The 128,338-nt window shown below is 46.1% G+C and overlaps 33 protein-coding genes and 1 pseudogene across 34 annotated transcripts; 20 read left to right on the top strand and 14 right to left on the bottom strand.

The window, feature by feature from the left end:
* Nucleotides 1–16,284: 16,284 nt before the first annotated feature.
* GCG54_00015181 (uncharacterized protein) lies at nt 16,285–17,738 on the bottom strand (the record flags this gene model as incomplete). The annotated part of the gene is made up of 6 exons (XM_045414995.1): nt 16,285–16,493; nt 16,543–16,719; nt 16,769–16,978; nt 17,026–17,133; nt 17,185–17,527; nt 17,577–17,738. The coding sequence occupies 6 exons, from the start codon at nt 17,736–17,738 to the stop codon at nt 16,285–16,287; spliced, it is 1,209 nt and encodes a 402-aa protein (XP_045261117.1).
* Nucleotides 17,739–18,373: 635 nt separating this feature from the next.
* GCG54_00015180 (uncharacterized protein) lies at nt 18,374–19,447 on the top strand (the record flags this gene model as incomplete). Its single annotated transcript, XM_045414994.1, has 1 exon — nt 18,374–19,447. The coding sequence occupies one exon, from the start codon at nt 18,374–18,376 to the stop codon at nt 19,445–19,447; it is 1,074 nt and encodes a 357-aa protein (XP_045261116.1).
* A 3,499-nt stretch (nt 19,448–22,946) lies between these two features.
* GCG54_00015179 (uncharacterized protein) lies at nt 22,947–23,304 on the top strand (the record flags this gene model as incomplete). The annotated part of the gene is made up of 2 exons (XM_045414993.1): nt 22,947–23,212; nt 23,268–23,304. 2 exons carry the CDS (start codon nt 22,947–22,949, stop codon nt 23,302–23,304), a joined length of 303 nt encoding a protein of 100 aa, XP_045261115.1.
* Nucleotides 23,305–24,913: 1,609 nt separating this feature from the next.
* Nucleotides 24,914–25,634, top strand: GCG54_00015178 (Glutathione S-transferase hmp2; the record flags this gene model as incomplete). Its single annotated transcript, XM_045414992.1, has 2 exons — nt 24,914–25,042; nt 25,095–25,634. The coding sequence occupies 2 exons, from the start codon at nt 24,914–24,916 to the stop codon at nt 25,632–25,634; spliced, it is 669 nt and encodes a 222-aa protein (XP_045261114.1).
* A 147-nt stretch (nt 25,635–25,781) lies between these two features.
* On the bottom strand, nt 25,782–27,195 carry GCG54_00015177 (Transcriptional regulatory protein moc3; the record flags this gene model as incomplete). The annotated part of the gene is made up of 2 exons (XM_045414991.1): nt 25,782–27,009; nt 27,095–27,195. The coding sequence occupies 2 exons, from the start codon at nt 27,193–27,195 to the stop codon at nt 25,782–25,784; spliced, it is 1,329 nt and encodes a 442-aa protein (XP_045261113.1).
* A 452-nt stretch (nt 27,196–27,647) lies between these two features.
* On the bottom strand, nt 27,648–28,900 carry GCG54_00015176 (uncharacterized protein; the record flags this gene model as incomplete). Its single annotated transcript, XM_045414990.1, has 4 exons — nt 27,648–27,917; nt 27,977–28,312; nt 28,434–28,718; nt 28,802–28,900. 4 exons carry the CDS (start codon nt 28,898–28,900, stop codon nt 27,648–27,650), a joined length of 990 nt encoding a protein of 329 aa, XP_045261112.1.
* An 873-nt stretch (nt 28,901–29,773) lies between these two features.
* GCG54_00015175 (uncharacterized protein) lies at nt 29,774–31,737 on the top strand (the record flags this gene model as incomplete). The annotated part of the gene is made up of 5 exons (XM_045414989.1): nt 29,774–30,029; nt 30,152–30,286; nt 30,337–30,602; nt 30,662–31,356; nt 31,410–31,737. The coding sequence occupies 5 exons, from the start codon at nt 29,774–29,776 to the stop codon at nt 31,735–31,737; spliced, it is 1,680 nt and encodes a 559-aa protein (XP_045261111.1).
* A 627-nt stretch (nt 31,738–32,364) lies between these two features.
* GCG54_00015174 (uncharacterized protein) lies at nt 32,365–33,159 on the top strand (the record flags this gene model as incomplete). Its single annotated transcript, XM_045414988.1, has 1 exon — nt 32,365–33,159. One exon carries the CDS (start codon nt 32,365–32,367, stop codon nt 33,157–33,159), a length of 795 nt encoding a protein of 264 aa, XP_045261110.1.
* Nucleotides 33,160–33,833: 674 nt separating this feature from the next.
* GCG54_00015173 (Extracellular metalloprotease) lies at nt 33,834–34,840 on the top strand (the record flags this gene model as incomplete). Its single annotated transcript, XM_045414987.1, has 4 exons — nt 33,834–34,425; nt 34,485–34,558; nt 34,619–34,707; nt 34,759–34,840. The coding sequence occupies 4 exons, from the start codon at nt 33,834–33,836 to the stop codon at nt 34,838–34,840; spliced, it is 837 nt and encodes a 278-aa protein (XP_045261109.1).
* An 809-nt stretch (nt 34,841–35,649) lies between these two features.
* On the top strand, nt 35,650–37,284 carry GCG54_00015172 (uncharacterized protein; the record flags this gene model as incomplete). Its single annotated transcript, XM_045414986.1, has 4 exons — nt 35,650–36,295; nt 36,487–36,584; nt 36,624–36,828; nt 36,854–37,284. 4 exons carry the CDS (start codon nt 35,650–35,652, stop codon nt 37,282–37,284), a joined length of 1,380 nt encoding a protein of 459 aa, XP_045261108.1.
* Nucleotides 37,285–37,288: 4 nt separating this feature from the next.
* Nucleotides 37,289–38,356, top strand: GCG54_00015171 (annotated as a pseudogene). Its single transcript is given in 5 exon segments — nt 37,289–37,356; nt 37,371–37,405; nt 37,475–37,610; nt 37,631–37,753; nt 37,972–38,356. Coding segments are annotated over 5 exon segments (747 nt in total).
* Nucleotides 38,357–38,849: 493 nt separating this feature from the next.
* On the top strand, nt 38,850–40,331 carry GCG54_00015170 (L-tryptophan decarboxylase psiD; the record flags this gene model as incomplete). Its single annotated transcript, XM_045414985.1, has 1 exon — nt 38,850–40,331. One exon carries the CDS (start codon nt 38,850–38,852, stop codon nt 40,329–40,331), a length of 1,482 nt encoding a protein of 493 aa, XP_045261107.1.
* A 1,780-nt stretch (nt 40,332–42,111) lies between these two features.
* Nucleotides 42,112–46,888, bottom strand: GCG54_00015169 (uncharacterized protein; the record flags this gene model as incomplete). The annotated part of the gene is made up of 4 exons (XM_045414984.1): nt 42,112–43,086; nt 43,137–44,889; nt 44,948–45,343; nt 45,411–46,888. 4 exons carry the CDS (start codon nt 46,886–46,888, stop codon nt 42,112–42,114), a joined length of 4,602 nt encoding a protein of 1,533 aa, XP_045261106.1.
* A 638-nt stretch (nt 46,889–47,526) lies between these two features.
* Nucleotides 47,527–49,870, top strand: GCG54_00015168 (uncharacterized protein; the record flags this gene model as incomplete). Its single annotated transcript, XM_045414983.1, is given in 3 exon segments — nt 47,527–48,295; nt 48,310–49,467; nt 49,563–49,870. The coding sequence occupies 3 exon segments, from the start codon at nt 47,527–47,529 to the stop codon at nt 49,868–49,870; spliced, it is 2,235 nt and encodes a 744-aa protein (XP_045261105.1).
* Nucleotides 49,871–50,124: 254 nt separating this feature from the next.
* On the top strand, nt 50,125–51,154 carry GCG54_00015167 (uncharacterized protein; the record flags this gene model as incomplete). Its single annotated transcript, XM_045414982.1, has 2 exons — nt 50,125–50,275; nt 50,343–51,154. 2 exons carry the CDS (start codon nt 50,125–50,127, stop codon nt 51,152–51,154), a joined length of 963 nt encoding a protein of 320 aa, XP_045261104.1.
* Nucleotides 51,155–51,600: 446 nt separating this feature from the next.
* On the bottom strand, nt 51,601–53,585 carry GCG54_00015166 (uncharacterized protein; the record flags this gene model as incomplete). Its single annotated transcript, XM_045414981.1, has 4 exons — nt 51,601–51,675; nt 51,698–52,682; nt 52,755–53,321; nt 53,512–53,585. The coding sequence occupies 4 exons, from the start codon at nt 53,583–53,585 to the stop codon at nt 51,601–51,603; spliced, it is 1,701 nt and encodes a 566-aa protein (XP_045261103.1).
* A 267-nt stretch (nt 53,586–53,852) lies between these two features.
* On the bottom strand, nt 53,853–54,356 carry GCG54_00015165 (uncharacterized protein; the record flags this gene model as incomplete). The annotated part of the gene is made up of 1 exon (XM_045414980.1): nt 53,853–54,356. One exon carries the CDS (start codon nt 54,354–54,356, stop codon nt 53,853–53,855), a length of 504 nt encoding a protein of 167 aa, XP_045261102.1.
* Nucleotides 54,357–55,136: 780 nt separating this feature from the next.
* Nucleotides 55,137–57,132, top strand: GCG54_00015164 (putative rhamnogalacturonate lyase C; the record flags this gene model as incomplete). Its single annotated transcript, XM_045414979.1, has 2 exons — nt 55,137–56,125; nt 56,148–57,132. The coding sequence occupies 2 exons, from the start codon at nt 55,137–55,139 to the stop codon at nt 57,130–57,132; spliced, it is 1,974 nt and encodes a 657-aa protein (XP_045261101.1).
* Nucleotides 57,133–58,346: 1,214 nt separating this feature from the next.
* GCG54_00015163 (uncharacterized protein) lies at nt 58,347–59,429 on the top strand (the record flags this gene model as incomplete). Its single annotated transcript, XM_045414978.1, has 1 exon — nt 58,347–59,429. One exon carries the CDS (start codon nt 58,347–58,349, stop codon nt 59,427–59,429), a length of 1,083 nt encoding a protein of 360 aa, XP_045261100.1.
* Nucleotides 59,430–59,622: 193 nt separating this feature from the next.
* Nucleotides 59,623–61,014, bottom strand: GCG54_00015162 (uncharacterized protein; the record flags this gene model as incomplete). Its single annotated transcript, XM_045414977.1, has 1 exon — nt 59,623–61,014. One exon carries the CDS (start codon nt 61,012–61,014, stop codon nt 59,623–59,625), a length of 1,392 nt encoding a protein of 463 aa, XP_045261099.1.
* A 3,071-nt stretch (nt 61,015–64,085) lies between these two features.
* Nucleotides 64,086–65,412, bottom strand: GCG54_00015161 (uncharacterized protein; the record flags this gene model as incomplete). The annotated part of the gene is made up of 2 exons (XM_045414976.1): nt 64,086–65,057; nt 65,134–65,412. The coding sequence occupies 2 exons, from the start codon at nt 65,410–65,412 to the stop codon at nt 64,086–64,088; spliced, it is 1,251 nt and encodes a 416-aa protein (XP_045261098.1).
* Nucleotides 65,413–66,667: 1,255 nt separating this feature from the next.
* On the bottom strand, nt 66,668–67,210 carry GCG54_00015160 (uncharacterized protein; the record flags this gene model as incomplete). The annotated part of the gene is made up of 1 exon (XM_045414975.1): nt 66,668–67,210. The coding sequence occupies one exon, from the start codon at nt 67,208–67,210 to the stop codon at nt 66,668–66,670; it is 543 nt and encodes a 180-aa protein (XP_045261097.1).
* Nucleotides 67,211–67,815: 605 nt separating this feature from the next.
* On the bottom strand, nt 67,816–70,296 carry GCG54_00015159 (putative beta-glucosidase G; the record flags this gene model as incomplete). Its single annotated transcript, XM_045414974.1, has 3 exons — nt 67,816–69,790; nt 69,841–70,156; nt 70,209–70,296. The coding sequence occupies 3 exons, from the start codon at nt 70,294–70,296 to the stop codon at nt 67,816–67,818; spliced, it is 2,379 nt and encodes a 792-aa protein (XP_045261096.1).
* Nucleotides 70,297–76,306: 6,010 nt separating this feature from the next.
* On the bottom strand, nt 76,307–77,548 carry GCG54_00015158 (uncharacterized protein; the record flags this gene model as incomplete). Its single annotated transcript, XM_045414973.1, has 3 exons — nt 76,307–76,793; nt 76,852–77,456; nt 77,537–77,548. 3 exons carry the CDS (start codon nt 77,546–77,548, stop codon nt 76,307–76,309), a joined length of 1,104 nt encoding a protein of 367 aa, XP_045261095.1.
* Nucleotides 77,549–80,806: 3,258 nt separating this feature from the next.
* GCG54_00015157 (uncharacterized protein) lies at nt 80,807–81,394 on the top strand (the record flags this gene model as incomplete). The annotated part of the gene is made up of 1 exon (XM_045414972.1): nt 80,807–81,394. One exon carries the CDS (start codon nt 80,807–80,809, stop codon nt 81,392–81,394), a length of 588 nt encoding a protein of 195 aa, XP_045261094.1.
* Nucleotides 81,395–81,407: 13 nt separating this feature from the next.
* Nucleotides 81,408–85,272, top strand: GCG54_00015156 (putative glucan endo-1 3-beta-glucosidase; the record flags this gene model as incomplete). Its single annotated transcript, XM_045414971.1, has 3 exons — nt 81,408–82,002; nt 82,023–82,254; nt 82,905–85,272. 3 exons carry the CDS (start codon nt 81,408–81,410, stop codon nt 85,270–85,272), a joined length of 3,195 nt encoding a protein of 1,064 aa, XP_045261093.1.
* Nucleotides 85,273–85,293: 21 nt separating this feature from the next.
* Nucleotides 85,294–86,888, top strand: GCG54_00015155 (uncharacterized protein; the record flags this gene model as incomplete). The annotated part of the gene is made up of 2 exons (XM_045414970.1): nt 85,294–86,763; nt 86,829–86,888. The coding sequence occupies 2 exons, from the start codon at nt 85,294–85,296 to the stop codon at nt 86,886–86,888; spliced, it is 1,530 nt and encodes a 509-aa protein (XP_045261092.1).
* Nucleotides 86,889–106,348: 19,460 nt separating this feature from the next.
* On the top strand, nt 106,349–108,202 carry GCG54_00015154 (uncharacterized protein; the record flags this gene model as incomplete). The annotated part of the gene is given in 2 exon segments (XM_045414969.1): nt 106,349–107,038; nt 107,057–108,202. 2 exon segments carry the CDS (start codon nt 106,349–106,351, stop codon nt 108,200–108,202), a joined length of 1,836 nt encoding a protein of 611 aa, XP_045261091.1.
* Nucleotides 108,203–108,782: 580 nt separating this feature from the next.
* GCG54_00015153 (uncharacterized protein) lies at nt 108,783–110,795 on the top strand (the record flags this gene model as incomplete). The annotated part of the gene is made up of 1 exon (XM_045414968.1): nt 108,783–110,795. The coding sequence occupies one exon, from the start codon at nt 108,783–108,785 to the stop codon at nt 110,793–110,795; it is 2,013 nt and encodes a 670-aa protein (XP_045261090.1).
* Nucleotides 110,796–111,345: 550 nt separating this feature from the next.
* On the bottom strand, nt 111,346–112,222 carry GCG54_00015152 (uncharacterized protein; the record flags this gene model as incomplete). Its single annotated transcript, XM_045414967.1, has 2 exons — nt 111,346–112,064; nt 112,120–112,222. 2 exons carry the CDS (start codon nt 112,220–112,222, stop codon nt 111,346–111,348), a joined length of 822 nt encoding a protein of 273 aa, XP_045261089.1.
* Nucleotides 112,223–113,010: 788 nt separating this feature from the next.
* Nucleotides 113,011–118,894, bottom strand: GCG54_00015151 (Homocysteine synthase; the record flags this gene model as incomplete). Its single annotated transcript, XM_045414966.1, has 13 exons — nt 113,011–113,693; nt 114,213–114,531; nt 114,581–115,500; nt 115,550–115,665; nt 116,257–116,290; nt 116,353–116,972; nt 117,046–117,278; nt 117,327–117,464; nt 117,537–118,095; nt 118,146–118,356; nt 118,405–118,555; nt 118,624–118,669; nt 118,806–118,894. 13 exons carry the CDS (start codon nt 118,892–118,894, stop codon nt 113,011–113,013), a joined length of 4,119 nt encoding a protein of 1,372 aa, XP_045261088.1.
* A 2,400-nt stretch (nt 118,895–121,294) lies between these two features.
* On the bottom strand, nt 121,295–122,719 carry GCG54_00015150 (Bifunctional nitrilase/nitrile hydratase NIT4; the record flags this gene model as incomplete). Its single annotated transcript, XM_045414965.1, has 8 exons — nt 121,295–121,346; nt 121,433–121,476; nt 121,552–121,870; nt 121,940–121,993; nt 122,046–122,146; nt 122,194–122,387; nt 122,440–122,510; nt 122,580–122,719. The coding sequence occupies 8 exons, from the start codon at nt 122,717–122,719 to the stop codon at nt 121,295–121,297; spliced, it is 975 nt and encodes a 324-aa protein (XP_045261087.1).
* A 701-nt stretch (nt 122,720–123,420) lies between these two features.
* GCG54_00015149 (Homoserine O-acetyltransferase) lies at nt 123,421–124,784 on the top strand (the record flags this gene model as incomplete). The annotated part of the gene is made up of 2 exons (XM_045414964.1): nt 123,421–123,430; nt 123,481–124,784. The coding sequence occupies 2 exons, from the start codon at nt 123,421–123,423 to the stop codon at nt 124,782–124,784; spliced, it is 1,314 nt and encodes a 437-aa protein (XP_045261086.1).
* A 1,398-nt stretch (nt 124,785–126,182) lies between these two features.
* Nucleotides 126,183–128,196, top strand: GCG54_00015148 (putative aspartokinase; the record flags this gene model as incomplete). Its single annotated transcript, XM_045414963.1, has 2 exons — nt 126,183–127,544; nt 127,588–128,196. 2 exons carry the CDS (start codon nt 126,183–126,185, stop codon nt 128,194–128,196), a joined length of 1,971 nt encoding a protein of 656 aa, XP_045261085.1.
* Between the last annotated feature and the right edge of the window lie 142 nt (nt 128,197–128,338).

The raw sequence follows: 128,338 nt of genomic DNA, 5'->3' as shown, positions 1-128,338 counted from the left end.
TACTATATATAAAAAAGTAGAAATAATAAATTAATAATAATAAGTACTATCTAACTTATTTAATAACTTTATAATAAACTTATTAAGAAGGGGGATAATAAGATAAAAAATAAAGTTATTATAAAGATATTATATAAGAGAAAGTTTACTAAATAAAAAGTAAGATATTAGAGATAAAACTTATAACTTAAGGATAGCTATCCTTCTTTAAAGAAATAATAAAGTCTTTTTAAAATATCTCTAAATAAAGAGTATAAAAAGGGCTTAAAAGAAGAAGAGCTTTAATAAATAGAATTATAGTCTAGTTATTATAGCTATAGCTTTAAAAGCTCTATTATTTTTTAGTAAATATATAATAAGTAAGTACTCTACTAGATAATAAAAATAATAGTATTAAGTTTAATAAATATTACTTAGATAAGAGGAAGGACTTTAATAAGAAGCTAGCTATAATATTTAGATATATAATAAGGACTACTATATTTAGAAGGGGGATAATTATAAGGGATTAGATACTTAGCTAGAAGGCTTAAGGATAGCTTAGCTAATAGAAGCTAAATAGATAGGAAGGTCTATAGATCTAAGGTATAGAACCTTCTATAGTAAGGACTTAGTAAGTACTTACTAAAGACTAAAAAAAGAAGGAACTTAGAAGAAGTAAGTAAAAATAGTATAGTAATATTATACCTACCTTTTAAGTACTTCTTCTATTAGTTTAACCTAACTATAGCTTATAACCTCTAAATACCTTTATAATAAACTCTTAGTTACTCTACTAATTAAAGTTTAAATCTATAAAATAGCTCTTCTTATTAGTTTAGTTTACTATTAAGTAGATAAAGTAGCTTTACTTAACTTATAAGAAATATATAACTATATTAGAATTCTATAAGTTATCCTTATACTTATCTATAAAGAGGTCTATATTAATAGTTCCCTCTTCTTTTTAGTTAGTATCTTATAATATAGTATTTAGTAGGTGAATTTAAACCTTATAATAGGCATCTCTTATAATAAAATATACTAATATAATAAGATATTTAATTTAAAGGAAGTTTTTTATATAGAGGATACCTTAAGTATTATATAGATTAATTAGTATTTTAAGTAATATAATAAGGTTTTAGCTAGCCTATCTTCTGAAATTATTAAAGCTAATAGCAAATTAGGTCTATAAAGAACTCTTTAAGCTAGGATTTAAATTATTATAATACTCTATAGCTTAATAAGATCTAACTTCCTTAGGCTATAAAGCTCTAGTAAAGCTATAAGGGTATATAAGCCTACCTTAAGTAGTTCTAAAGATAAATTAGGTCTATAAAAGGGTACTTTTAGTGAGATAAGGTAACTAATATACTATCCTTATTTTTTTAAACTACTCTAAAAGGTGTTTTATATAAGAGATAGCTATATCTTATCCTCTTACTACTCTAAGCTTAATAATAACTATCTCTCTTATATCTTAAACCTAAATAGTATAGCTACTTCTAGGAGGTCTATTTACTAGTATAAACCTACTATTTAGTATTAATAGAGTTAGCTATTCCTCACTTAGTAGATTTAAAAGTTTCCCTTTATTATTATACTTTAAGTACTTATTATATAGTCTCTTATACCTTATAATAGCCTCTAAAGTAAGTAGACTAATTAGTTCTTATAATAGCCTCAGCTTATTTATAAGCTATTAAAGCTTAAATCTCTTATACTTAAAACTCTATAGGACTTTATTAAATTTAGCTATAATATATTAGACTTAGTCTATTAATATATCTTAGACTACTCTATTTAGACTACTAAAGTTACTAAAGTTATTAAAATACCTAAAGTAGTTAAGTATAATTACTCTAAAGTACTATATAGAGCTAATTTATAAGATATCTAAGATAGTAAGCTATTAGAATAAGGCTTTTTAAGAGTATAGTAAGAAGTTAGTAAAAAAGTACTTAATATTTCTAAAAATTATAATAAGTTTATTCTTAGCTTCTCTATTTTCCTAATAGTTATTATATATAAATATCTATCTTATTAAAGTATTTAATAGTATTTTAGCCTATACTTAGTCTATTTCACTAGATAGTATTATAAAGCATTTAGTAAAGAGGATAAAGTAATACTATTATATACTTTTAACTATAGGGTAGTTTATTAATAAGGGGCCTCTAAGTAAGCTTAAGGCTAGCCTAACTCTCTAACTAATATAATATATAGCTATAATAAAGCCTCCTATAATATTATTACTATTTAGTGTAATAATAATAAGGATAATACCTTAGAGGTTATAAGTACTTATAATACTTTTAAGTATCCTTAAATCTAACTATAAGTGTTTTAAGTAGATTATTACTAGTCCCTATCTATTAAGGAGGTGCTATTATAACTTAATATCTCTTAGTTATAACTATATAGGTACTAAAACTAGTTCCTTATTAAAAGGGGAGGGAGTATTACTAAGGTATATAGGCTCTAGCTAAGTAGTAATTCTATTAATATATTTAAGTAACTTATCTCTCTTATAGTTAACCTAGAAGTATAACTAGGTTAAAGTCCTAGAGGTCTACTTAAATTAAATAAGTTACTTAACTATATAAGCTTTAATAAAACCTTTAGTAAAAGCTCCTTCTTAGATAGATATTATATTAACTAAGTTAGGTAATAGTAAAAATATAGTAGTTCTTAAGAAGGGTATAATATATGCTTTATAGATATAATTAGTTATAGCGTAATATATAGGTAGTGAAATAAGGAAAAAGAAGGGGGAGAGAGTAGTATTAGTATAGTATATAGAAAGTATATTAGAAAATAGAGAAAGTAGAGGTAATTAGTATAATAGTTACTTAGTAATAGTTTATAGATATAAATAGTAATTATATAGTTATTTACTTAAAATTTATAAGTAAGAGTTATAAGTAAAATAGTAGTAATTTATAGATATAGGTAGGTAGTTATAATTACTTATTTTATTAAAGATAAGATAAAAAATAGCTACTAAGGTGAATTAAGGCTTAAAATAAGAGGGTAAGTGTGATTACTATTAAATTAGTAGCCTTAATTACTTTATTTACTTATCTATTTATATCCTCTCTATAAGCTATTAAAGTAGTATTTCCTTCCTTTATTAATAACCTATCTATATTATCTCCTAAGTAAATAATTATTACACTTTAGGTCTATAAAACTTATATTCTTACTAACTAATAAGTTTTTTATACTTTTCTTTATTATAATTAAAAATACTAATTAGCTTTAAGAGTAATACTTTCTAGCTTATTATAAGTTCTAGCTACTAATTAACTCTAAGAAGTAACTAATTAATATAAAGTCTAACTCTTCTCTTTATATTATATTAAATAACTTAAGTTTAATTATAAGTTCTTACTATATATCCTTATTATCTCTTACTATTTAGCTAATAAGTTCCTTTATAGTTACTTATAAGCTTTATTTAGTATAAACTTAAACTTCTATAACCCTATAATATATACTATAAAGTAGACTTTAGCTTATTTATACCCTCTATATCTATAAAGTAGGTTATAAAATAATTCTAATAAAACTTAATAAGTATAAAGTACCTATTATATATAGTTAGCTATTTAAATACCTCTCCTAATCTCCTCTATAGGTAGGTATTTATTATAAGTAGCTTTATAACTCCCTATAAGCTCTAAGTAATTAAAATCCTTAATCCTAATTATCTAATAGTATCTTATAGCTTCTTTATTTAAGCCTTTAGAGGTTATAATACTATCCCCTATAACTACTATAAAGCTTATACTTACTCTCTTAAGGATAATTTAATTAATACTTAGGTTTATAAACTATACTTTAAATATATTTTAATACTTAGTAAACCTTATATAAACTATATTTACTATAAGGATACTCTAAAGGAGTACTTATATACTAATAAAGAGATCTATAAGGAGTTTAGCTATAAGATAGGAAAAGGGAAGAAGTATTAGAAAAGTAGTAAGTATACTAGTATTAAGATTACTAGGTTAAGGATTAACTAGTAGACTATAAAGTAGAGTTATATATAGGTATTAGATTTTATAGAGGATATTATAAGTATAGTAGATAGATAGATCTATAAATATAAAGCTACCTCTAAGTTATTTATATTTATAAACTACTTATTTATAATAGAGCCTCCTCTTAATTTTAACTATAATAAAATAGAGGAACTTCTTTCTTATATTTATAATAAGGTTTCCTAAAAGGCTTTATTATTAAGGAGTAGAATAAAGGGGGAGGTATATAGAGTAACTAGAAGGTTTATAGCTATATAACTAAGTTAATTTTATTATCTTACTTTATTATTTTAGTTTATAAAGTAATTATCTTATATTATAATATAGGAGAGTAGGTTATTCTAGCCTAACTATTTTATTAAATAATCCTATAATTACTATCCTATACTATTATTTTATAGGTATTTTTATAAATATTTAGCTAGAGATATACTTTTATATTCTTACTTATAGTATTAAAATAGCCTATAGTCTTAAGGCTTCTATTTAACTTATAGCTTTAGATACTTATAGTTTTAAGTAGAGGAGGGACTATAAGAGACTATTAACTTAAGAAGATAAGTAGTTAGTTATAATAATAAGCTTTTTATACTTAGTTAGATTTACTTTATTCTTATCTATATTTAGATATAAGGTTTATATCTTATTTAGATATATCTAAATAAAAAGTATAAAAATAAAGAAATAAGGGTAAATCTAGATATAGACTAAGCTAAATAATCTAAATAGAAATAAACTTAGTTAAACTAAAAAAAGGAACGCTATTACTTCTACTAAAGTACTAGAGGCATAAGAGGTTATTTTTCTATAGTTTTTATCTATAGGTAGCTAATCTATATAAATAGTAAGAGTAGAATAAGTAATAAGTAGTATAAGATAGCATTAAAATAGTTATTATATCTTATTCTAATTTATAAAGTAATAACTCTACTTTATAGTATAAGACTTTAGGGGTAAGTATAAAATAAAAAGTAGTATATTAATAGAGCTTTAACTAAATAGAGAAGAATAATAGATTAATAAGATAGTCTCTTAGCTTATTAAGAGGATTTATTAAGAGATATATTAAGTTACTTTAGTCTCTTTTTATAGGTTTTCTATCCTTAAGATCCTTATAGAGTAAATAAATAAAGTAAATCCTATTAAAGTAATATAGGATAAAGCGTTTAACTTTTTAGGGGGGGGTCTTATTTTACTATTCCTAGTTCTAAGTAGTTCTATCTAGCTAAAACTCTAATTATCTATTATATTATAAACTAGAGGAATAATAATAGATTATTAGTATTAGCCTAAAGAATAGCTTTATAGTTATTAAGGTATACTTTTTATAGAAGCTTTCTATAAAGCTAGTTTCTTTCTATCCCTATTTACTTTAGCTATATAGCTTATCTTATAGTAGAAATAAATATTTAAGGAGGTAGATATAAAAAGGATAGATATAGTATAAAGTAATAATCTATTAAGCTAATCTAAGTTACTAGAAATAATAAAGGTAGATAAAGAAAGAAGACTATTAGAGTAGATAAAATATATAAAAAAAAATAGCCTCTTAAGATAATAAGGTTAAAATAGTTAGCTAGTAAATATCCTTTATAGATATAATATTAGCTATTTAGGCTAACTAATATAAATAATATATTATAATAAGTAGTAAGTAATATTAAAGAGTAATAGGGTGAAAATAGTATAGCCCTTAATATATAAAGTTCTAATTAAGCTTAAGAAGCTTATTAAGATTAATAGGGAAAGGAAAACTTATAAAAGTAGTAAGGTAATATAGGCTAAGAATAGAAAAATAGGTAGAAATAAAGCTAATTATAAGATATAAGTTCTTAAGTTTTAAGGAGAAAGAAGCTACTAAGGTTAGTAAGACCACTAAGTTAGTTAGGAAATATACTTTATAGACCTAACTTATTATAAATAGCTATAGGGAGTAAATATAGCTATAGAATTAATAACTAATAGTATAGAAATATAGTAAAGTAAGTTACCTAATAATAAGCTATAAATAAGAGATAAATAAAACCTTATAAGTAGTATAAGTACTTATATATAATTTAAATCTATAAAGCTTTTTATAAAGGAAAGTATATAAAAAGTAAATATAGTAGAAATAGACTAAATAAAGGTAAATATAATAATCTTCTAAAGCTCTATCCTAAATATAAAAGAAAAAGAAAGAGGAAAAGTAAGGTAGTAATATACTAACTAGTAGAGGTATTTATACTAATTCCTTCTAAGTTAAGTATTATAATAGAATAATAAGGTAAAGATAATAAAATATAAAGAAGAGTATAAGTAAAATACTATAACTTAAGTAAATAAAGTATAGATATCTTATTATAAGGGAGATAAATCCTATTACTTTTATTTAATCTATAAAGTATTCTCTTAGGATAAGTATAAAATAATAATATAAGCAATTAAAATAAGGAGGAATAATAATAAATAGCTTATACTTNTATAGGTAATTAAAATAAGGAGGAATAGTAATAAATAGCTTATACTTATTATATAATAAGTGCTTTCTATATAAATAAGATAAGAAGATACTTATATAAAGTAAATAGGGTAGGTAGTATTATAAATAAAAATATCTTTATAAATCCTAAATAATATAAATAATATAATAAAATAAAAGTATAGAAGTAATAAGATATAATAAAAATAAAATAAAATAGTATAAACTAAGATAATATTAGTATAATTTAGGCCTATAAAGTATTATCTAGTAGTATTAGTTAGGCTATAAAGCTATAGCTATAATATATTCCTTAGATATCCTCTTAGTAAATAGCTATCCTTAAGTAATAATATAATTAAAAGAGGGTAGAATAGTTATTAGTTATTAGCGTAAAGTTATATTACTTAGGCTATACCCTACTATATAGGTAGTTATTTTAAATCTCTATCCCTAGAATTATTATCTATTATCTCTATATCTAACTACCCTAAAGGTAGGAATATATACTTAATATAGTCTATAAAGTTATCTTAGAGGATAATAAGGTTATTAGGTTCCTAAAAACCCTCAGGGGATTAAATAAACTTCTTTAAGTAGTTTCTTATATATATTAAACCTTATAGAAGTTCTCTAGTAAGTATAATAAGCTAATATAAAGAGTTCTCTAAAATATAAGAGTAGATTTAAAAAGGACCTTTCTATCTATAGTCTAACTTAATATCTAATAACTTATTAATAAATTTTATAATATTAAAAGATAATACTAAGTTACTAATATTTAAGTAATTTAGTTAGAGTATATAGGTATACTACTTATTAAACTATATAGTAATATATTTATACTACTTTATAATTATCTTCTAAGTCTCCTCTTTATCTTTATCTAACTAACTAAAAGCTTATATTTATATAGTAAGTTCTTATTCTAGTATAGAGATATTAGCTTAGTTAAGAACTCTCTATATAGGCGTAAAGGTCTTAATTAGTATAACTAGGTTATACTTATAAAGAAAATAGAAAGAGGAGTAGCTAGTTAATACTTAAATAGTTATTTAGTTTATAAAGAGTATAATATAAAGGTAAAGTTAAAAGTTATAACTAGTATTCTTAAACTAAGTTAATAAAGTATAAGTAATAGGCTAGTAACCTTTCTTAATAGTTCTATTAGTATAAGGATTATAAGCTACTATAACTTACTAATAAAAGGTATATTTCTTATTAAAAGTAATAATATAACTTTTATTCTCTAGTTCTCTATTTATAACTAGTGTTCTATATAACTTATAGTAATAGATAATATCTTCTTAAATAAATTTAGTAATAAGCTTTAAATTAGTTTATAGTATCTATTTTACCTTAACCTATCTTATTAAGAGGTCTTTAGCTTTAATTATATTATACTTATTTACTTTCTAAATATCTAAAGTTACTCTTATAAATAGGAGTTTAATAAGTATTATAAAGGAGTATATATTATTAATCTAATATACCTTATATAATTAATAGTTTAAGTATATTAAGATTATATCTATAATAGATTTATAGAGGCTTAGCTAGAAGTAATTATTAGTAAGCCTTTTAAATATAATATTATATCCCCTATAGCTACTCTTAATATAAGTATATATAATAAAATAGTTTCTCTTAGTAGTATTATTAATAATACGTTATAACGTTAGCTTATAAATATTTAGGTGTATAAATAAGAACTTATTATAAAGAGTGTAGCTAATAGCTTTTACTTATTATTATTTATATTAGTTTATAAGAATACCTAGTAGGTAGTAGAAAATACTGAGGAAGTATATAATCTATTAAGATTCTACTAACTAAGTCTATAAATTACTTAATACTAATAGTAGTATTATGAGGAGGGTATCCTATTTATTATTATTATTACTAGTAGTTATAGCTATAATATCTATAGTAGCTTAAGTATCTCTATAGTCTTAAGCCTTATTAAAGAAGGAATATATTTATATATCTATAAAGAAGATCTATTAGTTAATCTAGTTATTAATTTCTCCTTCTACTTCTTTATCTTATTTATCTAAAGGCTTACTAAGCTTCTTAGAGAGGCTATTAGTAGTAATATTCTATATACCTAATATATATTAGATTTTAAAGTTAAATATATAGATCTATATAATCTATTAAATAATAAGAGCGCTAAGGAGATTAGAAGCTATATTATTAATCTAAGCTATAAGTATCTTTATATCTATCTTAATAATAAAATAGTAGCTAAAGAGATAGTTATATACTTATTTTAATACTTTTAGAAAGCCTTAAAATTCCTTCTTTTCTATATTATAGTTAAGCTCTACCCCTATTTATAAGCTACTTTTATACTATAAAATATATCTCTTCCTATTAATAAATTAACTAAATATAGCTCCCTATTTTATACTACTAGTATTAACTACTAGATAGATAATACCCCTATTAAGTTTATAGTTAAGTCTAATAAAAATTAGAGATAATATAAGCTTATATTTTAGCTTATCTATAGCCTTCTATTAGTTAGAACCTTATATAAACTTAATATCCTTCTTTAGAAGCTTTATAAGGGGTTTAGTAATAGTTAAAAAGTGAACTATTTATATTTAGTAGAATAAAGTAATTCTAAGGAAGGTATATAGTTCTATAAGTCCTTTATAAGCCTCTTATTTAGTTATCTTAATAATTTTTAATTATTTTAGGTATTAACTATTAGTACTATATATATATCTAATAATAGCTATAGTAGTTTAAACTTATTAGGATTTATCTACTAAAACTAAGTACTCTACTAACTTAAGGTTAAGTAGTACTTTATTAATATTCTAGATATACTTAAGGATGAATTTCTATATTCCTAAGTAACTAAGTACTTCTTTATTATTATACTATATTATAAAGCTTTTAATAGTAATATTATTAAGGAAAGCTTTATAATAGTAAGGGATTAAGTTATATAAGATCTTTATTATTACCCTTATAAACTAAGTAATAGAGTTAGTAGCACCTTATAGTAAAGTATATATATATAGTAATCTAATTAGTATAGTAAATATTATAAGGTCTTAGCTTTTTATATTTAATAAGATTTAGTTATACCTTAAGAAGAAGTTAAATAGAGAGAGAAGCTAGTATATAGTAAAGTCTTTTAAAAACTTATCTCCTACTAGAGGTAAAGCTATATCTTAAAGTATAACTTTATTAATCTAAGTAGCTAAATTAATTAAGCATATTTTCCTATCCTTCTTTTTTATAAAGAAGAAGGGGTTCTAGTATAATATATAACTTTCCTCTAGAATACTTTTTTATAAGTAGTCTTTAAGTATCTAAATAACTTTAACTTTAAGTACCTTTAGGATTAATATATTTTAAGCTTACTATACTTTATATAGAATACTTTAAATAAACTATAATAAGGCTACTAATAAGTAAATAGATCTATAATAAGGGAATTCCTATACTATAGCTATCTCTCTATTCTTTTAGACTTATATAAATAAAGCTTTCTCTTAGTTAATTAAGTATAGTATAATACTAAGTAGCTTATTTAGTTATTCTTAAGTAAGGTGCTTTCTTATTAGAATATTAGAGAACTTAGGTATAATTAAGTTTATAAAGAGATCTTTAGTATATATCTTAAGCTTTTCTTAGACTTTAGTTTATACTTTAAGCTTCTACTTAAAGTCTTTTTCTAAGATAGTACTATCTAATAGTATATTATTAATAAGGTAGATCTTTCTATCTTTAATCTTATATATAATATTAACTTTAACTATATTAGGAGGGTTCTAACCTCTATTTAAAGTTTTATAGAGGAGTATTATTCTTACTTTTATAATAGCTTTACTTAGAAGGTTCTTACCTTATTAAGAGTAATAGAAAACTTAAGTTTTCTCTTAAGTAAGTTTAATACCTTATTTATTATTAGATTTAGAAATAGCTACTAGTTTATAAACCTTAGTTAGTAAAAGCTATTTTAGAAACTTTAGGCTAGATTTAAATTTAATAAGAGCTACTTTATATAGAACTTTTTCTTAGTATTTATCCTATTTAGATCTATCTATAGAGCTAAGATAGTAAGTAGTATATTAAGCTTTTTAGACTATCTAAGAAACTTTAATAGTATCTATTATAGTAAAGTCTTTATATAAAAGGGCTTTATAGTAGAGTATAGTATATTCTATAGTTCTAAATTATATAGTAATATTATTTTAAGGAAATAAAATATTTATTAAGTTACTACCTTATTAACTTAAAAGCTATCTATAAGATTTCTTTAGTTTATTAAAAAATATAGTATTATTTAATACTCTTATTATATTTAAGATCCCCTTAGTTATAGTTAATATATTAAAGTTAGCTTTATATACTTCTTCTACTTATAATAAAGCTTTTTTCCTTTTTAGACTTACTTTAAATTTATAATAGTCTATTAGTATCTTTTAGTTCTTATAAGTATAGTTTAAGCTATAATTCCTAAGTTTAGTAAGTTTAATAATTATAGAAATAACTTTAGGGGTAATAGCTTATTAAATTAATATCTTAAGAATTTACTAAAAGAGCTTACTTTTATAGTTAAAAGTACCTTTAATCTTATCTCTATCTTTAAGTTTAGCTTATACTACTATATCTAAGGATAACTACTTAATATTAAGTATTTAAATATCTTCTTAGCTATTAATCCTATAATCCTCCTCTATAATAGGATTTAAAGCTCTATCTATTCCTAATTCTAATAAACTAGCTATTATACTAAGTATAGTAGTAATAACTTTTAGTTTCCCTCCTCCTTAAGAATATAATAGGAGTTCTAAATCTTATTAAATATATCTAAATTAGGGATAATATAGGAAAAGAGGGCTATAGACTAGTTAGTAAAGAAACTAAAAGTATACTTTAATAAGTACTAAGTAGTATAGTAATAAAAATTGCTATTAATCTATCTATCTATATAGCTAAGCTTTATTTTAGTATAATAGATAAAAGGGCTATTAAGGATTAAGCTTTTTAAGGTCTTACTAAATAGGCTAACGAAAAAACCTATATTAAGTATATAGTAGCTACTAATATATATATCCTCTATAATAGTACCTATAAACTATAGTTTTAATATAATATCTATAAAGCTTCTAATTATAATTAAGGTTAGTATAACTCTACTTTAAAGTCTATTAAGGTTAATATAATTTTTAGATATAATATTTACTATAGAGCTAGTATTAATAATTCCTAATTATTCCTTAGCTAGGTAATATCTAATTTAAATAGCTACCTAAAAGTAAGGTATAATAAAGTTATACGTAGTAATTATATACCCTCTACTAGAGTAAAGTATAACTCTAAGTTAGGGTTATTAGAAGTCTTTTATAGCTAAAACCTTAATATTAGTTAGTCTAAAGCTTTATAGTATTAAGATATCTACTATATTTATATTAATATAATAGCTTCTTCTAATAAGTTATAGCTCTTCTACTAATATATTAGTACTACCTTTTATAGATCTAAGATTACTATTCTTAGGCTACTATAAGTTAGCTCTATATTCTTTATTCTATTTCCTTATAAGTTCCTTAATACTTATTTCTTAGCTTTTAACTTATATATAAATATTAGCTAAAGCTAGGTTAGTAGTAACTATATTACTACTATATATTTAATCCTAGTATTACTCTATATATATTATTATATATTAGAACTTAAGTTATTTATATTTTAATTAGTTATTTAAGAGAAACTATTCTAATAGAGTAATATTACCTATCTACTTTTTACTATAAAGGGCTATAACTTAAGAGTAGGTTTCTTCTAAATCTAAAAAGAGGGTTATTTAGTATAGCTCTTTAGTCTCCTCGTAGTAAGTAAGTCCTTATAGCTAAAGTTATAAAGAAACCTATATAATTATTTTATTTTTAACTACTTCCTTAATTTAGGTACCTCCTATAAGTATAGTACTTTATTAAGTTAAGATCTAATTTATAAAGTAAACCTTCTTTACTAAGGAGTTACTATATAAGGTATATTAGAAATTATTATTCTTTATTCTAGTAATAGTATTAACTTTTACTAATTCCTTATCTCTTATATAGTTAATATTAACTATATAGCTATATATATACCTAATATTAATATAATTAATAGTAGTTATTAATACTTATTATTTAGCTTCCTCTTATTCTCTCTAAGCTTTATCTACTATAACTATAGCCTCTTAATAATAGATAGATAATTCTAAGCTAGGTATTTACTTTAAGTAGTACTTATTATAGAATTACTTTATTATTATTTTTAGCTAGAGGTATACTTTATTTTAGAAGATATAGGCTTAAATAGTTACTAAATTAGGTATTAAGTTCTTTTATCCTTTATTAATAATACTATCCTAAATAATATTATAATTAGTATAAAAGCTAATATACTATCCCCTTAGGTAGTATACTACCTTAGCGTTCCTTAACTTATCTATAATATTATATTTAGCTATATAGTATCTATTTATTCTATAGGAGTAATAACTTCTAATCCTAAGTATATTATATTATATTTAGTTTATAGTAGTTAAACTTATAAATTAGCTAGCCTCTCTTTACTATCTATAACTCCTTTATACTATAGATACTTAGTTTATATCTATAATATAACTATTTTATACTAGTTTAAGTTACTAGCTAATATTTATACTTAGCTTCTAAATACTAGCTATAAGCGCCCTTATTTATTCCTTAATATCTTTATTATTAAGAAATATTTAGTATATCTACTCTTAAAGGGTAGTAACTTTATTAGAGTTTACTACTTTTAAGTTACTATATTACTACTAAATATAGGTAACTTATATAAGTTAGTTAGTAAGTTTAATAAAATTAGTAATTAAAAGAGGAGTAGTTACTTTTATAGCTTTCTTTCTACTAATATATATATAAGAGGTCTCTCTAGCTATTTATTTAATAATTATATACTTAACGTTTAGCTAAAGCTTTTAGAGTAGGTTTATAATATTATAAGAGAGAGTTTTTATAGTAGCCTTAATAGCTCCTTTTAGTAAGTACCTATAAATAAAGTAAATAAGATCTTAGTCTTAATACCTTAAGAGTTCCCTTATAATAACTTTATAATATAAGCCCTTAATATAATTAAAGAGGGCTATAATATTAATAATATCTATTTTAGAGAGGGGGGGCTTATCCTTAATTATTTAAAGCTCCTTATTAAGGTCTTAATAAAAACTTTTATCTATAATATTATACTAATTAATAAGGGTAGCTTTAGTAACTTTCTAATTATTAAGGTTTTTAACTAGTAATTTAATACCTTACCTTAAGTCTTTAAAACTATAGAAATAAACCTTTATTAGCTTATTTTTATTAGTTTAATAGGCTTTATAAGATTAAGAATTATAAGTTTTAATAAAATCTATAATATTATCACCTATAAATATAAGAGTATTCTTATTTAGAAAGGGATTTATTATAATTAGTATAAAATATTAAAAGTATAACTCTATTAGTTACTTAATAATTCTTATTAGTTAGTCTATAGAAATAAAATAAGTATTACTAATAGGAGCTATAGGCTACTACTAAACTCTATAGGTATTATTACTTAAAATATAATAAGGATTAATATTAAAAGCTTATTCCTTACCTCTATTAGTTTTAGTATAGAAGTAAATACTATTAGTAGTATAGTTAACTTTAGTGAGATTAATATTAGTAACTTAAGCTTATAAACTAAAAAAGCTATTAAATAAGCTATCTTTAGAAGCTAAAGTTACTTTAGCTTAATCCTAAATATTCCTAAATACTTTAATTTAGATATTAAATATATTAGTAAACTTACTTCTAGTAATAAAGTTATAAGGAGTTAGGATATCTTTATATAATATTTCCTTAGTTATCTTAAGCTATATCTTAGCTATAGTAGTTATTAATAATTAAGATAGTAAATATATAGGTTATTATTTTTAAGTAGTTAAAAGTATTAGTCTTTCTAATCTTAAGTGTTATTATTATTTTTTCTAAAAATATAATAAAAGAAAAAGAGATAAGAGAAAAGAGTATAACTAAGTAAGTAGGTGCTATACCTCTACCTCTACTAATTTTAAGTCTAATTAGCTATATTATCTTAGGTCTTTATAGTTAACTTTATATTCTTTTTTTTAAACCTCTATTAGTTAATCTATTAAGGGTTATATAGATTACTAATAGCTTTATAGTAGATTTATCTTATTCTTTTATAGTAAACTTATTAGTTCTTAGAAGCTATTTTATCTAAATATTATAAAACTTTATATTCTTATTAGTTTAAAAAACTTATTAAGTAAATTTAATTTAGTCTTAATAGCTTATAATATTAAAAAGTAATAAGAGTAAAAATAAATAAAAATCTAATACTCCTTACTATATAAGCTATAATACTTTTAAGGTTTTTTTAAGGTCTTTTTATATCTTTATATTCCTATTAGTAGAGTTATACTTAGCTATTATACTTCTCTATTTATTATAAATTAGGTTTATAAATAACTACTTAACTCTTATTAATATATTATATTTCTTAATATTATATAGCTAGTAATAATAGTTATAGTTATTATATATATTATATTAATCTATTTACCTAATATAAAAATAAGCTCTTCTCTAATACTTCCTATAAATATCTAAAAGAAGAAAGAATCTACTTCTAAGTACTATTAAAATAGTTATAAACCTAATAGCTAAAAGCTATATAATATAGTAGTACTTATATACTTAAGGGTATATAGAGCTACTATAGCTATATAACTCTATAGTTTTAAAATTTATAATCTTAAAAGAAAAAGGAAAGGACTTCTTATTTACTTTATAGATCTAAAATAAAAAGAGTAGGATTAAAAACTTAAAAATCTACTAAAAAATAAGTAAATTCTACTTCTAATCTATATAGATTAATAATAATATCTAAGCTAACTTCTCACCCCTTAAAGGGGGCTAGTAATCTGACCTCTAAACGCTGAAAACGCCGAAAAATCCAGTAGGCTTACTAAACCCCGTTCCAGTATGTGTGGTTATCTTTAGTTTAATATGGGGGCCGCGAAAGCTTGGGGTAGCCTGGAACTGACCGCAGCTGCGTCTGTCGTCGTGGCTTCTCGTACAGCCTACCTGGGAAAAGGTGGCTTGGCATTTCAGGCTGGTGTAGAAAATTGCTGTTGACCGACTAATGTTAGCTTTTTAATGAGATAATGCTGGCATTTATGTGTCATGCCAATTCGTAATCTTGTGACACGTCTTCTATATCGCATATATCCATCATCTATGTAGATATTCAACACTGTGGTCTTGGTGGCTGTCAGCCAATGCCTGCGGCCAACACTTGGTCTGAAGGTAATATGCCAACTCGCGAAGTTGAACGTTCCTTCGATTGAGTACCGCTTCTTTCACACGCACGAGCAAATCAGGAGCCTGCTAAGAGCTTCCAACAACGTAAAGTTTACTACTAGTCATCATGCATGTCTTTTTCTTATTCAGTCTCACTGGGATAACAAATATGTTGGCCAGATTACACGCTTCTCTACGTGGAGCAACGTTGATTCAGAGACTGAGTGGTGGTCTGTCTGTAGTTTTCACACTCACTTGTCGTTGGTGCAGAAGCGCCCTCCGCTTATGGTCAGGCAGATGCGGTTGATAAGCCGTCGCTTTCAAGAGTTTACCATTTCCAACTCTACACTTTCTGGAAGGTGGGGGTGCTGGCAATGTATCAATTATACACTTCTACCTTATATATGAGTGCCTAATGCCACAACACATCGCTGAACTACTGCAACTCCACACCCGAGGCAGCAAGAGTGACATAGAACAGCTTCGTCTGTCCAGTAATAATCATGCGGCCATTTCCAGCGAATTGGAAGTTTGCAGCAGTTGTGCCAGTGTAAATCTTGCCGATGAGCTTGCCAGAGGGGTTCCAGACATGAACACCATCTCCGCAGCCCGCGTAGACACGGCCAACAGAGTCAGTGTGAACACCTACAACGAGTTAGTGTGCGAAAAGAAAATGGGATGGCAAAGAACAGACCATCAGGAATGAAGGAGGCAGTATAGGCAAACGTCTTGCGGTTTTCCCAGGTGCCGTCTTCATTCACGTCGAAAGAGTAGACCGAAGCGGGAGAAGAGAGGTTGCGGCCATAAAATCCCAGTGCGATGCCGGTGTCGGTGACGTAGGCCTTCTTGCCATCAGGAGAGTAGGTGAGGCCTATCAGTTGTTAGGTGAGCTCCCTTCAGCTGCATTAATAAGGACAAACCATTAGGCAAAGTGAAGTCATCAGCCACAACGGCGACAGCGCCGGTCTCGAAGTTGTAGCGGTAAACTTGGTTGCGCAGTCCGGGAGGGGGACGGAAATCCTGTAAGAAGCCGTAGAGGGTGTCGGTGAAGTAAAGCTCTCCGTTACGGGGGTTGATGACGACATCGTTGAGCGAGTTGAACTGTCGACCGAAGTAGTTGTTCAAGAGAACTAGGGGAATGAGCGAAATGCGTCTTTGCGTTACTAAGAGAACTCACCAGTGGTGTTGAAAGGAGCGACTGGGTTCATGAGATACAAGGCAGAGGTGATATCGTCTCCTTGACCTTCTCCAGCGAAGACGATGTTGCCCTTGTAGTTCGTACCACCTAGGCATTCATGTAAGCTGGTGTGATGCCTTCAAGTATCAAGTGACTTACCATTGGGGTTGATGACCTGGGGTTGCGACGGCACAACAGTGACAGTTGCGTTAGCCCGGGAACCTGTTCGCACAGCCTCGGCTTCCGCGAGTGAGATCTTCTGGATGATGGAAGACTTATTCAGTCCAGTGCCTGCAGCAGGAGCACCGGCATTCTGAACGAAGAAGACCTCTTCGGTTGGAGGATTCCACACAACAGCCTCGTGGAAAATAGGGTCAGTGTCAGAGGTAGCAATGAGGCTAAGCGAGGGGTTCGGTCCAATGACATCGTAGAACTCGGCGTCGTAGATATGGAACGGCTTAGCCTCAAGCGACTCTTTCGTTACACCAGGCCAAAGGAAGAGCTACATAAGAGTGAGCAGACAAAGCCGCAAGAGGATGGGAGCGACATACCGTTGAGTCGTTCGCCTCTGCGGGAGGGGGCACATTCTGCAGGACGTTGAAACTCTTCCAGTCAATTATCTGGGCTGTGGCGGGAACTTCGGCAGCGGTACAAAGTCCCATGCCCAGGGGCACTAGAAGACCTGCAGCGACTACAGCCAGCAAAGACGACATTGTTAGTTTCCAGGAGTGATGTGCTTGGTGGTGTGTGACGAGGGGAACATGTTCCAGAGGTTGGGTACGAGGCGCTTTGTATGCTACTGTGGACGTCCCCGCGTTGATGGACCCTTGCACATTTAAAATTGCATAGTTGCATCTGCCGGTGCATTAAGATGCTAGACTAGTCCAATAATGACTGCGGTGAAGGGACAAAAAGATGGAGTGCGACTGTGCCAATGAAGCTCCCCCAGAACCCCCACTCCGAATTTTAGCTATTGCGGAGTAGTTCCCCGAGTCTTGGCAATGGTTCGACTTGATCAAATTTGGGCAAAGGTCCGTCTCCAGGGACGTTAGTGCTATAATGACCACGGCATCTCGAAAGTTAATGTATGTGCCAAGCTCTTGCTTCGCGACATGATCCCGTTGAAGGTCTAGGTCTAAGGTCTTGTGTACTTCCTGCGATGTATCGTTGGGAACACCAAAGAACACACGCTAATCAAGCAAGCTGAAACTCCTGTTTTCTGAGGAAGAATGATGTGTTTGTGATTCTTAAATGTCCGACAATAATAGCTCTTGAGTCGAAGACCTTTCGCTCTGCTGAACACATTGCTCTATTGCGCCATTGTTGATTTCCTGGACCGTTGGCAACGATGGCAGAAATCGACATCAACACCAGGATCATCGTTGCGATTGTTATTTGCGTTTTCATCAGCATTGCTTTCTACAACGTTCTTGAGCTTACCGTCTCAATCTTTACATCGTTCAAAAGGCGCTCGGGATTGTACTTTTGGAGTATTCTTATCGCAACATGGGGCATCGCATTCAATGGGACCGGCTACCTGCTGAGGCACCTGTCCCTCACTACGAAACCGATCATCTACGCCACGCTCATTCTCATCGGCTGGTGCGCCATGATAACAGGCCAGTCAGTCGTCTTATACTCACGCCTGCATATCGTTGTTCATGACCGGAAGCGACTGCGACTGGTGTTGTACATGATCATCGCCGACGCCATCTGGCTGCATATTCCCATCATCATTCTAGTCTATGGGGTAAACTCGGCAAACCCGGAACCGTTCCAGAATCCGTACACCATCTTCGAAAAGATCCAACTCACCGTCTTCTTCATACAAGAGATCATCATCTCTGCGCTGTACGTCTGGGAAACCACCAAACGCCTTCGTCTCATGAATAGCATCGGCGATTTGCGCACCCGCAAGATTATGAACCACCTGATCTGGGTGAACATACTAGTCGTCCTACTTGACGTGACGATTTTGGCCCTCGAGTTCACCAATCTTTACGACATACAAACAGCCTGGAAGCCGTTGGTATACAGCATTAAGCTGAAGCTCGAGTTCAGCATTCTCAATCGCCTCGTCGAACTCACACGAGGGGCCTCGAACAGCAGCGCCTACGTGCGCAGTCAAGGACATGGACAGGCAAACGACGTGGCTCTTGAAACATTTAACGGCGAGCGGTCTAGGCAATTTACCAAAACTGACGAGCCGGAGTATGAGGTTCGCATTGGGAAAGGAGACAAAAGTCATGTGTCGCCGGCGACAAATTCTTACCCGACAAAAACAACGGAGATCACGATTCACAGCCATTCGCGTGCAAACCACGGTAACCGGGACAGCGACAACATCAGCGAGGATCCAGACAAAGAACGAGAAGGAGACGTATGTTCAACTTCGTCCGAAGTCCAATTTGCGAGATATTAGCGGCTTCAACCTTTTGCGTAAAAACGACCAGATCACAGGCTGAACAATCGATAATTCTTAGCGTTTGTTGTTTTTCATCTGGACTTTCATTTGTTGACGTTTATTGAACTTCCATAGTTAGACTTCTTAATTGAGTGTTCAGCTGTCCTTGAGACTCCTGCTGCCAGATTACGGCGCTCATTGCAAATCGCCTCTGAGTGAATGCCTGCGCAAGACGAGCATTGTGGTTGCAAAGACCAGCTGCCAAGCTAACATCCGTCTATTCCTGATTCTTGTCTCAGATGGCAGACGATGGCCACATCGTAGTCTATCAATCTACCAGTTAGATATCGTCAATGCCCCACACCGCATGTTAAGCTTAAATCAAAGCGACTTTCCTCAAAGACCCCTCGAGGCCATGTTGGTCACTTGAACGTCTTCCCCTCCCGTTCCTACTTCTCCCGTGCTTCCAAAAACCTATCTGCCTCTTGATTGCTACCCTGATGGTACACTAAATGCACGGACATGACCACAGGGATGACTGCCATTCCCCTCGGGCAGATTGACTACATCGATTTGTCGCTCTCAGTGCTGTAACATTGAATGGTTCCTTGGCCTCATCTCCGTCGGGCTGCTTCTTTACTTCGCCCTTCCGATTAAAGTTCCATTGCGGATTGGAACCCATGATACATGGACGTTGAAAATGAAACCTTGTTTGGGCTTCTTTTAATGATCTACCTGGGTGCGCTTCCATCGGGCTCAAAAGTGGTGCCACGCGGGACCACACGTACTTGGCAGATCGGCTATGGTGGCCGGTTGCAAACTTATGCCCACGTGGATACATGTTGATCCATTGACTTTATTTGTGTTGTATCCCAAGTGCCTGGCCATCCGTACCACAATGTGGTCCTAGAAGTCATACTCTAGACACAGTGAAGTCTTTCATTCGTCTTGGAGACATAGCCGTTTTGTCTACCCGGTTTGATGCCGAACGCCCAGTGTAATTTGTCACAATCGCCTCACACATAGCCCCTATTTCCGCTGCGTACCTTGGGTAAGTCTTGGCTCCGGCGATGGGTTGCGTTGGGCTAGGCACCGCCCCCCCGTTCGCCCGGGATCTAAGGATCGAGTGCCAAGATCATCGCACAAAGTGCAAGATCTCTTGATGGTGCGACGTTGGCTCTACTGATTTGGTTGAAGAAGACTGTTGAAAAAACCGCTCATTTGATTTGTCACAGCGCGACTATCTTCGAAGCATGAAACCAAGAATTGGAATCCCGGCATTTGCGACCTATGCCCAAGAATGTCGCGACCGGAGCGACGACATCGCCTACAGTTCTTCGACGAATTGGACGATCAAGGTGCCCTTCAGGGTTGCAAGACGACTGGGAAGTTGGATCTTGGTATTGAAGGAAATCAGGAATACCCAGGAGAATGGCTATGGTTATGCAAGCCGGATCCCTGTTTGGGGATCCTTCGGGGCACTGAAGACAATTCCGGTTGGCTGTGGTCCGGACCCCACGCCGAGTAGCTCCCAGAGAGAATAATGATTAAGTTTGGCCCTGCATGACACCCTGAAGCAACACAAGCCGGCGTGCGAAGACAATGTTCCATCTTCACGTCGTAAGCGGCCTCAGAAACTGGACTTCGGGGTTTTTACCTGACCGAATATGGCATGATGGCTTATGCTTCTTTCTTCAAGCCGCCGAGCCCGGGAAGTCTCGCCGTTCATCTTGTTCATGTTACAATGCGGTGTTCCATTTTAGCCCCCAGCCATCCCGGGACAGAGGCAAAAACCAGATGGTCTTTATCACCATCGGAAGCCAAGACACAATGGCCAAGTATCGGGCTGGGAGCAGCCATCTGGTCTCGCGAGTCTCATGCGATGAGATGTTCAGGCATCAGGGGTGAAAGATCGAAGCTGGTCTTGCCAAAGTCGGGACTTTTTTCTGCCCGACTAAAGGGACGCTCCCCTTCCCGAAGATTGAGCCGTGCGCCCGGAGCAGGTTCAGGTGCTTTTGTACCCTCCCGCCGTCTCTTAGTCACTGAATCCCGCGGACTACAGGCTCTCGTCATTGAGAAATACGGAATGAGATATCAAAGGCACAAGACAAAGCCAACCGTGTCTCGTGAGAACTTGGATTAGTCACTCTGTGTACCATAAGCCTCTGCCGCGAGCCAACCGTGGTCAGAACATTTTAGCTGTATATAAGATTGGAAGAAATGAAGAGAAACCATTGATGTGCACCTCACTCTCGATGACGATGCTGTTGGTGCAAGGTTGGAGGTCGATAGGCCCAAGGCATCCGTGATGGCGAGATCCGGAAATTGGAAATGTTCTAGTGAGGTTCTTTTCACTTGGTATGGTAGCAAGGGTTGTGATGTTGCCTGACCAAGAACAGGGGATACTGAACTGATTTGAGCGGAGCGATCTCGTTCGGCAACCAAACTTCAGCCCCCTACTTGCTATTAATGAGCAGCAAAGCATGACAGGCTGTCTTGACGCCGGCCTTCGTTTCAATCGCCCAGGGATGCGATATCCCACGGTGGCGCCGGAACTGAAAGCAGATGAACAAATGCTCCGGATTGCTCAGTAATTCAGGCTGCCACCTGAACTTTGCAAAAATTCCATGTTAAGGTCACCAATAGTCCATACCTTAGACTGCGCCCCTGCGTGCCGTTGTTACTTCCGTGATGGTGGGGACCTTGGATGCAAGAGCCGGCCGGTCTGCCGTCGCTCGAAGCTTGGCAGGAGACAAATTTACGGGTCGAAGAGCCTAAACACCCGGTGAGACGGAAGCCCATGTAGCATGTTTGAACCTCCGTGCCACTCCGGTTTTGTCTGTTTCTCATGCGCACCGCAAGTTACTATTTCACTTCAACGGGACGTTAGCATGCTGCGTGACACTTTAGTGTGTGTTATGATCGGCAAAGACATTTTCAGCGTCAAACTCAACAGGCTGTCTGATATTCAACCGTGGTACTGATCTGACCTCTCGTTGAAGGGCATCCGTATAACACTAGTCGTATCATGTCCTCGAAAGTAGAAGAATATTTCGCTCAGATACTTAGTTCGGCGGGCAGTCTCTACCCTCCTCGGGAAAGTGAGGCAAAATATGTCAGGTTCAAAGAAACCTGTATTAAAGAAATGCGAATGCGAGCCATGCGTATCAACGGCAACTCCCGTGGCTCTAAGTTTGGAGGATGCCAAATTAAAGACATCATTGGGCTTCATTTTGCGCAAGATATTTGGAGGAAATTGCAATTGCGAGTCAGACCTAATGCTTGTGAGGTGCTCTATCTGGGACACCCGAACGGTATGTGGATAAGCGGGAAGGGCGTATTAATTAAACCACTGTCGGCCGTGCCGCCCTACAAACCTTAACGATGGGCTGGCTGCAGCATCCCAGTGCCGTTCATCCGATGTCAATACAAAGTGTTCACCCCTCAGTTGACTTCGAACTCAATACGTGTGTTGACTTTCTCTTTTTCCCGGTTGTCACCTGTTACCAAAACTATCATGAAGGTCGCACTATTGTCTTTCATTGTAACTCCCGTTTCTGCGTGGTCGGTCACATTCCATGACCGCGACCAGTGCGCCGGTGGAACGACATTCCACTACGGCGGCGGCTCTAACACAGGGACTGAACACCTCGCTCAGTGTTTCACAATGACTAGCATCAACAAGTCGTACGCCAACTATGATGCTAAGAGTGTCAACATCGTTTTTGGAGGTTGCACTATTGACATTTTCACGGATCGCTTGACGTCCCCGGGACTCGCCGGGTGTGTGGCATCAATCAGCGAGCCATCCAATTGGCAACGTATCAATCAAGTACAGGATGGATGTATTCAGTATGTTTGACTTTGGCGTCTGAAGAGCCGTGAGGAGAAGTGCTAATTGGTGTCCTTCAAGGTTGGACAAGTCGAAACTTGGAAAGTGGCAAGCCTGGTCGGTTTCATGCTGAGCATTGCGCTGGGATATATATAAATCGCCGACGAGAATTTCGGGAGTCTTGATTAAACTCGATTCTATTCGAAAGATTGGAGGGCAGATATCGGGCTTTAACGCTGATTTAAAAAACGGTAGAGTGAAGCGGACGTCAAAGGTTCAATGATAGTCGGACAAGTAAGATCTGATCAGATCATCTAGAACAAACTCCTACACTGCCTTCAGTATTGCAGAATCATTGCCGGCGTCAATTACGTATTACCACAGCGCTTTTGGTGAAGAGCCCTCCGAACGCAGCCTTGACCAAAGATCTCGCCGCATTTCCAACACTGACGGTGTCAGTCACGCGCAGTCCGGCGCCATCGCTACCTAGTGTCTGCACATGCGCATTGGTGGTCGTCTGATTTGCTACCTTCGGGTCATTGAATTTGAGTCTTACTGCCCTCACAAGAGTCCATTCCATCTCTGTGCAACGGATATCCTTGTGTACGAGACCGTGGTGCTCAAGGGCGAACTTGATATTGGTCCAGCCCATGAATGCTTTGGATAGCCATGGTATCTCGGCCCAAGAATCACCAACGCCAGCTATCGACATGACCACTATACGACGGATGCCGGCCTGCTGGAGAACCTCGCAAGCATTGGCACATGAATCGGCCAGAAAGTGAGGAGGCGAGAGCTGACGTGCGAAAGGGTTGTCAGACTCGCGGACTGTGTGCAGGGTGACGATGGCGGCGGAAGCAGTTAGGGAAGGCGCAGCGGAAAGAGCTGATGAGATTTCCGACTTTTATAGTGATCAGCCAGTGACCACTGTGAGCCCGGGGCTGTCAGTAAAACTGCTAGGAGAGCGGAAGAGGGCTACTGCTGTGTGTCCTTGACACAAGAGTTCAGACACAACATGCTTGACGGTACGCCCAGTCGCGCCAAGAAGGAGAAAATGCATTGCCGCAGGGGAACAGAGGTTTCTTTTTGAGTGCCAAAGCACTTTGATAAGCTTGCAATGGATGCGAGGAAACACAAGAATGATGAAGTTGAAGATCTTCAACGCCAGAGCTACGAGAACACCTATGTATTTATCATCGCTGGACCAACAACCCGTTGCACAAAGTTCCAACTCTCCAGAACTTGATTTATAATGACAGATAGTCATGGGACTCTGATGCGTTCGCCCTGAATTGATATCACGGTGTTTGCCGATTGGGTTGCTCGGTCCGGATGCTACAAACGGTCTCGGGCGGTACGGGACCCACCGGGCGGCACCGGCGGAGGATTAAATCGGGGAAGCGGGCGCCATCAGCAGGTAGCCTGCGCCCGCGCTAACTTATTCAAGTAGTGTGAGCGAACCGGCCAACCATATGTGATGATGGCGGGATCGAGCATTATTTGTGGTGTCGTTGCCTGTCAGGCACAATTTCGGAGCCAAAGATTATAAAACAAGACGTTTTGTCACAGTCTTCCGCCAAGTATCCAAGATCATGTCGAAGTTCATCACCAAATGCTCTAGCATTCTGTCGCAAATCTTACACTCCTCCAAAATGCCAGCATTCACTCTATATGGCGCTCGTGGCTCGACCAACACAGATCGTGTCCGTTTGACTCTCGCTGAAGGTGGCTTCACGGACTACGAACTCGTTTTAATCAACCTGCAAAAGGGGGAACAAAAGGTGCGTGAACCAATATCTGCTGAGGGTAATGTACTGACACAACCCCGCACAGTCCGAAGAGCATACGAAGAGACACCCCTGGGGTAAAGTCCCAGTCGTCATCTTCCCCGACGGTTTCACTCTCTACGAGAGTAGGGTCATCTGCAAGTACCTCGCCAAGAAGTACTGCTTCCCGCTTCTGCCTCCCGACTCCGACAAGGAATCTACCGCGCTGTTTGAACAGGCGCAATCGGAGGAAATGTGCTACTTTGCCGACCCGGCAGGTAAAATTGCGTTCGAGAAGTTTGTGAAGAAGAAAGTCATCGGTTTGCCTCCAGATGAGAACGTCGTGTCAGGAGCAACACAATTTCTCGAAGCCTTTTTTGACGTGGCGGAACGTGCATTGCAGCATAGCGATTACATGGCTGGGAAGGACTTCACTCTCGTGGATATTTACTATGTACCCCTGATCCAGAGGCTCTTCGTATGCGGATATACAGATCTCATTCTTGGTCGAAAAGCCGTAAGTGCCTGGTGGAATCGTGTCGTCAACAGGCCAGCCATACAGCAAATTCTGGCCGCTGATAAGGAGGCTGCAACGGCGGCACGGTGATATGGTAGTAACTGAGTCAATTGGACATTTGTTGTATTAAACATAGCATCCTAGATGGTTTTATCACATTGACGCTGTTGACCGTTGCATGCCAAACAGATATACTTGTGACGGTCGAGAGAGATCTGTCAACACATCATCAACCCGTCAATATGCTGGATTGGACGTATGTTCTTTACTACGAGCACTCTTGTAACCTCGATAAGTCTTCAATCCATCCTCTACACTATCTGCTACCGAACGCAATTGCTCAATCTCGGCGAGTCGCTTCTCGTCATACTCTGAATTGCAGTAGATTGCCCCCAAGAGCACGATCTTCAGTGTCCGATAGAACAAACGTAAGAAAGACACTGATAGAGGCTCCCGTTGTCCAGCTTTTGCATCCAAATGAACGCGTTCAAACATGGAGTACCACGAGTCCAAACTATCCAGCAGAGATGCCTTTTCGGAAAGTAGTACGAGAGCCATTGCTACCGACTCAACGTTCGAAACCTTGGAGAGGAACTCAAGCAAATTCGAGGCAATCTTTGTGAGGAGCTTCCGCATGTTCGGTGCTATGGGACGATGAGGGACAGATTCAGATTCGTCAGATTGTTGATCTGGCAGCACCGGGCCTGCATCCGATGCTGTATCCTTTATGGCTGTCGATGCTGGAGAGTCTGCGAATTTGCATGGTGCAATGAAAAGCTTGATGACGAAGACGTCAAGTAAGGGAATATCGCTGTGGCTTGCCGGTATCAAATTGTCTGCCGCAACCAACGACGGTCGTGCACGATATTCATGCATGATACTGAGTCCCTGGACAAGGTGCTGAGCTACGGCTGAATAATTGCCACGCACCTGCTCGATGCTCAGAAAGATCTGGCAGCAAAGCAACGCCGACCTTATTTCGTCAGAGCCCGGAGACGACAGTTTGAACGCGAGGCCCTTTAAAGCCAGGCAGTATTGCTGAACCCCATAGTCATACTCTCGACCTGACTTCCGCCCCAAAGAAGAAAAAGCAAAATCTCCGGAAGTCTCGAGGTGCTTTCGAAAAGCTTTCAGTGATGAGACTGCTAGTCGGACCGATGGATCAGTAAAACTGGCTTGCAGAATTTGCCGAGCCTCTTTGTCGCAGGCAAGGTCCACGTCGAATATGGTCTTCGTCGAGAAGTAACGGGAAAGAATATTAATCTCTTCGGGAGTGATCGCTATCTCAGCCATGGTGGGACGTATGGACTGTATCCTAGTCATACTCGACTTGGCACCTCCTGAGTGAGATGCGTGGTTTGCCAAAACGAGTCGAAATGGAGACTCATAACCGTCACAGGTGCGGCCTGTGCTCGTGCACCTGTGGCAAAAAGGCTTTTCCTCGTCACATTTGATCTTCCTTGTTCTAATACCGAGTTAGCGGAATGGCGGCAAAGCTGGTCCCCTGGCCGGGCAATGATTTCGCACCAGCGGTCTCATTTCAGTCTTACCTGCATGTTACACATCCAGATTTCACCTTGGGTCTGCTTTGAATGGTGCATTTGCGTGACAAAAGACCGCCAGTCGTTTGGGCGCTAGGTATTTGAGACATGCTCAGTGGGTGCGCTGCGCCGCACGAATTGACGACGATTGAAGCAAACCTTAAGTTGTGCACTTTCATTGCCAGAAGCCGAATGCAGGCAACTCGCTTAATATAGAGGTTCGCTTCATGTGACATTATATAAGCTTAGGTATGCAGGCCTGAAAATGGTTGAAGCCACAAGTAAGCGCTAGTCCGCCTTCGTGTGTTGAGACTGTCACAACACCCGCTGCTCGCTGATGAAAGATGAAAGACAACAACCCCCTCCTCATGGTCAATTGGAACGCCGTATTAGAGGTGTATTAGCGCCATAACCTTTAGTGTATTGTATATGTTCAATTGCGGTGATGCAAATCTAATTCTGGCAGTCGCAAAGGTGTCTTTAATCACATGCCTCTAGAATGCGTCTGAAGAACCTCTAAACTTTGTGTGAATCCGATAAAACGACTGACCCGAGATGCGTTTCATTTAGCAGAATATGGGATCCGTCTCTTGCCGTCCAAGGTCTCTTGGAAAAAGTCCTGGAAGGTGGTTGACTTGAAATCAGGGTACAGATCTCCAGCCATGATATAACCCAAGCGATTAGCACCTTCAGGGCTATTGTCGCCGTCAATGAAGGAGGAGTAGTAATATTCCAGCCACAGTCTGCCGACAAGGAGAAGGTAGTTACTTGGATCGCTTTGGACCTGGGTGGCTGCGCCGTCGATCATCGACTTCAGCTCTCCTGCCGAAACCTGAATGGGAAAGTCTCGTTAGGCTTTGCTAGAGAGGGACTCAGGAGCTCAGGACATACATGTTTTCGGGTGACAATCTCGCCCGTAAGCTCTTCAGCAATGGCAAACATTTCGTTGAAAGACATGCTTGCTCCCGCAGCCATAACCCGCTTGTTGACAGTCCTAGGGTCGACAATGATGCGAGTGACGAACTTTCCGACGTCTTCGTTGTCAATTACATAGGATTTCATGTTTCCATCTCCAGGGACCAAGTTCCTGAGGAAGTCCGGAAGCGCAATGGCATGATCAGTTTTCCCAGATGGCACCTCGGGTATGAAGCCGTTGTACCACCACCCGACATCGATGACAGTGTAGGGAATTAGGCATGCTTCAAGCTCTTGGTAAATCTTCTCTTTCTGTAACGAGATCAGCGGTGGCTACAAGCCTTCAGCACGTGCACAACACGTTAGACACGCCGACTGAGTGGCGTGAGTACTGAACCACTGCGTCAAGACGAAGAATAACATTCAGACGTACCATGGGTTGTACAGTAGAGATACCGTTTGGGTCAAGAGCCATCGCAAAAGCGGTTGGGATGAACCGATTGATGTTTGCGAGTTTGGAAGCTCGGATCAGGGGGAGTTGGGAATCGAGCGCGTTGGGGGGCACTGAAGCAACGACGACATCCTGGCCTTCTAAAACCCTGGCAGCTTCAACGTCTGGCCCATTTAAATTGATAGCTACGACTTTGACACCGCGCTGGGCCAGCTTAGCATAGGCAGGCTTCGAAATTGAAGAGGGCCGGACTAGAGCTGTGACTTCCTAAGCAGCAGCATTAGCTTACATGTTTGATGCCAATGTGTCAATCATGCGCCATAAGTGACATGACGGCAATAAATACGTACAAAGCACGGAGTCGTTGATGCGAGAAGCTGATCTACGATCAGGCCCGCTGACTCGCCAGCGGCGCCGTAAACGGCAACCTTAATGGCCTTGGAGACCATTTTGACAGCGGTTACGTCGTCAGAGCTGACGCTTTGAATTTTTAGTTTGAGTGCACTGAATTGATAGCTAAAGGCTAACTGCCTGATTGATTTTAGAATTATATACTATCTTGGCCCATGACCGCGCTTCAGAGCACTGCAACAGAGACGGCTCCCCTTACCAAGCAAGAAAGATGATCGCGCATGCTCTTTTTCGGAATAACTATAGGATCATTCCGCCTCAGCTGAGGAGTTACTGATGTCTGTGACCGGCGCGGATATGACGGGGACTCGGGGACCGGAACATGTGTGGGGCCACCGGCTCGGTACAAAATGGAGAGCCGGAACATCTGCGGGGAACCGAGAAATTCCCAATCAATAGACGTCGGATCCTAGCGGAAACAATTACAATGGAGGTATTACCTTCGTTTTCAGTAAAGTCTCGGAGCGTCTTGTATTATTAAGCCAACTCCGGCAGTCTGAGCGTGACAATTGAAAGCTCAGCCATCCGCCTTCCTTCTTTCGCATCTTCCGAGCTTCAGGATCCGCGCCCGCCCGAAGTTCCGAACATGTCTACGCCGACAGACACAGCTATCCCAGAATCATCGGCGGCGCGGTCCAGATGGGCTTGCACCCCGTGCAGGCAGCGAAAGGTACTGCCATCATCGCCATGCGTGCCGTTGGTAGCGCAGCCGCTAACGGGCCGAGTAGGTGAAATGCGACTCAACCCTGCCTGCATGTTCGACATGCGTGGCGAAGGAGCTAGACTGCATCTACTCCCACAAACGGCTCCGCGCGCCCACCAGTAGAAAGTATCGCTTACTCAATGTCAATAACTCGATGGAAGTGTTTCTGATGCACTAGAACAGGTCAGGTTCCAGCTCCCGCGCTGGTATGATCAGGAGACTACAGCAGGTTGAGCAGATGGTGCAAAACTTGGCACCCGGCCACACAGTCGAAAATGTCGCTCACTCGCCGAGCTCGAGACATCTCCACGTCTCTCCACTTGCCCACCTGGGGTTCGAAAATCTGTGCGAAGAGTCATACGTAACGAATCCCGATGTTTTATACCGTCTCATACGCCGAGACGCACTACCGATGGCTAGGATAGGGGCGCCTGATCAGCCAGTTGTCAAGTTCCGATACCAAAGTAGGTCGCTGATTAGCCACAAAATTCATGACGGCCCCTTTGTCCGGGCGGGCTTGCAGTTGGGCTGACAACACACACAGGCTCATGTTCCATATTTGATGTCCTTCACATAAAATGCGTAGATTACATGATCGGCAACCAAACGTTTAGCAAGCTGTGTAGCCGAGCACTACATCCAAACTTCCCAATTCTCAATCTTTCAGGGGGCGCGATGCATCCTATACCAATGCTAGACACGGCGCTGCAGTGTCTCAGAAGTAGGCCTACCCATCCTTGAATAGTTCCTACCGCCTCTAACGTTACTCAGTCTTCCTAGAATCGGTGAACACCGATTTCCAGTTCTTTCGAAACGAGGAGATCGACAGCTTGTTCCAGAATTATGTCCAGGGGCAGTCTTGTCCAAGTCAAGGCGCTTATGCAGCCATCAGCATGGTGTGTGCATGCGCCTCGTGGACGTTGCATGGCGCCCAGAATGCGATTACGGAGAGGCTTGTGGAGACCGCCATGCGGGTGCTGCCCGGTATCATGATGGAGGCCCCCGACACATTAGCAGTGGGCGCGATGCTCCTGATGGTACGTCAATTGAATCAAACGCCATGTTGTTAAGCACGTACTAAACCAAGGCTCGTTAGACGACCTATCTTGAATCCACGTCTAGAAGCTCTGCAGCTGCGACTTTACTTGGATCAGTAACGCAGATGATGTTGCTGGCTGGATACCATGTGGCAACATCTTCTGGAGCTCTATCGACCGATCAGCTTCACGACAGCCGGCTGTTATCTCGGGCTTATGTTATGGACCAAAGGCTGTCACTGCGACTTTTTAAATCCCCTCTCCTGACTGCAAGGCTAGTTGTTGGTTTACCTGACGAAAATCCTGTTGACCATCATGGAGTTATCAATCTTCCGGAAGGTCGCAGCGTCAACTATCTACGGCAGCAAGTGCTTCTTGCGAAGATACAGGCCAGAGTGTACAACGACCTCCGATCGCCTCTGCCTTGCGCAAAAGGCAGTCAGAACCACTTGAAAGCCACCTCAAAATTACTTTCAGAGCTTCAGCAATGGGCAAATGACCTGCCTGCGTCTTGTAGGCCTCCAAATGTAGCAGAAGACTTGCCGATTTCCCATTCATTGCAGATTACCTCTCTGCATCGCAGCTACTTCCAAACAATAATCGCCATCCACTCCTCCATATTTTGCCACGTCCCATACTTCAGCGACCCCGCCATCCGCGGAATCACGATGAAGGTAGTAGATGAGTGCGCCTCTGCCGCAAGAAACATTCTCTGTCTTTCCATGCACACGGAAAAAGGCCATCAGTTCATGCTGTAAGTCTCAACTATAACAACACAGTCGCCGAATACTAATCGTGGGCCTGAAGGGATGTGTGCCATGACCTTGGGTGGAGTATTGACGGATTGCTGTTAAGCATCGTGCTAAATAGGCAGACTCCTGGCGCCCACCAAGACATGGAGCTTTTGAAGAAGTTTGTGGCGTCTTTTGAGGCAAACAAGCCACAGCATGATGGGAAAGTCGTTTATGAGGCTTTGACAATCATTTACAAGAGCGCCCTAGAAGCTCTGAGCCATACGAACCAGGACCAAGATCAGCCTGATCCTGCATGGTCAAGACTTCCGGTGCCAGCTTCCGATCTGCAACTCAATCCACCCAGCTTTGATGATCATTCGGACAACACATGTATCTACTGACATAGCTAGAGATATTCAGGACTTCTTGTGAGGGTTAGTATTCTTGTTCGATGAGTATGGTGACAGAAAGGGGTCTTGTAACGTCTAGTAATGGAATTGACGCCTGCGCGAACCTGAAAACGCGGTGTAAAACAAGTAGATGGAATCAAAAGATTGGCAGCGCAAGATGACTACTCGTGTGGAGTTGAAGAATTGGTCGGGTCCCCGTGAGGCTGCTAGACACGCCGTAGGGCGCAGGTTTCAGTCGGCACCGGGGTCTTAATGGGTCATGTTCACCCTCGACTATTCCTTATCCTCGGCCAACAGTCAACAATAATACCCAGTGATATTGATCAAGGGTTTTGCCAACTTCCTCGTGGAAATGCGCCACTCTGTGCCACAAAGTCCACGACGGGCTGAAACGCTTTGCCTCCCCGAGTGACTCAAACCCCAGTAAAACCCGACTCGTGTTCTTGCTGTTGGAACTACGGAGGAGCACAGCCACAATTGCTTCTGTATTTGTAGTTAAAGCTGGCAATATCATCTCCACCTCATTTGAACCAGATTTCATTCCAAAGAAAATCGTACTTGACGGATTTAAACCTGACAATTTATCAAAACCAACATTACAACTCGCTACTTGGGACGATGACACACCAAACGCCACACCTTCTCACCAAGGGCGAACTGCGAAGAGTCGAAGAGTGCGCCAAGGAAAACGGGACGTTTGCAGAGTCCTGGAACAGTGACCAAGTCGTCATTGTAGGCTGCGAACCCGTCGGCGCGCATGTCTGCGTCACGGAAACGCCGTTTATGGAGCTGGACATCCTCTCGCCAACTGCGAATCCACTTTCGGGCTCCAAGTCCAGCAAACAACACCCCACAAGGCAGTGCTGCAAGAAAAAGATCATTGTGCTGGAGAAGTCCAACTTCAACAAGAGACTCCGACTGAAGCCATGGCATTACCGCTACGGCTCCACCGAGGAGCTCTCACTTTACTACGACGACGCAAAAGCGAAGGTCAAAGAGATCTTTTCTCAACTTGCGGCCGAGTACGTGTCGGTTTGCATCGTTAGCCACGATATGCAGGACTCTCTCAGCTCACTACAGAAATTCGATATTGAGCTGCCATCGACAACAATTTTCGTGGACCTTATCAAAGTCTTGGAGCACCAGAGTCGACATGATGGTCAGGGCATCCCTAAAGCTTTGAGAAAATACACCGACGACAACATCGCGATTCGCAACGGCCGATATGATCGACGACCTTGGCCTCTAGCAGGTCAATACGGCATGCCAAATTATGCCCTAGTCGAAGTGCTCGGGCCAGCTGCGGAGGGTTGCAAGCGAGATAAGACTGAGAAGGAGGATACTGCTCTGAAGAGAATTGCAAAACGAGCGGCTGTGGACAACCTAAATTTAGGCCACAGAAGACGGTCTTGAGTGTAGCGACGTTCGAGATGAGATGCCTTCATGAACGATCATGTTACCTGCTGTTGATCCATGTCCCGCGTATCCCGCGCGTCGGCAGGTACCGAATGGCGCTGCATGCTGCACCGCGCACAGCCGACGCGCTTAGATAAACTACTCTGATGAGCAAGGGTCTTAGGGAGGAGATTGTAATACGAGGTAGTAATTGCCAAGGCACCAGGACCCTCTTCAGCGGCTTTAGAATCACATTTAAGGCAGGTTGACCAGCAAAACTTCTTGGCAGCGCATGGCATTTTCCAGCTTTCAATTTGTGATGTGAAAATCGAGCTTTTGAGCTCCGTCCGGTCGCATGACGTCTTGGACGAATCGAGCAGGTAGCTGAATTTCACGAGTCAAATCCCGGGCAAATGCAACCCGATGCCGGCTGTCAAGTTTATCTCCTCCACGAACGCGATGTTCACGACCGCTGAATGGCCTATCGTTTTGGCGGAGCGACCAGAAGAGGGAGTTCGAAGTTGGTAGATGGCGCATGATTCTATTTTCCCGCCACTTCGTGGAATTCAGCGCCCCGATCATCGAAATGTATAAAGACTCGTGAAAGACCGCCAGAATCACAGCCATTGCTCTCACCATCGGCATTCCAATCCTCTCATCTCCGTTCCTATCTTCGTGGCACTCTCTTCATCATGCAGCTCAAGTCTTTCCTGGTCGCCGCCTCCATGGTGGCATCCGCCTTCGCCAAGCGAACTTGCGGAACCGACGAGCCCACCGAGGTCGACCTCCAGGTCGCACAGGACTTCAAGCTCATGGAGTCTAGCGCCCGCCTTGCCGGCAACGGCTCCCGTGCCGCCGGCCCCATTCAGATCAACGTCTACTGGCACGTCGTGGCCTCCTCGCAGTCCGTGAGCGGCGGCTACCTGACCCAGGCCACCCTGGATGAGCAGCTTGCCGTGCTCAACACCGCCTACGCCCCCCACGACATCTCCTTTGTCGAGGCTGGCGCTGACTGGACCGTCAACTCCAACTGGGCTGCTGACCGTGCTGAGGTCGCGATGAAGAACGCTCTTCGCAAGGGCACGTACGCTGATCTGAATGTGTACTTCGTCGCTAGCTCGCGCTACCTTGGCTATGCTCGCTTCCCCCAGACCATCACCCCCGGATCTGCTGAGTTCAACCGCGACGGCGTTGTCATTCTCTCTACCACCGTCCCGGGAGGCAGCTACGAGGAGTACAGCCTTGGTCACACTGCCACTCACGAGATCGGTCACTGGCTCGGACGTAAGTGACTACTCAATGGCGAATACTGCACACATAGAGCATCAGCTAATTCGAGACAGTCTTCCACACCTTCCAGGGCTACGCCTGCAGCGGCGATGGCGACTCTGTTGACGACACCCCCTACGAGGCTGAGGTAAATATCCCCAGCGCAGCATGCCGGAGTGAGAGATCATTGGCTAACTAGTCACAACAGGAGTCCTACGGTTGCCAGATTGGTCGCGACACCTGCCCCAACTCTGCCGGTACCGACTCTGTCACCAACTACATGAACTACTCCGACGAGTAAGTAACCATCAAGCTCATTTCTAAACATCAAAACTAACTCCTTACCAGCGAGTGCTTCACTGGATTCTCCAACGGACAGCAGAGCCGTATCTACAGCTACTGGGATACCTACCGCGCCCAGTACCAGTAAATATTAGACATGTGCTCGTAGTGTTTATAAGACTACTTACTGTCTTGGTCCTGGTAGTGTTTGGTTTGCTCACGTGCAGCAGTTGATAATCTAATGGGACGATGAAGATTGGAAATTTCGATTGCCTTTGGCTCCTACTTAGATCAAGACTTAATCTATCATCAACAATTTTTCAATGATTGACCACACTTTGGCAAGAATCGGGGCGACTTAAGAGGCTGTCGATTCGCATTTACGACAGGAGATCGGGGGATGCTGGTGATGCAAATACAGTGGACCCCGGATGCGTCCTCTACGCCCAAAATTCTCGCCGGTCTTAACTTCTTTCTTAACGCCGTGCCGTGCGAAAAAGCACCTGCTCCGTGGGCCAATGCTAAATCAACGCGCACTCATCGAACTGCCGGAACACAAAGCTTAAGACCCACTCTCGGACCTCGACTCGGGAAGGATCATGAAGAGTTCATCCGCCTCCGTGTGACACCCGTGCCGGGCCGGCCGGATGCTTCGATCGGAACATGAATGTCAGTAGACCATCCCCTCAAAATTTAACAACAGTAGCACAGAGATGACAAATCAGGCCAGTCTCCCTGTTTGTCAATTGCCATCGTCTTTGCGGTCTCACATCGCCCGGTCTTGGCGTGCCTTCATAGAGGCTGCCCCAATTGGAGTGACGTAACGGGGTTCAGCTGCGGCTACGAATACCGATGTCACACAAGGTGCGGCTATATAAAGTCAGCGAGCCTTCCCAGATAGAATCCACCAATAAGTGCTCGGATGCATCCCTTTTCTTCGGCGCCGAATGATTCGCAATGGTCAAATTCCTCACCATTGCCTGCGTCACCACTGGCGTAGTCGCTGCCTCTAGCAATGGCTCATCAATCACTCCTATTCTCGATTGCGGTCAAATTTGTCAACGACCACCAGTTAAGAGCCTTGAGTACCTGACAGCTGTTCATTCCATTCAGCATCTGCTCGCTCGATATCCGGTAGCCATCGATGGAAAGGACTGGAGCCAACTTGGCAGCATCTTCGCAGCCGACGCTACCGCCAGTTTCCCGCCTCCCTTGGGTGACCTCGTTGGCTCGGACGGCATCACATCAGCCATCTCTCAAGGACTGGGCATCTTTGCCAGCACTCACCATAGCTACGGCACTCAACTCATCGAAGTGTGTTTAGAAGATACCGCTGTCGCGCTGACATACTTGACTGCAACCCATTTCATGGTGGAGACAACGAACCTCTCGGAGACCGTTGGTTTAGATAAGGTCTTGTATAGTTACGGACAGTATCTCGACAAAGTGGAACGAGGAGTAGACGGAAAGTGGAAGATCGCTCAAAGAACCCTAGCAATGATGGTGAGTCTTGATTCCGACAAATATGGGAAGCCATCGTTAAAACAACTTTTGATAGGGTCCCAGCATCTCCGAGATATCTATCCGATAGCAAAGATGAAACGTGTTCAAGAACTGTGTTGCTTGATCGAACCTCTTAGAACTACAATACCACATATAATCTGCGTACCTGCTATCGCACATTGATTATGCATCTGTGTTACCATTGTACTTGAACAGCACAACGTTGGTAGATTTACCTGCCATTGAATGGACCCCCGTGGCCATTGCTGCTTATTGCATGATGGCTGATAGTAGAGAAGAACGACGGCCAGACCGCCCCCTTGATACGCCCAGGCTTCGGTAAAGAATTCTGGGAGATGCCTGACGACGATGCCGCGTTCCCCAGTACCGTGCAGGAGTGGAAGGCATCCACCCTGACGTGGTGAGAGATCGCTATCTTGTGGTTCGTTGAGAAGATAACAAACAAGCCCGATTGGTATGTCAAGGTCTTTGATGAGCAAATTGTTGCAAAGTGGAAGCAGGAGGTTATGGCTGTTGACTGGAAGGCTGTGGGTTTAAACTATGCTTACTTCGATGACGATTTGTTTACCTTCGTAAGTGACTGGCTTCAAATAAGGCGGATCCTTGCTGGGAGTTTGGTTCTAAATTGGTAGTGCAGGCGCTCGCCGAGCTTCGCGAGAAGGCCAAGTTTTCCAGTGCTACTGGTCTGATCCCATCTTCGATGCCGCGTCCACCATCATCAAGTCTGACAGCGCCATTACCCCGGAAGTAAAGGAGGCCCACAAACAGGGCGTAGCCGCTCTCGAAGATATCCCCGAAAACGAAAAGGACGGACATCCCCGCAGCGACGGCAAGGTCCTGAACCTCGTGCACCCTTCTCTCTGGCCTCTTGTCTTTGAAAAGTCTCGCATCGTCGCCGATAAGCGCATTCTGCTCAAAGACACACTGGCGGCCTCCGGCAGAAGAGGCGTCATCCCCGTTCCCAAGAAGAGGTATCCCAACCACCAATCCTCCGACGACCTGTGGTCCGTCAAGTACCAGTGGCTCCCGTGCGACATCGACATCGAAGAAGATCATGAGCTACATTAACAACATGCACCCTAGGCATCATGCCGGCCTCTACACCGCCATCGAAAAGATGGTCGGGAAAGCTCTCCCCATGTAGGAATATACAGATGGCACGAAGACCACGAGACCCTCCGCATCCCTTGTGAATCAGCCCGGACACAATGCCTAGCAGAGTGCGCCCGGTGATGCTCTCCCAAAAACCGCCCGGTAGACCCAGACGAGGCCAAAGGTGACGAGGTCGAATTCAACGACGATTACGGCGGGTACAGCGCCAAGAGCCCAGCGGCGAACTCTGGCGGAGAGACAGGAACTGGTTCGAATGCACCCACCCAATCGAGAGGCCGCCCGTCCCCACATACAATCTCAGGGAGCTCCAGCTCAAGGACGTCGACCTGAACTCCAGTTTCTTCAATCACGCCGACCGCATCCAGGTCATCATGAAGCTCGCCAACACCCACCTCACGCCTAAGACGCCGACGTACAACAGCAGGTCCTAGCATATTGAGGGCTAGCTAACGAGCATATCGCCACTATAGCGCTCTACTCCTATAATAATAAGAATATTACTTATAGCTACCTTGCTTCCTGCACTATTACTAATAGGGAGGAGCTTATAGGGGAGCTTAACTATAAGTAGAGCGACTTCTATACTTTTAACTAGACGTTAGTAATTAACTTAGATGCAGACATAAACTAGCGTTTTAGTAGCATACTCACGCGCGAGGATAAGCTACTTACGTTCCTTAACGTCTATTAGTACTTCATTACGCTGTTTGAGCTTATTGGTAAGACTAAGGCTAGCCACCGAAAGATCCTCGCGCTGTTCCTCGTGGACCCAAGGATTCCGATTATTAATACGGCGAATATGCCGCCGCAGCAAAGGGGGTGGTGGAAGGAGGGCGTGGCGCTGGGACACCGTTTGGGAACGTTGCCGCCCGAGCTTACGGATATGGTGTTTTATAATATGGATTTTCCGCTTGGGATCGAGGAGGCCGCGAGGATACGGGCTGATTTAATGGAGGAGAGGACGACGATTGCTGAGCAGGGGATGGGGATAATGACGACAATGGAGTGGGACTTTTGTGAGCACTGAGTCTGGCGGAACCGGGCCTCGTTGTGTTGTGTTCGTATCGAAGGAGGGGGACCGCTCAGTCGTCATGGCGGTGAAGGGAGAGGAACTTGGAAGCTGTGTTGAGACGTTTGCTTGGCCGGCCTGAAAGTTGACACCAGATATGTCAATAGCTGTGCAAATCGTGTCACCCCAGCCTCAGCTCCTGACTGCGGTTGTGCTCCGATTGGACGATCTGACGGCATCCTGCGCTCCCGCAGTAAGACATGTGGGTTGTGTCTCATGCCGTTTGCCAGATACGTTAGTTGCTTGTGAGACAGTAGGGCTGAAGCTAGGGCACAAGATCTTACTCATGAGGATCGTCTTGCTCAGGAGTATGCGTTAGTTGCCGCATTTTTTGCATCAATCTTTGTTCCCGGGCAACTTTCCCTCGATCATCGTTTCTCACTAGCTACGTGTTTTTTTGGCCATTGAAATCATCTACTCTCAAAGGCAGCACCTCATCGACATCACCATCATGCTTTACTATCTCATCAACAGCTTCAAGTCCAACAAGGACGCCGAACCTAGCCTCGAGCCATTAAACGACCAAGATGCCCACAACCCTGAAACATGGCTCACCCACAAAATCCATCAAGCAACAACTACAACTCCCGCCCTCAATTCAAAGACCGCCACCACCACCGTTGTCGACTCCCTAAACCCAAGCCTCGCCAACCTCCGCACCGTCGTCCAAAACGATCCCTACCTCGCCGTCCTAGCAGACCAAATGTTCACCCAAGCCGCCGCCCTCCAGCCCCGCGACCCGACAGAGCAACCAGCCGTCCAGTCCTTCCGCCAGTTCCTGCAAGTCGTCAACGTCATCATGCGTTCCGGGCCGCAATTCTTCGACAGGCCGGGAAACGAGGACGCCATGGGGTTCGTGGCGGCGCCGATTAATGCCTTGTTGAATTATCCCATGGGCACGGCGGCCGGTTACGAGTTCTTTCGGAGTTCGGAGGTAAATGAGGCGATGGGAAAGGTGTTAAGTGCTTGGGGCGAGTTTCTTGCTTCGGGGGACTCGAGGGGATGTTTGGGGGCTTGGGTGTCTACTTCTGGGCAGATTGTGATGGCGGAGAGGGCGAATGGAAGAGTTGGGGAGGGTGAGGGTGGTGGGCTAGGGTTTAGGAAGTTGTTTGTTTGTCCTGACCCTGAGGATACGGAGACTCTTGGGTATGAATCATGGGATGCGTTTTTTGTGAGGCGGTTTCGGGAGGGCGTGCGGCATGTGGAGTTCCCTGATGATGAGGAACATATTGGCGGAGAAAAGCTGTCTGTCACGGGCAGCAGTGGCACCGTTGACATTCAAGTCGACGACAACACCTCGGTCATCGTCAACGCGTGCGAGTCGGCGCCGCTGCAAGTCGTATCCGATGTCGCCCTACGAGCAGACGTCACGCTAAAGGGCCAGCCGTACTCCCTTACCGACATGCTAAACAATAACGCGCTCGCGCCGCAGTTTGTCGGCGGGACGATCTACCAGGCCTACCTGAGCGCCTTCAGCTACCACCGCTGGCATGCGCCCGTGAGCGGACGGATCGTCGAGTTAGAGATGATCCCGGGGACGTACTTCAGCGTGAACCGGTACCAGGGCATAGCTGCGCGTGGGAACGACATTGATAATACAGATGGTCCGGATCCGCAGGCTCCGTGTAGGTCGCAGGCGTACACCGCTTCCGTGGCGACGCGGGCGGTGGTATATATCCAGGCGCGGAATCCGAAGATCGGGCTAATGGCGATTGTGTTTGTGGGTATGACGGAGGTGTCTAGCTGCGAGGTGACTGTAAGTGCTAGCGAGGAGGTTGTGAAGGGACAGGAGATTGGTATGTTCCATTTTGGGGGGAGTTCGCATTGTTTGGTGTTCCGGCCGGGTGTCGATTTGAGATTTGTTGAGAACCGGTCTCCTGCGGGGCTCGAGGGGAACAATAGGGTGAATAGTGCGCTCGCTTTGGTTGAGTGAGGGCGCAGGCTGGTGCATTTGTAAATGCTCGAGTTCAGGGCAAGAATGAATCCACCATGTCTAGTTCTCTGGCTTAGTATTACTGTTACTAAATACCCCCTGGATGGGAAGTGTAGGATTTAATAGAATGTGCCGACGAGATAGATGTACTGCCCCAGACATATTTTGCAACCAGCACACATGATCGAGATCTCGTTCTCCGGCTGATGTGCGTATTAGAAAGATCAAATAAAGGCGCCGCGTATCTGGGGTTCATGATGTAGGAACACTGCAAGAGAAAGGGTGTTCTGGGTAGCCATGCACCTTTCATTGTAGTACCAAGAGATTGCGTGATCTTGACTCTCACAACATCAGTCACCAGATAGGTCTTCGTTCCCTCTCTAAAAACCTCAAACCCAGGAATCTCTGAGTGGAATTGCTAAGCAACAGTCAGCTAGTCAATTCGCAAGAAATGGGTACAGTACGACAAACCCCATTGACAAACGTCATGAAATCGAGGTCAGTATCGTTGCGGATAGCGTCGGCAAACTCTGGAGGGAGGATGACCATTTCGCCCACATCAGCGATGATGCGGAAAGATGTGGTGTTGCCAACCTGGATGGAAGGTCCATGTTAGAGTTTCCCCGAAATAGAGCGCCTTTTACTCACCTTAGCAAACCCATCTTCTTCTAAACAGTGTCTCAAAACCATCCGCTTCGTCAGTAGGATAGTTCGCAGCCAATGAGGCCTCTGGGCTGTGCGTGACATCTATTTTGCGAATGATCGCAAATTGAAGAACTGTCTCACTTTGGTGGATCTGGTTTGTGGTTCACATCAACAGCCGTGACGTTCATCTTTAAATACTTTCTTCGCATGATTGATCCAGCAGGGACTGGCTCATCGCAACCTGATTATGGAGGTCTAGAGTCTCAGAAGAACTCCGATACATCTACCTATGCCGCGCAGAAATGGACTAAAATATTATTCGGGCGCTCTGTCAAGCCCGATACGAATACCCACCGGGTTGTGAATGCCTTTGACAGCCCCGGTATATCCACTTTTCGGTGAGCTCTACCGTCGGCACTGACTTGATATATAGCATTTTGACGATTACTGATCCTGTCGTCGACCTCGATGTGGAAGGTCGATGCGACGATGTGGACCATTCAACTAATATGATTGGCGTCTTATAAGAGGTAATTACGACTGATGCATATTACTAGCCACCATTGTGGAGGACCCTCACCCAGAAGTGGAAGAAGTCTCAACTGAGCCATGGCCGAATAGTCTTGCCAAGCATTACCAGGACCTGTCGAAAAGCACATATTTCTCAAAGAGAGTCTAATCGATTGCTAGCGCTAACATGCCATCTGATGTCATCAGACGTCTCGCACGGAGATTGTCATTCACGTAAGCTACCCATCGAACGAATCCTATTTCCCGTCTACGGAGTTAAGTGGTGAAGCGGGCATCAGATCTCCGGACAAGTGATGGTACGTACGCATACTGACCATGAGTGATGATAAGTCTGCCCGCCCATAATACCGAATATTACGTCAAACTCTTCGACTTCATCAACCCTCACATTTTTCCTTGCAATCTCAATATCCTCGTTGTCACCACTATCAAAAGGCCGATCTCGACTTCGGTTTGCAGTATCCTTCTTCTGTCATATCGTGTAGAATGTATGGCTCTTCTGTTGTCTCTTCTCCTGCCAGAGTATCCACTTGTAGAACCTACTCCGCCATCCAAAGTCCTCTTCCTTGTGCGCTAGATTACGTCTGCATTGACGCTACCAGGACTAAGAACTATCATCATTGCTGGCGTTCCTAATCAAAGACCGGCGTCTTCGCCATGGCAAATCTGTATCAGAGGCGCTCTCTTCGTCCGTGGGGTAGTTGTCATCAGAGTCTCGGCCGATAATGCTTCTCTCCTTTCGCTTCTCAATGGTCGGACATTCGCATCGCCGTGGCGCCTTCTCTACGGCGGGATCCGCGCCATGTCGCAAAAGTAGATCTCGCACCTCCCCTCGAGCCCATGTCAGAGCGGTTCCGACGCCAATGCGCCCTTCCCAACATTCCGTGTCCAGGTCCGACTCGGCATCCGAAGAATCTGGCGTATGATCCAGCTCACGGCGCTTCCGCTCGCGTTTAGTTGGCATTCTGCCGTGTGCATGATGCACGATAGGCAAATTCACATCCGCCCCGTGTGCCAGCAAAGTCTCCACGACATCGATATGCGCACGCTCCGCCGCCATCGCTAGAGAGTTAAGCGGTGCATAACAGGCATCATGGGAAAAGCGTTTCCACTTGACGAAAGAGACGCAAGTACACTCTGCTGGTGGGAGATTGTCGAGCTGTGCGTTCGGATCGGCCCCTGAGGTAAGAAGAGCTTCGGTAATAGGTTGATGACCGTTCCGTGCTGCTATCAGCAAGGGCCTGCAACCTCCTTTGCTTGCAAGGTTTGGATCGGCGCCGTGCTGGAGCAGAAGGTTCACGAAATCCAGTTTACCTTGGCTGACGGCGATGAACAAGGGAGTGATGCCTTCCTGAGTTGTGGCATTTACAGCGGCGCCATTCTGCAGCATGTACTCTGCCAATGCTGTCTGACGCTCGTTGGCTGTCTGACTCTTGCTGATAATTACCTCAAGAATTGGATCGAGTGCAGCATTGTGAGGTTTGGGCAGGAATTCCGCGCCAAAGAGAGTGTCAAATGGGACCATCTCGGCTTTCTTGCTGTCGTTTGACGCCGCACCTCGTTTGATCTCATATTCAGACTGTGCAAGGTTAGCGGTCTTGGGATTCACATCTGTGGGGAAGATCCTACATCTGAACTCGCTTCAGCATTTTCTCTTGCACGATGTTTCGCCCAGTGATTCATTTGATGCTTGGCCAAAAATTCCATGGCTGATCGGTGTGTGACTGGGTAATCTGGGTTTGTTGCTGCACCAAACGCACACCCTTCAGACCGTCCGCCACTGGTGAGCGCCAACTGGCTGTTACTCATCCAAGTATAGCGGTCATTGCCACCAATCACCAGATGGAGCGGCGTGATACCTGCCTTTTGAACTCTGTGCTTGTTCCATTTGGTCCGCCGACGGGTTGGAACTTGGAACTTGATGTCCGCTCCGTATGCCAGAAGGATTGCGGTGGTCACGTATGCTTTGGTCCATAACGCGATTAAAACGGGATTCCAAGCCAGGTCCTCCAATTCCCAAGAAACGCTCCCGCTGTTTGTACCCAGTGGACTTGTCATAGAGACTCCGTGCTTGTCGGGATTCGCGCCTACCTCCAACAGGGCCCAGCATAACTGAGCATTCCCAAGTCTTGACGCTACCACCAGCGGCACTTCTTCCTTGGCTAGCTCCCGTACCATGGCTTCTCGCTCAGAGAGTGAGCCGAAGGTGGCCAATGCATGAAAAGCCTTGTTGTATGAGTTGGTACCGGGGTAAAGATCAGCAAGTTGTTTGTTGGTAACGCGTCGTGCCCAGTAGCCGAGTACCGTTCTTCCACGAGAGTCGGCCGCAAGACTGTCCGATCCTGCTTGCAGGAGGTAATTCGAGGTTGAGTTTGGACGGCCGTTGAAGCCGGACAGGAAATAGTGCATGAGAGCAGTTCGGCCGGTGCCATCTCGCTTGTCCGGGTCCGCACCTTCATCTAAAAGGACCCTTGTCGCTGTTGGGGATTCCCTTACAGCAAGCATCAGCGGCGTCTTTCCAGCCCCGCAGAGTGCGTCAATTGCTGATGTCTCGGTGGAGGCTGATCTTGCCAAAGATTTCACCGATGTAGTAATTTGAGATTTCTGACGGCGCGGCGGGCGCTTCTGGGTTTCTCTGAGTGCCCCATTGAGCTCCTTGGCAGATTCGTCGGGATGAAGTAGACAATGCAAAGCACTGTATCCATTAGAAGACCATAGGGTGGGGTCTGCTCCCAAGTCGAGAAGTGTTTGAATCAAGTCGTGCTCCCAAAGTGTAGCTGCAATCTGCAAGGCGGTCTTGCTGCCATTCCACAACTTACAGTCAACGTCTGCTCCGGCGTGGATGAGCCTGCTGCACAAACAGGGGACCAAGAACCCCCCTGCTTCCCACAGCTCCTGCGCAAAGGCCGAGGCGTTTTCTGAAGACTCTATCCAGTCCGCCAGCACACCAAACAGGTCGGTGCTTGTCGGTGATGTTTTCTGACCCGCAACATATATCGTCGGGGTAGAAGGGGGCCAAGGTTTTGACCAACCTTTTTGACGGTTCTCTCTCAATTCCTTCCCAGTCCGGGAGCACCATCCGCTCCATCTATATCGGCGGTATAAGATGTGTTCTGGTACGTCGCGCAGCCAATCCAGATCCTTCATGGAAGCCAACGTCGTGCGAAAAGCGTTTGGCGAAATATCTGTGATACATGTCCAGATCATTGTCGGAATCGGAACGTCTGCTGAGAGCACTGAGCCTCGATCCGTTTCCTCTTGCTCCAATGCCCGGACTGCTTGATTCGCACTTATCATTTCATATTCCCCAAAGGCCATGTGGAACGCATCGACAAGTTCGTAACCGCCTTCGGCCTCCCAGCAAGGACCTTCGGTTTGCTGTCTATCGATACGGGTTAGTGATGTTTCAGCCAAACGTATTGTTCCCTGGTTTTACTTACTTTGGCACTGGGTTTACATCTTTGAACAGAGCATGGACCTTGCTACCCATTGGAAAGAGCTTCTGCAGACAGCTTTCTCTCAGAAAGGTTCCATATTGGGCGCTGTACCGACGAGCCTTCTCGTCTGGTGCCCAGACACTAGAGACTACTGCTTTTGGATGCACAGTGCTAGTGTTGATGTACTCATCGAGGGGAAGGAACCAAGCCCAGAATTCGGGCTTGCCAATATCCAGAATTGCAGAATATTGATCGTCAAGAAGAGACTTTGAAGCGCCATCACCGCCAAGGATGATGTGTTCATGCCAGTTGAGCGCTGCGTACATAAAGAACGGGCGTGGCGAAACAAAGTCTTGTATGTCCTGAAACATCCCATTTCCGGCATTAAGGCTGTCGAATCTGAGTTAGGGAAACGATTAGCCTAGGTGTCATTCGCTCCCCCTTCGGTCACAGACTAGGAACTCACATTTCCAGTATTCGTTGTCGGGTTATGTCCATATTAAGGATGTCTAGACAGACAGTGGCGCAGACCAGATTGGCATCTTCCTTGGTAATGCAGCCTTTCCACGAAGCTACTTCGTTCGCGCCAAGGCTGCCTGGATTTTGCGCCAACCCATCAAAGGGTGAAGGCACGGCCATGTCTTCTGTAGTCATCAAGAACTCCCGAGCTGTCTGGTGAAACAAGTAGACCGAGTTCTTGCCAAAAGTAATGAACAGGCCACATCGAGCCCGTACCATGACCTTGAATTCCTCATCATCGAATGTTAGATCGAGCTCGTCATATGAGTTCGCCAAACCAAGTTTGCTACATGATCTCTGTGTGAGAGCATAAATGACCTTGAACTCTGGAATCTTGATTGTTCTTCGCACTGCGAGGATAACGCAGAGAAGTCTCCAAGCGTGTTCCTTGTCTGGGCTGTGATTCAACATCTTGTTGAACTGGTCCCCAAGTTGTTGGGGGACCCCGGCAAGAATTTCATCAATGAGCTCCTCTGTCGCCTCTCGGTTTGTCCTCACATCTGAGCGCAACATCTCAAACGCCATTCGAATAGCCAAGAATGACCTTGTCCGCACATTTTTGCTGATAAGCCTTTCCAAAAGCAAAGCTTCAGTGTTTTTGTCGAGTTGCTTTTCCTTGGCTATTTCTTTGACTTTAAGTCGAATGACACTGCGAATGTCAGACTGAACCGTGGCATTCTCGCCCACTAGATGACTGGTCCTTGGAGAACCCAATATTTCAGTGAGCAGATGGTTTCCTTCATCCCACGGACGAGAAGATATGACCACCTTCAATCGAGGAGGGGTTTGAAGGGAATTGCCAAATACAATTGCTAGGTCGGTCAACAATCGCTCTCGGCCTTCTCCAGCGCACTCATCGACTGCGTCAAAAATGCAGTAAACGTCGCGTTTCGCTTCAGCGGCTATTCTTGCAATGATTTGCCACATGATCTTGGTTTGGTGCTTAACCGCGTCGCCGTGCTCTTTATGTGGCCCCCGAGCATATTGCACGAGTGTGTGATCCTGCGACAGCAATTCATAAACCACCGTGCTGAGGGCATCATCGTAACCCCGTAGACTGTCATCGTCATCCTTGAAGAAGAAATATGACATAATTGGTTGCTCATCGGTCGTTTGAAGGGTATCAATGAGCGTTCGCATGATGGTCGATTTCCCGCCTCCTGCCTCTGCGGTGACGAGCAGCAGGTGCGGTTGTTTGGACCGTTGAAAGGCTTCATACACCGGGTGGCGGAAGAACCACTGGCCAGTGCCTTCTGCACAGGCATCGTTTCTGTTTTTCTGAGGAGCGTAGTTGATTTCAGTGTTGAAGGCTTTCAAACACTTCGAATCCTCAGCTGGATTGCTTCGGGCTCTAGCTCGTGAGGCTGATGTCAGCTGAGAGCCATGGGAGGCACCGGCCCTTGCGTTTGCGTTCGGTTCATTCATCGCATGACAAGATTGACTCAATTATATTGATGGGGAAAAGGTCTCTTAGTATAACCAGTGCAATCTCTTTATATCGCAGCTCCTGCGTTGGAAACACTGATCAGGTAAGATGGTATCAAGATGGCCGGTGTGGGTTATGACGAAGCCAACGAGATGCCTGCCTGCTGTTCCCCACACGTAAGCAGGCCTTCACTAAAATGGAACGGGCGAGACATGAACCCGCGGATGCTTTAAGGAATGTCGGATTCGCAGTTCTTATCACCCCACAATCAGATGATTAGTCTGAGGGCCTATGATGACACAGCTAGCGAGGGGTAAGCACCGCGACGGGGCTGGCAAGTGACAACTCATCATTTATCCACTACTTCTTCCCTTTATCTCCAAACGGGTTATTCCATGCATTTGCCTACGTGTGCTAATTGGAGGTCGGGTGGTGGGATTATGCACAGCTGACATCATCTTCGCTTCGCGTGGTGTGTGACAAAGAACCTTGGCGAGAGCCTGGTGCAAAATTTGGCTTGTTGGGCATAATCTTGCCTTCTCTCAACCAGTACAAGCCATGTTTCCAGACCAATGTTTTTACGTCGCTCCATCAGCCCGGGGACCTTCTCTGCGATAGCAATCCGTCGAATCTAAGAATGAATAGCTCTGAAGTGAGGAGTCTTGTTGAGAAACTACGTGTCTTGGAAACAAGAATCTTGGAACTTGAGAGACGACCCCACACCTCCAGCGATGCCCCGACGTCTCCGCTCCACCATCAGGCTGGTGACAACAATTTACAAGCAGCGCCTCAATCCTCCCATATTCTGGACAGCTTGAAACCCCCCGAAGATGGTGATGGCAACCAAAGCCATCATCTTGCAGATGGAGAAGATGATGCGGCTTTGATGGTAGATTATGGAAGTCGGCGTGATCGATTGCGCAAGACATTTGACTGGGAGATGGAACGTCTTTTTCTTCACGAGGAAGCAGAGATGAGGCGACGCGACCGGGCACGGCGGGCCCTCCTACACTCGACTCATGCACATAGCGCTCAAAATGCCTCCATCGCATATCGGGAGAATCAGGCTCCAGCGTTGAGGACTGAGGAATGGAGTTCATTCAAGCAGCTCAATCGCCCCCGGGACACGAGTTTGTGTGCAATAGACATTCTCATAGGCGAGCCTGTGGTTTACGACAAAATGGGCCTATCGGGAAACTGGATCATTTCCTCGGAACGTCTAGCGCGTTCCCGAACAGCAAGCGGAGAAGTCGACGGACAATTTCCAGAACGAATTCGAATTCATTCCGATTTGCTTGTTACCATTCTGGACAAAATAATCAAGTCAAGTGGGAGCGATAGAATGGCTTCGGACAGTAGACCTGTGGTCTTTACCCGACCGTTCAAGGCACTTACCTACTGCGAGCGTGAGCTGGAGCAGTGGTGCACGGAATTGCAACAAGGTACCTGCAAAGCTTGGGATTCTCAAAGGCGCCAGTCGCTGACCTTCACCGAGAGAGCTCCAGAATAACAGAACTTGCCGAAGCCAACCTATCTGATGACGATTCCAGTACCGATCACAGCATTCCCGAAAGCAATGAAAAGTCACGAGCTCGAGATATTGACACCATTCGAAGATTTCCAAAAGCATTTGAAGAAATCGACTTTTTTCGGCAAGTACTGAAGTCCAAGGTGCTTCGAAGACGGGAGTGTCTACAACAAGATACGTGTCAAAAGGTCTTCTTCTCGGACTTGTGGCATCTATTCCGTCCCGGAATGGAGATCATACACAGCGGAACGAATCAGGCTTTTCGAGTTCTTCACGTTACTAGTGCTAGGCATCGCATGCTTTCCAATTTGCAAAGGTGGGCTGGACACCCTTATCGAACAGCCGAGGATAAAGAACAAAGACCTGATTTCAGGGTGACCTGTATTCACATTGATTTTGACGGGAGTAAGATCGGACCAGTTATACAGAAATTCGACTTCGACGCATTTCAAGGCGAGAGAGATGTCAGATCGCTACCAGTGTTTCCTCTTCGGCTTTATTCTCTCCCGAATGCCAACAGCATTGATAAGAAGAGCGACTCACGTCAGGCTGAAGCTGCATGGTTTAGAAAGATGCTCATACGTCGAGGTATGAGGTTCCTTGAATCTATAGCATTACAACACATGCGGTATGCGGGTCCGGTAATCGGTACCGATGAAGAGATTGAGGGTGAGGTTATGGTCGACTTTGAAGCAGCATTTACGGCCGACATAGGCTCGAATTCGCAGGTGGATAGGCCAAGGATCGCAAACCTTTCGGGCCTTCTCATGTTGGATGACTTTGCAATGGAAGACGCTTGCCAGTTTGCTTGCTGCGAGAAGGACTACGTTCACGACGATACGAACATCGACAAAATTCAAACTGCCGACTATCTTCAGAGCTTGCAGCCTGAAATTGGGTCAGAAAGGCCCCCGTCAATTATTCTGCGACCACGAACATTGTCTGATATCAAGGAATCGGCAAATTCAACTCAAAGTCTCTTCTCAGATGACGAACTTTTGCTGTTGTCAAACAGGGTGTTCGCATTCGTTTTGCGATCCCAGAGATGGGGTAAGTTGTGAGCCACATGGAATCAGCTGATACTGCAGGCTTGCTGTCTTGAGAGGACTAGATTAACATTGAAACTGACGTATTGTGATTCTTAGCTGAGTTGAAGGTCGAATTTCTCCGTGATGTCCAAGGCCGGGGATCGACGTCTAAAGCTCCGGGATCCGACCCTGGTAGTAGCCCGGGTGAACTGGGGGCTCCACCCCCCGCTGAATCTGACAGTGTTTCTGCTCTTGATCGCCTCGTTCTTCCGCAATACCATAAGCGATTGATCATTTCTCTCCTTACAGAGCACTTTCGCACAGTTGATGCGAGAAGAGATCCAAATGCTCACTATGATGTGATCAAAGGAAAGGGTGAGCTCCCTGAAGTTGAATCCTTATTTGAAGAGGTCCAGCTAAATTGAGAACTTTAGGGAAGGGCTTGATGCTGTTATTACATGGGCCTCCGGGGTATGGTAAAACTTCAACAGCGGGTAAGATGTCAAGCTTTCATGATCTCGGATTGACCTAATATCCAAATCTGTATCAGAAGCAGTTGCGAAGATGTTCAACAAACCTTTGTTTCAGATGACACACGGTGAGTATTTAGAAAAACAGCAACAGCTGGCTACCAGTCCTACCGTGTCCAGTTTTAATGATAGGAATCTATATAGGTGAGATGGGCACAAGTCCCAGAGAACTTGAAAAAGCTCTTGAGATCAACTTTGCTTTGGCTACAAGGTGGGGCTGTATATTGCTTCTGGACGAGGCGGATGTGTTTCTCAGCCAAAGGACGATGAATGACGTGACGCGCAATGCCCTGGTTGCAGGTAAGTTTTTCAAAATGCCGCACACACGTTCAGCGGTGGTATCTGTAACCACTGACCATGATTTTAGTATTCCTTCGAATTCTAGAGTACCACTCAGGGGTTCTTTTTCTAACAACGAATCGTGTCGGGTCTTTTGACGAAGCGTTTATGTCTAGGATCCACATCAGCCTCCATTATCCAGCGTTCACCATGTCCGAGACGATGAAGGTATTCGAACACAATCTTGACCTCATTCAGCGTCGCTATACTCAAAGCGGCCGGCCACTCAGGATTTTCCGACCTAGTATCATGGAATATGTCAGCGGACATATTGTGAATACGAAGAGTAACTGGCTCCCGTTCCACCCGTGGAACGGGCGACAAATCCGAAATGCTTGCCAGACAGCCATTGCTCTGGCCGAGCTTTCAGCCCGAGAAGACCCTCACGACAATACGGTATATCTTAAGGCGGATCACTTCAGGGTGCCGCACGAGGCCAGCATGGAATTCAACCACTACTTGGATGCTGTGAGAGGCGCGAATTCGTTCGACAGCTCTAGATTGGAACGGCGGGATGACTGGCCCTCCAGAGACAGAGAGAAGAGGCCTCCTTGGGCGAACAAGTGGACCCAGGGCGGCAGGCCGGATCGATCTCGTTCCCAAAGCCCAATTGCATCGACTCCTGGATCAAATATCTCCTCGGTTCGTGGATCAAGCTCATCTAAGCCTGATAATCAAAATGAAGTCCCTGCGGGTAGAATTCCGGCCAAATACGAGAATGAGGACCCAGACCAAAGTTTCGGTACTCCTATTGGCATTCATATGAGATCCAAGATTCCTCTGCCAGTTTTTGGAGGATGTTCACTTGGCGAAAAGATATCGAAAGAAGGACCGCATTGAACACGCGAGATGTTACAGTATTTTAAATTTCTCAGGTCGCAAGTATCATATTAATGCGGTTCCGTCACTCAACGATAACGACTCATTCAATGTTATAAAACTGCGGTGTATCATAACAACCAGAAACCCCAATCATCCTTCTACATATTCCCGATAACGTCTCTAAGCCGTTTCTAGCAGCTCGGATAGAATCCTGACCTTTTTCTCTTCTATCAGAAAGTCATTTTCGAATCCTGATGACAGTGACGAAACAGCTTCTAAAAGATGCGTTGTGTCCATAGACCTAGTGATGTTCAATACTGAGCGCAGGACTCTGAGTCTTTCTTGGCCGTAACAAAGCTGACCTCGTGTGGTACGATAGAACGCTGTTGCCACAGGCCTATCCCAGTCTTGACCTAGCCTCAATGTTCGCGCTTCATAAAGTTGCTCCATGTCTCCGCAAAACCTCAAAGCCATAACTTGAAGCTTTCTGAAATCTCTGATTGCATCTTGAGAATAGGGTGGTGCGTAATCAACGCTAGCTACCGAAAGCAACTGATTAACCAGAGTCTCATTCCCGAGCGATACAGCAGACGTCAGGGTGTGCATAAAATTGTGGCCATCGATATTGATGTGAAGGCCGTGAAGAGTAAGTAAGAAACTAGCCGCATCTGTGTCATGGCGACCAATAGCTTGTGATAGCATAGTCTGTCCACTCTGGTCAAGGGCATTGATATCGCCTCCCTGGTCAACAATTTTTCGCAGAGTTCGAACGCTGGTTTGCACGTTGATAATCAACTCAACAGTCTTGTGCAGTTGTAAACTTCCGGAAAGATCCAGATTCATCCACCAGTGGGTCACATTCCGATGACTTTGCATTCTTTCTTCCAGGTCTGCGTGGTGACCTGCTTCCCAGACATGAGTGCCCCAGTAGCTTCCTGCGTAAGAAAGCAGTTCGTACCGACTCATAAGCTTGTCGTCAAGGGCCCATGCCTCGTATTCTGAAAGACCTGATGACGAAGATCCCTGTTGCATGGCTCTGAGCTTACCCAGGTATCGAGAAATAGACCGCTGAAGCCTATGCTGTAAAAGATACGCCGAGCAGACAGTTGCAATATCTGCATGACCCTGTGGGAACCACTGGCTGTAGGCTGCTCTAAAGTACTCCGAAGCGGTATGGTGACACGGCAGAAGATAGCCCTCCTCACGAATCAGAAGACCTTGACAACATGATTCAATCGTGTTAAGGTGGGGCAAGTCGTCTTCTGTTAGCTTGTCGATGGTATGAAGCTTGGCGTCTTGGCAAAGTTCGAGCACTGCAAGAGCGTGTTGGATCTCGTCTACCGTGAGGCGTCTGAACGCGCCAAAAACCCATGATAATGTTCTCTGCGCCCGCAGTGCGTCATTCTTTGGTTGCCGTGATATCCTGTTCATCGTATCTTTGTAAACATCGCCGACCGTTGAAGGAAGATGTTCAAGAGTCCGGCGTATTTCTGTTTTAGATGCAGCAGCGAACAAGCTTTCAAGGTGGTGCCGCGCCATGAGAAACCTAGAAACCATGTCAGACTCATTTATTTTATATGCGTGTCATAGACAGTGTCGGTGGCTGGACTCGACCTACATTCCATCAGCGCTTGCGCTCACCTCCGTGGCAATTGTCTGTTTCAGAGCCTCATCCTGTCCTACAACATCATGCAACCTTGGGCTGTCGCTAATTCGATGTCGTACGAAGGTGGTGATATCAGCGTCGGATGCTCTAATTTGAATATGGGGATGAGATTGAAACTTTCTCTCGAGTTTTGTGGAGGGACGTGAAATGCACAACAGCCTCACATCGGCAAATGGAAGTCTCGATATCCTTGCGATGAGACCATTTTGCACGTCTTCGGTGGCTTCATCCAGGGCATCTAAGACCACAAAGATCGTTCCTATTTCGATAGAAGATGACCTGAAAATTCCATGCAGGTCGCTCAACAAAGGCGAAAAGCCATCTTTGGTCTTTTGATGCAGGTCATAAATCTCCTGTGGCAGTCTTGGCATGCCATCCAGTATTTGGTGGAAAATGCTTCTTTCGACTTCATCCAATGTCTGAATTGCTTGGCTTCCATAGTCACAATATAAGGTGACCAGCTTGTCGTGAGACGTTGAAAGCTTGACCAAACTTTCGATGTGGTTTGAAATAATCGCACTGAACACACCAGAACCACATGTTAGTCAATTGCTTCTGAGGTCTTTAAAGGTTTGCAAAAGGCTCTCTAGTATAGGTTCTTGAGATGTAAGAGAATGACGGTTCACTCACGCAATGACTGACTTCCCTGTTCCTGCTGCGAAACCTATTGTCAGAACGCCGGATGCTATAACAGTTGGGATTGCCTTACGGTTTCCATTGCACCAGATGGTTGCGGATGGTCGGGAAATCCAGTCGTTGAAGGTTTGGTGATGCAGGATCCATGTTCCTGTGTCTCTCGCCCGTGAATCCAAAAGGGATTGATGGCGCGGGCCGAAGTTCAACTTGGTGATCCACCGAAGGGTTTCCCTAGCCCTGGAATTTTCATCGTGGAGGGCTAATGCTGTAATTTTCAACGACTGATTAGCATGTACTGCTGCAAGATTCATGATACCTCAATTTAAAATACCGCCAAGATCTTCCTTGAGCCCCCTACTGATCTTCTTCAGTTGTTCCAGGTCAGCGGCGTTGCTTTCGAGTTGCGACACAATTTTATCTTGCAGAAGTCTGCAGGGAAAGCACTAAATTAGTCCACATCTGAAGAATGTTATTGACGGCAAGCCAGTTTACATCATTATTCCCCGGTGAGTCGTACCTGCTGTTGTTGTCTAAAGCCAGCGATAGAGACTGCTTCTGGCGCCCCATCATACCGAGGATGCTCTTGATCTCCTTTTCTTCGAACGGCCATTTCAGAACATGTAATCGCTGTCGCAGACCAGGCGGAGGACTGAGCTTCTGTACCAGATGTCGAAGGGTTTCTTCCAGAAGCTTGAGTGGTGCGCCCGGTCGAATCAGTACCTCCATAGTCTTTTGCCACCCAGCGTTGTCCGAAACATCCCTAAGACCGCCGACAATAACTTGGCAAAATTGAATCTCAGCAGTAAGTTGCGCCCGTTCTTTCGTTGCGCCCTTCGCCGCTTGGATATAGCCAATGCTCTTGACGGAGAGCTCCAAGATTGCAATCAGGCTCGCAGCCAGGCCGATAGCTTCTGCCATGTTGCCGAATTGAAAATAATTTGGTAATCTCTTGGATAAATGACAGTTAGTGGTCGGCTTGCTTGTTTTAACGACAGCGGATCAGGCTAGTTTGAGAGACAGCTGATGAGATAGCAAGTTTCGAGAAGGAAGTGATCAATCTTTCAGCCCATCTTACGTCAGGTGATTTGCAACCATGGGCGAAATGGTGCCTAATGATCCGAAGCAGGAGGTAAGCTGCAGGTTGTGCTGCAGCGGCAACGGCTAGCAAGGCAACCAATGAGGTCGGGTCCATATGATCACTCAGGTTTGTAAATCATTCCTCTCTGATGCCCTCCCGTCATCACTAACTCTAAGATCCTCTCCTCGGTGATTTTTGAAACAATTGCGACAAAACAATTCAAGCATCATTTGGGACTATCATGCTTCGATCCACATAGCTATTTGGGAAGCTCTACTTGCTGAACCGCTCGAGCCAGCCTAATTTGGCACAGCTAGTCTATTGATGTGCGATTGGGAGCTTGGGATTGGTGCCCTCATAACGAAGCTTGGCGCTGAGCTTGGCGCTCGGTCTTGGATCTGGCCGAAATTTCTCCATGTCGCTGTGCGGGATAATTGACGACGGATCCTCGGCGTTCAGTAATTACATGCCAATCGCATCTCATTCGCAATGACCTCATGACCAATTGAGATTAAAATGCCCAGAAATTTTCGAATAGATATAAAAGGCAGTTGATGAATTGCTTTGATGATCCTTTGGTTTCACGATGGAGTCCCGCTCACACTCCGTTTTAGTACGCGATGAAGAGTCTCCTCAGCGTCCAAATCGCAGTTGCTGCGACGCTCGCCTGCCATGCAGCGGCTCGTCTCACGACCGGAGAGAACTCAACCCACCTGACCCTCACAAACGACCGCCTCTCCGTCGTCCTCACGAAATCCAGCGGCCACATCACCGACCTCACCCTCGACGGCCAAGACCTCCTGGGTCCTCTGAACGGCAACCGCGGCAAGGGTCCCTACCTCGACTGCTCATGCACGCCCTCAGGCTTCTGGACGCCAGGCGGAACGGCCTCGCTGCAACTCATCAATGGCACCGATTCCACCGGAACCCCGTTCGGCGGGCTCATCATGTCCGACAAGTTCGCCGCGACAAACCAGACACTGTCGCAGTACTTCTTCCTCCGCGGCGAAGAAACCGGGCTACACGCCTTCTCGCGTCTGACGTACTTCAACGAAAGCAAGCCTCTGCTCCGCGATCTGGGCGAGCTGCGCACGCTGTTCAGACCTAACACGCCGCTTTGGACGCATTTCTCCACTAGCGACGGCAACTTTGGACCGCTGCCGAAGGACGCCACATTTTCCCAGGCCGTGACGGTGCAAGATGCCACGACGTACGTCGGTGGAGTGCCCGATGATTCGTACACGGAGCAGTACTCGGACTACTTCACCAAATACACACTATCAGAATCCTGGCGCAACCACGACGTCCACGGACAGTTCAGCGACGGCTCGACGAGTGCCGATGGGAGCACGTTCGGCGCGTGGCTCGTCCACAACACGATGGAGACGTATTATGGAGGGCCGCTTCACTCGGACTTGGTTGTTGATGGTATCGTCTATAATTACATGGTATCAGGCCACCACGGCGCGCCGATGCCGAACATCACTCATGGCTTCGATCGTACCTGGGGCCCGCAGTTTTATTATTTCAACAAGGGCGCTCCGGAGGCAACTATGGCCGAGTTGAGGGCTGATGCGGTTCAGTTTGCCGACGCGGAATGGGATGAGGCGTTTTACGACAGTATTGCGGAGTATGAACTTCATCCCGTCGGCGCAGCGGACTGTGTTTGAGGGGACTGTCAAGCTTCCCGAGGGTGCGAAACGACCAATCATTGTCTTGTCGGAGAACAAGCAGGACTTTCAACTCAACGTCTTCAACACAAAGTCTCTTCAATACTGGGCTGAGATCGACGAGAGCGGGAGTTTCAGAGTACCCCGCGTCGCTGAAGGAACCTACAGAGTCACCGTCTACGCAGATGGGGTGTTTGGATGGTACATCCAAGACGACGTCGAAATCACCAAAGACACTGCGACGACCAAGCCGACATTCGAATGGAAAGAGGAGAGTGCGGGCGAAGAAGTCTGGCGGATCGGCGTCCCCGACAAGTCTTCGGGAGAATACCTCCACGGATACGCCCCGGATACCTCCAAGCCTCTTCAACCAGAACAGTATCGCATCTACTGGGGCAAGTACGACTACGAGAAAGACTTCCCCGAGGGCGTAAACTTCCAAGTCGGCCAGAGCGACGAGGCGCAGGACTTGAACTACATCCACTGGGCATTCTTCCCCGCCAAGGGCAACCACCTCCGGGAGGATAACTACTACGACAACGTGAACAACTGGACCATCACCTTCGACCTGACAAAAGACAAGCTGGACGCCGCCAAGACAGCCACTTTCACGGTGCAGATTGCCGGGACCAAGACGGCGAACGGGAATGCCAAGTGGACTGTGTCGGGCCATCCGTACAGCAACCTGCCGTGGACGGTGAACTTCAACAACCTGTATGAGTCAACGTGGGTGATTCCGTACTGGCGTAGCGGATCGTGTGGCGTGCGGAGCGCTGTCGCGTGTCAGAATATCGAGAACAAGTTCACTTTCTCTACGGAGGCGCTGAAGGAGGGGCGGAACGAGCTGACCTTGAGTCTGCCGTTCAACGCCAGCAGTGTGGAGACTGCGCTTTTGCCGGATGCTCTGTATGTGCAGTATGACGCGCTTAGACTGGAGCTGGCCTAGATATTGAAAAGACCTGGTGGGATCTCACCAATCCAATGATTTAGTTCTACGTCATTGCTGAAGTGTTTGCTTGCTTGTTTTGTATAACCTATCAAGTGAAAGCTAGACGTGGAATCGAACGTCGTTGGATCGGATGGGAGGAGTGTTTTTCCATGAAGCATCTCATCGGGAGTTCAGAGAGCAGATCCGGCACACGAGCCAATCACCACCGAGCAGCGACACCGATCAGCCGACTCCCGCGCCGGCATTGCTAGCGTTGAAGTCGGCACCGCAGGCGGGACGCACGCCGGTTGGTACGGGAATCATCACCCCAGACACCGGACGTAGATGGGCGTTGAAGATACTTCGAACATCACGATAAAGGTCAAGTGTGGGATAAATGCCGGGAAAATGACCATGATGCTCGAGGACGAACAATCACTTGGCTTTTTGTCCGGAGCTGTTGTCTCCCTTTCGTCACTGGGCATAGAAGGCCATACGCAAAGAGACAATCACTCAAGTCTGTAATTACGAAGCAGAACAACCATCCAAGTCCCTATGCGTCTCCTCAGCAGTCAAGCCCTCAAAATGAAGCTCTTCACCATCAATTTCGTCCTCTACCTCCTCAATGCCACCTACGCGGCCCCAAATGACCGGTGGGGTGATGCCGATTACGGCGGCGGAGCGGGAGGCGCTTTTGGAGGCGTATCCGCCGGGGGAGTGATGATTTGCTACTTTTTGGGGTTGGTTTGTGGTGGTGTGAATTGGGTTGTCGAAGGTTCTTTTCCTCGTGTTGCGATCCATAAGGTAGACATGTAGTAGAAGAGGTTGTTCTCTCGCCAAAATTTGAGTGTCGAGGCCTTAAGCGACGACGATGATGGGAGGCGCATTCAAGGAGACCGTTCTGATGGAGTCGATGAAAATCAGCGTCGACGACGTTGAAAGGAACCCAGGGATACTGTTCAGCATCACAAAGACTTTCTTCACCGACGAGGCCAACAACGACACCAGATCACCCGCATACCCACGCGAACACCGGTTCTTTGTCCGCCAACCCAGTCTTCCACCTCGACCCGCAAGACCGTGAACAACGAGGTTCACCGCACGGCAGCAAGATGATATATCTGCGCCGGCAAACTCACCACTTCCCATGGCCTTATCACCCACTCCATTCAATCGTCCCCATCCCAAATCATCCAGTCTCTTCAACTCTTCAGATCATCCAACCCGCCGCGATGTGCTACAAAGTCCACACGCACACCCTCTCCTGCGACGTCCGGCCCATCATCTCCTCCACCAAGACACACTACGTCAACCCCTACGAGACACCACCCTCCTGCGCCTGCCCGCTCCCGCGCTCCTCCTCATCGCACGCCGGCCGCTGCCCCTCGCACGGCTGCTGCAGCCTCTCAAGCACTCTCCACCGCTGCCGCAGGGCGTGTCGCCGGCCGACGCACTACCACCGCTACGTCTGCGACCACCCACCCCCTTCATCGTCTTCGCGCCGCCATTCGTACAGCTACTCCCGCCCGCCAACCCCGATCCCGTCCCACACCCCCTGGCGCCGGCTGCCCACCTTCGACCGCGAGGCGGACTTCCAGACCGCCGAGTCGGGGGACTTCAAATTTGCCATCTCGGAGCTGCTCGACATCGGCCGGATCCTGCTACACGCGGAGGCGGAGATCGAGAAGGGCCGGCAGCGGATTGAGAGGGAGCGGCGGCGGCATGCGGCGTCGCATGGCGCGGCGTGCGGGAAGGTGCTGGATGCGTGGGAGTGCGGGTGGACCCGGCGGATCGCGTTGATGGGCGCCGAGGCGGATGATTTGAGGCTGAGCACGGAGATTTTGGCGGACTGCTGGGTGAAGTATGTGGGTTTGCTGCGGAAGTATGAGAGGATGGGGCAGAGGAGGGTTAGTGGGATTCTTGAGGAGCCGGCGGTGACGGAGGAGAGGACGAGTCAGAGGCCGAGTGATCGGGGTAGTGAGAAGACGACGCGGTATCGGAGTGAGGATCGGCCCAGGACCCAGGGGCGTCACCGGAGTGAGGTAAGGTTTGCGAGCGGGGAATATCGCCATGGCGAGGATCGGATTCAGGTCCAGGAGGAGAGGCCTCGGAGGCAGAGTCGGCGGGGAAGCTGGGGTGGCGAGGACAGTAGTCGCGATCGTGAGTGGAATCGTGAGAAGGAAAGACGGCATGACGTCCGTGACTACGTCGAGGATGAGCAACGACCTCGTCGAAAGACATACGTCGTGGAAGATCGTCGAAGCTATCGAGAGCCATCGAGAGATCAGCGACCGCGAAGCTGGTGGAGGCTGTGACTTGAGTGGACACAATGAAATTCTCAGTCGTGGCCGAGCGCGGGCGCCGGATGAAGAAATGTTCCTGATTAAATGGATATATCTAAGTCAATGATATCTAATGCTTATGCTTTTGCCTCCATGCGTGATCAACAACTCCGAGCTCGCTGTAATGCTAGGGATAGATAGAATTATTTCACCTCAAGGTGAGGCCTTAATACACCAGCTTGAAGTCAACATCCGACTTTCCAACCATGAGGGTGTCAGGCAAGGGTAGTTGAGCGTAGAAGGGATTCGGGCGGAAGGTGACTTCCTTGAGATTCGGGAGTTTCTCCTTGCTTCCAAAGACGAGCTTCCGCAAGGCATCCTGAATGCCGCTTTCATACTGTTTGCGGGCCTGGAATCCCAGCTTGTCGATTTCGACATCGTGCCACAGTTCTGCCAAGTCGAGTATTTCTAAGGATTGGGGCAGGCTTCCCAGGACGTCAAACTTGTCCATCCTCTCCGGCTTGCCAAATAAGATGCCGATGTCGAGCTTGACGTTTCGCAGGGCCTTCATCTTGGGCAAACAAGTGAGGGTGCCGTCTCCACCGACGTGCTGGGAGAAGTTGGCGGCCAAGATACCCTCGAATGAGAACGTCTCGAGCGTATCGGCAACAAGACCCAAAGCCGTGTTGAGGTTGTGCTCGCCGTCGGCAGCCTGATCGGAGACACCAGAAGGACTCATCTCGAGAAGCTTCAGATTGGGGCACAGGGCGCAGATGGCGTGCCAGCCTGAACCCCACATGCTGCTGCGGACGAGCCGTACCTCTTCAACATGCTTCCAGCTGCCGTCATCACCCCATCCGTCACCTGGCGGGAGGGCTGCTGGTCGGAAATGAGCTGATCCCAGTTCCACTGCCTTGAGATTGGGCAGCCTCAGTAGGCACGGTAGCTCGCGGCGGGGCCAGAAAGTCGCCCCGGGAAAGTCGGGCATAGGCTCCAGCATGATGCGGGTGAGTGAGTTGAGAACTCGGGGGCAGCCTTCGTCGGGTTCGATGTCCGGGGTGAGAATATCTTTCAGCTTCTGGTACTCGCCAGCGGCGAAGGGCATGCGCATGTGGAGGGTGCGCAAATTTGGCGTCGAGTAGAGGACGAGGGCGAAAACGATTTGAACCACTTCGAGATCCGTCTTTGCTTCCCGCATGAAGGCCTTGATGCGGTCCGGGAATCGGGACGACTCTTCCACCAAGTGGCGCCAATGGGTACGCTTGTACGGACATAGTACGTCGGTGGGATAGTGATCGCTGCCCAGACATGAGACGTATGAGAAGATGCGCATGTTAGCGCCGAGCTCTGGCCGTTCGAGGAGAGTCTGCAGTAGCGATTGAAGACGTGACCGGCCCCATAGGTAGACCGTCTGGTAAAGAGACGGGATGGCGAGATCCGACAAGCGGCGGCAGACGAAGGCGAGTCGGTAGAGGGCGACACGATTGCTGACGACGACTCCATCGGGATCGGTGTAGGCCGTAAAGGGGATGTCCAAGCCGTCAAGAGGTGGTGTCAAGTGTCCGACAATCTGGAGCAGAACCTCATCGGGGAGGGAAAGCAACGTATTCGATGTCATGATGGGCGGGTGTCAGTGGTGAAAACCTGGGGTATCGTCGAAATGGGGCGAAGGCGGGCAGGTGAGATATTAGATCTTGATTAAGCGGTGTCGTATGTGAGAATGAGACAAGTCGAGCCCGGTGGTGACACGTGAGATGGAAAGCCGTATACAGACTTTGAAGACGACGTGTGCCCAGGCGTGTCTCAGCCAAATGGCGATTCGTGGGGTAAAGTGAGCGAGTGAAGAGCGAGGTGGTGACCTTATGTAAAGCGGCGGACTCGCTTGGCGCAGGTTCAGAGACAGCAAAGTCTGCAGATGGCCAGGTAGTAAAAGGGATGCAGGGTTGGACGCAGGAAGCAGGAAAGTGGGCAAGGGAAGAGAAGAGGAGGAGAAGATGAGACGGGCGCGTGGCGTAGCAAGATTCCCCCAGGTTTTGCCCCGTGGCTCTCCACTCTCTGCTTTCCGCACCCAGGCTCGGCGACAACGATGACCCCTTTGACGATCCGAATGCGGCGAAGAGTTGGCAGCGTTGCGGAAGGGGAAAGGGGGCCAGATTGCGGATTGCAGAATGCGCATGCGAGGAAGAATGTCGGGGTAAATATTGGTGCGTGGGTGGGATTTCTTTTGTCCCGTCACATTGTCCAATCGACGTGGAGCAGTCCCTTGATCCCGCGAGACTGCCGCCGAGTAACAGGTAATACGTACTGCTGCGTTTTCAATGTGGCCGTTACTTGGTAGAAGCGTCGGATTCATGAGAGACAATGTACCTGGCACATCTCAGCCCCAAGAAATAGATAGCGCAGGCCGCTACCCTCGGCACTCCAGCATTCCAGGCATATAGCCATGGCGATGCCGACTCGAGATGAGACTTTTTCTTACGGTGCATTTGTTGCGGCATCAGGTTGCATTTTGGACATGACGTTGCCGGAGGCGCTCCCGCTCTTCGGCTATCCAGGCTGGGCAGGCATCTCGACACCCTGTCTTGATGCCTGTGACCCTGGGTCCGGGCAGTGCGACGGCGAAGAAAGCATCCATGTGGTTGGTTCAGAGGGTTGCGACGCATGGCCCAGACCTGACGTCTGCGAACGAGCCGATCGGGAGGCGGCACCCGAAAGGAAGAGTGCCTCTACCGGTCGGATGAAGCAGAGTCGCATTCGTGGGAAGAGACGGCCGCCGAGGCACACTCATCTCGCACGCTTCAAGGCGGCGTGGCAGGAAGTGGTTATCAAGGGCCGCCAGTGTCGAGTCGTGGTGAGGGGAGGGGCAGACAGAAAAGAAAAAAAGGATAAAATAACGAACAAAGTGGGGTTGGGCAGGGCTGGATGCGAAGCGAACGATTGGCGGGAAGGCGCGCCAACATCGGCGGTCCCCTGCTCCTTCCCCCGTTGTGTGTTGAAGTCGTCCCTGCCTTACCCGGAAAATCAGGCCTTGCATCGTGACTAGGTAGCTGCCAGTTTCAACTTCCTACCTTACCTTTTGAGCAAGTCTAGCCCACCGTTCGTAAACCAGTTGCAGGCGGTTGCAGTTGTATTGTTGGTGGGGGAAGGTGTATTCAAGCAATGCAGTAAGCAGTTATGGCAGTTGCGTTGCAGGATGGAAAACTCCCAAGTCTGCATCTAGGTGAGGTGCTTCAGGTACAGCAGCGTTTGATTTACAGCGAGGGAGCCACTGAAGAACAAACACCACCGGAAAAGATGTTCACTGCGAACACTGCGAACACTGCGAACACAGAGGATGGCCGACAGGAATCGCTTGCCCAGCAGAAACAGCTTGCAACCATTTCCCAGCATTGGCCAAGCTTATGATGGGAAATGATCCAATTTATCACGCAATGGCAGTCCGGATCGACGTGTTTGTTTGCAATCTGCCTGGGTTATGCATGCTGTGGTGCTCCTTCTCCTGCTTGTTGGCGGCTGCTCCTGCTGTGTCCCTGCTGTGCTCCGTGAGGCAAGTGCGACGGCGCCCTGTGCCTGCCCTGTCCTTACCTTCTCTTTTTTTTTTTTCTCCATCTCCCAGCTTACCTAACCTTCCGCAGCCTGCACAGACCATATTCTCATTCACCTGACAGGCCCCACCGCTCGCGTGTCTTATCAGCCTCAGGCATGCACACTTCTCCGAAGGCTGCTCCCCCAGGCATCAACTGCCCAAATGGTCCTCGTGCATCTGGTTCCGGCGTCTCTCACACATTTTCCCCCAGGGCCTCCCTGCCTCCCGCTGCCAACATGATTCTCCAAACCCGAGAGATCACACCACTTTCCGGGCTCTTACGGATAATTCTTGACAGGGATCCCCACGGAAGACCCCTCACCGACAGCTTGGGATGCGCCGCAATCGACCTTTCGCCTTGACGACCACGACGACGACACGCCCTCAAACCGATACACCTTCCCACTCTTCGCCTGCCCTCGGATGCGACCCTTTTTGAGCTTGCTGCGACATCGCCGAAGCGAGTCCGTCCGACCCTTCTGACTTCAAAGTTGCAAGCCCATGTGTCGTCTTTGAAACTTGGGACCAGCTGATTCTAGACAGAAGCTTGTTTCTTCGTCTTCCGTCTCTTTGCCGCCTAGCCTCCAACGCTTGCCTAGGATGACTCTGTTAGTCGCAAGGGATCAAATCGAGGCCGGTCTCGCTGCCATGTTGACCGTTTGGCCAATTGGCCGCGCAGATTTAGATCCAACGGTTTCCCGACCCAGCGAAATCGGCCGGGGAAACTATCTTCAACGAGTCAAAGTCCACATGGCCGAGGCACAATCACCTGCATCCGGGGATTCATTAGGCTCCGCAGACATTTCCTTATCAGATTACCGCTCTGCCTCTCGTCTATTGGCACATTGACCTCTGGTCTAGACTCGGCTGGCCTTCCGCATCCTCGGAACGTCCTCCGGCATTGAGCCGGCGTTGAATCCCCACGCTCACCGAACCCCCGAGGTGTCCTCTCACCGACCAGCATTCCAGCCAATCCTGTGCAGCCAACAAATTTGGCTCAATACAGTTCTCAGCCTCTGATTTGGCGCAACTTCAAGATATCTCGCACTCATGAGTCGCCGGCTGAACGACGCCTTGACTTGATCGGTCTCCTTTGCCAGGCGTCAGTCCTCCCAAGGCCCATAATCATCTTCCCATCCCGAGTTCGTCCCGGTCTCACTATTACCAGAAAGATCTTCAACCTTCAACATCTTGATCCGTTTACGCAGGACGACCGGATTCAATCGCCCAACCTCCACATCGCTATCGCTTGGCTCCGCCTCACTGACGACATCGTCTTCCGAACCTCCCCTGGTCCGTTCAGTCTCCGACAAGCTGTGGGAGGCTTTGCGCTTCCTCGGCCTCAATCCCTTGCCTGCTCGCTCCTTGCAGAGCCTGCCCATGAGGCCCGGCACGCTTCCTTTGGAAAGGGCTCTCATCACTTCCAGTGCCTCGTCTTCCGTCTTTCCATCCGCCAGCATCTGCTTCATCTTGTCCCAGAACGGCTTGCGCCGGGTGAACCATGACCGGCCATAGGTGTCGTTGCGCCACTTGGCTCGATACTTTACTTCCAACTGCTCGACAGGGGGCTGGCCACGAAGACCATGCCGGTACTCCGCCCAGAGCTCCTCTACCGTGTCTGGTGTCGGTTGGAACTTGAATAAGGGCTTCTGGTTGCCGCATTCGTCTGTAATGGTCAAAGAGCTACAATACTTCGGGTCGTCGTATGGGGTCGGAGGTTCCACTCGATGTTGCTGTTTCGAGTCTGCGCTCCCACCAATCTTCCTCGCGGCCTGGTTCAGTCGACGAAGTGACGAAAGAACCTTAGCGCGTGGCGCCTTCCTGCCGGTGCTTCTCGTCCTCTGTGGTTGCGTGGGTACTGCTGTCGCTATCGGCTCCGGTCCGTCATACACCTTTGCCTCGCTTTCGGACACCGTCACGTCCTCTCGGGCCGGGAACTGACTCCATCCCGGAGCAGCGGGGGTCGCCGGCGTCGCAAACGGAGACAACGGATTCTGCGCTTCGCTTGCCGCGTTCGCGGCTGAAAGAATCCGTTCTCGATGTAGCATCTCTCCGACGCGCATCCCGGTCACTTTCTGTGCATCCCAATCAGTCAGCATCGAACTCTCGCCTTGGTCATGCCCAAACCCAACGCACCGGGATGACGTCCACCAACAACCTGCGCTGAAGCTCCCATTTCCCTTCGAACCCAATCTGCCACTTGCGTATCTCCTGGCGCCATTCGTCCTGTCTCCTTTGAATCTCCTCGTACTCGCGGATGTACTTCTTCTGCAGCTCGATCACGATCTTGGCGAGCTCGTTCTCGGTCTCGGGTGGCGGTGCGTCTCCCTGCGCGTGCGGTGGCGGTGCAACGACCTCGCTGTTGTTGATGTCGTTGTCGCTCTCGCTGTCGGAGTAATCCACGAGCCTCACTCGTTTCGCGATCCCCATCTTGTGACTGGCGCAGTTGCGACAAGTTGATTATGTGAGTGACGGTCTGACCAGCTGCGACCGATTCTGTGCTCGCGCCTAATCCTGCTGACTGGATAATATGTTATACGTGCCACGACTTCCACAGACGACGTGAAAGTTGTGGAATTCTCTGCGAAGTCGCAAGAAACCTCTCCTGGCGACTGGGCGTCGCATTATATTGCATATCTTGACCAGCGTAAGGGCCCGTGGCTCGAGACATCGAGTGATGTCGCTTCTCCAAACATCTTTGTTGAAATTGTATCCACAATGTGTTTGATTCTGTTTGTTTCCACAATCGTCCATTGTTCGGCCATCCTCAATGGTCCTAAAATGGTGTTCGAGTGGACTTAGACGTTGGCCTATGCGTCAGGGGTGAAAGGGCGATTGACCACGGGAGATGCTCGCTTGGCGTGTTTGCTATGCAGGTCCTGAGATCTTCGGCAGATTTACCCGCTGGGAGTGTCACATTTGGTTCATTACCTGGTGCCTGTTGTTTTGCGGTCACGGCATGTGTCATCTCTTCTTGGTAGCTGTGATCACCGACTACGGGTCGATCAAACATCCAGCCCTGCGCTGCTGTTGCATAGTCAGCCACGGAATATGTAGACGCGATACTGCCCGAAGAAACTTGTACCGACGCCCTTTCAGAGCCGGTCAGGTGCACAAGAACGTTCCCAAACACCAGTTGAAAGGTAGCGTGACTACGCTGATGGCTTCGAGAATTGCAGTCGAGAGGTGACGGCGTTCAATTGACCACGAAAGCTCTCAGATTCCACGCGTACCAGCTGCAGCGAAACTTTGAGACCAACCGCCCTTCATTATGCAGCGAGATGGCAAAGGGAGGGGAATAGGAGATGGGTTTGAGGGGGGGTAGCGTTTTTGAGATGTCATCACACCAGTACCTTAGATGCAAAATCTGTCTAGGAAACATAGGTCTGTCGGACTTTAGTTGAGGATACTCCTGCCAGCGGCAGAATTCACTTTGCGTCCTCAACTTGAGATTTTGGGATGAGCTGGTCTCATATCTTTCCGTTCGTGCTGTGACTTGATGGCGAAGAACCTCATAAATGCCGGCAAGGACTCTTTCTTGCCAAAGCGTATTTCAATGTCTGACAAAGTTACTTTCATAGCTGGTTGGCACGATGCCAGATTAGATGGAACACGAGAACAACAGTGAAAGTAACTCAGAATGGTATCTGTGGCTTATAGATTGCAGCCTGTGTATTCCTCTCGCTTAGTAGACCGGGAGAAGCTGGATAACAGAACAACCCCAAAGAGGCCTCTGTCCCCATCCAAAAAAGCTCAGTATCGCGTCGTCTCCCTCCTGACAGACCATGAACGCGCCATTAAAGTCCGGGCCCATCTCTCCGGGATAGTACACGCCCTTGTCGTTGAGCGTAAGACCCGGGGTGCCGTCCGAGCACTTGAGCTCCACGGGTCTGCCGCTCGGTACCATCGCCGGCCCGCGCCAGGGGACGACCATGCCGGCGAACGGAGAGGATTCGTTGTCGAAGTAGACGCCAAGCGTGTTGTTGGTGGCGAAGAATGTGGTCCCTTGGTTCTCGGGCACCAGGACCACGATGGCTTGGCACTCATCGCCGGAGACGTAGTTGAGCTCATGGTCCTGTACAATGGGGCCGTTTCCTGGGGAGTCGGGATAGAGCATGTTGGCGCGGAGGCGGAAACCGTCGGTACCGTCGGAGGCTCTTGCGGGAAGACTGGCTGCTGTGGCGGCGATAGCGAGAAACGCCGTCTGAAGGAGGGTTTGCATGATCATTTTGAAATTGCGGAGTGGAATACGGTAGATCTCAAGATTGATCAATTGTATGTGTTTTCGGAACGAAGATAAGATAGGAATGGAGTCTTGGTGCCGACAAAGCTCCAGATACCCGGTGGGACTTGAGTCCTATTTGTACTGCCCTTTAATCTAATTATGTGACCGTTTACTGATGTAGTAATGTGAAGTCATCTCATTATTATATCCCCACACTCATACATTCGCTTGGTGTAGCTGCTGCACAATATACACAAGATGACGGGCTTACTACAGCCTATTAAACTCGGAACTGCCTATAAGGAACCCGAAATAAGTTCATTCTCGATCAATAGTCTGCGGTCGGGCGCCTGCCAAGGCTGACACGCCTTAACAGGACGCTGTCTAGCTCGTGTTCTCAAAGCCATATTACGTGCATACGCTGTAAGATCAGACATACGTAAGCGAGCCAAGAGGGAAAGCAAGCGATCTGGAAATCAAACACGAGAAATGTTGCGTAATGAAACCGTGAGCTGTAAGATGATCGGCATTGATATGAGGTAGCTAGCTAGAGACCAGCGGGTTGCTCGTCCATCCACGTAACAAGCTGTATGCCGTTCTCAGTCCCTTCAGCCCAGGACGGAAAACATAGTCTCTGCTGGGAGGTCTCTAGAGCTGAAACCAACTCTAAAGGTGAATTGTCCCCCAGGAATGACCCAGTCCTGTTCAACAACGTCCCATACGCTCAGATCCCTCCGAAACACCCCAAACTCGACGTCAGCACTAGCACCCGACTCAATCATAACCTTCTCAAATCCCCTAAGCACCTTCTGCGGGGTTCCTTCCGGAGCTCCTGCTGGATAGGACAAGTAAAGCTGTGGAACGGCATGCGCAGATCGGTCGCCCGTGTTCGTGATCTTGGCCTTGACGGTGACGAGCTCGTCCCATAGTTGTGGATTTCCACCAGGCTGTGTTTTCAGAGATGCATTCGGTCGGGCCGTCACCGAGCTGTTCCCCTTGACGAGGCCGACGTCAATTTTGTTGTCTTCGATGGCAAAGGTGGTGTATGTCAATCCAAAACCAAACTCATACAACGGTTCAATGTCTTGAGCATCGTAGTGACGGTAGTCAATGAGCTGGCCCTCCGTGAAGTCAGCCTGCCAGGCCGGGGGGTCGGAAACAGGTCCAGTGATGTTAACGACTGGCGGACCAGCATCAGCCTCGTTGCGCGGAACTGTGTACGGAAGACGTCCCGAGGGAGCGACATCGCCCCAGAGAAGATCGACGATCGAATTTCCGCTCTCCTGGCCGGGATAGTGCGCCAAGAGGATTGCCCCGATCTTGGTGTGGTTTGCCCAGGGCATGGTGTTGACTCCGCCCGAGTGTGTAACCACGATGGTGTTCCCGCAGAAGTCAGCGACGTTGTTGATCACAGCGGTGGAGTTTCCGTCGAGCTCGAAAGAAGTGCGATCAAAGCTTTCGCTGGCAAAGGTCTGTTGGAACACGACGCAGATCTCGGGTGGGGGGTAGATTCCTCTGAAATCGTTCTTCGCCAGGAGCTCGTTGTTGGTCGCGTAGAGCACCTCGGCGCCCGTCTCTGCGGCCTTGGCTTGGATGGCCCTTAGCGGCGAGACGATGTATGATGCTCGGCCTGTACCGGAGCCACCGCCAATAATCATCGTGCCGGTATTAACGCTATCAGGGACTTCGGATGGGCGGTAGAACCCGTCGGTCATGTCTCCTGCATCGTTGCCGAAGACACCGATGATCTTGGGACTGCTCAAGGGGAGTGTGTTGTTGTTCTTGACAAGAACAGTGCCGGCGGCGCCCATTTCGCGGATGACCTTTGCGTGATCGCCCCTTACATCCCGGCCATGTTCGAATACGAAGTCATCAGGCAGAAAGCCTCCAGCCTTGGCGGCACCAAGACCGACTTCCTGGATGAGAGTCACCCATCGGAGTGCTGGGTCTGCAGTTGGATAATCTTCGGCATCTTGACCGAGGAAGTAGTACGGGGCCATGATGTTGCGGACCATCTGGTCAATCCTGGCTTCGGAGACGGTTCCGTTGCTGACGGCCTCGAGCACTCTCTCGCCAAAGTAGAGAACAGACCCCTGGTAGGATGGTATGATACCAGGCATCTCCATGTCCAAGCCGGCGTTTATGGACTCCGAGGTGGAATGAGTCGCGAACCAATCACTGACGGTGTACCCTTGGAAGCCCAATTCTTCGCGGAGGAGCTTGGTCAAGGTGTGCGAGTTTTCGCAGGAGTAGGTCTGGTTGAGGCGGTTATAGGAGCACATGACGGACGTAGTCCCCGCCTTGATAGCGTCGGCGAAAGGCCAGAGGTAGAGTTCATGGATGGTCCTGTCATCGACGTTGGCGGATATGGCTTCAGCCCGGGTACCGTCTGTCTGGTTTGTGTTCGAACGCTGGGTCTCTTGCTCATTGGCGATGTAGTGCTTCGAACAAGTCTGAACGCCTGCATCCTGAACACCGTGGACGGTTTGCGCGATTGAGATCCCAGCCAGGTAGGGGTCTGGACCGAAGCCCTCCCAGTTTCGACCGCCTAGAGCATGACGGCCCATAGGACCCGTCGAAGGTCTGTTGGTGTTTAGCTGCTGCGATTGTAGCATTTGCAGTGATTGACTTACCCAAGCATGACGTGCCCACCCTTGCCCTTGAATTCCTCACCCAGCGCATACCCTCGACGGTAGATTAGATCCCGATCAAAAGTCGCAGCAGCTGTGATGCCTGAAGGGAAGACGCTGACTAGATCGACGCGGTTGATGGCTGCAGGGCCGTCAAGGAGACAAAGGCCTTGAAATCCGAGCCGGGGAATGGGGGCGATGACGCCGATGCAATTGCCTGCGGATGAGTTGCCCGTAATCATAGAGACCTTCTCGTCGAGAGTGAGTCTGGAGACGAAGTCCGAAGCCATTGCGGCGGCGGCGTCCCAGTCTCGGGTCCCTGTTGACTTATGAGCTACTTAGTAACTGAAGGGATGTTGCTCTTGGCGTACCATTATTCTCGGAACGAGAGGCATGTCGGACGGCATACGCGCCGTGGACACCGAGCAGAAAGAGCGAGCCTTTCAAGATGCCGAACATGATCGAAGACGGTTGCGAGGAAGGATTAGGATAGTCTTGTGGGTGTCTCAAGCTTCACATCGCGGGTGAACAAGATCTTTTATATACTTTCAACTTCATACATACGGCAACAAGTGGCTACCTCGACTGGATCGATAGTCGTTCTTCCTGCAGTGGTATTGTCGCTCGTACCACGGGCGACAGCCTTGGGATCAATTGTGAGGTTCGTCATTTCGGACCGATTCTCTATGACCAGGCCCAGATCGGAGCCTGGGGATGCGGGGATATTTCCGGGATTTTGTCGAATCCTTGTTGAAAGACTGTATCGGTACAAATGTTGGTTGTGGGGTCAATTATATCCTCTCGAACACGATCATACCGTGATAATTCATTATTTTCCCGTTTCATAGAGCTAAGAAGAAGCTGAGACCTCACGAGTTTCCGAATCTTTTAACCTGGCCGCTGGCGATCAAACGTTTCCTTCTCGTGCCCATGTTCCCGATAGCAACATCATAAAAAGTAGTGATTCATGGCAAACGTTGATGCCTTGCGAAGCGACAATGACTCACGAGGGCATGTTCTCATTGAAAATGACGAGAAGACATGCAGGTATCTTTCTCTCGGGGTATCACATGGCGAGCATGCCGGTGTAATGGGATACAACCGCACATTGGACGATTTGCCGACAGTGGACCGGGGGTCGGGAAGACTTTCTGTGCAAAATGATGTCAAATACGCGTATTATCCATCCACGCTGAGAAACATGTGAGTTCCAAGCGCGTATACGATGGTCTAGTTGACTTCGGCCAACGAATGCCGTTAACCTCAATGCAACATTGACATCTTTGCGGGGTCTACCCCGGCTTCCCCGCATGTCAGCCCACTTTCCGTTCGACTTCAACCTGGGGTACTTAAGCTTACTTACCACAAAGAGCGGCCATCCCATGTGGAAGTCGACCTTTTTCGTATTTGAAGAATAGTTGGGAAATAAAAGGGCCGATGTCCACTTAAACTGGTCACGTACGTCATGTTCAATGGATCCAGATTCGGGCTGGGAGAACGGCATGCTCCAATTCATCTCGTACGAGATGGTCCTGTCTTCTAAGACAACCTTGGCCGACAATCCTCGTCATTCACATAGCAGATTTACCTTTAACCTCTGGTTTCGATCGTCAATAGCCAGAATTGACCCAGAACAAGCACGTTTTCGACTTTCCATCATGTTCGGCCCCCCCCCCCCCCCCCCCCCCCCCCCCCCCCNGGCCCCCCCCCCCCCCCCCCCAGAATGTTCATTTGAACGCCACCTTGATAGAGAGCTCAGCGAAAACTAGGTAGTGGGAGGGAGATAGGAAAACCTCCAACAAGGTGTCTTGACTGAGTTTGAGGGGCTTGATGGCCTCAATAGGGAAATATGACTGGGACGTCAAACACACGGACTCCGGCTTGCATTTTCTTACTATCGATTAAAATAAAAGCTTAAGTCGAACCACTCGCCTCCCAACTTCTTCTGCCTACCAAAGCTTTCTTCTATATGCATGATGTTGTTCCTATCTCACAGAGCCTCGAAGCACATCGCCATTAAAGTAGAAAATGCAAGATCCTCGCTGGACAAGTCTTTCACTGGAGCTCCGGCACATGATACTGGAATTCTTAGCCAATGTCTCGACTTCTGAAGACCTCCCCATAGCCATTTACGCAAGTGTTTCGAAAGAATGGCAGAGCTTTCTCGAGCCGTTGCTCTGGCAGAAGCTGACTTTCCGACCCTGGATTTCAAAGTCGAACTTTCACGGGTTTTGCGAGGCTATCCAAAGCCATCAAAGGTCTCTCATTAAGACCATTACACTTTGTCTGAGAATGGAAGAATACCGTTGCCATCGATGCCTTCGGGAGGTCGGAGGCCAACATACACTTATCGAGAGAGAGAGGGTACTTTTTGAAAATTTGGAAGAGCTCCTCTCTATTCTTGCTCTTTGGACCGAAGAAATACCTCAAAGTGGTATTTCGCTTGAACTGGTTGGCATCTTAGTTCCGAATGCAGGCGATCGGAGCCGAGTATCTAGACGTGGTCGACGTCGCTGTGTCCATCGTCGATCACCCGCCGTTTCAGATCCATCTGCGGAAATTCGTAGTATCAACAGCGTCATCGGAAAGCAAGGGCCTCTGGAGATGGTCCCTAGTATCACTGCAATTTCCGTCAGCCCAACAATATCTTGGAGCTGTTCGTCTATCCTACTCTTTCACCTCTGCGAAAGCTTTCCGTGCCTCCAGCGACTCGACTTTGAACAACAGCTGGGAACGACGAGAACGCTTCAACAAGCAATCGGAAACAGAGTCGCCTTCTCAATTGCAGATCGACTCTCTTCTCTGCAGACGCTATCCATATGGGAGTCTCGGTCCAGATTAATATCCGAAGCTCAAAGTCAAAGTGACTCCGAGAAAGCAAACGGGCTAGCAGCTGTGCTCCAGACTGCGGTTCCCACCAGCTTTTATCTTAAGCAACTGGCAATTACGTATGTCATCGACGCAAGAGATTTCTTCTCCCAATTTAACTCTTTACTCTCATCAGGCGAGGCATTGCCTCCTTGCATGCTTGAGCGTCTAGTTATCAGTTGCCAACTTGGACGGCTGACTGCTAGTCCTCAAGAGTTAGGTTGTCTACTTGGCGCAGCAAGTCAAGCAGCTACATGTATGCCCTACTTAAAGATGTTGGAAGTATGGAGTCCTGGTGTCGGAGAAGGGTTCTTTTTCAGATACGAGGTCAAGACGAGCGAAGTCAATCTCACAATGGCTGCGACTTGGCAATTCGATGTCGTATCTTGGCAGCATGGTCGGGGGTATGGGGCTTTACGAGCATGGGAAGCGGTAGCAAGTCGACATATAGACCAAAGGTTCAACTGTGCCATTGAGAGCATCGACAGGGTGACACTATCCAAACTGTATAATATCTGTAGCAGACTGAAGTCGTTCGAATCGATTCGAAGATGGAGAAGTTCTTGAACGGGCAGATGTAGAATTCATTCAAGTAGGAAAAAAGTCATAGAAGAGTACAGCTTTCTTGATCACATGCCATGATGGCCGTCCATGTGACGTGAATTCGTTTGCCATGCAGAGAAATAGGTAGGCCCTATCGTTGGCGCCGCCTAGAAACCGTCGGGCCAGCGAGCCTTGCCTGAGATCTTTACCTGAAGATGATAACGGAAGAGAACTGATTCAAGACGGAACACCGTCTCTGGTATGGTGTACCTTCCATATCCATTTGATTGATGGGCGCCATAAAATTATGTCCATCAGGTAAGCTGAATTATTCTCGCCTTGTGGATGTTAAGACTGGGATGCGCAACTCGATGGCTGCTTGCGCCTTCGGTCGCTGCGTAATACCTGGCCGCTTACATTAGGCAGCAAATGATGTTGCGGGGAGAACAACGTGTTCACTTTTACAACCCCACAGAAGGGTACCGCCAATAGAAACGATGAACAAGAATAGTAGTTGGCTGATGGACATATTTACATGTACTGACGAAGATGATATGGGCTTGATTCGGAGTAATAAGTTATCATATCCCGCAAGACACATGTGTATTCGCCTGAATAACCAGTTTGCTTCTCACTCTAACATTCATCATGCAATTTGCCACCGACACTTAGCACACCAAAAAACATCTGATGAGGAAGCAATGCATCCATGATGGTCATATCGTACTGAATACAATATTGGATTCACAGGCACAGTTCAATTGAAGCGTGTTTTTCTTCACTGGGTTTAGCTGACAAGACAAGAATTTATAAGACGGTAGAGACCGACCATCATGTTAGCTATCCAAGGTCCATGTTCACTTTCGGTACCAACTTAGCTCTCACAGCACCCGGTCGTGAGACACAAGAGAAAACACGTCGACTTGGTAGGGGCGCAGCTGTTGTTCGGCGGACAGGGGAGATCTCGAAGCCAATTAGGCATATTGTAATTGATAGCTCAGACAGTAGGTCACATACCATTCCAGCAGAAGTCCTCGCATGCCGAGCAGCTGTCATAAGCGCACGCTCGTTTGTTGAGGATAGAATCGGCGCCGGTTTTGGTGACCGGAGATGCAAACACGCTGGAAGACGCGGAGATGCTGAGAAGCACAGTGGCAAGCTTCATGATGTTTGATATAAAAAGTGAACGGTTGGCAACGTGCGGATCGTCAGAGAATCTGAGAAATTGTGGTTGATACGGGGAGAAATTTCCACACTGAGCATAGTGGCCGCAGGCTCAACTTTAATATACGAAGATTTGCTGGATTGAAGATTGGTTTCTTGACAATGAGAGAAAACCGACGGCAGTCCTCAAAAATACAAAATACCATAAGGCCAATTTCTTACTCGCTGCATATACAGACCCGACAAGGGACTTTGGGATCGGTGCCTCAAACTAGTGAAACAAAGGCAACGTATTCCACCAATGAGCCCAGGAAGTTCTGAAGTCACATACTTAAAGGACTCTTGCCTCAACCCCTCTTCAAAATGCCCATGACTTTACAACTGCACGATGCTGACGGCGAAGATCTCCAGCCTTTTCGGTCACTGTCGCTACTGCAAGTCAAGCTGAAGCCTAGATAACTTTGATACAGCCAGTCACTCACGAATCGTGCCGTATTCTAGCTGCGTAGAGGATTCAATCCTTCAAGTCATCAGGAATGGCAGTCCAGTAAGAAGAAATCAATGCCGCCAAGGATTCGGAAGTTACCACCCATCTACGCGTGGTCGGCCGCCGTGCGTTGCGAAAGCTTTGAGCTTGCCGTCCAATCCAGACTTTATGCATCATCATAAGATACTTATGCTATTTGGTCGGGCGTGGACTATGACATGGCTCATGTTCGAAGGAGTGCATGAGTACCATGTCCTTCGAGACACGTTCAGAATCGGTACGTTTCAACGGGGATCAACAAAAATCTTCTCCAGCCTTGCCACATCGATGTAAGCTCCCACGTCAATTGATGCAGGTTGTTATGATAGTCTACATGTCCTAAGACGCGAGTCTCAAAGTCACATACGAAGAGACGAACCTGTAGACATTATGTGGCCCAGTACGCAGTGCAATGCCGCAATTGTTCAAGACAGCCCACCACTGAGCCCCCCCCTGTAAAAAGTTTTCTTGGCCAGAAGAAGTGGAAAAACCGGGGGTGGATCTCGATCAGGAAGTCCGCAGCTCTCGATGCGACACCGGAACCATTTTGATCGCGTGAGTCGCGCGCGGCCATTAGAGACAAACTCCCCCGCCGGCAAGCGATATTGGACCGGAACTTATCCGTAGAAAGAAAAGAAAGAAAAAGGAAGAAGCCGAACGCCTCGGACACTTAGGCGAGATGAAAAGACAAGGTACAAGCAACCTGAGCAGTTCTGGTTTTGGCTGTTCTCACTCTAGATCAAACCAGCTGGTCACCCGTACGCTTGCATACCTTATTTACACGTCAATTTTCGGCATGGGTCGCCTGTATTCTGATCTTCTTCTGCCGCGACCAGGGAGCCGACTTCCGGCAAAAATGCCCCATTGACCTTACTCAGGCCCTTGCTAGGGGGTTTGCAGATCCGCCATGCCGACTACAGACTCGCATAATGCCGTTACCCAAAGCAGACTGATTCCTTTTTTTCTTTTTCCCTATCAATATTTCTTAGGCAAGATTGTTAGGCGTCATTCTCCAAGGGGGAAGAAAAAAGAAAAAAAAAACCGAATTCTGCGAGCGTTCACCCGACCCGAGTAACGGAGATTGACCCTGACGAGTCAGGTCGATCGTGGTAGGCGCCTTTTGGCTACGGTCAACTTCCCCACGATTTGCTGTCTGGATAAGGTTGCAGAGTTCAGCTACTTGAACTCTAAAACGCAAAGCCACAGGTAGTCAAATATGATGCCACAACTTCATCAAAAATGGTATCATTCTGGACCAGTATATACGATGACATGCCTCAAAGAAGCGCTAGTGCATCACACAAAGATTTATGTACATGAAAAACAGTCCTCCCCCTTGTTTCCCCTTTTCTTCCTTGTTTGTGCCCTTCAAAGGTCGTCAATGAGGGGGCTGAGGCCCTGGGCAGTGCCAATGCGGTCCTCGAACCAGAAGCGAAGTCTCTCGACAGCAGCGCGGTCAGACATCCACTTGCCAAAGGCAGTGGGGTCGGTGCCGGGAGTCTCGAGGATAGGAGTGTAGTTGTTGGGGAGCTTGACGTCGCCGCGGACGGACCATCCACCGCGGGACTCCTGGAACTCGGTGCTGAGCATGTAGCTGTGGAGGAGCTTGGCGCCCTCGGGGTGAGGAGCGTTCTTGAGGATACCGCCGGTCTGGGCCCACGAGACGAAGCGGCCCTCGATGGGGTGGCTGGTGTTGATGGGAGCGGTAGGGTTCAGGCTGCCGGAGGAGGTGAAGGTGGCGGCCCAAGTGGTGTCGTTCTTGCCGAGGATGGTGCGGGGAGTCTGGGTGCCGCGGACCCAGCGGGGGTTCTGGGCGACGAGCTTGTCGAACCACTCAGCGCCGTACTGCTTGACACTGTTTTATCCGGTGTTAGTTGGTCGCCCTTCTGTCTTGGACTGTGATGAATACTTACATGAGGTCGAAAGCGAAGAGGACGGCATCGTCATCGTTGGGGTAGGTCAGGACGAGCTTATCCTTGAACTCGGGGCGAAGCCAGTCGTTCCACTCAACGGGAGCCTCGACGCCAGGAAGCTTCTGGCTGTTCCAGGTGTTAAGCCAGGCGATGATGAACATGCCGTAGTAGGTCGCGGTGCCGTTGGGCTTGAACTCGGACAGGATCGCGTCGTGGCCAAGGGGCGCGTAGTCGAGGAGGGCATCCTCAGCACTCCAGCGAGGGTAGTCGTGCAGGGTCTGGAGGATGATGCTGTCGACAAAGACGTTGTTGGCAGCGATCTGGTCGTCGAGGTTGCCGTCGTGGTACTTGGAGAGGTCGACGGTGACGTTGAGGGTCATGCCGGGGAACTTGGCCTCGAAGGCAGCCTTCAAGCTGTTCTGCTGGGTGAGCTCGTCACCTCCGTGCCAGAGGGTGACGACACCACCCTCGGCGAGAGCGGCCTTGTAGATCTCGTCGAGGGTACGGGTCTCGACCTCAGTGGCGGCGTTGACCAGAGCTTGGGCACCCAGGAGGGCGAGAGCGAGATGGAGCGAACCATAGTGAATGACTGACCAAATGAGTGGCTAAAGATTGACGGTAGCTTGAGAGAAGTAGGTTGTGGTGATCATTGCCGGCAATTCTACTTATATACTCATCTGCTCACGGATTTCGCCATGATACCCTGGTTCAATCGCGATGTCAGGTCACTGTGCAACACGCTGTCATTGTTTATTCTCGACCAAGGAGAGATCCGCCAGGACTCTCAATGTTGTAACGTGATAGGTCTCTACGGTTCCTGTACATCTCCTTCCCCATCAGTGATCTGCCATAGCCCTGCTAACAGGGGCTGAGCATATATCGCCTTGACTATTATCCCGCCATACTGCCATGTCCCACTTTGTCCTTCCATGCACTAAAGACTGCAACGTTCTGATCGATAAGACTAACCGCGCGCTTCATGACGAAAGTTACGGGAGGTCCCGCTGAGAGATGAGATGATCCCTCCTTCTTTTGGCCCACTCGTCCCATCTCATGTTAAGCCTTTGGGCCTTTACAGGTGTGGATGGTCTGGGGGGGTTTTCGGTGAGGGATAAACACACTTCCCACCGCTGGCGAGTCACGAGTCAGAGCTGCCCGGACCTCACTGCGAATACGGCCGAGTTCCCGTGGCAGATGCCTTTCGGAGTACTCCGGTAAAAGTGGAACCAACGGAAGGCACTGCAGGCACCCCGGGACCAGCCAAGCCGCACCAGCGGCAGGCCCCGTCCATTGGTCATCAGGGGGGATGGGAAGTTCTGCGGAAGATTTTTGGTTCCGGAACAGAGAGCCGGCCATGACTTTAACCACCTAAAGACGTCGATCCAGCCGTTATTCGGATGGGAGTAAAGAATTCTGGGCCCGATTCGGTCAGCATGCTGCAGGAACAGGGGCAAAAAGTGCCGGGGCTACATTAAAGATGGTGTGATCTGCGGCAAGACGTGGGACGGCCTCGTCATCCTTGCAATTTACTGTGGCTGAATGGTTCTCGAACATGGTCGAACAACTAAGGTAAAGCAGCGGCATCGATGAATGTCACCCATAGCGTGATCTTGTCTATGCATTTGTTGAAGCTTACTGTTCCAGTAGTAATCTCGCGCGCGGAATAGCTGCCCTGTTGAACAGGTGACATTTGCTTTTCCCATGGGGATTTTCCGCAACACCCCTCGACGCGCGGAATCATATGCCGACAGAGCGTCTAGATCTTGGAAATTGAAACCTGGCAGATTTCACAGGATCAACGTGAACCTTCAATCATGCCATCGAACAGTTCGCCGTACTTTTGAGTGAGAGGCATTTGATTTCATGGCGTGGGCACGTTCGCGAGTCATCCCGGCCCCGTCCGGATTATCGGCATTTGGCCCCCACTGGTAGAGAAGACTTGCTAGCGACTGTACGCGTACGGCGTCCAGTCAACGATGGCCCGCATTAAAGGAAGGATTCTCGTTTTCGGATTTGATGGAATAGTTTCCGCGCCGTAACAAACCGGGCATTGGTCATAGCGATGGGTGTTTAATTCAGTACCAACTAACTGTTGGCTCAGGCGGGAGAATGTCAGCTGGATCAATGCGCCCCTATCTACATGGATGGACCCCGGGAATTACAGCAGCTCCATACAAATTGGTACAGCTTTTATTGCGATTGACCCCTTATTACTCGTACAACATTTCTCTACCGTCTCGATTACTGATGATCGACTAGTCGAGTTTGCTGTAGTTGTTTCTGTGCATACTGCACATCAGTGCCTCGTTCCAGATGAAATCAATCCCAGCAATCATCAACCCTCTCGAGACTGCAACTTCGAAGATGATCGAGATGCAAGTAATTATGTATACGGCTAGCCATATAAAGATGATCAAATAACAGCCAGTGGGATGATTAGCGCATAGTTAGAGAGCCGTCTCGTACCCGGCAGGGAAATGACGTAGTAAATTGGCGACTCGTAGTGGCAATCTTGACAGTATTTCAGTACATCGTCTTCCTCGAACGGAGCCTACCTAGACTCACGTAATGCCATCCTAATCTATGAGTAGGCACGTGATACTGAGCAATGAGGCTTTCCCTCAAACCCACGCCACAGCGTCGGCCATGGCTCTCAACTTAATTCTGACCCGCTAAGGGCCCACCTCAGTACTCCTACTATAGCTAAAGTCGTCAACTCATGCTTCACGGGCCTTGGTCACGGTGTCTCAAGGTTCTAGTTTCAAACTGCGCTCGTGTTATAGCCACTGATTGCGACGGAGACTGACGAAATTGGCTTCTGGTTTTTTTAGTACCACATCAAAATAATTAATGAAGAATAGTCAAGAGCAATTGTTGACCTCGGGGTTAGAATTGTCCGGACGATGAGATCCCTCATCGCGTCGACGAGAATGAAGTTGAGTATCAGGTACCCACGTTAGTTGAGCCTGAGCACACTAGGATAGCTGTTTTGACATAAAATTGATGAGATTCAAGCTTTCCACTCAGACTGCATCACCTCACATTCCAAGTAAGCCGCCAACCTGTTCTCGAACCTAAATATCCCTTCTCTGTTTTCGAGTGCATTTTGTTAGCAGTTACGATGCACCCGTCACCCCCGCAAAAGGACGATTACAAATCCACTCAATTCGCGGGCACGGAAAGAGCGTTCGGTAATTTCGACCAATGCCCTGTAATAATTAAAGAAACGCAGGACAGTAACCCTACATGTATTCGATACCGTTGGCCTTCAAGACGAGTCGTGTCAACTGCAGATCTAACGTTTAAGGTATCTTAAACGGCAGGTTTCTGAAAAACAGTCTGATGAAATTGTTGATTGTAGACTTCTACCTGCTAGTCAAACATCTTCTGGGGTTCTCAAAGATCAACAACGGGTCTGAGCCTATTTGATTATTCGTTCTTATAACAGTACTAGGCCATAGTTGAGACGTAAATGTCAATGTCTCAATTGCGACTAAGAATTTGAAGCATTCATTTTTGCTGGTAGATGAAGGGCTGAAATGACTTCCTATGAACGTTGTATAATCCGCAAGGTTGTCATCAGAAAAGAGATGCGCTTTGGGAAAATTGCACTTAGCGTAAAACCGTTAATTCAACTCAGCTGATGTTTAAGTTGATATTAGTCCGTAGACGCTTCGCGTGACCACTTGAATTCATTTGACATCCAGATCGCTCCTACGACCGACGTAACAGCTGTTGAGTTGGTTCGCACCAGCCCAGACCTTAATCAGCTCTGAACGAGTTCTAATCGAGAACTGCTGACATAAGCCTGCAATAGGCTCAAACGGGTCACGGTTAAGAGAACTTTTGGGTTTAGTCAAATACCCGCCCCTCTGTAGATTGATGTTGATTGATGGGATCTTGATACCACTTGCGATTACTTCCCTCTTACACACAACAATCACTTCCTTACGAGATGGACGAATCACGCAACACAGGGCTCAGCTTTGGGGCCATCGGGACGAGGGAAGAGGACTGGCCTGATATCGATGGAGATCTCGATACAGAAGAAGGCGTTGAGGCTATGCGACGCGCCGACGCAGCTCTACACGCGACTATCGATCGATCCATACAGCAACAAAACGCACAATCAGCCCAAGGGGGCACCATCCCAAGGGCCCTCTACATCAAAGCCCAGAACCAGCAAAATCAGCTCACAGATGAAGAGCGACAGCTCTTACTGAGCCGCGACAACGTCGTTGGCAAGGCCCTCGCTCATCCTGACTCCCTCACAACCGACGAGATGCATCAGGCCCTCCTCTGGCCGCCGCCAGACGTTGTACGCGCCAACATTCAACGAGCTACAGGCGGACAGCTCAACACAGCCATCGAGCTCTACGCCAAGGAGAAGAATGCCCTGGACCGCGGCCAATTCAACACAATGATGAACTACGAGGAGGTTGCGCTGCTAGCGCGCCGCTTCCACGCAAGGGACGATGCGAACTTTTCCGAGGTAGGCATGTCGCAAGCTCTCGGTCAGCCCGAGGGCCGCACAGGCCGCTGAGTTGCTTTCAAGCATGTTGGGACTGGACTTCGCTGTTTTTCGTGCTACCTTGATGCGCCAAGTGGGCCAGATGTACCCGATGCGACAGATAGCACCTTCGTTCCCTGGTCCCGGCCTGGTGCAGTCTTTTCCAATGCCAGGACCAGGAGCTTTCGCGACACAGGGCCAACTAGGGCAGGGACATGAGCCAAGCGAGATCATCAGCACCATGACAGCTCTCCATGAGCAGCACCAGCTCGGCAATATCACAGACGAGGGGGTAGCCGCTCGAAACAGCGAATACCTCGCTGCTCTCCGATCGTCTTCTCAGATACCATCTTTGTTTTCCCCCAACGGATTTCAATCACCGTGGCCCGCGGTTACTCCGCCATCGAACGCTGACCGCTTCGGATCTGGCCCCTGGCCGCCCACAGCCAGGCCTCAGAACCCAATCACCATCTACGCCAACGAAGCGGGTGTCTCAGGCTTCGCAGTCGAGCCCAGGTGGTCTGCACTATCTGAAGACCAAAAGGCAGCTTACCGTGTCCGGTCTGAGACGCTGCGTCACGAGGCTTGGGCCCAGCAGGAGGCGACTCTGGCCGAAGGACCGTCACCTTTTGCCCTTACTGGTCCGGGGCCGCGGCAGCAGCCTGCAAGAAACTCGATGGGGCTTGCGAGCCGTGGAGAAGGCTTCCTGGGGTGCCCACCCGGCCGGGAATTATCACTGGGCTGAGCGTGTTCCGCGATGAGCAAGAAATAGAGTGGCAGGAGGTTCTGAGAAGGTGGGAGGCCCTTACAGAGGAACATAGGCAGGTGTTCGAGGCGAGGGCTGCGACGGCTAATGCTGCTGCGAGAGCTACGTTTAGGGAAGGAAGGACTTTGTAAAATACATGATCCCGTACGGAAATGGTTCTTCTAATCCTATTTGGGGAACCTAATATATGTATGAATTGCCTCAATGTAGGTTTAAGCTTGGCGCTTGAAATTCTGCTCTAATTTTGCCTTGACCACCTAGATTTCTCGGGCATATTTCTTGCCGTCGCGACGTCAACGACAGCACAGAGTGTAGCTCTCGCATACATGACATCCTAGACAGGTCGAAAAGATCAGAAGTCCGTGATCAGATCATCAAATATAGCGCTGTCAAAGACGATCTTTTGACCCTGGGAAACAGCCTGGAAGTGCTGGGTAATAAGCCATACGGCAGCCGGGCAATAGGCACACATTTCAAAGCCGACACACCCAAGCAACGCCGCGTGTCAGATGCCATAAAGTTGATCGAGCTATTCAGTAGCCAGAAGCGCGTGTGCGTGGTGACGCGCAGGAAATGTGCGGTCATGTACTCCTTCCAACGCTGCTGCCACTCGCCGTAGATGTCGAGGCCGAACTGGGAGTCGTACGAGATCTCGAACATCGCCATCTCGTCCATCACGAGCTGGTACGCCGCCGCGTGCCGGTTCTTGACGTTCACGTCGTCGTAGTAGTCGAACACGGCCATGACGGTCTGGATGTAGGAGAGCGCTCGCTCCAGGTACGCGGGCTGCCCGGCCAGTACGCAGTTTCCAGCCACCGTCTACTTCCCTGCCGGCACGTATCTCGTCAGCAGCCCCATCATCCAGTTCTACAACACGGAGATGCTCGGCGACCCGTTCAACCGGCCCGTCATCCTGGCGGCTGAGAGTTTCTCGGGCTTTGGCGTCATCACGTCGGATGTGTACGTGGATGACGACGTGACCTGGTACCTCAACCAGAACAGCTTTTTCCGCAGCGTCCGCAACTTTGTCATAGACCTCCGTCCGACACCTCAGTGGACATACGTGTGCGGCATCCATTGGCAGGTGGCCCAGGGCACGTCGCTCGAGAATATCGCCTTCATCTCGACCACACCGACCGAGTATGACGGCACAACGCAGCAGGGCATCTACATGGAGAACGGCAGCGGCGGCTTCATGAGCGACCTCGTCTTCGTCGGCGGCAACTTTGGCGGCAACTTTGGCAACCAGCAGTTCACCACCAGCAGCATGCTCTTCGACAGCTGCTGGACCGGGCTGCAGATCCACTGGGACTGGGGCTGGACCATACAGGACACCGAGTTCTACAACTGCGCCAAAGGCATCGTCATCGTGGGCGGCGCCGGCGGGCTCTTCAGCACCGGCCAGGGCGTCGGTTCCTTGTCTCTGGTCGATGTCCACATGTGGGGGGTCCCCGTGGTTATCGAGACATCCCTCTTCGAAGATAACTCGACGGCGCTGCACATCGACAACGGCGGGTTCCAGAACTGCGAGACCATCGTGCTCAAGAGCCAGACCAACAGCGTGCTCTACCCGGGCGATGGCACGGGTCTGACCAACGTGCTGTCGTGGGGATTCGGCAAAGTCGCCGACCCGAGCGGCGAGACCGGCTTCGTGAACGGCGCAAACATGGCCGCCCCGGAGGCCTACCCGGCGTCGCTGCTCGTGACCGACGACATCCACCCGCCCGCCAAGTCCTTCCACCGTACGCGGCCCAGCTACGCAGACCCGGGCAACAGCCAGATCTTCGACGTCAAGGCGCTCGGCGCCAAGGGCGACGGCGCAACGGACGACACGGCCGTTCTCAACCGCATCCTCGACATCGCCGCCAACGTGTCGGGCATCGTCTACTTCCCGCATGGCGTCTACGTCATCAAGGACACGAGTGGGCTTGCGCATTATCAGCCAGGCATGGCCGCAGATCATGGCCACCGGCTCCCGGTTCGAGGACATGGCGAACCCGCGGGCCGCAGTGCGCGTGGGCGCCGTGGGGTCCGTCGGTGTGTGATGGAGATCCAGTGTATGATGTCCACGGTCCGCGGCCCGACGGCTGGCGCCGTGCTCGTTGAGTGGAACGTCCACGAGTCCTCGCAAGGTTCGGCTGGTCTTTGGGATTCGCATATCCGCGTAGGCGGTGCCAAGGGCAGCGATCTCCAGAATGCGGAATGTCCCAAGACGGCGCAGAACAAGAACTGCATTGCCGCGTCGATGATGATGCACATGACGGAGAAGTCGTCTGGGTATCTTGAGAACGTGTGGATGTGGGTGGCTGACCACGACATGGAGGATGCCGACCAGATCCAGATCAACGTGTATGCGGCTCGTGGCATCCTTATAGAGTCTCAGGGTCCGACGTGGCTCTGGGGAACCGCTGCCGAGCACGCCGTCTTGTACCAGTATCAGCTCTCAGGGGCCAAGAATGTGGTCATGGGCTTGATTCAGACAGAAGCGCCTTACTTCCAGTCATCGCCCAAGGCACCGGCTCCCTTTGAAATGGGGCTCGTGTTCAAAGACGACCCAAACTTCGCCGATTGCTCTGCGAGCTCCAAGACCTGTGCCATGGCCTGGTCGCTTCGCATGATCGACTCCACGAATATCTATGTCATCAGCGGCGGTCTCTATACCTGGTTCCAGGACTACTCGCAGGAGTGTGTGAATAGCGGCGCCAACGACTGCCAGCTGAGCACCTTCTACGTCGAGCAAAGCTTCGATGTCTGGGTCTACAACCTCATCACCATCGGCGTCATACAGATGGTCACGGCGCTCAACGGCCAGCCCGTCAGCGCAGCCAACAACCGCAACGGCTTCGCCTCATCGATTGTGACGTGGCTCGGAGGCGCCAACCAGACGGCCGGCGGTAGGAATGTTACCGGATACACACCCCACACGCGGGATGACTTGGCTGGGAACAGCTTCTCTGAGCAGTGCAAGACGGCGCTGACGGGCACAATAGCCTGCGTGAACCAGGCAATGCAGTGGACGTCGCTGGGGTACCGTGGCTCGCTCGACAACGCGACGCTGCAAGACGAAGTGTGCGACGTCGGGTGCCGCTCCTCGCTGGCTTCTTGGTATCAAGGCGTCTCGTCGAGCTGCGCCGACTACACCTAGAGCTCAGGTGCGCCTCTGGAGATGGTCAGCGGCTATGTCTGGTACGGGTATAACGAAAGCTGCCAGACCGACACCAGCAGCGGCCGGTACTGCAACGACATCATCGACGAGTTCGCCGAGACAGAGACTCTCGACGAGATGCCCGACGCCGAGCTCTGTTCCGACTGCTTCACCGCCCGCGTCCGCATGATGCAGCAGAGCACCTACTCGTTCTTCAACACAGTTCCCTGGTACCAGACGGCGCTTGAGGCGATCCAGACGCGATGCTCGGTGCAAGGGTCGACCGACGTGCCGCCGCCCCTGATTGTGGTGCCCACGCCCGACCCGTTTTGCGTCTCGGACAAGTACTACACCACCCAGGCCGGAGACACTTGCAACTACATAGCCCTGGCTAACGACGTCTCGTCGGCCAATGTCCTCTACGCTGCTACAGCCGCCGGTGCCACCCGCGGCTGCAGCGACCTCCCCACCGACCTGAGCATCTGCTTGCCTCTTACCTGCGAGACCTATCTTCTCAAGTCCACAGATGACTGCTTCTCTGCCTCTGCCACCGCGGGTATTGAGGACATCACCTTGTACAACTCGTGGATCGACGATGGCTGCGATAACCTACACGAGGCCAACGCCACGCTGGGCTCCGTCGTCTGCGCGTCTCCTCTAGGCGGAACCTACGTTCCCGGCACGGCGACCAACACCTCTGGCATTCCCGGCGGTGGCGCGGCCAACTACAGCTCCATCGCCGTGAATCCTTCCGGCGGCGCCACCGTTGCGCCCAAGACGACCACGGAGTGCGGCGTCTGGTACGTCGCCCAGCCAGATGACACGTGCGCCTTTATCACTATGACCTTTTCCATCGGCCTTTCGCTGTTCGCCAAGATGAACCCCTCCGTCGACGCCAAAACTTCGGGCAGATGTTCTGCTTCCATCGTGCCCGGTTACGCTTACTGCATGTCTCCCGTCTTCAATCCCGACGCAGGCTCCAGCAACGCCAGCTACACCACCAACTCCCACGGGTGCTGGTCCAACCTCGACAACTCATCACAAGTCCTGCTAGGTCCGCTATGGACTGACGAGGGGTTGATGACTCTCGACGCCTGTGCCAAGACGTGCTTCAAAGACAGGTACTCCCTCGCTGGTCTCAAGGGCGCCGACACGTGCCTGTGTGGCGATCAAGTGTCTATCAACTCAGTACAACTCTCCGAATCAGAATGCGCTGCTTCTCAAAGCCAGGATATTTCCCTGTACACTCTCTCGGACGACACCAAGCTCACCTTCCAGTTCGTCGACATGGGCTGCTTCGCCAAAACGGCTCTCATCGCTGGCTCCAGGCCCAGCGCGGCGTGGGCCACCAACAACACCGTCAGCAACTGCGCGTCGTTCTGTCTGCCGGTGTATCCCTACTTTGGCGTAACTAACGGCGACACCTGTCGCTGCGGGACGGGTGTCGATGCGGCGGCAACAGCCCTGGATACCGACACAAACTGCAACGTGGTGTGCACGGGACACGCGAACATGAATTGCGGAGGCTCGGCGGCGACGCATATCTACGCTGCTAGGGCGACTCCGTTGCCGAGGCCGGAGGTATCGCCGTCTTTGGCTTCCTTGATTGGTTCTGAAACGGCTGCGCCAACAGCTTGAGCGTGTCCGCGGGGGCAAGTAACACCTCACTATCTAGTCTAAATGTCCCGTGAGAGAGCCAAGGAAAACCCTTCTTTTGTACAAATGATAACTGTTGTTCGTAACGTCACTAGCATGTCGAACAGCCTACTTAACAACAACGGAGAACGATTTACCAGGCCAGGTCATAGATTTTGAACGTTTCCATATCCACAAACCTTGAACTGTGGCAGCGAGACTCACCAGTTGAAATCCCTTGACTTTTAGGGAAATGTAATGCCCTTATAATTGTATTGCGATATGATGACGGAACTTCGGAGCAGTATCACCCATGTAAGACACTATTTATTTACTGTTTTCGGACAACAGAAGCATGAAACGTAGCGTGTGAGAACGATTAGGTCTCAGGAGGGTAGTGTTCAGTCACTGAAGGCAATGGGATGAAATATGGGGAGGCTAGAACCTGTGTGAACCTAGTCATCGGAAGGGGACGTCTTTTGAGGATCAGCTCACGATTGAACTTTTCCGACATCTGTGTCGTGGAACATATGAGTTTTCCATCGTATCAGCAACACGTGCGAACATCTCTGGCAAATGGTTGCCTGAAAACTAAATCAGCAATAGATGTCCATGGATCACTCGGCAGCAGTTTTATAGTCGTGTTTCTTTGATATATGCATGCTACCAGTATGCTTGTGCTTCATGAGAGCAATCCACACTATCAAAGCCAGGCTGCGTTCTTGGTTTCAGTGAGGGAATCAATCAATTGCCGGCGTTGTCTTTTTATTTGACTTATCCAACACACGGTCCTGGGATTTGATGCAACAAGCCGCCAACAAGCTTGATTTGACACCAAATATGTACTCTATGCCTGGAGAAATGTTTTATTTAGATGCTATTTCGACCTGGCTGGGGTGTTCATGAATGGTCCGAACACTATGGGTATTCAGCAGGATACCAGAACACTCTTTCACCACACTCCATCGCAGAAGTCCCATTCGATCGGTGGATGGCTGCCTGAAAGTTCTATGAGGCAAGATCAGGCGCCTTTCCTTCTGCCTGCTAGTTCTTTCAACGAAAGAAGACTCTCCTGCTTCGCCAATCTCTTCTTTCAACTCACCATTATCTCCAAGACAGCCAACACTTCAGCGCTGCGACAGCCTCTACCTGCCTCAGTCCGAGAATCTGAGGACGGGAAATTTCGCAGAGATTCGCCGGTATCCCGCAATTCTTTCATCAATCCCATCCGAGCCAGCATCGCGTTGGCCGCAATCGCGTCTCCCACCCGAGCTTGTCACCAATTCTCGCATCTACCTACATTCGCCCCCAGCTCGACGCGCCCCTGAGCCCTGAATTTGATCCCCAAAACGCATTATACAACCCCAAATTCAAGCTTTCTCATCCAGTGCAAGTCATCACATCTAGCTGATCCCATCGAATGCATTTGTACTGGAATGGGGTTTAGTGGGCCCACTGGATTTTTCGGCGTTTTTGGCGTTTAGAGGTCAGATTACTAGCCCCCTTTAAGGGGTGAGAAGTTAGCTTAGATATTATTATTAGTCCTTATAGATTAGAGGTAGAATTTACTTATTTTTTTTAGTAGATTTTTAAGCTTTTTATTCTATTCTTTTTATTTTAGATCTATAAAGTAGATAAGAAATCTTTTCTTTTTTCTTTTAAGATTATAAGCTTTAAAACTATAAAGTTATATAGTTATAGTAGCTCTATGTACCCTTAGGTATATATATACTGCTACGTTATATAGCTCTTAGCTGCTAGGCTTATAATTATTTTAATAGTACCTAGAGGTAGATTTTTTCTTCTTTTGGACGCCTATAGGAGGCGCTAAAAAAGAGCTTACTCTTATGCTAGGTAAATAGATTGATATAATATATATAATAACTATAACTATTATTACTAGCTATATAATACTAAGAAATGTAATATATTAATAGGAGTTAGGTAGTTGTTTGTAGACCTAATTTGTAATAAGCAGAGAAGTATAATAGCTAAGTATAACTCTATTAGTAGGAATATAAGGATATAAAAAGACCTTAAAAAAGACTTTAAAGGTATTATAGTTTATATAGTAGGGAGTATTAGATTTTTATTTGTTTTCACTCTTACTGCTCTTTAATATTATAGGCTATTAAGGCTGGACTAGATCTACCTAATAGGCCCTCTAAACTAATAAGAATATAAAGCTTTATAATATTTAGATAAGATAACCTCTAAGAACTAATAAGTTTACTATAGAAGAATAGGATAAATCTGCTGTAAAGCTATTAGCAGTCTGCATAACCCCTAATAGATTAACTAGCAGAGGCCTAGAAGAAGGAATATAAGGATAACTACAGAGACCTAAGATAGTATAGCTAATTAAGCTTAAAACTAGTAGGGGTAGAGGTATAACACCTACCTACTTAGTTACACTCTTTTCTCTTTTCTCCTTTATTATATTTTCAAAAAAAGTAATAATAACACTTAAGATCAAAAAGACTAACACTTTTAATTACTTAAAATAATAACCTATATATTTACTATCTTAATTATTAATAACTACTATAGTTGAGATATAGCTTAAGACTACTAGAGAGATATTGCATAAAGATATCTTAACTCCTTATAACCTTACTACTAGAGGTAAGTCTACTAATATATTTAATATCTAAGCTGGAGCGTTTAGGAATATCTAGGATTAAGCTAAGGTAATTCTAGCTTCTAAAGACAGCTTATTTAATAGCCCCTCTAGTTTATAAGCTTAAGCTACTAATATTAACCTCACTGAGGTTAACTATACTGCTAATAGTATTTACCTCTATATTAGAGCTAATAGAGGTAAGGAATAGGCCTTTAGTATTAATTCTTATTACACTTTAAATAATAATACCTATAGAGCTTAGTAGTAGCCTATAGCTCCTATTAGTAATACTTATCTTATTTCTATAGATTAGTTAATAGGAATTATTAAGTAACTAATAGAGTTATATTTTTAATATCTTATACTAATTATAATAAATCCCTTCTTAAATGAGAACGCTCCTATATTTATAGGTAATAATATTATGGATTTTATTAAGACTTATAATTCTTAGTCCTATAAAGCTTATTAGACTGATAAGGATAAGCTAATAAAGGTCTACCTTTATAGTTTTAAGGATTTGAGGTAGGGTGTTAAATTGCTAGTTAAGGACCTTAATGATTAGGAAGTTGTTAAAGCTACCCTTATTAATTAGTATAGCATTATAGATGAAAGCTTCTATTAGGATCTTAATAAAGAGCTTTAAGTAATTAAGGATAAGCCCCCCCTCTTTAAGATAGATACTGTTAGTATTATAGCCCTTTTTAATTGTATTAAGGGCTTATGCTATAAAGCTATTATAAGGGAACTCTTAGGGTATTAAGACTAGGATCTTGTTTGCTTTATCTGTAGGTGCCTGCTAAAGGGAGCTATTAAGGCTGCTATAAAGACTCTCTCTTGCGATGTTATAGACCTACTTTAGAAGCTTTAGCTGAGCGTTAAGTGTGTAATTATTAAATGGGTAGCTAGAGAGACCTCTTATGTATATATTAGTAGAAGGAAGGCTATAAAGGTGACTACTCCTCCTTTAATTATTAGTCTTATTAAACTTATTAACTAGCCTGTATAAGTTACTTATATTTAGTAGTAATATAGCAACTTAAAAGCAGTAGACTCTAATAAAGTTGCTACTTTTTAAGAGTAGATATACTAAATATCTCTTAATAGTAAAAATACTAAAGAATAGATAAGGGTGTTTATAGCTAGTATTTAGAAGCTAAGTGTGAATATTAGCTAGTAGCTTAAATTAGTATAAAATAGTTATATTATAGATATAAACTAAGTATCTATAGCGTAAGGGGGTTATAAATAGTAAAGAGAGGTTAGCTAATTTATAAGCTTAACTATTATAAACTAGATATAGTATAATATACCTAGGATTAGGAGTTACTACTCCTATAGAATAAATAGATACTATATAGCTAAATATAATATTATAGATAAGTTAAGGAACGCTAAGGTGGTATATTACCTAAGGGGATAGTATATTAGCTCTTATGCTAATTATAATATCGTTTAGGATAGTATTATTAATGAAGGATAGAAGAACTTAATACCTAACCTAGCAACTATTTAAGCCTATATCCTCTAAAGTAAGGCGTACCTTTAGCTAAAGGTAGTAGTAAAGTAATTTTATAATAAGTACTACTTAGAGTAAGTGCTTAGCTTAGAATTATCTATCTATTATTAGGAGGCTATAGTTGTAATAGATAAAGCTTAGAGAGAATGGGAGGAGGCTAGATGATAAGTATTAATAACTGCTATTAATTATATTAATATTAGGTATGCGTATGGCTATATAGTTAATATTAACTATATAAGAGATAAGGAGCTAGTAGAGGTTAATACTATTATTAGAATAAAGAATAATAACTTTTAATATATTTTATATAGTAACTCCTTAGTAAAAAAGGTTTATTTTATAGATTAGATCTTAACTTAATAAGGTGCTATACCTATAGGAGGTGCTTAAGTTGAGGAAGTAGTTAAAGATGAAATAATTATATAGGTCTTATTATAACCTTAGCTGTAAGGACCTACTTGCTGCGAGGAGACTAGGGAGCTATACTAAATAACCCTCTTCTTAGATTTAGAAGAAACCTACTCCTAAGTTATAGCTTTTTATAGCAAAAAGCAGATAGGTAATATTACTCTGCTAGAATAGTTTCTCTTAGATAACTAGCTAGAATATAGATAGCTTAAGTTCTAGTATGTAATAGTATATATAGAGTAATATTAGGACTAAGTATATAGTAGTAATGTAGTTACTACTAACCTAGCTTTAGTTAATACTTATGTATAAATTAAAGGCTAAGAAGTGAGTATTAGGGAACTTATAAGGAAATAGGATAAGGAATATAGAGCTAACTTATAGCAGCCTAAGAATAGCAATCTTAGATCTATAAAAAGCAGCACTAATATACTAATAAAAGAGCTGTAACCTATTAAGGGAAGCTATTATGTTAATATGAATATAGTAGATATATTAATGCTATAGGGCTTTAGACTAACTGATATTAAGGTCTTAGCTATAGAAGACTTCTAGTAACCCTAACCTAGAGTTACGCCCTATTCTAGTAGAGAGCATATAGTTATTATGCGTAACTTTGTTATACCTCACTTTTAGGTAGCTATTTAAATTAGATACTACTTAGCTGAGGAATAGTTAGGGATTATTAATATTAGCTTTATAGTGAATATTATATCTAAAGATTATATTAACCTTAATAGACTTTAAAGTAGAGTTATACTAACCTTAGTTATAATTAGGGGCTTTATAGACGTTATATTAGAACTATAGTTTGTAAGTACTATTATAGAAGATATATATATTAGCAGCTACTATATGCTTAATATAAGTTTTTTTATCAGCCTATCTAGTAAGACCTTAAAAAGCTTAATTTTTAGTAGCCTTTTTATTTATTATATTAAGATAGGGCTTAGCTATATAGATAGATAGATTAATAGCAATTTTTACTACTATACTACCTAACGCCTATTAAAGTATACCTTTAGTTTCTTTACTAACTAGTTTATAGCTCTCCTTCCCTATATTATCCCTAACCTAAATATATTTAATAAGATTTAGAGCTCTTATTATATTCTTAAGGAGGAGGGAAACTAGAGGTTGCTATTATTATACTTAGTATAGTGGCTAGCTTATTAGAATTAGGAATAGATAGAGCTTTAAATCTTACTATAGAGGAGGATTATAGGATTAGTAGCTGGGAAGATATTTAGACATTTAATATTAAGTAGTTATTTTTAGATATAGTAGTATAAGCTGAACTTAAAAATAGAGATAAGATTAAGGGTGCTTTTAACTATAAGAGTAAGCTCTTCTAGTAAATTCTTAAGATATTAATCTAGTAAGCTATTACCTCTAAGGTTACTTCTATAACTGCTAAACTTATTAAATTTAGGAACTATAGCTTAAACTATACTTATAAGAACTAGAGGATATTAGTAGATTATTATAGATTTAAATTAAGTCTAAGAAGGAGAAAGGCCTTATTATAAATAGAGGAGGTATATAAAGCTAGCTTTAATATACTAGCTGTAACTAAGGGGATCTTAAATGCAGTAAGGGTGCTAAATAACATTATGTTCTTTAATAGGCTAGAGAAGTCCTATAGATAGTTTTTGAGTTAATAAGGTAGTAACTTAGTAAATATTTTGTTTCCTCAAAATAATATTACTATATAGTTTAGAACTATAGAATATGCTATGCTCTACTATAAAGCTTTTTTATATAAAGACTTTGCTATAGTAGATGCTATTAAGGCCTCTTAGACTATCTAAAAAGCTTAATATGCTGCTTACTATTTTAGTTTTATAGATAGAACTAAGTGGAATAAATACTAGGAAAGGGTTCTATATAAAGTAGCCCTTATTAAGTTTAAGTTTAGTTTTAAGCTTCTGGAATAGCTCTTGCTAACTAGGGTTTATAAACTAGTAGCTATTTCTAAATCTAACGATAAGTAAGGTATTAGACTTACCTAAGAGAAGGCTTAAGTTTTTTATTACTTTTAATAGGGTAAGAACCTTCTGGGTAAAGCTATTATAAAGGTAAGAATAACACTCCTCTATAAAGCTTTAGATAGAGGTTAGAACCCCCTTAATATAGTTGAAGTTAATACTATATATAAGACTAAGGATAGGAAGATCTACTTTATTAATAATATATTATTAGATAGTACTATCTTAGAAGGAGACCTTAAATAGAAGCTTAAAGTATAGGCTAAGGTCTAAGAAAAGCTTAAGATATATGCTAAAGACCTCTTTATAGACCTAATTACACTTAAGTTCTCTAATATTCTAATAGGAGAGCGCCTTACTTAAGAACGACTAGATAAGCTACTTAGTATTATATTATACTTAACTAACTAAGAGAAAGCTCTACTTATATAAGTCTAAAAGAATAAGGAGATAGCTATAGTGTAGGAATTCCCCTATTATAGATCTATCTACTTATTAGTAGCCTTACTATAGTCTATTTAAACTATTCTATATAAAGTATAGTAAGCTTAAAGTATACTGATCTTAAAGGTACTTAAAGTTAAAGTTATTTAGATGCTTAAAGACTGCTTATAGAAAGGTATCCTAGAGGAGAGTTATATATTATATTAGAACCCCTTCTTCCTCATAAGAAAGAAGGATAGGAAAATATACTTAATTAATTCAGCTATTTAGATTAATAGAGTTATACTTTAAGATATAACTTTACTTCTAGCTAGAGATAAGTTCTTAGAGGACTTCACTATATATTAGCTTCTCTCCTTACTTAACTTCTTTTTAAGGTATAACTAAGTTCTACTTAATATGAAAAGCTAAGACCTTATAATATTTACTATACTAATTAGGTTACTATATATATATATTTTGCTATAAAGTGCTACTAATTCTATTACTTAGTTTATAAAGGTAATAATAAAGATCCTATATAACTTAATCCCTTACTATTATAAAGCCTTCTTTAATAATATTACTATTAAAGGCTTTATAACGTAGTATGATAATAAAGAAGTACTTAGTTACTTAGGAATATAGAAATTTATCCTTAAGTATATCTAGAATATTAATAAAGTGCTGCTTAACTTTAAGTTAATAGAGTACTTAGTCTTAGTAGATAAGTCCTAGTAGGCTTAGACTGCTATAGCTATTATTAGATATATATATAGTACTAATAGTTAACGCCTAGAACAGTTAAAAATCATTAAGATAACTAAATAAGAGGCTTATAAAGGACTTATAGAACTATATACCTTCCTTAGAATTACTTTATTCTATTAAATATAGGTAGTTCACTTTTTAGCTGTTACTAAACCCCTTATAAAGCTTTTAAGGAAGGATATTAAGTTTATATAGGGCTCTAACTAATAGAAGGCTATAGATAAGCTGAAATATAAGCTTATATTATCTCTAATTCTTATTAGACTTAACTATAAGCCTAATAGGGGTGTTATCTATCTAGTAGTTAATACTAGTAGTATAGGATAGGGAGCAGTACTTAGTTAATTTATTAATAGGAAGAGATATATTTTGTAGTATAAAAGTAGCTTATAAGTAGGGGTAGAGCTTAACTATAATATAGGAAAGAAGGAACTTTAGAGCTTTCTAAAAGCGTTAAAATAAGTATATAACTATCTTTTTAGCTACTATTTCGTTATTAAGATAGACGTAAAGATACTTATAGCTTAAATTAATAGTATAACTTTTAATCTCCTTAGCGCTCTTATTATTTAATAGATTATATAGATCTATATATTTAACTTTAAAATCTAATATATACTAAGCATATAGAACACTGCTGCTAATAGCCTCTCTAGGAAGCCTAATAAGCTTTTAGATAAATAAGATGAAGAAGTAGAAAGAGAAATTAATAACTAGATTAACTAATAGATCTTCTTTATAGATATATAAATATATTCCTTCTTTAATAAGGCTTAAAACTGTAGAGATACCTAGGCTGCTGTAGATATTATAGCTATAACTACTAGTAATAATAATAATAAATAAGATACCTTCCTCATAATACTACTATTAGTGTTAAGTAATTTGCAGACTTAGTTAATAGAGTCTTAATAGATTATATACTTCCTTAGTACTTTCTGCTGCCTACTAGGTATTCCTGCAAACTAATATAAGTGATAGTAAGCGAAAGCTATTAGCTATACTTTTTGCAATAGGTTCTTATTTATACGCCTAAATGTTTATAAGCTGATATTATAACGTGTTATTAATAGTATTACTGAGAGAAACTATCTTATTGCATATGCTTATATTAAGAGTAGCTATAGGGGATATAATATTATGTTTAAAAAACTTACTAATAACTACTTCTAGCTAGGCCTCTATAAGTCTGTTATAGACGTGATCTTAATATACCTAGACTGTTAACTATATAGGGTATACTAGATTGACGATATATACTCCTTTATAACGCCTATTAGACTCCTATTTATAAGGGTAGCCCTAAATATTTAGAAGGTAGGTAGGTATAATATAGTTAAAGCTAGAGACCTCCTAATAGGATAGGTTGAGGTGAGATAGATACTATAAGCTAATTTAAAGCTTATTACTAAATTTATCTAAGAAGATATTATCTATTGCTATAGGTTATATAGAACGCTAGTTATGGATAGAGGACTAGAGAATAAAGGTTATATTATTACTTTTAATAAGAAATATGCTTTTTACTGGTAAGTTATAGTAGCTTATAATCCTTATGCTAATAGAACTATTAAGAAAGGTTACTAGCTTATCGCCTATACTTTATTAACCTAGTTTAAGGATACTAGCTGTAACTTTTAACTTTACTTTTATACTATGCTTTTTACAGACTAAATAACTATTTAGGCGTTAACTAGCTACTCCTTTTTCTACTTTCTTTATAGGTATAACTTAGTTATGCTAATTAAGACCTTTATACCTATATAGAGAGTTTTTAACTAGGCTAATATCTTTATGCTAGAATAAGAACTTACTGTATAAATATAGGCCTTTAGCTAGTTAGATAAAGATAGAGAGGAGGCTTAGAAGATGATTATAAAGCAGTATGAATGTATTGCTATATAGTTTAATAGGTGGTATGTCTACACACTCTAACTAAGCTGCTTAAATATTAGTAACCTAGTATTATCCTTTGATGTTATGAAATCTATTAATAAGTTATTAGATATTAAGTTAGACTATAGATAGAAGGGTTCCTTCTGAATCTACTTTTATGCTCTAGAGAACTCTTTATACTAGCTTACTATGCTTACTAGAGAACCTCTGTAAGGTTTGATATATATAGGAAACCGCCTAAAGAAGTTTATCTAATCTTCTGAGGGTTTTTAGGAACCTAATAACCTTATTATCCTCTAAGATAACTTTATAGACTATATTAAGCGTGTATTCCTACCCTTAGGGTAGCTAGATATAGAGATGCTAGATGATAATTTTGGGGATAGAGATTTAGAGTAACTGCTTACGTAGTAAGGCGTGGCCTAGGTGATATAACCCTATACTAATAATTAATAATTATTCTACCCTCTTTTAATTATATTATTACTTAAGGATAGCTATTTACTAAGAGGATATCTAAGAAATATATTATAGTTATAGCTTTATAGCCTAACTAATACTACTAGATAATACTTTATAGGCCTAAATTATACTAATATTATCTTAGTTTATACTATTTTATCTTATTTTTATTATATCTTATTATCTCTATACTTTTATTTTATTATACTATTTATATTATTTAGGATTTATAGGGATGCTTTTACCTATAATACCACCTACTTTATTTACCTTATATAGGTGTCTTCTCATCTTATTTATATAGAAAGCACTTATTATATAATAAGTGTAAGCTATTTATTACTATTCCTCCTTGTTTTAATTACCTATATTATCATTTTATACCTATTCTAAGAGAATACTTTACAGATTAGACTAAAGTAATAGGATTTACCTCCCTTATAGTAAGACGCTTATACCTTACTCGCCTAAGCTGTAGTATTTCACTTATACTCTCCTTTATATTTTATTATCTTCACTTTATTATTCTATTATAATACTTAGCTTAGAAGGAATTAGCATAAGCACCTCTACTAGTTAGTATATTACTGCCCTACCTTTCCTCTTTCTTTCTCTTTTATGCTTAGGATAAAGCTTTAGAAGATTATTATGCTTACCCCTATTTAGTCTACTTCTATTATATTTACTTTTTATATATTTTCTTTTATAAGGAGCTTTATAGATCTAAACTATGCGTAGGTATTTATGCTGCTTATAAGGTCTTATTTATCTCTTACTTATAGCTTATAGTTAGGTAGCTTGCTTCACTATATTTCTATGCTATTAGTTATTAATTCTGTAGCTATATTTGCTCTCTAAAGCTATTTATAATAAGCTAGGTCTGTAAAGTATATTTCCTTATCTACTCTAGTAGTCTTCTTTCTTTATCTACCTCTACTACTTTTAGTGACTTAGATTAGCCTAATAGATTACTACTTTATGCTGCGTCTATCCTTTTTATCTACCTCCTTAAATATTTGTTTCTACTATAAGATAGGCTATATAGCTAAAGTAAATGGGGATAGGAAGGAGCTAGCCTTGCAGAAAGTTTCTATAAAAAGTATGCCCTAATAACTATAAGGCTATTCTTTAAGCTAATACTAGTAATCTATTATTATTCCTCTAGTTTATAATATAATAGATGATTAGAGCTTTAGCTAGATAGGACTACTTAGAACTAGGAATAGCAAAATAGGACCTTCCCCCCCCCCTAAAAAAAGTTAAACGCCTTATCCTATATTACCTTAATAGGATTCGCCCTATTTATTCACTTTATAAGGATCTTAAGGATAGAAAACCTATAAAAGGAGACTAGAGTAGCCTAATATATCCTTTAATAGATCCTCTTAGTAGGCTAAGAGACTATCTTATTAGTCTATTATTCTTCCTTACTTAGTTGAAGCTTTATTAGCATACCCCTCCTTATTTTATATTTACCTCTAAAGCCTTATACTATAGAGTAGAGTTATTATTTTATAGATTAGAATAAAATATAGTAACTATTTTAATACTATCTTATACTATCTACTACCTATTCTACCCCTATTATTTATATAGACTAGCTACTTATAGATAAAAACTGTGGGAAAATAACCTCTTATACCTCTAGTATTTCAGCAGAAGTAGTAGTATTCTTTTCTTTAGTTTAATTAAGTTTACCTCTATTTAGATTATTTAGCTTAGTTTATATTTAGATTTACTTCTATTTCTTTGCTTTTATACTTTTCGTTTAGATATATCTAAACTAAGTGTAGACCTAATGTCTAAATGTAGATAAGAATAAGGTGAATCTGACTAAGTATAAAAGAGCTTATTATTATAACTAATTACTTATTCTCCTTAAGCTAATAGTCTCTTATAGTCCCTCCTCTACTTAAGCTATAAGTATCTAAAGCTATAAGTTGAATAGAAGCCCTAAGACTATAGGCTACTTTTAGCACTATAAGTAAGAATATAAAAGTATATCTCTAGCTAAATACCTATAAGAATACCTATAAAACAATAGTATAGGATAGTAAGTAGGGGATTATCTAATAAAATAGTTAGGCTAGAATAACCTACTCTCTTATATTATGATATAGGATAGTTACTTTATAGACTAAAATAATAAAGTAGGATAATGAAATTAACTTGGTTATATAGCTATAGACCCTCTAGCTGCCCTATATACCCCCCCCCCCTTTTTATTCTACCCCTTAGTAATAGAGCCTTTTAGGAAGCCTTACTATGAATGTGAGAGGGAAGTTCCTCTATCTTATTATAGTTAAGATTAAGAGGAGGCTTTATTATGAATAAGTAGTTTATAAATATAAACGACTTAGGGGTAGCCTTATACTTATAGATCTACTTATCTACTATACTTATAATATCCTCTGTGAAGTTTAGCACCTATGTATAACTCTACTTTATGGTTTGCTAGTTAATCCTTAACCTAGTAATCCTAACGCTAGTGTACTTACTACTCTTCTAACACTTCTTCCCTTTTCTTATCCTATAGCTGAACTCCTTATAGACCTCTTCGTTAGTATATAAGCACTCCTTTAAAGTGTCCTTATAGTAAATACAGTTTACATAAGGTTTACTAGGTATTGAAATACATTTAAAGTATAGTTTACAGACCTAAGTACTAGTTGAATTATCCCTAAGGGAGTAAGCGTAGGCCTTGTAGCAGTTATAAGGGATAGTATTACAACCTCTGAAGGCCTGAATAAAGAAGCTATAGGATGCTGCTAGACGATTAGGATTAAGGACCTTAGTTACCTAGAGCTTATAGGGAGTTGTAAGGCTACTTATAATAAATACTTGCCTGCAGAGGAGGTTAGGAGAGGCATTTAGGTAGCTAACTATATATGATAGGTACTTTATGCTTATTGAGTTTTGCTAGAATTGTTTTGCGACCTGCTTTATAGATATAGAGGGTATAAATAGGCTGAAGTCTACTTTGCGGTATATATTGTGGGGCTATGGAAGTTTAAGTTTATATTAGATGAGGCTTATAAGCGACTATAAAAGAACTTATTAGCTGAACGGCAAGAGATAATAAGGATATATAGTAAAAACTTATAATTAAACTTAAGTTATTTAATATGATATAAAGAGGAGAGTTAGACTTTGTGTTAGTTAGTTGCTTCTTAGAGTTAGTTAGCAGCTAGAACTTGTAATAAGCTGGAAGGTACTGCTCTTAGGGCTAGTTAGTGTCTTTAACTATAATAAAGAAAAGCGCAAAAGACTTATTAGTTAGTGAGGATATAAGCTTTATAGACTTAAAGTGTGATAATTGTTTGCTTGGGGGATGATATGGATGGGTTGTTGATGAAGGAAGGAAATACTACCTTAATAGCTTATAGAGGGGATATAAATAGATAAGTAAGTAGGGTGATTAAGGCTACTAATTTGATAGTAATTATACCTACTCTCTTATTTTAAGCCTTAATTCACCTTAGTAGCTGTTTTTTATTTTATCTTTAATGAAATAAGTAATTATAGCTACCTACCTGTATCTATAAATCACTGCTGTTTTACCTATAACCTTTACTTATAAACTTTAAGTAAATAACTATATAACTACTATTTATATCTATAAACTATTACTAAGTAACTATTATATTAATCACTTCTACCTTCTCTATCTTCTAATATACCCTCTATATATTATGCTAATATTACTCTCTCTCCCTCTTTTTCTCTCGTTTTACTACTTATATATTATACTATAACTAATTATATCTATAAAGCGTATACTGCACTCTTCTTGAGAACTACTATATCTTTACTGCTGCTTAACTTAGTTAATATGATGTCTATCTAGGAAGGAGCTTTTACTGAGGGTCTTATTAAGGCTTATATAGTTAAGCAACTTATTTAATCTAAGTAAACCCCTAGGACCTTAACCTAGTTATGCTTCTAGGTTAACTATAAGAGAGATAAGTTACTTAAATATATTAATAGAACTGCTACTTAGCTAGAGCTTATATGCCCTGATGACACTCCCTCCCCCTTTAATAAGGAATTAGTTCTAGCGCTTATATAGCTACAACTGGGAGATATTAAGTTATAATAGCGCCTCCTTAATAGATAGGGATTAGTGATGGTCTACTTAAGATATCTGTGGTTAGATTTAAGGATACTTAAAAGTATTATAGGCACCTATAACCTCTAAGGTATTATCCTCACTACTATTATACTAAGTGGTGATAATATTATAGGAGGTTTTGCTATAGCTATATATTATGTTAGTTAGAGAGTTAGGCTAGCCTTAGGCTTACTTAGAGGCCTCTTGCTAGTAGACTACCCTATAGTTAAAGGTATATAATAGTACTGCTTTATCCTCTTTACTAAACACTTTACAACACTATCTAGTGAAACAGACTAAGTATAGGCTGGAATATTACTAGATACTTTAATAGGATGGATATTTGCGTATGATAACTACTAGGAAGATAGAGAAGCTGAGAACAAACTTATTATGATCTCTAGAAATATTAAGCACTTCTTTGCTAGCTTCTTACTGCACTCTTAATAAGCTTTATTCTAATAGCTTACTGTTTTAGATATCCTATAAGTTAGCTCTATATAGTGCTTTAGGGTAATTATACTTAACTACTTTAGGCACTTTAATAATTTTAGTAACCTTAGTAGTCTAGATAGAGTGGTTTAGGATATATTAACAGATTAGGTCTAGTGTATTATAGCTAAATTTAATAAAGTCCTATAGAGTTTTAAGTACTAGAGATTTAGGTTTTAACAGTTTATAAATAAGCTAAGGCTGTTATGAGAACTGATTAGTCTACCTACCTTAGAGGCTATTATAAGGTATAAGAGATTATATAATAAGTACTTAAAGTATAATAGTGAAGGGAAACCTTTAAACCTACTAAGTGAGGAATAGCTAACTCTACTAGTACTAAATAGTAGGTTTATATTAGTAAATAGACCTCTTAGAAGTAGCTACACTATCTAGGTCTAAGATATAAGAGAGGTGGTTATTACTAAGCTTAGAACGATAGGAGGATAGGATATAGCTATCTCTTATATAAGACACTTTTTGCAGTAATTTAAAAGAATAAGGATAGTATACTAGTCGCCCTACCTTACTAAAAGTACCTCTTTATAGACCTAATTTATCTTTAGAACCACTTAAGGTGGGCTTATACGCCCTCATAGCCTTATTAGAGCCTTATAGCTTGAGGAAGTTAGATCTTATTAAGCTATAGAGTACTATAGCGATTTGAATCCTAGCTTGAAGAGTTTTTTATAGACTTGATTTGTTGCTAGTTTTGATGATTTTAGAAGATAGGCTGGCTAGAACCTTATTATATTGCTTAAAATGCTGGTTAATCTGTATAATACTTAAGGTATCCTCTATATAAAAGATTTCCTCTAAATTGAATATCTTATTATACTAGTGTGTTTTGTTATAAGAGATATCTGCTGTAAGGTTTAGATTTACTTGCTAAATACTATGTTATGAGATACTAACTGAGAAGAAGAGGGGGCTATTAATATAAACCTCTTTATAGATAAGTATAAGGATAACTTATAGAATTCTAATGTGGTTGTGTATTTCTTATAAGTTAAGTAAAGCTATTTTGTCTACTTAGTGGTGGACTAGACTAATGGGAAGAGCTATTTTATAGATTTGAACTTTAACTAGTAGAGCAATTAGGAGTTTATTAATGCTGTTAAAGCTCTCACTACTTAGTATAAGCTACTTAAAGCGCTTAAGGACCTTATTACTATCCTACTATAACGCGCTTAAGTAGTTAATTTAGTATAGCAGCCTAATAGTTATAACTATAGAGTTTACTATATTAATTAGGTTTACTACTTTATTATAGAAGGACTCCTTAATACCTGCTTTAGTAATAATACTACTACTAATAAGAGCTTCTATTACTAGGGCTCTTTACCTCTAGTTAGTAGATATAAGTTATAGATTACTACTGAGTTTTACAGATATAATTTAATTTATAAGAACCCCCTACTCTATCCTATAATATAGATAGTAGTGGCTTACTTAAGTGAGATAGCTAAGAAAGGAACTATATAGCTATCCCTAGAGTAACCCCTTAATCTACCCCTACTAGTAAACTTACTTTAAGAGCTTATAATACTAGTCTAGCCTCTAGTTACTATTTTATCCCTATTAGAAAGCCTAGCTTCTAGCCCTCTAATCCTAGAGGGGTATAGTGATTATAGTAAGCCTATATTTATAACTCTTAGCTATAAGAGTTTTATCCTGCTATTATATAAGTCTTTAGTTCCTACTTAAGGCTTTATAACTATAGGTGATTATCCTACTTACCTTCTTAAATAGTTTATTCTAAAGCTAGTAGCAGTTAATTAAGTAGTATATATTAACTAGCGTATTAACTTTTAAGCTTAGATAGAAGCTTATATACTACTTAAGACCTATACCTATAGATTTTTAAGGCTAAAAGGATAGTAAGGATAGGTATACTATAGGCTAGGGCTTAAATAGGATACTACTTATATAGGAGAAGTAGAAGAGACTTAGGATTATAGGAATACTTACTATAAGTTCTATTAGTAAATATAGTACTCTTATATATATATAAGTATATAGGGAATTATCTTCCAGCCTAGAAGACTAGAGGGAAGATAATTAGGGATAATTAGAATAGAGTTTAGTAGGCCTATTAGATTTTTTAGCGTTTTTAGCGTTTAGAGGTTAAATTACTAGCCCTCTTTAAGGGGTGAGAAGTTAGCTTAGATATTATTATTAATCCTTATAGATTAGAGGTAGAATTTACTTATTTTTTTTAGTGGATTTTTAAGCTTTTTATCTTATTCTTTTTATTTTAGATCTATAAAGTAGATAAGAAGTCTTTTCCTTTTTCTTTTAAGATTATAGGCCTTAAAACTGTAGAGTTATGTAGCTATGGTAGCTCTACGCGCCCTCGGGCGCGTATGCGCTACTGCGTTGCATAGCTCTCGGCCGCCGGGCCTACGACCATTTCAGTACTAATTATCAAAAGACGACTATCCTCATCACCTTCAATCAACCGAGTTCTTGAGCACCATACTATCGCCATGCCCATCCACATCACTTCAGAATGCTGGGCAAAATGGCAGCCAGTATTCGCTGAGCTTTATGCTGACTACGGCTTCTTCGCAGACACAGAACGCAATTTCAACACCTTCATCGCATGGTACCGTGGCGAAGGAAGTTCATTCCGAACCGAGTCTACTCACTGGCGCTTTGTGATCGACACCATCCGCTCAGGCGACGAGATAATTGACGTCACTGCAATCACCATCATCACAAAGACAGAGAATGGTTCCAAGCGCGACGGATGGGTAATCACGCGCTCATGTGACGTCCATGGAAACTTGCATGCAGCCAAAGTTGTCGATGGTCGCAAATTAGCATGGTACAAGGTATCTTCTGATGGCCGAGTCCTGGGACACTGCTGCCAGGAAGAATGCATCGGACACAATTCAAAGCACATTCCCACTCGCAGCTGGGATGCAACACGCTGGACTGCTCTGCGCCATTCGCATGCCCAAGAGATTATCTCTCTCCGACAAGAGATTCAGCAGCAGCGCGCCGAGGCATCTAACAAGCGAAAGCGACCAGAGGTCATCGTCATCGATGATGATGTCGAGAGCTCCCCCATTGTCAAGAAGTTGCGCAAAGCCAAGGCGAAGCTGGAGGGTAATGTCAGTGCTAGCGAGACTCAAGTACACGACCTTGGGAAGAAGTTGAAGAACCTGCGCGCCAGCTTCGACAGCCAGGAAGCCAAGATGCGCTCAGGATTCGAGACGCGGCTAAAAAAGGCCGACAAAACACTGCAGCAGATGACGACCGACAAGATGAAAGCCGAAAAACAAGTGTCTGCCTATGAGCAAGAGATGAGAAAGGCCCGGGAGAAGTTTGAAGAGGAAAAGGAAGCCATGAAGGTGTATTATGTCGAGGAGATGAGAAAGAAGGACAGCGTGCTTGAGCAAAAGAACAACGTCATTGCAATGAAGCAAGCCACCATTGACAAAATGCGCGACACCGATCAAGTCTACCAGGAAAACCAGCGACTACTACAAAAGGAGCAAAATCAGCGATTGGAGATCAACAAACTTGAACGCAGAAATCTGAATCGGAGAAGGAATCAAAATAACACGGATGCTCATGATGACAAGCTCCAACACACGGTCAGCCACAAAGAAGCAGAGCTAGAATCTCTCAGACTTCAGCTTGAACATCGTACGAAAGATGCTCAGCGACTCAAGGAAGACTTGGACAACCAATCCAACAATGTTGTCCCAGGTCTGCTGTCCTCGATCCAGATCAAGACTGAAAGGGTGAACGAACTAGAGGGCCAACTGGACAGCCTCATCAGCGCAAACATGTCGCGCCTGCATACAGAATCGCCCGCTTATGGACATGGCACTCCGCAGAGCAACCATCGCCGAAAGAGGCGCGGACACAGACATTCTGAAGCCGAAGTCAAGAAAGAGTGATGGAATGGCCACCTGGCGCTTTCACAGACATTCTTCACGGGAATTCGTCAGTGCAAGAACGAGCTTGGTGTTGACCGATGGAATCCCCTTAGCGTGTCTGGGAAAGGGATATTTTGAATGGATCATGCTTGTGATTGCCTTGATCTTTGGTAGCAATGTTGGTGACTCTGAGGCAGAGCTGGAAGAAATGAGGAGGCGGATATTGCGGAGGAACATGGTTGAGATTGAAGGGCATCACACGAGGCAGCTGGAGAGCTCGTCGGCGAGCGATCGTTTCTTGCACATGGAGGCTGGCGTTCAAGATGGCATAAAACGACTGGCGATGTTTAACGAATGAGTGTTAGACTACGTAGATAAAAAGACTATTGACCATAATGCTGCACTGCTTGGAATTTCCGATTGCTCTGCGAACTGCCACTGGCAAAACCAAAGGTAGGTAGATTTTTGCTTCGCTCGGTTGAAGTGCGCTGCCGCATTTTTCTGTTGACTTGCCTGCTTCCTACAGCTACCTCCCGCCTGGGTCAGTCTCACATTCACCTTGCACCTCAGGAAATTTCCTTAGCAACCACTGGGAGAGTTGCCCAGAAGACACGGCATTTCTTTTCTTTCAAGGAGCGAGTTATCTTGCGTCTGCCTGGTTTTCGTCGCTTTTCGCCCAGCTGCAGACAATTTTGCTTTCCGTTCATCCTTGGTTTGTGGTCTTGCTCACCTTCCTCCGTTCTCCTTCCGAAGCTAATTCAATTTCTGTGCGATTCCAGGCTCCTTCATTCCGACCTCCTCTTGCATGTTCTACCCCTTGATTGCAATTCAAAGAAATCAGTCAATGTCACAATGCCTCTCAACCTCCTTCCCGGCGTTGCGGAGAAATGGGCGCCTGCCATCGTCTACTTGAACGAAAAGGAGAGGTTTCCCATCAGTGATCCGGAGGCTTTGCAGAAGATTCTTCACAGCACTCCTCAGATGGACGGCACCATTCAAATAAGACTTGGGAGTCGTTTATTTTTCATCGACTTGGTCGAAATGTCCTCCAGCAACGTCGACATTGTTGCTTTGAGTGTCACCAGGCATTGCGCTATCGGAAAGCCGAGGATACTCGGTGGTACGGTGATCACGGAACGATTTGCCGGCCATCCGAAAGCTGCCGATCATCGTGAATTGATCCTTGGCATGGAGATATTAACCATTCAACCGTATGGAACCATCTCCGCACAATGCTGCAAGGAGGATTGGATGGACGTGCGTGAAATGGATCGCGATTCCACCGCCAGGGCACAGAACCTGCGACAGAGGGTCATCAGAATTGCAACAGAACGAATGTTGCAGGCAAAATCGATTGCACAGAAAGAATCGAATGAGGAACTCCACGCATTGTGCACGAAGGTTTCCACGTTTCTGGCCTCGAAAGACAACTACAAACTACTCGACCTTGGCGAGCAAACCAGCACCAAGAAGGCGATTTCATCCATTGGCAAAGCAATCGACCACTTGCACGACTCGGCTGTACCTGACGCCGCGTACCAGGTTTGATATCATGACCAGTCACAGGAGGGAAATGCATCAGCTAATTTGAAAAATGAACAGCGCATTCTACTTACTCAACATGGCAAATCTCCGCAGAGCAGTCACAACGAGGTACACGAGCTGAAGCTGGCTCTCGAAGCCAAAGACGAGGAGATCAGAACGACAAAGCGGAGTCACTCGCAGGTGAAGGCACAGCTCGCATCGGAGAACCAGCGATTGATCCAACGCAACCATCAGCTTCTGTTAGCCAACGTTGAGCTGAAGGAGAATACTGAAGTCTTCCGGCTCCAGGCCAATGAGGCAGAGGGAAAGGCAAAGCGGCTGACTGGACGACTTTCTGATGCTGAGACAGAGACGGAGCTGGCAAGAGATCGTGTCCTGGAAACCAGCAACGAGCTGAAAGAGGCTTACCAACAACTCAAGAAGACCAAAGACGAGTTACTAAATCTTTTTCTTACCTCTGGTCGCAACATCATGGACAAAGACAAGCAGATCCGCAAGCTTGAACAGCAGCTAACAAAACTCGAAGAACAAACACAACAGAACTCTACAGAAGTAATTTCAGAGCTCGAAAAAGAACTAGAGGTAACCGAGAAAGCTTCGACGGACGAGTCGAAGAAGAGCACCAAGCTGGACGAGCAGCCCGCGGACCAGTTCAAGGACTATTATGCCGAGCTGTTCAAAGCCGTGCCCGAATTTCGGTGGTTGAAAAGAAACCCAGAGTCAAGCGAGAAAGCCTCGGCGGGCAAGTCGAAGAAGTTCGTCAAGCAAGAGGAGCAGCTCACTGAGCAAATTGAAGAAGAACTCGGATATCAAGAGTTGAAAAGCGACCTAAAGCCAACGAAGGGTGTTTTGAAGGAAAAGACGGACGAGGCGGCTTCGGCCATAAAGAGGCACGCCGAGAAGCTCCAGAAAGCCGAAGGAAGCAAGGAAAAGTGTCGCTGCAAAGACAAGGAGTCCTACTTAGAGAGCGTTGAGGAGCACGTTGAGAATCTCAGAGGAGTACTGGAGGATGTGATTAGGAACGACCGAAGCCCATGGAGTGCTAGTGCCGAGGAAAGTGATGTGATCATGAGAGACACTATGGAGAAAGCACTGAGTCGGGTCTCGATCTACCAGGGACGCAAGAGACGCCGTACCGAAGGACCTGACTTTGAGTATTGAGACGGACTGGAATAACAGATGGGAGTGGAGTGTGGGATTACCAACAACAAGACTGGATGCCATCCTGGCGTTTTCATTGCCCCTTCCTTGGGTTCATGCGTGCTGCTAGTTAGTTTAGATAGATCGGACACAAACCCGAGGCTCGTTTGTAAAGCAAATTGCACTTGCTGTTTCTTGTTTTGCGCCTTCGCTTCCACCTCAGTCCAACTTGACCTTCCGCTCCAGACCTGGCTGTAAACAGGCAACCACCGCCTTGTTCGCTCCTGCCCTTCCTCCAGCTTTCCAACTTCCAACATATCGGGGCGGCGAATTTCAAAGTTCTTCCAGACTGGAAATTTCTCGGGACGTTGACCTTTCTCTCCCACAGTTTAACTTTCGTTTTCGCATCCATCGACTCGATTTCGCCAAAGTCCCCCCGAGCAGCTTGTTTTTCCTCAACATCTTTCGCAATACCTTCGTCTCCTTTCGAACAAGCGCAACGACGTCCCCGACAGCTTTTCTCCACAGGTATTTTTCTCGGCCTATCTGTACTTGCTGTCATCGCCATCAACGTCGCCGACTTCCTACCAACATCACCATCATGAGCGTCAAGCTCGCCAGCGACTGCTGGGCCCGCTGGGAGACAGTCATTCGACACATTGCGGCCAACTACACCTTTCCCGCGTCGACCGAAGATGGCCTCAACGTCTTCCTGCACATGAACCCTGGCAGCGCCAGCACCTTCCGCGCCTCATCCGGAGGCTACAAGTTCGTCATCGACGTCACGCGCCGCGGCAATCGCATCATAGACATTGTCGCCATCACCATTACCGCGAAGCAGAAGCAAGATCCGCGCTGCAATGGCTACATCATCACGCGAGCATGCGACATCCACCCGAACGAGAGCGAAGAGGAGCTGCCCGGTGGCCCGGAGCTGCGATGGATCCAGGTCACCAGTGGCGGAGAGTGCTATCGACATTGTTGCGACAAGGAGTCCAATGCGCTGGACAGAGCACACGCTAAGCCTCGGCTATCCTGGGAGACGACCCGACTTAGAATCATTCAAAAGGCCTACGAGCAAGAGGTGCTGGCGCTTCAACGCAAGAACAAGAAGAAGACAAAGAAGAATGCGACTCAAGATGCTGGATTTGAGGCCGAGGTACTTCGCCAAGATGCTGAGAAGGAGATTGAAGCCCTCCGACGACTGCTCGAGGAGGTGTCTGGTGAGCTCGAGAAGGAGAAGGAGTCTAGGAAGAAGTGGAAAGATGCCGCACGCAAGAAGGCCAACGACATTGATGCTATCGACTTGACGTCGGAGGACGAGAGCTCTACGCCGAAGCTGGAAAAGGAGATCGCCTCGTTGAAGGAAGAAAACAGGTTACTGAAAGAGGATAAGAGGTTGCTCCAAGAAGACAAGCAGCGCTCGGCCAAGTTGCTTCAAGCCGTGCAAGACAACAGCCGCAGATCCAATGGAGAGTTCGAGAAGCGCCTCCGAGACCTGAGAAAAGCAAACGACGAGCTTCAGGAAGGCCACCTTGCCGACAAGAAGAATCTTCAGGCCCTCCAAAATACCAACATTGCCCTGAGAGACCGGGTCAAGCATTTGGAGGAAAAGAACACAGAGGCCAGCAGCGACAACCTACAAGAGATCAAAGAGATGTCTACAGAGCTCAAGATCCTGGAGAACAACATTCAGATCCTCAAGGCAAACCACACTCACGACAAGGAAGAGCTGTTAGCTGAGGTTGAACACCTCAAAGCTGACAACTCGAGACTCCAGAATGCCAAGAAAAGTGTCGACCAATATGCCAACAGTCTCAAGGAAAAGCTCCAGACGTTCGAGAAGCAGCCAAATCATGCTAGTCAAACAATCAAGAAGCTCGAGGAGGATCTGCAGTTGAAGAATGATCATAGCCGCAGGACCGAAGAGGCTCTGGAGGGCAAGCTGCGGGAAGCTCAGGCAATCAACCGCAAGCAGGCGATTGAAATGATTGGCATGAGAAAGACGATACGCGACAAGGACGAATGCATCACCCAACTCCAGCAACGCACACCCAATGACTGCAATAATGCCAACTCCCAGCACCAACAACCGATTATGTTCTCGCAATACCCATCCGAGTTTGCGCTCTCCCGGGACCTCGAAGTCCAGCGCAACAACGCCCGCAGAGCAGAGAACCGGGCGGACAGACTTCAGCACGAGCTAGACAATATGAGCATGCGACATGACCGCGATAACAGCATCCGAGTGCAAGAGCTGTCTAAAAGGTGCGACGAGCACACCGCCGAGATTGCCAACTTGACTTCCGAGTTGGAGGCGGCAAAGTGGAAGCTGATGGAGTCAGAGGAGAACCTCTCGGACAAGACCTTGAAGGCCACGCTGGAAGTTCAAAACATCAAGAGAGAGATGCAGGAATTGGAGAAGAAGTATGCCGAGAAGGTCGCTGCGACGGCTAGCATGGAGAGGCGGTTCCACGACAAGGATGCCTACACTGAAAACTTGGAGACGAAGCTGGAGGAGTTGAGAGGCACGATGGAGAATGTGCTCGGCCAGGTCTCAGTGCACCAAGGTCGGAAGAGATGTCGTACTGAGGGACCAGACTTTCAGTTGTGAATTCGCGTTGAGGGAAATGTTGGCATATCGAAGTGTGCATTGGCATGGCAGAGCAATTTTTCATACTGCTGGACTTTGGCCAAAGATCCTATTGGAAGAATGGCGTAGCCTTCCCAACGCGTTGATATCAGGGATCTTCCAGCAAGAGGAATTGGGTTGGCAAAATTGGCGGGTGGAATTAATTGGGCAAGATGCTGTGTCTTGGGATTGGACAGCTTGGATGACAGTCGCGTTGTTACTTAGATGAACCAGACTTTTCGGGAACCTTCAATGAGCCATACTGTCCTTTGCCAGTGATGCTTTCAAAACAAAGTGTGGTGTTCTCTTTCAATTGCTTTGTCTCTGTACCCATTCTTTGCACACAGCTTCTCCTTGATGTCGGACTCATCCTCTAGGTGCAGGATGTCCTCATCTGTCGCCGCCATACTGACAGGCATCAACATCACCCCAGAAGCATCAAGACCAAAAACACGAAATGAACCATGAAATCAATATTCTAACCCAACCCAAGCCCAATGCATATCCCTTAAACGCCATATCATGCCCTCATCTACGCCGAAGCCTCAACCCTCTCCTCCTTGTCCCCATCCACCTTCAACCCCTCCACCCCCTTCGCAATCCCCGTAAACGGACACACGCCCTCGGTCCTGGGTATCCTCGACGGGCTCCTCGGCCCCGCCGCGACCGTCTCCTCATCGCTCTCGCTCTCCAGAATCTTCCGTCCATGAAGATACCCCTCCTCCTCAATCACCGGCTCCTCCCCGCCCTCTTTCTCAAACTCCGCGCCATCCTTGACATGCCACTTCGCCATCAGATCGTTCTGGATCCAAATCACCTTCCCCAGCGCTTTGACGAGCGCAATCTTGCGCTGCATGTGCAGCCGCGGATGGCTCAAGATCGCCTCCGTCATCACGTCCTGGATGAAACTCAGACACGCGCCGAGGTGGATGTACTCCACGTGCAGCGGGTGCGCGCGGCCGAGCCCGACGTGCATCATGCCGACCTTGTCGAGGTACTCCCAGAACTCCATCTTGCTCGGGTCGGAGCACAGCTTGGCGAGGTACGCGCGCAGGAACATCTTGCGGTGCAGGATCTGCGGGGAGTTGTCGTCGGGGACCTCGTCCATGGGGCCCTCGAAGGAGGTGGAGCGCGTGGTGAAGGCGCGCGCGGTGATGTCGTACTGCAGCAGCTTGTGGTAGACGATGTTGACGACGGCGGGGATGAGGGCTTTGACGTATTTGGCGCCGGAGATGAGGACCTCAATGTCTTCTGCGGCGGGTGTTAGTAGAGGCTTTGGAGGAGGGAGGGGGAGGGGAGTTCGGACTTGAGGAGAAGTCGAGGAAGCTGTGGAGGTAGCGGATGCGGGCCTCGAGGTCTGTGTAGAGCTCCTGGCGGTCGACGTGGTTCATGTGGCGCATGAGACCCATTTTGGCGGTATTGTTACTTTTCCTTCGCTTATCGGATGCGATTGAAGCCTTTGAGGGTGTCAATGTGGTCGTGATGTTGTTGGCGACGGTTCGTGTAAGTCACGGCGACAACGGTCTTATCTCCGAAAAGCCAAATTGCTGCGTCTCTTGCTGAAGTATTCGAAATCTGGAACTCCTTCACCCAACTTCAACCTCAGGGACCACACGATATTTGAACATCGCGAAAACCACGCTCACAGGTCCTACCCTTTGTCGCGCTGGCGTCATAATGCGCCGATGAGCTGATGGCACCAGGGAGGAAATGGGAAGGGAAGCGGGACCGAATGATGGTGGTCTGATTTGCAACTGGCGCCACCTTTCGGGCTGAGTTGGAAGATGGACGTTCAATTCAGCGCACCCGCCAAGTGAAAGCTGGCAGCGTTGGACCCACCGCAGGCACAAAGTTTTGGCGGGGTGCACGCGACCCTTTGAAAATGGCAGCATCCATCCAACACAAGCACCGTCAGATCGGAATGGGGCGGGCTGGTTGTGCTGGTGCTGACCCTGCCGCCGCGGGTTCCCGATTGTCGAATGATCCGACGGGGGGGGGAAACGTACATTTTCAACAGGCGAATGGGCGCGAGGTGTTGGTCAGTCGCGTCAAAATTGGCGGTGGACCCCGCGATGGGTGCATTCCAGGGGTCCAGCATGATTCCATCTTTGGACGCGCAACATGTCACCGTCTTTCTAGAACTCGGGAAGTGTTTTGTGTTGAAATTCTGCAATCTGGTCATGGACCCTCCTGGCAATCACTTCTCCCCCTGCCCTTCCGCATCCTTCCCACGCTCCCGCCGCGCCGTGTCCAGGTCCAACGTCCCCTGCGCGTCCGCGCGCTGCTCAGCCGTCGACGCCTCGCTTGTCGCGATGTTCTTCAGCACGTAGGCGGGCACGAAGCCGCTGCGCGTAAACTCCTCTGCGCGTATCTCCTTGCCGGCGGGGTTGGTCTCGGGTGTCTTTGCGGGTGCGGCCTCTGTGGACGCATTCTTGCTTTCGGCGATGGCCGTGCGGATGTGCGGGGGCACGATGCCGCCCCCGTTGTACGGTCTACGCTCCGCCATCGTCGTCGGTCTGGTGCGTGTAGATGTTGCCGCTTGTTTCGCGTTCTCCTTGCTATCTTCGTCTGTTTCCTTTTCCTCGTCGGGGGTGAGGATAGTGCCCGACAACTCCGCTGCGGCAGGCGACCGCGAGACTCGAACAACGATGAACGGCGGGGCAGAATGGGCTATAGGATCGAAGAGGAGGTCGTCCTTACTTTGAGCTTCCGCCGGTCGGGGTGTAGGCCACCTATCCGCCTGGGCCTCGCAAGAACTATCGCGTGCGGTGCTGCTGCCTATTGACGATGCAGTGATGATGGCAGCGTTTGGGATGGCAGGTCTGAGAATGCCCGTGACCAGTGGGTTGATGTAGTGGTTTGCGGGAGGCATATTGGCTTCTGATATGGTGAGGGGTCGTCTTTTTTTGTCTTTGCGCTGATGTCATCTGATAGTTCGCAGTGAAACGAGCGGGAGAAGCCTTTTAATAGCTCCAAACTTCCATCACACCCACAAGGTTATTTCCATTCACTCTTGAACAAGCACCGCCAAGGTACCTCGAGAATGAAGTGTGATTAAGCTCTTTCTGTCTCTCTGCCCGCCCCACGCGGGAGGGGTAGCACTGGGACCGGCACCTTGCTGCACGACAGCTCCGCCGATGACACGCATCTCAATGTCTGAGATCCCGGGGGAGGGCTGGACGCAGATGCAGACGTGGGGGGGCTCCTCTTCTCTTGAACGTATGAAACATCTTCTGCAATCTTCTGCAAAATTGAAAGTACTTTATTCTTGGACACTGCCACCAAAAGCTAGACTAGATGCTTTCAAAAAAGTTCGCTTCCCCCAATGCTATACCACCCCATCTCAAGCGCTAACCTGCACCGTGCCATCCGTCCCGGGCCTCGGCGCTCCCGTCGAACTCTTCCCCATGAACCCGCCCGACACGAGGTTCAGCGCTGCCGCGAACGGGTCCCCGCCCGTCTTCACTGCCGCCGGCAGCCCGGCCGCCGCGAACGCCTGCTCAAAGTCCTTCTTGATGTCCTCGAAGCCCTCGATGCCGACCGACACGCGGATGAGGTCCGGCGTCACGCCGCCCTTGATCTTCTCCTCGTCGGGCAGCTGCTGGTGCGTCGTGACCCACGGGTGGATGATAAGCGTCTTGGCGTCGCCGACGTTGGCGAGGTGCGAGCACAGCTTGAGGTTGTCGACGACGGCGCGCACTTGGTCGATGTTGCCGGCCTGGTTTGTTAGCTGGGGCCCAGGAAGATGGATGAGGAAGTAGACTTACAACGCCAAAGGTCAGGACGCCGCCTGCGCCGTTGGTAAAGACCTTCTTGGTGTACTCGTAGTCGGGGTGCGACTTGAGGCCGGGGTAGAGCACCCAGTTGACGCTGGGATGCGCCTCGAGCCACTCGGCCAGCTTCTGTGTGTTCTCCGCGTGCCGTTGTCCTCGAAGGGCGAGCGTCTCGAGTCCTTGCAGGAAGAGCCACGCGTTGAAAGGACTCATGCAGGGTCCCAAGTCGCGCATGCTGTCCATGCGAACCTTGGCTGAGAGGGCCTTGTATCCGTACGTGTCCCAGAACTTCAGCCCGTGGTATCCGTCCGCCGGCTCCGTGAAGCCTGGGAACTTGCCCGACGCGCTCCAGTCAAAGTGGCCACCGTCAATCACGATGCCTCCCATGGACGTGCCGTGGCCGCCGATCCACTTGGTGCAGGAGTGTGTGACAATGTCGGCGCCCTGCCTGATGGGCTGGCACAGGTAGCCGCCCATGCCAAACGTGTTGTCGACGATGAGCGGGATGCCATGCTTGTGTGCGACGTCCGCAATCGCCTTGATATCGGGCACGCTATGCTTCGGGTTGCTGATCGTCTCGATGTAGACACACCGCGTGTTCTCGTCAATAGCCGCATCGATGTCGGCAGGCTCGTTGCCCACAACCCACTTGACGTCGATATGGAACTTCTTCATGTATACCCGGAACTGGTTGTAGGTGCCGCCGTACAACCAGCTGGTGCTCACAAAGTTCTGGCCTGGCTCACAGCAATTCGTCAGGGCCATGAACTGCGCGGCGTGGCCCGAGGCGGCGGCCACGGCACCGACGCCGCCCTCGAGCATCGCCATGCGCGACTCGAAGACGCTGTTGGTCGGGTTGCCCATGCGCGTGTAGACGTAGCCATCTTTGCTCCATGCAAACTTGCTGGCGCCATCTGCTACTCGTTAGCCGTGCCTTGTGTCACCGTGACACCAAGTCCTCACCGGCAGCATCGGAAAAGTTGTAGGCGGCTGTCTGGTACAGAGGGACAGCTCTTGAACCGTTGACGGGATCCGGCTCTTGGCCACCGTGGACGGCGAGCGTGGCAAAATCCGGCTCCCTGTTCGGCCAATGTGTCAGTTTTTGAAAGCCCAAAAGCCGGCCGGGATCCTCACCAGTCCACGTTACTCAGAGAACCAGAGACAGGCATCTTGAACGGACGAAAAAAAAGTAAAGAATGATTGAGAGGGGTAATAATAGTCTAAGTTGTCGCTTTGAGTCCCGGTTCAACTCCGAAATCGTTGAAACTTTTGCTCCAACACAGGCAAACGTCTCAGGCAAAGCCCAATATCTTAAATGCTCCCAAAACGCCCTTGAAGCAACTCCATCATTTCGTTTCAATCGTTCGATACCCCTCCAGCATGATACCCAGATCGCATAGCATTGCATTGCGTCGTCGTGCAACGGGGGGTTGATCGATCGCCGGCCTTTGCTGATAAACGAGCAAACCCCGCGATGCCCCCCTTTTCGTACAGATATTCCCGAGACCCACTCAGAGCCCGCGCCCAAATCCCATTGAGATGCCGTGGGATGCCGTCACGCGTGGACGCGAGATGCAGGCGATATGCAGGCCCCCTGCAAGGAGACCGGAAGTGAATGGGCGACCGCAGGTCAGGTCGTTTCGGCCGTTTCCTAGACCGTGGGATCGAACATCATGGTGGGTTCGATAACACTGCGAATTTGGTCTGCAGGAGGAAATTAGCATGCGCAGGTTACCGATAGATAGATTGCAAGGGGTTTGTCTCACCGCGCATCCCGCCGAGGGCCTCAAAGGCCGTAGCATAGTTCTCAAGCGTCGCGGAGATGGAGGCCAAGCCCGTCTGCAGGCGCAAAAGCAAGCTCTCCACCATTGGGGTTGTCAGGGCATTCTCGGGATACATGGCCTTTGTTTTGTGGTTGACCATCAGCAATGCATACGCGCACTGCATGGCGCAGCAAGCGAAGGAAGGCATGGTCCTAGGGCACACAATCGTCGACGTGGGCGCCAGATAACACGGCGCAGGGCAGAGCTGGCCAAAGGGGTTCGGGTATGGCAAGTCGTCAAACGAATTAGCAATGTTGATGGCCGCTTTGAGGCAAATCTTAGCCGACTGGTGGCTGCTGAAAGGAAAAGTCGCCAGCGGGCTCCCATTGGGTGAGTGGTCCGACTGAGGAGATCTCTTTCCCGAGTTTGGTGGCGAGGCCGTTCCATTTGAGCTAGTCACCGGCGGGGAAGCTAGGGTCATCATTGTGCTACAAGAGCACGAAGGCCACGACTTTGGCTCGATGCCGTTGTCATTGTCGGCCTTGGACCTCAAGTCGCAGTGCTTTCCTGAAAACACAGGCATGTCAAAGAAGGCACAATAACGGTGGATCTTGATCCGCGCGCTGTTGGTGGTCAGCAATTGCTCGGAGTTTGATAGGAGATACTCGCCTATTCAGCTTGATCCGAGCCATACACCTTAGAGACCGGGAAAGGATCTCCTCAGTGGGATCGAGTGGCGTCGTCGTGGTGGACTGCAGTATCCACGAATCTGCAACCGTGTTGAGGGGCTCCAAGTATTGCTCCATCTCCTTCATCCTCGCGTAGATGCGCGTCATGTCGCCACCGCTCTTGACCGTCTTGTTCAATTCAATCACGAACTGTGTTGCCGACAGGATAGCCTGCTGGGCCTGGATATACACGGCAAAGGCCTGCAAAATGGTGAGTTTTGGTCCCAAGGAGGCACGTCGACCACATACCTCAGGGTCTGATTGGATGGTCGGGTACTTGGTCGTATAGCTCGGTGTAAACACTGAAAAGGGCGGCTCCTCCACAGCGTCAGTAAGTGCTTCAAGTGGGATGAAGGGGGATACACACAGTATTACTGACGATGGACCCTTGACATACACAGATGTACTGCCAGACGCTGCGTTAGCAAAATACACAAGATCGAGATCGGGAAAACGCACCGTCATCCACCAGACTCTTCGTCGAGCCTCGGCGAAAATGTCGTCCTCAGTGCAGGCGTGGATTCCTAGGGACATGGCGGATACTAATGCCTGACCCGCTCTCGCTTGCATCTTCTTCAAGTTGCCTCTTTGTGCATACTCGTAGACGCTTAGAATGTCCAACGCGATGATGCTTTCCAACTCCAATGGCACGCCAGGGTGGAATTGTTGCCGAGGAAAATCGTCTGGCGATTCGTTCAGTGCCTTTGGTGGCTCGATGGATGAGTCGGGGATTTCGGACTCGATTTCGATGCTCTCGACTGCGCATTGTGCCAGGTACTGGGCGTATCGACGTCGGAAAACGACCGACTCCTTGCTCAAGTGGTTGGTGTCGTTGGCGCACGGAATCAGAGCCAAGATGGCGGATATAGCCAAGCTAACCGGGGTTGAGGGCTGGTACTCGTCCTGGAATGTCTCCGTATCATTCTGGAAGTGCGGTACAGCCTGGTCGATGGGCAGACCGCTGGGCGGAGGGAGAATCGGAAAGAAGGGATGAATGAAGATGTAGTAGGCATCCAGACTGTGAGATGATGAGCTGCTGGTGTTTTCAGGTCATTCAGCAGGACTTACATGGCTTGGTCGCTCTTGTATGTCCTGGCGACAGGAACAGGGGGAGTGGGAAAGTTGAAAGAGGCTTCAGATGCGCTCTCGCCGCTGGTGCTTCCCGGCACGCCAGACATGAACAGGGTGTCAAAGATGAAATCGCTGTCCTGGAAAAAGTCTTGAAGCTGCTTCAGGCCTGCTCCAGGGTCGATGTAGTTCTGGAGAGATATGGCTACGACTACAGTCAGAGGTCTACTCGGTCACAGTTACAGGCATGACGACTCACGGTCTTGAGGAGTGGCCTCATCGACAGGCATGTCGCCATTGAAGCCCGGGTTTTGCTGAGCCAGTTCATCAACCGGCCGCGGTTTCCGCCTCACACGAGCGCCTCCTCTTCTGCTCGGTTTGTAGACGCAGTCGCGCCCCCGGCTCTTACACTGCTTCATGTTAACAAGACGCTTTTCACTTACAGCAACTTCTGAAAGTAGGAAGAGCAAATGCTTACACTGGCACACGGGCTGGCTCCATCGCATCGTGTTCGTGAAGCTCGACTGTTCACATGTGAGCCACGGTTGCTTGACCATCGCAAAGGACGCCACGTCCGATGGCAACGGCAGCAAGCTCTGCTGCGCCGCATACACATCCGGAAGCGACAGTTGGCGCTTGGCTTGGGAGAGGGAGACTTACCAGGAGAGGCAAGCAATCTTAACAGGAGGGGTCGCAAACTTCTTCTTGGCCGCGGCAGCGGGAATTGGCGGTACTGCAGCTTCGGTCATTGTGGTCATGGCCAGGTGAGAGGATTCGACATGTAAGATGAACAAGTCAATGAATGAAGGCCAGCGACGGTGAGGCGCGGCGACGAAGAGCAGGTGCAGCAAGAATCCTTCCGGGCCGATCGGGGTCTGTCACGGAGCGGGCAACGGCGATGTCCAAGTTGGGTGATCGGGGTGTGCGGGATGGTTGGATGGGGCTCGTGGTCTGCCAACAGCGGGGAAAGCAAACGTAAAAAATTCGATGGAGAGAGGACGTGGAGCCAGGTACGGCGAGGTCAGCAACGGCCGAGCCGGGAGACGAGTAGCGAACGTTGGACGGGGAAAGGAGGCGAGAGACGGAGGAGGGCCAGTGGTGCCGTTCACGTTCAGCCTGTCTCTGTCTGTGTCTGTGACTGCGACTGAAGGGCGACCGACAGCTGTTGGGACACGCAGCGGCTGGTGTCATCAGCTGGTGCAGCAGGAGGAGCGGCTGGTGCGGGTGCTTGGTGCTTGCTTGGTGCGTGGTGCGTGGTGCGGGCAGCGGGCGCGGGTGAAGTTCAAGGGCAGTTGCAGATGGTGGTGCTTCAGATCGACTCGCTTCGGCAGGCGGAGGGGCAAAATGCGGCGACCCGGCCAGATTTGTAATGAGAAGGCGAGTCGCAGGGCGGCCAGTGAGTGCAGCGAGTGCAGGTGCAGCAGCAGGGTGAGGTGGGCAAAGAAAAGAAGACCGACCCAACGCCGGCAGGAGGAGACGTGGAGTGGAGTGGAGGGGGGGAAGGAGATGTACCTGCCGCCGTACAGATGGGTGAGGCAGGGACGAAGGTACCTTCAGGGTAGGGTAGGCACCGACGGCAGGCTAGGGACGAAGAGGCAATGACGGATGGGTGGTTCGATCGTCGTCGTGGCAGTAGCCAGAGCTTGCAGCCCATGAGCAGGGGTTGGGAAAGAGAGAATCGAGGGGATTATTTTTGTTTCTTTTGTTGGCCCTGTCCTTTTTCGTCCGTCTCCTCACTGCTGCCTCCTCCCGCAGGCCAGGCCAGGCCGGGTCTGGTTCTGCTTTTTCTGACGCGCCTGCTGGTTGTGACCACGACTCCATGCTCGGGAGTTGAGATGGAGCAGGTACAGAGGTACAACACACCTGTGGACGTGGAAATGGAAGCAGCTTCCCCCGGAATAACGGTGGGCTAGTGTGGGGCAGATCGTGGTTAGCCGAGAAAGTTGTCCAATCGCAACGGTGGTGCCGTCGTTCTGGCACGTCTGGTCTTCCCCAGTGAGAAAACTTGCGCACAGTGTTGCCAGTGCCCGCCTCGGTCTTTGACAGGGATGCAGCACAGCAAAGTTTCCGAACTGGCACGGTCTGAAAACCGAGGGCCTCAACGGGGCGGGTGTTTTGGCGTGTCCCAATGGGATGATGTTCCAGGAACTTGCTCGTTGGAACTCAGGTGCAGTCGCCGCTGCTCGCCGCGCCTTCCCTCCACGCCCTGTGGGTTACCTCGACTGCTACTGCCGCCCGGCGGAAGGTCCGCCTGCCCTGACCGTGCCGGCCCGTACCTGCCTCTGGCTGCCGTGGTGTCTTGCCTGGCTGCTTCCGACCTCTAAGCTGGACCTCCATTTTGGCACCTTCCTTGGAAATCGCGACTCCCAATTTGACAGTCAAAGTGACCATTGCCATTCGGTCTCTCTCTTGCCTCTTTCCCGAAGATTCCCAAACTTTCATGATCGGAATCAACGTCCCAAATAATCACCTCCATGAATGCTTCTCTGCTAGGGCGGGCGATGCATCTACACGCAGCATCACAGGGCCACCGTTTTCAATGACTGGTCTCTTCTCTGTCAGCACCGAGGCCTGCATTTAAGATTTCTCAGCCATGTCTGCTCCACGAACACGTCGGCCACCCAAAGTTTGCTTCCAGAGAAAAACTCATATGCTCAACCTGCAAGTGCCATCCCATCTCTCGACTCAACAACGAGTCGATGTTCCTCGGTTCCTCGGTGCCTCGACACGGACAGCAGGTTCTCTCTGCCTGGCACCATCAGACCAAGAAGACGGACGGATTCGAGAAGCCACCCGGGAAACACCACGAGGCTTCCACGCACAGGCACAGACACAGGCTCTCCTACGCCATGCACGACACACCGGCCACCGAACGTTGTGCATCACAACTCGTCGGGCCAAGCTCGCATAGACGTCGTGCAAAGCTTCTCGAACCTCGATGCCACCAAGCTATTCCGATCCCATGCGACTCCGCCCACCTCCGAAGCTCGACGCCGCCGCCAGACATGCCCAGACATGCGACCTCCGAGTCAGGTCCCATAAATCTCCAGCCCAAACCATCCCGGTCTCTCCGCACCGCCTCCAGCGCAAACAAAAAACACCCCCCACGCATACTTCTCAGCGCCCGCAGCCACGCTCGGGACGCCGCCTCAGCTGCTAAATGCCACGTTGATTCCAGCCTTGGTGTTGACCGTCAACGAACTAGACCGCCTGTCAGCTTTTGATCGACGCACATCCAGACTGTCCTCCGGCCCTGTCGTCCCCTGCGTCGGGTGTGATTGACTCACAATACATCTGGCCGAGAATAACTGCCGACCGGGTCAAAGTCAAGCTGTCAAACGCTGTTAGCACATGGCATGCGACCGACTGACTAGGAGCGACACCAAGCTCCGAATGGACGGCATACCCTGGACTCTGTGATATCTGCCATTCTCAAGTCGGCATAGACGATTTCCTCCTTGTCCCACACAGGCTCGGCAAGCATTGTTCCAAGCGGCCCGACAATGCAGGACCCTCCGTGGTTGACAATGTCTTCCGGTTCCCACTGCCCTCCGTCCGGCCGCCGGTCGGGGTGCTCGGCCGTAAACGGCGGATAGTCGGACGGAAAGTCTGAAACCTTGCACACAGAGTTGACTGACACAACAAAACAACGTCCTTCTTTGGCAATGTGCTGCATCGATGCTGTCCATGCGGGCAAATCATCGGCATTGGGCGCGACGTAAATCCTGAGTCGCGTTCGTCAGTGACAATGTCCCGAACAAGTCGTTATCTCGGCTCCTCAAACCGCCACTCACTCGACGCCCTGTTGGTACAACGCCATACGCGCAGCCGGCATGTAGTTCTCCCAACTGCTTCTGCATCAGCTTGTTTGTCACTGAGCTTGTCACTTGATCGACCAACCAGATCAGGCTTCCGACCTTGCCGATATCAGTTTGCTGGACCTGCAAGCCATCGCCGGAACCTCGCCCCCACACCAGCCGCTCGGCAGCCGTTGGGATTAGCTGCAGTGATCAGTAAAGTGCGCACAGCAGGGGCTGAATATCAGTACCTTGCGATGCTTGTACACCAATTTGCCCTCCCGGTCAAGAAGAACCGCGGTGCAGTAAAGCGTGCCACCTGCCTTTTCGATAATGCCAACATGCAGTAGGACATTGTGCTTCCGAGCTGTCTCGGACAATATGTCGAATGCAGGCGAAGGAACTTCAACGGCCGAATCAAAGTACCTTGCAAACCATTGACGCCCTACTCTAGATCAACATTGGACTTCAGAGACCAAGGGCGGCGTCAAGATTACCTCGAGGCTCCCGTGCACCAATCGTGGCATCGAAAGCATATCTCCAAGGATAAGCGGACAAGAATCCTTCACTACACATACGCACAACCAATCTTGTTACCCTAACCGAAGCTCTTGCATAGGTGGTACTGTGTACTTACGGAAACACCACGAGGTCGGCACCTGCCGCTGCGGCTTCCGCCGTAAGCTTACTCAGCTTTTCGAGACTCTTTTCGAGATCGAAGGAAACGGGAGCAGCCTGGACGGCTGCGACTTTGACAATGGGACGAGTGGATGCCATGGTCAGGTGTGAGGCGAAAACTTGGATGGCTACCAGATCGCACAGCTAAAGTGCAAGCTGTGGCGGCTTTTCAAGCTCTTCCCCACGCGGGTCTTTTTTTGAGTCATGATAATCTGCTCAAAGCGATCGATTGCATCCATGATTCTCATAGGATGGCCTCACAATCATTCGAGATGAGCGGAGAACCCATCTAATTGCGGCGTACGCCGGCAGGATGCGATTCCCGAAGACACACGGTCTGGGGCCTCGGTGTTGTGGCTCAAATCCCGGGATGCCTTCAAACCCCGGCGATAACGGGGCTGATGCAGATGCGACATCTTGTGTTCTACTGACAAAGAGAAGATACCAGTACGCGAGGATGGTCCAGATGCAAACGATCGTCACCAAAGGAGATGATGAAACCTTGCGGGGGAGTGAGGCGGGATTACCTCGATATCTCGGGGAGTCCTCATACTTGACGGTATGCGCTGTTTCGGTTCCTCATCCAAGATTGTTAGACTGATATTGTTCCACGACACCGTTCTGTTCAATCAGCTGGTGTCTACACTGATCCTATCCACCAATAAGAGTTGATCTGGACACTCCCGTCAGCTCGATACATTCAGCAAGTGATCGAAGCCGTCGGCACTTTCAGCAATCTCGCGTGGTCCTTCATTCTTATTCACCGTAGTAATTTCCTGGCACTACACCAAACTTCCAATATGGCCCTGCGTAAGTTTTTCGGCGTTCGGCCTGGAGACTCTGTTAGACTAATACCACAGAAACAGTCGTCAATTCAAGTCCAAACTCGGATAACTTCTACACTCGCCTCATCCGGAATCAAAACTTCGCCATCATCCCGAGCTTCCCGCTAGACTCAGGCGAGATCCTCTACGAATGCCCCGTGGCGTACAAAACTTGGGGAAAGCTGAACAAAGAGCGAGATAATGTTCTAGTCATTTGCCATGCTCTGACGGGGAGCAGCGACGTCAGCGACTGGTGGAGTCCTCTCATCGGCCCAGGGAAGGCTTTCGATCCCCGCCACTTCTTCATTTTCTGCGGAAATGTATTTGGTTCCCCATATGGAAGCGCATCGCCTTTGACCAAAAGTCCGAACGGGGAGCGATACGCAAGCGACTTCCCCCAGACGACAGTCCGCGACGATGTCCGAGCCCACAAACTCGTTCTTGATGCTCTTGGTGTCAAGTCGGTTGCTGCCGTAATAGGCGGCTCGATGGGGGGCATGACGACACTTGAGTGGCCGCTCTGTACACCACCTGGCTTTGTCAAACACATCATTCCCATAGCCACGGCTGCTGACCATTCTGCTTGGGGTATATCTTGGGCCGAAACGCAGCGACAATGCATATACGCAGACCCCAAGTTGAATGACGGGTATTATGAACCAACTCCCGAAGGGCAACCCTCCGCCGGATTGGTAGCAGCGCGCATGATCGCAATGTTGACTTATCGCTCCTCCGCAAGCTTTGACAACCGTTTTGGAAGAAAGCCTCCTCGCCAATCCAAATCCACAGAGCCACCACTGGACTTGCCACGGACTGATGGACCGGCAATTAGCGCTGTCTCTGTAGACGGAAAGCGGTCCAGTACACGTAACAAAGATCTGTCTTTCTCAGCTCAAGGCTACTTGCACTACCAAGGCGAGAAGTTTATCGGTAGATTTGATGCCAATTGTTACCTACATATTACAAACAAGATGGACTCTCACGATGTGGCTTTTGGACGAACAGAAGAAGCTGGGGACAGAGCTCTGAAGGAGGTTTTGTCGAAGGTTCCACCCAGAGCTATGGTCATTGGGGTTGAAACGGACGCTCTGTTCCTGCCCGAGCAGCAAGAAAGGCTTGCAGCATGCTTGCCCAACGCGTCGCTCTCTGTGCTCAAGTCGTCAGATGGTCATGACGGCTTTCTACTCGAGTTCGACCAGCTTGATGACTTGATCCAAGCCAAGTTGAGGGCAGAGCTACCGCACTTGTACGCCGCAGTGCAGCAGGTAGAGGACGGTCTCAAGCAAGGGAGTCTCGAACCGCTGGAACTGAGCTTGACTGGGGAAGTTGACGATTGGTAGATGACCAAACGGGGAGTCATTGCTGCCTAGGTCTTTCATCACAGCGCAGAAACAGGCAATACCAGCGAATGACATAGCTTGGGAGTCCATGCGGATACTGCCTCGCATTGGGTTGATTTCAGTGGAAACCTTTCAGAGACATAACATCTATCACACTATTCCTAATTCGATCGCCGTTGTCTAGAGTGGAAGTATGTACAATCGAAATTCCGAGGAAAGGCATCGTTGGCGTGGTTCAAATCCCGACAAGTCCGACGACCGACGGGATAAAACTTCGGGGACATTGGACGCCATCGCCGCCACCGCAAGACTCGCGTTTTGACTGAAACAAGCCATTCTTTTCTGAAGGACCCATAGGCGGAATCGTATAATCTGGCCCAATGCTGCGCTCGATCTGCGCCCGGCGGATGCCCAACCTCCGCATCATGGAGGGTATCTTCACCAAAGGCAACCAATGTCGTCGGCACTGAGCCGAATCTCGCTTACGGCGATTGACACTCTGTGTCGCACCTGTCAACGGCCGTGCATGAGAATGCAACCGTATTACGACAGATGTCGCAGTGTTATCTTGATCGCTTCGCTCAGCCTGGAACGAGCTGTCTCTGCACCTGGCAACAGTGCTGTAGATTCGGAAACCTTAGCCTGAAGAACCTTGGAGACACCTGCAAGTTCCCCTGTCAATCCTCGGGACGAACCGAGAATATTGGAGACAAGGAAATTGGGCACCATGCTATGATTGGCAGAGTTTCGGACTTTGAGCGTTGACGGGCGAGATGTTTGCGCCAGCAAATCAAAGCTTCCGCACTGGACATGGCGGCCGCATGATACCATGGCCAACCCCGATTTCACACGCCGTCATCCCCACTACACTTTGACGTTGCGTCAGATTCGATGGAGCCCTTTTCCAAAATAGTTGAAAGTGGAAAACCTATTGTTTTGCGCATTCGCCGAGCGGGAGACCCGGACCGTTCTGAATGGGGGCTTTCGTCTTCAAATCCCGAAACCGGGGTTTGGCCCACGGCCAGCGCGCAGTCGCCGGCAGCCAACTCCACAACTCGGAGACGACCATCGCCAATGACAGCTGTCAGTCGACCAAAGGGTGCGATGGGAATGCCGGGAGATGCAGAGCCTGCCGTCCGCCGTGGACATTGACCGAAGGCACGCCTTTCTTTGATGCTTTCAACAACAGACGACGAGTCTTGCTGTTGACCATGGCCGTGGTGGACGTTCGTTGAAAGTTTGCGACTGATAAGTTTCCCGGGGAAAAGTCGACGATATATGCTCTCCCGGCCAAGTTACTGCGTGCCATCAAGTTCGAGCGGAGGCCCACCGGAAAACTCCCTCATCCAGCTGCCCGCCCTCCCAAGCAAGATCACCACTCCCCAGTCCCCGCCCAGCATGGCAACCGGCAGAGAAAACAGGCCATGGCTGGTGCAGAAGTACGGCGGAACCAGTCTTGGAAAACTCCTCGAGTCGATCTGCAGCAAAATCATCCCATCCTACCTGCAAGACCATAACCTGGTGGTCGTCTGCTCGGCCCTCTCCGGTTCCACAAAGGCCAGTGGCACCACGAGCCTCCTGCTTGAGTGCATTTCCCACGCCGAGGCCGGACTGCCTGCTCAAGCCCAGCTCAACAAGGCCCTTGAACTCGTCCGCGATAACCACGTCAGACTACTCGAGAAGCATCTCGTCAACTCAAATGGTACGAGGAGTGATCTTTGCAGCGACATTTTTGATACCACCAAGAATGTCATCATCAAGGAGTGCGAGAGCTTGAGAGGCTTCCTGCTCGCAGCTCAAATCATCGGGGAATTGTCGCCTCGGGCGAGAGACCGGGTGATAGCACTTGGAGAGAAGCTCGCTTGCAGAGTTGTTGCTGCATACCTAAGCAGCAAAGGCGTCCCAGCCGAGCCGGTCATTCTCGAGGACGTCGTCGAGTCAGTATTTGGCGGAAGCATCTTTGAGCAAAAGACCGCACTCGAAAATCTCGGTCCTAGATTCTACCACCTTCTTGGCGACGAAATTACCAGGAGAATACGAGATTGCGGCGACCATGTGCCAATAGTCACTGGCTTCTTTGGCATCATGCCAGACTCCCTGCTGAAGAACGTGGGAAGGGGGTACTCTGATCTATGCGCTGCGATGTGTGCAGTCGGTACCAAGGCGACGGAGCTTCAGATCTGGAAAGAGGTTGATGGCATCTTTACAGCAGACCCAAGGAAGGTTCCTTCGGCGAGACTACTGTCGACAGTCACGGCAGAAGAGGCGACGGAGCTGACATACTACGGTAGCGAGGTTATACATCCGCTGACCATGGACCAAATAAGATGTGCCAACATACCCCTAAGATTAAAGAACGTCTTCAATCCCACGGGCGCGGGAACGATCATCTATCCCTCACGAACACCTTCGCCGCCTCTTACACCCCCAACACCGACGGACGAAAAGGTGGATGTCAAGGTCCCGCTTCCTTCGATCGACTTCATGCTGGGCAACGGATATCACGGTGACCAGAAAGAGAGGCGTCGACCAACAGCTGTGACCGTCAAGGACTCAATACTGCTTGTCAACGTCGTTTGCAATAGGAACACGAAGTCCCAAGGGTTCTTGTCGGGTGTATTTGATAGACTGGAAGAGGCTGGAATCAAGACTGATCTCGTCACAACGAGCGAGCGCAACGTCAGCCTTGCATTCCAGCATTCGGAGGAAGGGTCCTGCCAACATCAGAGGCTGAGGGTTGAGCTTGAGAAGTTTGGAAAGGTAGGAAAGGCCACGCTTCATCCAAAGACCTCGTCGCTAATAGGCTACGTACCTGCAGGTTGTTATCACGGAGAATATGTCCATCGTTACCGTCATCGGCCACAAGATGAGAAACATGGTTGGAATATCGGCGGAAATCATGTCCGCCTTGGCCGCAGCGAAGATCAACATCTTTCTCGTCAGCCAGGGGGCGAGCGAGATCAACGTTTCGTACGTAAGCCCCACGCGATGCATCACAACCTTGCATTACATTCCTCCCGAGATCCCCATCCCTTCCCTGCCGACCTTCCGTGACGTCCTCCAGCTAACAGAAAATGCTAGACTCGTCGTCAGAGCCGAAGACTCCGTGCTAGCAATGAATGTGATCCATAGCAAAGTCCTCCGCATCCCCACACATTGGGAGCAGGAGAACAACTTCATCAAAGGTGCGGCCGAGCCTCCTCGTCCGAGACATGCCACCGCCGAGTCCTACCGACCGCTTACACCTCCCAGGTCCGTGGCTGTACTGATGCGCCGGCCTGGGCGATCGTTTCGCATCGCGCCGGGCGAGGGAGAACAGGCTGCGTACGAGTACATTGTCAGGCGGTGGTTGAAGAAGCGGAGAGACGTCAGGGTGGTGTCGGGGAGGGAGAATGGGGCGGGGCGCAGCTGAAGTGATGCACTCAGCCGTGTGCCGCGGGAAGATGTTTCTGGTTGAACCTGCATAATACCATATATCATTGTCTTTACATAGCATTCAGACTGGAAGTACAGCATGGGACGGCGTCGTCCGGCATATGGTCGGAGCTTCTGCA

This window comes from Colletotrichum gloeosporioides, assembly GCF_011800055.1.
Source record: "Colletotrichum gloeosporioides strain Lc1 chromosome Unknown consensus_66, whole genome shotgun sequence".
Lineage (NCBI taxonomy): Eukaryota > Fungi > Ascomycota > Sordariomycetes > Glomerellales > Glomerellaceae > Colletotrichum > Colletotrichum gloeosporioides.
The sequence above is the reverse complement of the archived record's forward strand: the minus strand, read 5'-3'. Positions and strand labels throughout refer to the sequence as shown.